The sequence below is a fragment of the Citrus clementina genome, unplaced genomic scaffold (assembly GCF_000493195.1).
Source record: "Citrus clementina cultivar Clemenules unplaced genomic scaffold, Citrus_clementina_v1.0 scaffold_8, whole genome shotgun sequence".
Taxonomy (NCBI): Eukaryota; Viridiplantae; Streptophyta; class Magnoliopsida; order Sapindales; family Rutaceae; genus Citrus; species Citrus x clementina.
The window spans coordinates 3,980,971-4,093,908 of record NW_006262022.1 but is presented as its reverse complement, the minus strand read 5'-3'; the positions used below and the strand labels follow the sequence as shown (position 1 = coordinate 4,093,908).

Sequence of the window (112,938 nt, the reverse complement as noted above, 5' to 3'; positions counted from 1 at the left end):
TATAGCCTTAAATATATTCTTCTTTGTAATTTGTGTTCTACTTTTAGCTAGCTTTATGCATGCTTTCACCTTAACGTCCAAAAAATGAAATGGAGTTTCTTCAACAATAATGCAACTTCAAATGATTACATCTTTAGTTTGTTTTAGCCTTTATATGTTTTTTTCTCCCCCTTGTAAAGACCTTCTATCGGATATATCAAGATGCTAGCTAGCTGCAAGCAACACTGAGAAAAATTAAAAAACTAAATGAAAGAATAAAACTAGTGATCGAGCAGTGATGTTGGATCAATCACCAAAAGGAGGCAAGCAAAGGCACTTGAAAAAGAAAGGCAATTTGGCAAACCTCAAAAGGGCTGAAAGTTGAAGGTCAAAGACAAACATGCAATACAATGCACGTTTGATAGGAAATGATTGGTCTTTAATTTTTGGTGGGCATTTTCCTTTTATCTAATCCCCTAATAAAGAATCAGATAATCGCACTGTATAAGGTCCCTTTTGTCTGACTCAAATTAAAACTTTGCTCATCACATAAAGTTTCTTGCCTTTTTTTTTTTTCTTTTTTTCAATTTTCGGACTGGTGCTATAGATAGAAAGAGACTAGAAGTTTACCGAGTCATGCATCTTACGATGGACTGCCTCCAGCTACCGAAGCCTTTCCTTCATTTTTGTTGCAAATTTCAAATTTTTGCGTTGCATACTCTTGAGTTTCTGTTATCTTTTAAAAATTTTGTTTAGTCGCACCCCCTTTATCATATATATAAAAATAGAATTGAAGTATCGAATAAAGTTCTAATGTTACGTGACAATTTCATTCATCATAAATGAATTGCACCACCCACAGTACTATATCAGAAGTGTGCTTATACTTCAAACATCAATTGGAAAAAAGCAACAAATGCGCAATAGGATTTTAGGGTTAGCACACTACCATTTGTTTTCAACATTGATGAACAAAGATTTCAATTTAAAGTACGACAAGTTTTGGGTCACATGATTCACCAAAGCTCTAGAGCATGTTTAGCTTTCACTTCAGTGATAGCATGCACGAGATTTTGTCATCCGTGACGGTATGCTATCCTTTTTTCAGAGATAAGCTAAAAGATTAAAAAAAAATACAGATTTTAATATATTACAGGATAAAATATATTATGTTAAAGTTTGTATTTTTTTGTCTTCTATCTTGTCTCTAAATTTAATAGAGTTAGAGATTTCTTATTATAACCTACACACACACACATATATGTATTTATGTATGTATGTATATTAATTTTAAGCATAATTTTCTGATAATTAGATGTAAGCTTACGAAAGATTAAGATTAAAGTTGATATGGTTTTTTTAATTTTAAAAATTGTCCCACCATAGGGCAATTAGTTATTTCGCTAATTTTTTTTACCTTACTTCATGTTTCCACGTTATTTTTGTTTAAATTTGATGAGATTTAATGTAATACTCTAGGCGAATCCCACATCGGCAAAGCACGGCAGAGATGCTGGGTTCATAAGGGGGTGATCCACACCTTAATTATAAAGACCTGATTTAGGGTGTATGAGCACCCCATAAACAAAACTGTGCGGGCCTTGTTAAGGCCCAAAACGGACAATATTTTGCTAGGTCTGAGTTGGGTCATGACAAATGATATCAGAGTGGCTCTGCGTGTTCTCTTGAGCGATGGTGGAGGTGTCCTCTTGAGCGATGGTGGAGCAAATCTCAGCGAGAACGCTGAGTCCCCAAGGGGGTGTATGTAACACCCTAGGCGGATGCCACACCAGCAAAGCACAGAGAGATGCTAAGTTTATAAATGATGATCCACACCTTAATTGGCAAGACCTGTACGGGCCTTGTTAAGCCCCAAAGCAAACAATATCTTGACAGGTCTGGGTTGGGTCATGACATATGGTATCAGGGCGGCTCCATTTGTCCTCTTGAGCGATGATGACCTTAATTGGAAAGACTTGTGCGGGCCTTGTTAAGGCCCAAAGCGGACAATATCTTGCCAAGTCTAAGTTAAGTCATGACAGATGGTATCAGAACGGCTCCATGTGTCATCTTGAGCGATGGTGGGGAAACTTCAGCTATGATGTTGAGTCCCTAAGAGAGGGGTGTGTGTAACACCCTAGGCGAATCTCACATCGGCAAAGCACGAGAGAGAGAGATGCTGGGTTTATAAGGGGTGATCAACACCTTATTTGACAATACACGTTTTGAGGTGTATGAGTGCCCTAGGAACAAAACTGTGTAGCTGACAATATTTTATTAGGTCTGGGTTGGGTCATGACATTTAATCTAATATATACATAAATGATAGATATATAAAAACTAGTAAAAGAAATTGAAAAAAAGAAGCTTGAAGATAGTTTGAGCTTATCTTAAGATCATTCACATAGTTTAGGAATTGAAATTTTAAATTTTATTGCTACGAGAAGCCTGTATGTACACGTGCTTCCACTCAAGTTTATAGATACTTTATAAAGATTAAATTTAATGTATCTTGAGAAGTTTCTAATTTGGTTTGAGGCTCATAGTCAACTTGGAAGCCATACATGCACGTACCTTTAGTTTAGTCCCTATGTATATGTTGAGATTAATTAATTAATTAATAATTAACGTACTCTTGACTAATTAATCAAGAAAACAAAGATATATACGTTTAGATTTCACCAATCGATGTTGATAAAATTAATGAACATTGTTGAACGAAAACCCATTAGCTTTGCTCTCGAGCAAGTCAATTTACTAGCAACAAATTTCAAGAGGAATCTGACAGACATGCTTGTGGATGTGTATAATAATAATAAACAGTCCCAAGTCCAAAGTAATACATTTGAATTAATCATCATGTTGTAATTTAACTAAAAACAAGCAAAGATTCTGCCGACTTCGAAGCCATTTGAGTTAAAAACTGCAAGACAATATACAGAGTTATATCTTAGAAGGGGCTCGAGTGATGTACATTTTAGGTTAATTTTAACTAGTGGGATATTATTAGCTAGCCATTAGTTAAGATTTTGCTAATAATAATGAGATATTAATTGTACTGTTAGTTTTACACATGTTAAGACTTGTCTTAAATATTATTGTTGGGTCTTCACCTAACATCTTAAACTTTTAGTTCAAGTAATTTCTCTAATAATAATAATAATAATGATTAGTGGAAAAATGTGCTTTTAAAGTTTGGGATGTACTTATAACTATTCTACTTTTGCTCGAATTTTATGCGTATGAGCTTAAATGTTTGGTATGGCTTCAATCCCTTTGGAAATGTTTAGTTTTTATATATCGATGAAGATGAGATGATTAACAAAAAAAAAATAAAATAAAATAAAAACAACTAGGCTCTGTTCTTGAACAAGTCAATGGCACGACATCATTAATTTTTCAAAGGAAACTGACAGACATGCTTATGGGTGTTTAAAAAATAGCTGGGGCTTCGTTTATAATGTTGATTATTCATCAAAAACAAACAAAAGTTGTGCAAACTTCAAAGACATTTGATTTAGTGTAATAAAAATTGTCATTAATATAATAAGCATGCTTGTGTCTCTCTCTGTGTAAAGACTATCTCATATAGTATTTCTCCAGAAGAAGAAGAAGAGGGTATTGATAGGTCAAACTAGATAATAAAAGTCTTCCAAATATTATTTCTCCATGAATTGACAAAATGGTCATAGTTAGGAAATTTTTAATTTTTAAAAAAGGTCATATAAATTCATTTTGGGGCTTGTATGACCCTTTCATAACAAAAAATGAGAGATGCAATTTATGTCCCAAAAAAATAATTGTGCGATATTGTGGAAATAAAGAGATCTCTCTGATTATTTTATCGAATCAAAATGATATTATTGCCCTTTTTTTCATTTTATAAATTTAAAATCACACAAAAACTCTCTACCTTGTGGGTTAAAGCTTTTATTATAATTGAACATAATCTCACAACAAACGGTAATTGAATTATTAAGATCATTTTCAGAAAAAGGCCCATAGAGTCTTCTAATTAAACACATCTATTTAAGGATTTTTTTGTAAATGATTTTCAAAATACGCGGACTAAAAAAAATTACCAAAATCAATTGTCTTCTTTTCCTAAACTAACTAACGAGACTTAACAAGCCCATGTTAGTGAGAAAGGGTTTAAAACTAATATGTATTGGTTTCATAACATTTTATTAAAAACCTAATCACAAAACCCAAAGTGAGGGAAGCTTCTCTCAATGAAGTAGAATCCGAATCTCTACATTGAGATTAATGAAAACAGAAACCTGATGTATTGGTTTCACTCTCTAGAAGAAAGTGCAGAAAGCAGAAACCCAAGAAGAAACACATGAACAAGTGAACTTTCCAAAGCCAAATTCAACTGCTTAAGTAATCAATTGCCCAATGATGTGATCAAAAGGCATCTTCTAATTTGCTTGTTCTTGAGACTTGAGCTACTTCCCATCGGACAACTTAAAACCAAACATAGAAAAAAGCTTTTCTACTCTCTTATTTTAAATGCAACTGGACTACCATCAAAGCTGTGAATTATGTACATTGCAAAGCAGAAAGTCTTGGGTTACTGAAACACACAAGAATGCCGTTGGAAAGGTTTTATTACATGCAAACTTTTGACTAGCATGAATTACCAGGGCAATTAAACTGTTACTGCACATAGAATCCACAAGGGCAATTAAGACAATTGTCTTGGGTTCCAGAGGAGAGCTGATTCAGAGAGGTGAAGGAAGAAAGCTGGAAACCCTTGCTGCACTGCAGCTAATGGCACTAGATGAAAGGAGATAGGAGGAATGGGAAATGAAAATAAGCTAACCAACTAAATTGAGAACCAACGAGAAGCAAAAATCAACAAAAATCAAGATAAAGTTAAAAGCATTGGCGTTTTCCTATGATATAATATGACCTAAGAAGATGTAGTATATGAGTGTTGCTCAAATCTTAGGTCCAAAATTTACATATCTTTATTGCCCACTAAAGTCCAATATGAGAGACTCTGTACAATATATAAATTTTCAGAGATAGCCGGGAAACAAGGAACCAGCAATTCCATGTTTCTCTTTTCCAGCATATCTCAGCAAATGGAAGAACATAAAACCGGGACAAAAAGATACCATGTCAAAGTTAGGCACCCAGCTGCCTAACCCCCATACAATAAATTCTATCAGAGACAAAAGGTCTTCAGTTAAGAGCTGTACACCTATGTTTTCATGAAAACCTGCGACGTCGAAGATCAATTCCGGTCAATGACTTCAGCTGGCAAGTTTAAGTCAAAACGCCCACTAAGACAATCCTCCTTTCTAACACGCTTCTGAGAAGAGCATCCACTGTCATCAGAACTCCTAGAGCCTGATGGTCGATCATGTTCCAAAGTCCCTCCTACAGCATTGCAGGGAGTTAGTACATCTTTTATCAGATATGCTACTCCTAAATTATCATCCAGATTAAATCCAATAATAAGACATCATATCCAGAAACTAAAAAATGGAAACTCACAAATTCTATGCTGCAAATTGAAAATTAAAACCATACATGATCCACACCCCTTTCAAACCAATGTAACTACAGCATTTAGACAAAATCTTAAAGTAGCAAAATTCAAATTATTGATGCAATTTTGACTTATAAACCAGTGATCCTGTATGCACATTAGTTGGACGTTAATACAATGGTCACGCAAGTTCAATTCTAGAAAAGTACTCCCTTATCATATTGAGAAATTGTAATTATTCATAAAAGAAAAAAGAAAAAAAAAGAAAAGAAAAGAAAGATTTGCCCCGTTATAAATACAAATCAGGATAAATAACCAAAACCTCATGATCGACCACATGTCCACATCACTGGTAAAGCAACTGATGTTCACAACAAACCTCAAATGTATGATGTAATTCAAGGGGAAAAAAATGATATATGCAGAGAGCAAAACAGCTTCTGCAGCTCATGCTCCTGACACAAGGCGTACTAACCAAGATCAGACTTTTACAAAAAAGCCACAGACCTAACAGATTTCAAAAATTTAGGAAGCTAGGTATTCAAGCAGTGGCATACCCAAAAGGAAAGTACAGGTAAAACTGAACATGCTAAGAGAAAATGAAGAAATCAAACTCATCAGAAACTATGGACAGCATAGTACAAAGGATTTTGTCTGGATGCCTCTGGACTTCTGGTCCAACTTGTACTTTTGTACCATTGTTAATATACTTCTAAGTTTCCTATCCAAAATAAAAAACGCACAAATCTAGTCAGTCAAGAGAGTAAGCTAACATGCAACTAGTATGCAAAGATTAAAACTAAAATCGAAAGAAAGTATACTAGTAATCCTAAAATTTATACCAAAGTGAGCCTATAAGAACACAAGATACTGATGCATAATAAGTTCTTACTTCTTCCCCTGACAGAGTAAAAAGAAGATTCTTCCTGAGCCCAGGTAGCCAGGTGAAGGTTATTTTGTTAGTTTCCCACAAACTAACTAAATCCTCATAATGTGTATATAACAAAAAATAGCATTAATCTGTAACTTCAAAACTTTTCTCAGGCTTGTTCTAGACAGGTGCCAGAACTTTCTCAGCACTAGGCTGGCCAATGCATTAGAAGTCAAACTCACAAACTTGAAAACATTCCTTTTGGTTTTGGATGTGACAGAAAAAGACATATTCAACAAGCTTTTAAAAAATAAAAAATAAGTATGATACTAGACAAAAAACCTTGACGGAAATTGTCTACACAAAAAATCTAATAACTAGCTGGAAACAAATGGAAATTTGGTACAAGCAGTTTTCTTTTGACAATGAATTATAATAGTTTATAAGAAAAAAAATAAAACATCTCTCAGCATCTGAAAGTAAACATTCTTTCAAACTTCCAGTAAAGAAAGAAGGCAAAAAGGCATAAACATTACTAAAATGGCAATGATAAATATAACAAGTACCAAGTTGATGGGACGCAAGACTGGTTCCTGTAATGAGTAACACCATCATAAGAAGCATCATCCAAGACAAAACACAAAACAATGTCCAAGACAATGCGCATCACTCATACATTCCCATAGATGCAAAGTATATGATTTCCAAACACCTCAATTCAAGAGGAAAGAAATCATCACTTAGCTACTACTCTTAATGAAAATAAAGGCAAGATATGCCAAATGACATTAGTTCTCTATTGTAATACCGATATACAATGGGCAGAAAAAAGAAAAAGAGAAGGAAAAGGAAAATGCCAATCCACATTACCACTAGTGTCTGCATCAGACCGCTGACGCTTATCAGTAGTAGTATTGACGCTTGTCCAACAAGTAGAAAGTTCTGATGCCCTCTCAATGCCCTTCGACTGATAACGAGCTATGTTGTGGGTACCAAGTTGCAAGCAACCCAACAAATCATTCTCAATGCACTCATACCTGCCAGTGTTTTTATCAAAACAAGTATAAATTTTAAAATCCAATAAACATGTGAATTTTTGAGGCCACACTCACATTTTCTTACAGAGGGTATCAGTGATTACGGAAAGATTGATAACTTGCATCCTTATCTCCATAACTTTGTCATCGGGATATTGATCAAAGGGCTCCTCCAGAAACTTGGAAAGTTTCTCAACATTTGCCTCAAGCTGCTGCTGTTGGTCCTCAAACAAATGCTGTTTTATTTCCCTTTCTTCATCTGTCATCTCATCCTTGAAGAGCTCCTCTCCAAACATATAAAATGCAAATGGGTAGGAATAGGAAAGGACTCGCCTTGATCTGAAAAGTCTATACAATCCATTAGTTACCCAACTAAAATCTCTGAGCCTTGATTCCCTTTCCTCTGATATTGACACCTTTTCTAGGACAGTTTCCTTAAGTTTGCTTTCGAGCTTAAAGGAATCCGTATGAGCTTTGTAACGGTTATGATAATGCATATACCGATAAAGCTCTCGCTTAGCCCGTTCAGTCTTTTTGGCTTTGTCTTCCTTGTAGCGACCACAACTGTGACCAGCAATTCTTGACCAAGTATGGTCTCTTCCAGTAGCTCCACCACATAGCCAACTGTTTCACAAGGAAAAGGAGGAAGAAGCTCTTTATGTCAACTATAACCATCGAGGGACATTAACCAATTGAAATGCTTGCTTAGTGCACTACGTTAACCAATTGAAACGCTTGCTTAGTGCACTACGTTAACCAACTGAAACGCTTGCTTAGTGCACTACGTTAACCAGTTGAAACACTTGCTTACACCAAGACATAAACAAATAGCAAACAATCTGCAGCAATAGTTCAGAGTACATTTATGCAGTATGGGAATCCAGAAACAGTGGTGTATGACAAGGCATACACCAGCAGAGAGAAGAAAATAATCTTACCAAAATGCTTGCCCGCAAATACAGCTCACAAGGTTACAGCCACCATTCTTCTCCACAGGTTTGTGACATTTCGGACAAGGCTTTGTATGAACAGTGATCCAATTAACTGTTTCAGATTCATCCCGGCATTTCTTGGCCCAAAGATCCCACATCGAACATGAACAAGGTGAGTGAGCTTCTGATAAGCAACTAAAACAAAATTGTGCACCACAAGCACATTCTACCTCACAAACTTCAACTTCCTCAACACGTATTGCATTCCCACAATGTGGTGTACTTGGGCACCACTTAACCATTTTATTATCCTCGATAAAAGACTCAAGAAGAAAACGTTCAAATTTCTCTGCCAGATTGGGATGCTTTTTGCTGACCAGATTTCTGACAACAGCTTCATCACAGATAGCATTGCATTTGTGTGCCATGCATCTAATGCGTTTGCTCTGACCCTCATTTATTTTTACAATAAAATGCTCAGTCCAACCTGAAAACAAAATCAATGCAGAAGATTAAGTTCACATAACAAAACAAGGGATTACCATGTCACAATTGGCTTGGTCACCTTTACCAAACTAAACTACCTAATGCCCAAATATTGATAGTTCAGGATCAGACTCAAGCTACATCATTCCAAAAACTAATTTAAGAACTGGCATTCAGAAATGCAAGAAGAAATTGCCAGCAAATAGCAAGGTCAAGCAAAAACACCATAGATAAAAGAACATTAGAAAATAAAATCACTTATCACATTGCCTTCTGGACCCGTAACGATTTAAGGATTGACGTCAACCTATCAATTTTATAGGTGACAATAAAAAATAAACCCCAACAACTCACAAAATCATAAGGAGAATATCAAAGTACTAAAGAAGAAAGCCTGGAGAAGAAGCAGGGTGCTTACAGTCATTGCAAAAGCAATGGCCACAATCCATTTTGGTTGCCTTATCACCAGCAACCTCTTCCATGCATATGTCGCACATTACCATAGACGACAAGGGCAGCATTGGGTCAGCATCATCAATTACTGTTACACCCGCTTCATTAAACAAGCTTTCTTTTCCGTTCTCTACAAGTACCGCCAACAACTTTTCAACATCCCAACGGTAATGAATAAGTAAAGTACGTGCGTGATGCTCCCTCAGCGATAGCAATTCCATCACTCTCCGCAAATCCTCCTTCTACACAAATTAAACCCCAGCTTAAAGCATTAACTCCAGAAGAACCCAAAAAAGATAAATAAATAAACAAAATGACTAAAAAATTAAAAAAAAAAAAATCCTTCTTTTTCTATTACCTGTGCAGCCAAAAGAGATTCTCTAGTTATAACCTGCAAAAAGAACACAATATAATTAACAAAAGCATACCAAATTTTCTTTTAAGATGCCTTTTAAACTGCCAAGGAAATAACAGAAAGCCCTGAAATTCACCAAAAATACAAACTCCACATGAAAATTCAATCTTTAAACTGAATCAATCGATAAAATGACCCAAATAAAGCGGAATTGTAATTCGAAATTAAGAAATACGAACTGTACGAAAAACCCTAATTTTGAGAAAAGAGAATGTACCTTGGTGGAGGAACCCTTCGGTGGGACCCACTGGAGATCAGCCTCGTCGTTCTCGAGTCCGTCGAGGGAGTCCCGATCCGAGTAATAATAATCCTCGTCTCCGCTGAAGCTATCCTCCATCGATCAATCACAATTATCGAAACCAAACCAAACCAAACAAATAAGAATATTAATAATATTTTCAATAGGAATACTTTGAACGTTATAGATACTTGAATAATATATGTGTGTGTCTATATCTATAGCTTGACAAATTCTGATGAATCAATCGAAGAAGAGAAAAATTTCCGGCGACTTTGTAGCCGGCGATGATAGTGAGTCACTGCTGCTTACAGAAGAAGCAACTGAGAGGAGAGAGAGAGAGAGAGAGAGAGAGAGAGAGTAATTTTCTATTTCTTTTTTTAAAAAAAAAATTATGCTGATTGTTTTGAGACTGAGAGTAATGATTCACTGAACGAAAAGGAAAGCAACGGAGTCGTTTTAAGGACCGCGCTGGGGGACTGGGAACGATGTCGTTTTCAGGTTTCGTCAACGAATTACGGAGCCTAGGTAGGTGGTGTGTGTGGCTTGCCGCTTGTGAGAGAATGCTTGCAAATGCTGAGAAGGATTCCTAGTCAGACGATGATGACTTGTTCAAGTTCAAACTCAAAGCTAACTAATTTTGTTGATAAAGTTTTGTTCGTATATAACAAAATTGAAAAGATAAAATATTAGAATTTGTGAGACCAAAAAAAAAAAAAATGGTTGTTTTGTGGACGCACAAATTTTTTTTAATTTAATTTTATAATTCTACTAATGTTTTTTTTAATATCATATTACAACCTTAATCGTAGCACTTTTATTCGTCGAGATCAACATTAATAAGCAGTGGTAGCAATAAATGCACATTAATGACTGTAGTGCTATCAGGACCAACCTTAAACAGCATAATGATAATGATCGCAGTTAAAAAAAAATGGGCTTAAAAAAAACATTAAAATAATAGGTACTATTACTTAATTACAAAAACTACTTGAAAACCGTACGCTGCGGAAGAAACACGAGAATAATATTACACATACAAAAATATATATTATTTTATATGACGTGAATATGAAATGATATGGTACAAAGAGGATTAATGAATGATTGGTCATGATAATATCGTGTCATCTAGAATATTAGTAGATAAAAAAAAAGGTTAATAGAGTTATTTACATGAGAATAGTGTTACACATATTGAAGAGACAATTTATTTGCCATTTATATCATATAAAGATTAAATAATATATTAAACTTTGTAGTGGATGGTTGTTTAATATTAGCACAAATTTGTTTATTAAACATTAAACAGTGTTATAAATTATATGTAATATCAATTGTTTATATAGTTTTAAGAAAATATGGAGAATATTGTTACACGAATAGCATGTGATTTAGTCAATGTTATAATTGTGATTAAGGTTATAACTAAAAGATAGTATGCCTTAAAGGATACTATGTGATTTTTTTAAAGTGTTTTGACATGTAAATATTGACTATTTTTGTATTATTTGGTATGTAAAATATTCTAGTGCATAGAAAGAATCAGTTTATTCATGATAAAAGAAATAAGTATATATTGAACAAGATTTATCAATAACAAATTATAATAGATATTAGTAAATTATTAATTTATGCAGTAAGTGTATGGGTCCTACTCCATGAATTATAAAGATTATTTCATAAATTTGTGCTATTGTTAGTTTTATTGTAATTTAATTGACAAAACAACAAATCTAAAACCAAATATGGATACATGAATTTGCGTATTTTTTCCTTGAAATGCATTTATTTATATAAGTTAAACACCAAAGCTGGAATAGCTCAGTTGGTTAGAGCGTGTGGCTGTTAACCACAAGGTCGGAGGTTCAAGCCCTCCTTCTAGCGCGCGTCAATGATTTTTTATTTTTTATTATATAATTTTTTAATAATTTCATTTCCCTACGATTATATTGCTATTAAAACATTAAATGCACATTATAACGCATCAACAGATCATATTTTCAAATTTTTTTTAACAACACATCAGCTCAAGATGATCAGATAATTTCATTCCTTTTGCAATTTTACTGCTATTAAAAGTATTAAATTAATATTACGGCAACAATTCCACTAGGGATGCCAATGAATCAAGATTACAAGCAAGAAGGTAAACGGCACAAAAAAATTGTTACAAGCACTTTTGTCAATCCATTTCATCAATGTTGGTTCTAAAAATATAATCTTCACCCTCCAATTCTTCGTGAAACATAGAAATTGTAGGCACTAATGGTTTGTCATGACTCTGGCTCAATTCTTCATCAGCCGATGACCTCTTCCCCTGGCAAATGTATAGAAAGTTTTTATAAAGAGCTTCAGAGTCATATATGCCACCCAAACAATTAAAACTCTGAACAATCCGTAGTCAATACTTAATACTAACCTTTCTCAGTATATAGAAAAAATAGTGAAATCCATCGCCAAATGTGATCCACTCAACAGACCAGGTGAACTGAGGAGCATTGAAGAAAGGACGCCTGAAGTGTGGCTGTAGCAGATACGAATTACAAGTAAGAACTACACCATTTATGTTATGAGAAAAAAATCATATGGTTGTTTATGTCACCTGGCCAAAAGAAACTGAGATGAAAAGCCCATCTGGTTTCAAAACCCTGTGAACACCTTCGAGCATCGCCATGACTTTGGTCACTGTTTCAGGCTGGGGATTCCATGGGTCGCCACTGTTCACAAACAGTACCTCCTTCAAAACCAAAAAGTTAAATGTACAAATATTTTCACTTGACTAAAAATGAAAACAAAGCACATGATCATGATAGCAAACATAATTTTCAATTAGAAATAACAAAATTAAAATTCAGCAAGTAAAAGGAAAATCAATATGGGTTGTCTATTTACCATGGTTGCTTTCTCAATAACCACATCAAAACAATCGTTGCTAAAAGGCAGGTCTAGCATGTCAGCTTCCAACACCTTTACTTCTGATTATGGAAATAGAGAAATGAAGAAAACAATTAACACTAGAAGAGTGAAATATACCATTTTTAATGCAATTGAACTCTTTCAGTTCCCATTCCCACAAGTACTCAGTGTCAAAAATCATGAGAAATTAATTTTGTCTCCATAATTAATCCCTAACCTAAAGGGAATTTTTTTCAAGAATTCTCCTTTCTTTTGACAAATATATAGAAATGAAGAATAGCTATTCAGATTTGCCAGTGATAGTGAGACAAATTTGGTTCACTCCTCTCTGTCAACAATTATGAAGCAAAACAAATTGCTATTGAGCCAAACTCTCTCTCTCTCTCTCTCTATACATATATATAACACTGCACGACAATCACAAAAAAAATAAAAATAAATAAAATCATGTTTTGTTAAGTTCAATCTGCAAAATTATTAATCAAGCCATTATCAAGTCATTCTTTAAATCAATTCTTCAGCCAATTGTTTCATATAATGAACAAATAAACTATTTAATGTAATCACTCGAGAAAAAGGAAAAAAAAATCATATAAGCAGATAAACAAACTAAAAATACAGAAATAAAATTGCAAATCCACAAACAAACCTTTATAACCCTTCAATAGTAAACGTTCCTGCATCTTCTCAACTGCAACAGCTGACAAATCAATGCATGTTATTGCAGTAATTCCATCATTGTACAGTCCCTCACTCAACCGAGAGTTTCCGCATCCCAGCTCCAAGACCTTTACCATGCAATTTTCTCATCACTAATGTTCTATCAAACCTTGCTAACAGACATTAAAAAGAACACTGAATCCAACTACTCCAGGACTTACAGAGGTCATATACTTCGACGTAGATCACAACGACGCTAGCGAGATTGAAACCCAACAAAGTTGAAATTACAAACAAAAGTTTTCAAATGAAAAACCCCAATTTAAATGAAAACATTAGAAATCTAGTTAGCTAGCCATCACCAATTCACAAAACCATTGCAAGGTGCCAAACTGGCAAAGGCCCAAATGTGCTTTTGTTTGTTGTTTGACAGAAATGGAGAAGAAAAATACTTCTTTAAGCTTATACAGTGCTTTTGAAAAAGGACAACAGACTTTGGAGTGGTACTAACAAAACAAGCAAACATTCTTTAAGAACTTATACTGCATTTGCTGGAAAGTACCTTTAAAATCAAGGGCTTTTTTTTTTTTTTTTTCCTTTTTCATTCCCAAACAAAAAGTTCATTTGAAAAACATTATACCACAAAAAATTAACCAAACAAACAACAAGCATATACAAATGCGTATATGGGAGAGAGATTACAGAGGAATTGGGTTTAATGTGAGGTTGAACGAGGTGGCGAAAATGAGAGTAATCTTTTAACCACTCGTAATGTTCTTCATCACTGAAGCGTTCATCCCTGCAACCAAAACATTGAAAACAAAATAAATCACGATAATAATAAAATTTAAAATGGGAAAATAAACATTAAACAGATAGTAAAATTTACCAGTAATGGGGATCAAGATAAGCCGAAGTAGTTGGAGGACCAATGGTTTTCTTCTCTGATGCTTTCGGGTTTTGATCCGCATCCATTTACGGGTTTCTGGGTCGACCCGTTATTGGTAGATACCAATGCAAAGTGCAAACCCTAGCTAAACCCCTGTTAAATTCTGAGGAGGCTTTCTAAAAATGGCCAAATTGACGACTGGTTGACTATTGACCAACACTTTAACCTTCTTGTTTAATATTTATTTCGATTAAAGCAATTTGACCAAAATAATCTCAATAATTTGACCAAAACACCATGTTTTCTTGTTAGAATGTGTCCACAGTCCAACAAATATAAAATTCATTATACAGATGACAAATCGTAAATGTCTCTGACATATGAATGATATGTCGTTTATAAATATGAAGCAGAGATGACTTATTGTACGCTTTTTACGCCAAAAGTAAAATTCGTATGACACATCATTTATTAATTCATTACATAGATGATATCTCATGTATTTAATTTATGGAATTTGAATGATAATGTTATTTTTAAATTTTAAGTAGATAGAAATGTTGTAAAATTTTTACTCCCAAGTAAAAATTGTACAACATATTGTTATTTCGGAAAAATTATATAGCCCTTTGCGAATTGCGATACGGTGTTATAAATATCACGTTTTATCAATTGATTGAATTATTTAAATAAAAATAACTTCAGTTTGATTATTTCACATAAATTGGCACAAGCTTTTAGGTGTTGAACTAGAGCTAATAACATATTCTATAAAATGAAAAGTGATAAATTTTGGCCAAAAAAAAAAAAATACATGACTCAAGTTCTCTAATTTGAGATTTTAACTACAACAGAATTCATTAAAAAAAAAAAAAAACAACAGAATTAGCCAATGGGCCTGTAGCCCATTGGCACGCCCATGCCCTCTACAATCTCGAGGGTATAATGGGAGTTAGTTGGCTCTCCACATTGGGGTAAGATTAATTTCCCTTCAATATTAATAGTGAGGGCAAATCTCTTTTCAGTTGATTGAAGATTGATATTCAGTAAAGATTGATATTCAGGCTGTGTTATAATAAAATTACTCAGGACAAGTCCCGACAGATTTCTGATTGTAAATAAAAAAAAACTAGAACAAAATTAGTTAATTTAATTTAGTATCAGATAAAAAAAATTGACCAAAAAATAAATTAATGAATGGTTTCTATTGAAATTTAACTTAATTTAAGTACTTTTTAATATCCCATAACAATAATCACATGTAATTAAATCTATCAATGTTTTTAACAATCCAAAATACTTCATTGTTGAAAAATAATGTAAGCACTAGACCATAAAAATTAAATAGTTACTTCACAAAAAAAAAAAAAAAACCTTATCCTTTGCACAAAGTCCATGGTTTTTTACTTTTTTTTTAGACCATTCAACTTGGATAGTTTTTCACTCGGTATCCAGCATTCCATAATAATCATAATAACTTCAAAATAATCATTTGACATGATGATTAATTCAAATATTATCAGCTATTTGAATAGTTTTTCACTCGGTATCCAGCATTCCATAATAATCATAAAATAATCATTTGTTCTCATTCATTGTATGTAGGCTAGTGAAATTGCTAGACTTAATATCAATTTAAACAAGCTGGTAAAATTTCATCAAAATAGTGCAGTAATGACAAAATATGAATCTGCCGCGTATATATAACAAGAAATTCCAGTTGAAACTACTCCGGCAATTTCAATAGCTATGGATAGTTTTAACTACAGGAAAACTTGCCGTGCAACTCCCCGGATGCAGGTCCTGATAGGTCCTGATTAATTTGATGATTCTCAGACAATGACGTTATTTCAATTACTCTCATGCATTGAGCTGAGTGTAAATTGACAGTGCAGATTCATGGAGGAAGGGAAAGAAGCATCCAGAATTAATACCTTGTCCAACGATGGACAGTATGCCTCTAATATTTCTTTGGCGATGGAATTGGTGATGTTGGAGGCTTCAAGTCCTCATACCTGGCGGTAAAAAGGAAATCGATACTCAATACAAATTGTTTACAATAACATAATAGCATTTGACCTAACAAAATGAAGCTACAGATAGTTTATGGTGAGTTAGAGATTAATGATGACATCACATTCAAATTAAGCAGTAAGCAAAGAAAACTACAGTTGAATAAGTTGAAAATATCAGTAACCATTACAGACTTACATATGGTAGGGGGAATGGTGATGAATCGAATTCACGATAGGATTCTTTTCCACAAGACTGGTATCTGGAGTCTTGGCTACGTCGTTGCCTCCAGTTAACTGGGATGCAACTTCTCCAGTTGTTGAGGAACTTGAAAGTACTTCTTTGGGACCACTTGGTGTGGGGCTTGGAGAGCTGGGCGGTTTTAAATCTTCATAACTATTTAAATTAAGTCAGATTGTAAAGAAGCTAAGCCATGGTAATTGTAATTGATCTCAGAAGAACAGTGTATTGACTTACGCAAAATATGGAGAAAGAGGCCTTGCTTTTGACAATTCTTCCGGTGCTGATACCGTTTCAGTGATGCCAGTTTTTACCCCTGATGTACTTGTTTGAGCATCAGAAATACCGGACATTGGCAGTCCATCTACAATGGTTGAATCTTTCTTCCCAGAGGGGGCCGTTGGAGTGGGAGATGTAGGTGGCTTTAAATCCTCGTAACTGTCAACATTAAATCAGCTTTTAAAAAGCTAAATCCTACCTATGGCTTTGAAAAAACCTCTGGAACTGGCATCACTGAAACATCCTCTGGAACTTATTAAGGAAAAATATGAAGAAATGTGATTTATTATATAAGCTTATGCGATATAAGGTGAGAGAGGCTCTGTTTTCTTCATTTCTGACTTTGGTGCTTCCTTTTTGGTGGTTGTGCTCGAGGGCTCCGACAAAGGTGTGGATTTTGAAGCCACTGGCCTGGCATCTATATCACTTGTTTTGGAGGCACCAGGAGTGGTGCTTGGGGTTGGAGAAGGAGATGAAGATGGTTTCAAATCTTCATAGCTTTGGAAATATGGAAAATTCATAAGGAATTTGGGCTTATATATAAATTCTATCCAGCTAATAAGATTTTAACATTGTATAGAGAGGCTTACCTCGTGTATGGAGAAAGTGGGTCTGTCACCTTCGCTTTTGTTTGGACAGGTTCCTCTGTAATGGGAGCACTAGATTCCTCGGAGATCATGCTCTTAGAAGCTGCTGGATCAGACTTCTCAGGGGCAATTGATTCCTGTTTCCACAACAGAACAAGAATCAAATTGATTTCTAAATTATTGGCGATAATTTCACAATAGAAATTATCCTATGAAATCAAATTAACGGTCAGATGTTTCCCATCTCCTTTCATAGTGTGAGCCAACCAGTGACTCGCCACTCCATACCTACGATGAGCGGTGGACATCTTAGAAGATGCTTAACCTTGGAGGTAATAGCTTATTGGTCCTAAATTATTAAAAGCTGGTTTGGTTCAATGAACAACATTGAATCTTGAAAAACTTATTTGCTTTTCAAACATGAATCGTAAAGGATAATGCTGCAACTTGAGGCTTTTTATCAAGATTTTCAAACGTGCGTGCATTTGGTATCTGCATTTTTAAGCAAGAAGCTACCTTTGGTTCAGCACGTTGAGATGGTATCTTTGCAAGAAGTTCCTCCATAGGAGTCAATGGTGCAGTTGTCTCAGCAATTACCTCCACTACCTTGCAGTATGAAAGGCTACGGTTTTTGGCCATACATGCCAAGAGTTCTGCGACCTGGGATTTATATGATTTTGCGGTTAATTACATTTGTTCCATTTGTTGCTCACACAAATTGAGATATAGAAATGAAATTTATCTAATACATACCTGAAGATTAGACACCTGGCCACCAAATAAAGTATCTTCTTGTGAAAGGGTAATATTATGTGTTTCCTTGTAAGCATCAGTAGGCCGCTCCATTCCTCCAGGTCGAACTATCTGAAGAAGCACTACAACATGAGTAATCAAATTCAAGCTATGACGACCCTGCTATTTCTGTGTTGAACAATTTTACTTGTAGCTTAGTAGATTTTCTTACAGTGTAAGGGAGACCACTGGCTATAAGTGCTTCTTCTGCCTTTCTTTTCCAGAGCAGGACTCCCCAGAACAAACTTAGGCGGCAGAGGTAGAAAAATATTTGAGTACTTTGATCACTCAACAGAGATAATTTGATAACGAAATAGCAAATTTCCATTAAACTCAAAGCAAGAGCATAAAATTCTTTAAGCTTACTTTAGAATAGCTGCAGGAAATCCAAATTTATTTGTTCCCAATGATGAAACCATGATAAAGTGGTTAACTTTTGCAATAGTTGCTGCAGAGTTAGAAGCATCACTCTAGTTTTAGAGTGTTAAATCTTAGGGGAAAAAAAAACAGTAATAACATATGTGAAAATTATCACAAGAACAAGTAATAAACACTACATCCTCTTGTTTTTTCCTATAAGATTATTGGATCAAACTGGAATTACCAAGTTTAGCACATACCTGCATCAACAAGGTTTTTGGTAGCCTGGAAGTCAATCCTATAAGGTCCTGTAATATCGAAGACCTCCTTCTCACTAGCACCAATGCAACATATAACCACAGATGCGTTGCCTAAAGCTGGTTCAATCTGACCTCGTTTCTCCAAGTCACATTCCACAAGTTCAAGCATTTCTACAGCTGGGCTACAAACCAAAGACTACCTGTTACTTGCTAAGGGAGAATACATGTCTTATGCAAATATTTTAGCAGAATATGTTTTTGTTTTATTCAGTGGAAATAGCTATTTATGTAAAATATGGTACTCCCCGGCTTTCTTTTCTTACGTTGAATTCCTTTGTTTGCGAGTTCACCATCGAGCTTCATTTGCTTAACACTCTACAGTATAATTTTTTTTGTAGACAAGTCATTAGAGAAATAGTGATACTAACATAATGATTAATTAAAAACAACACATACCTGGACAAGATTTTCTGCTCTCTGAACACTCCTGACTCCAGCTCTAACTCGAAAACCAAGTTTCAAGAGCTCCCTAAGAAAGATTACATTACTTCATCATATTCTGTATCCAAGCATCAACTTGACATTCAAAGAGAAATGAGAAGTAAACCCTCACCTTACTGTTCGAGAGCCAACTTTACCGGTAGCACCAGCAACAAACGCAAGATTGTCATCTTTGGAATCTGCTTTTGTCGGAGTCACCCCAACTGCCTCTGAACGGATATTGATTGTGCCTAGTTCACATTCATATACATATTTTAGGTATAAATAATGAAAACATAGTATGATTCTGCTTCTGCTTTGAAAAACCAATTATAGCATATCCTATGTAGCAAGTAACTGCTCGATTATTATATACATGCAAGGTTCACATCATTTAATAAGATTTCGGCACATTATTCCAGAGAATTTATACACATTTCTATCACAAACTAATCCACATTGCAATGCTTAATTAGCCTTTCTTTATATTAATATTATGCCGATTGAAAAAATATCACAACATGTTCAATTGGTCCATTCTAGAAAAGAAACGAACAAATAAGTATCATAATTAAGTGACAATCCAAAAGATGCTGATATAAGAAAGCTGTTGCATTACCTGAAGCTTGAGCTTTGAAATCAGGAAGCTTGAGCTTTCTCGGATGTGAAAATTTCTTTGAACTGGGGAATTTGAGGATTTGACAGGACCCAAAAGATTTTACAATGAGGCCATTTCTGGACAGAGGGCTTGGTATGGATGATAGAGTTTGTGATTGCAAGGAGCAAATCTCCATTTCAACATAAAAATTATTACAAGAACGCCTCTTTGTTGTGTTCAGGTTCAGGGGCTCAACAAGGTGAAGCAAATTTTATTGTATCTTGAAAGTACTTTTTTCAAGTTTGGCAGTTGTGGCAATCTCCCACTCCATGTGGATAATATGGGCCCCACAAGGCAGAAGGAAAAATCCATTACCAATGGAATTTGTGGCTCATGACTCATGAGTATTCACAATGATTGCACTCTTTTAAGTTTTTCTATTCCACTAACACTCATAAAATCAATTATAGTTTCAACCAAAAAAGCCAATTTTTTCCTTTTTTTTTTTTTTTTTTTTTCCGTGAAAACACGCATTTTCTCATCATTACATTCACTTTCTCTCTGACTTTGAGCAACCAAACACAGAACTTAAATAGATTTTCTTATAAACCCTGTATTAAATTTCTGGAAGAAACATCTCCCATTATGAAATACTCTAGAAGATTATGATTTTATCATTTCTTGTGATTAAACATATGGAAAATAAAACCGGAATTTGAGTTGAACCAAGAAAAAAAAAATACCATTTTCCAAGTTCGATAACACAAGCTAAATTTCCTTAAAAGCTTAGCAGATTTGTGCAAAAATGAGGAAAAGGAATTGCATAAAAGATTGTCAAATCATATGACTCTCAAATTTTTTTTTGTTCGAAAGGTATATAACTCGCGATTTGATTTCACGGAGTAGTATTTAAATCACTTTTTACTCACAATTTACATTGTGTGCGCAACTCTGTTGTAAAACCCATCTTCTTATCTTATATATCTTTAAAAAAATAGAATTGAATAGAAAGGGTAAGATATTTATTATATTTTCAAGCAAACTTTAAAACTTTGAGTTAATTTTCCTATTTCAAAATGAACAGTGCTAGAGAAAATTCTATGATGCCGAAATTAAAATTATAGCATCAATATTGTGATAAAAATAAATTTTGTAAATTATATATAAGGCTTATAAATAGAAGGTAAAATAAGTGAACTAATATAAGAGTGGCAAATTAGTGTTTTAAAATTGTAAGCAAAATAAATACTTATAAAAATAATATGAAACTTGTAAATCAACATTAAACATTAAGTAAACAAAAAATAGTTATTCATTTAATTTAATTAAACAAAGAAAAAAAATCACTCACCGACTAAAAAAAATGTACTGAAAAAGATTGGAATAAATTTTATTGAACTGGCATAATCATAAATTTTAGGGAAATTTACAGCCGTCCACCTATTTGTTTAGCCTTTTGCAAAAATACACAAACACTTTTTTTTTTTTCAACGCGCCACCTGAAGTTACCTTTTTATTTCACTTTTCCACTTCCGTCTAGTCTCCGTTGGAACATTGTTGATGTTAAAGGGGCAAAATCGATATTTCATTTGGAAACTTAAAACTACATCGTATCGCAGTATCCAGCTAAAAGAGTAAAACGACGTCGTTTTACTTCTATGGAAAAAAAAAAAAAAAAAGAAATCCACAATCGTTTAACGCTATTCATATATAGAATTTCCTACGTCCAGCAAGTAAGAAACATTTCCTAACATTCTCGGCATCCACCTTCGTCTTTGACTGTGTTGCTTGAAAAAGCTCAATCAAGCCAGTTAATCTCCAATTTCCATCTATTTTCATCAAAGAAATAAGCTTGGGTTTTGTTCATACGAAGATTCAGAAGTGTTGACGAAACAGACGAATTGTTACAAGCCTGGAAGTTTCAATTTAGGAGGTTTCAGCCAAATTTCAAGTGAGTTTCGTTGAATTTGTTTACTATTAAGTCTCAATGTTTTGTTAATTATTGTTCCATTGGTGATTTTTGTTAACCATTGTTGTTGGAAACCCTAGAATTTATTTTCACAAAACCAAAAGAACATTTACTATAATGCATGTATTTTATAATCGTGTTACTGAATTTGCTAAATCGTTTTCGATGGGTTGCTTGGACCTGAATTTGCTAAATCATTTAGGATGACACAACTGGAGTTAGTAATATCGTTTAGAGATAAGACGTAGAATTTTGGGTTGCTTGGACCTGATTGTACTGTAGCCAAAATAAAGGATGCTGCATTGACGATTACGGGTGCATACGGATTAGGCTCGAGCTCACAGATTCTGTTAAACGTTACAAACCCAGAGAATAAGCTTAAGGTTGTGCTAGATTCAGACTTTGGGTTGGAGTGTTTGTTGGCACTATATAAGCGTTTGGGTGCCCGTGTATTTGAAGTTGACGTTGTACCAGTTCTTTGCCCTCAGTTCCAAGATGCTGCTTTATTTCAGGCGTTGTTGACTAACTTAGGAGTTGTATTATCTGATGAGCTTATTACTCAGGTAAATAACTCAATTGAGGGACATGCTTCTGTTGAGGAAAATCCTGTTGTTGGGAGGCATGCTGCTATGGGGGGGCATGCTTCTGTGGTGGAACATGCTGCTGTTGAGAAAGATTTTGTTGTTAGGGATGATGACTGTGATGAGGATGCACTGCTATCTGATTGCTCGGACAGAAGGCTTAGCAGTGATGATGATCTTGATGTGAACTTCATGCAAGCTGATCTTGATAGAGCTGTTGATGGAGCTAGTGATGGAGCTAGTGATGGAGCTAGTGATGGAACTAGTGATGGAGCTACTGAAAGACTTAAAAGCAGCCACTTGGAAACTGATTCAGATGATAATTTATCTGATGTTGATAAAGAGGTAAAAAAGGTGATTAACTCTTCTGATGATGACATTGAGCTTGGCACTGCCCAATTGACTAATTATATAGAGGAACACGAGTACAAAATAGGTGCTGATGGGAAACATAGGCTAAAAGTAGGGCATGTATTTAGAGATGTAATTCATTTTAGAGAGATATTAAATGAGGTGATGGTTAGGAAAATGTTCGCTATTAAAACAGTATATAGTGAGCCGAGACGATTTGTGGCTACTTGTAAGCAATCTGGCTGTCCATGGTATGTGGTTGGTGCAAAAATGAACAATGGAAGTGGTTTCATATTGCGAGAGTACAAAAAAAAGCATAGCTGCAGACTTACTAATAAAACAGTGAAAGTAACTTCCACGTGGGTTGCTGGTAAAATAAAGAATCAAGTTGCTGTTGATCCCAATGTGAAGATTGATATCTTGAAGAATTATTTGCAAGAGACTTTTGGGTTGAAGATTGGAAAGATGACATTGTATAGGGCTAGAACGAAGGCAAGACTTGAGGTATTTGGGGATCATTCCAAGGGATATCAAAAACTGTTTCAGTATGCTGCAGCTATTCAGAAAGCTGATCCAGGAGCAATTTGCAAAGTATTGTGTGATGTTGTCTCTATACCTGACAAAGTTTTATTCCAAAGGTTTTTTGTTTCCTTTCCTGCACAGAAAAATGCTTTTCTCAATGGCTGTAGGCCTTTTATTGGAGTTGATGGATGTCACCTGAAGGGTAAGTATGGTGGAGTGCTATTAGCTGCCGTTGGTATGGATGCTAACAATGGGATTGTTCCGTTGGCATTATGTGTTTGTGAAATTGAGAATACGGAGACATGGGGCTGGTTTATGGAGCACCTGCATAATTACTTAGATGATGGCAGACTAGTGACATTTATCAGTGACAGACAAAAGGGACTTGTTAATGCAATTGCAAACACATGGCCTAGTGCTTATCATAGGGCATGTACTAGGCATGTTTATGCAAATTTTGCTAAGTTGTTTGCTGGTGCACAGTTGAAACAACTATTTTGGAGGGCTGCTAAAAGTAGTAACAAGCATGATTTCAGCGAGGCAATGGCAGAGATTAAGGCCGAAAAAGAAGATGCATATCAGTGGTTGGAAAAAGAGCTTTTGGGGTATAATTGGTCGATGCATACGTATGACACAAACTGTATGGTAGATCGAACTGATAATAACGCATCAGAATGCTTCAACAGCTGGATATTAGCTTATCGAGACAGGCCTTGCTTGACAATGCTTGAAGAAATCAGATGTAGACTTATGAAACGGTTTACAAAGAGAAGAAATGAAGCAGCCACTTGGGAAAGCCCTTTGACGCCTAAGGTGTTGAAACATCTGGACAAAAAAAGCACAATTGCACAAAAAATGATTGTGCAAGCTTCTGGCGATCTTAATTTTCAAGTAATGGATAAAGCTTATTATCCAGCTAGGAGGTTTGTAGTGATGTTAGAGTGCAGAAAATGTGATTGTGGTTATTGGGAAATTGCTGGCCTCCCTTGTGCACATGCTATGGCTGCCATGGGATATGCAAGACATGAAGTTTAGGAATATGTTCCAATGTGCTTTACCAAACAAGCTTACCTTAGCACGTATTCGTTGATGTTTAATCCTATTCCAGACCAGTGTACATGGGAGCCTACTGGAAGACCATTAATTGATCCTCCAATTGTGCAAAGGAAGATTGGAAGGCCCAAGAAATGTAGAAAAAAAGCCACAAATGAGCCACATAAAGAAAAAAGAAAATTTTTTATCATTTGCTCATTCTGTGGAGGATCCAATCATAATGTCAGGTCCTGCCCATTAAGGCCATCCGTTGCAAAGGCAGCTCGAGCTAGAAAAAATAATTCCAATGTATGTTTATACTATTATTATTTATTACAAAAATATTTTACTATTTTTTATGTTTATTGTTCAGCATTTACTACATTTATCATGTTTTGCAGGCATCACCAACAACAAATCAGCCATTGAATGCTTCAGAGCAGAGAATGAGGAGGAGAAAACAGGTGCTAATTTCCCATTTTTTATTTATTGTGCATTACTTGTGAAATTCGATGCTCATTCACAACATGTTTCCCAGGCATCAACATCACGTTCAATTGCTTCAGGCCAACCAGCAACCTCATCTCAACCGACAACTGCCTCATCCCAAGCACTAAGATCATCCCAACCAGCAACCTCATCCCAACCAGCAACCTCATCTCAACCAGCAACTGCCTCATCCCAAGCACTAAGATCATCCCAACAAGCAACCTCATCCCAACAAGCAACCTCATCCCAACCAGCAGCCTCATCCCAAGCACTAAGAAAGCGAAAACAGGTGCATATAAAAATGCTTCCATGTTCTGATATTTTTGTTGTTGTGTTTGAGCTTGTTTAACTAACATTTCATGTATTCAGATACAAAGTGGTCCAGGAGAAACTTCTGAAGTTAGAACAAAGAAAAGAAAGGCTGGATCTAGTAGTGGACATGCTGGAACAAGAGGACGACCAACTTCGGCATGAGCAAATTGGAAGTAAACTTGACTTTTAACTTGTTTTGTAGGCTGTTGTTTAAGAATGATGGTTATTTTGGCTTCAGTTTGGATAATTATGATATGTTACTTTGGAAATCACATAGACTATTTATGATGTCTTAGTAGTTGCCCTCTTGGATAGTTACCATTTTGGATATTATGTTATGTTGCAACTTATTTAAACAGTTATTTTGCTTTTTTTCTTACAGGGATTTTGCTGTTGTGTTAAAAAGCTTGCATTGGTTCTCATATGCATTTTTCTAAATCAAGATATGGTAGTGTTGTGCATTTTAGGTAGTGTTTAGTAGTTACCTTTTGGAGTTGCATCTGTTAATGCTGTTAATGCTAAAAGTATCACTAATTTATAGCTTATAAAACCAACACGACAGTTAATTACATTAATGTATATAAAAAGAAGCTACATTACATTTTAAAAAGCACAATTGCACAGACACAAAGCAGCAGAATTATGATATATTTAAGCTTCCCCTCAATGAGCTTAAGTCTTTTCTTTATCTTCACTATATCATCATTCAGCTCCATATTTTGATTATCCACCATTTGATCAGTACTAGGGTATATGAGAGCTTCAGTAGTAAACCATTGCCAAAACTTACATTTATTCAACTTACATGACCAAAACATTGCATTAGGATTCTGTTGTGTGGTAGAAACCATAGCACATGCTTGCACACCACACCAACAGTTCTTAGGAATGCATTTAACTTTTCTATGTGGCTGTCCACTAACTGCAGAACTTGAGCTATAACTCGATGCCATTTGTAAAAGAGAAAAGGAAAAGTTGTGAGCTTGAATGTGTGGATTATGTATAAGCAGGTTTTTAACTTCAATTTGGCTGGTAATGGCTGTAATTAGGACAAATAGATGGCATAATTGTCTGCTTTAATGTGCAGTTATGGGTTTGATGGATTATATGAGGCATATTAGGTTGATGTATAGCAGGTTTTTGGTTTCAATTTGGCTGGTTCTAAGCTTTAAAAATGGCAAATGAATGGTATAAATGATGTGTTTGAAGATGATGTCTTTGGGCATTGTGAGTTGTTTGACATGTTTCTTGTTATTTCTTCTGTGTATATATAGCCGAAATTGTAGCCGTTTGAGAGCTAACGGTTACATTTTTTGAATCTTATTTTTTTGTCTTTTATTTCGGTTAAATTGTAATTTTCCCTTGAGGGGCAAAAAAGTCATTTCATTAATATTCTGTTAACTCTATTAACGGAGACTAGACGGAAGTGGAAAAGTGAAATAAAAAGATAACTTCAGGTGGCGCGTTGAAAAAAAAAAAAGTGTTTGTGTATTTTTGCAAAAGGCTAAACAAATAGGTGGACGGCTGTAAATTTCCCTAAATTTTATATTCATTCTAGGACATATATAAACTTTTTTTTTGTCATTTTCTACTATAGTACTTGTTTACTAAACAAGTTGATTAAGCAAAATTATTTTTCTTGGTGTGGATTAAGCAAAAAAAAAAAAAAAAGATATACGTATATTACTAGATATATATGAGATATCAATAAAATTTGATCTAATTTTTCAGTCTTATACATACTTCATGTAGTTTTAAACTTTACTTTTTATTTATAATCAAGGATCATTTTGGAGGTTTAGAAGGATGAAAAATTACTTTATCTTCTAATAGCTTTGAAAGACATGAAAATAATAGTTTTTCAAGATTTAATTAAGTTTTATCCTTTATCAAATTTCACATATATCATTACATAAAGCCAAAACTATAATTTTAATTTAGAAACAAAATTAGGAAACATATAAGAATCATTATTATAATGAGCATCTATTTTACATATGTATGTATTTTTTTAATAACTCTTATATTAATTATTTTTTTACCTTTATTTATAATTCATATATTTCATTTACATAATTTATGTTTTACTTTATACTTAATGTTGAAGACTGCTTTTCTGCATGACACAACCAGAGGGTTTTGAGGTCAAAGGAAAAGAAGACCATGTTTGTCATTTAAATAAGTCTCTTTATGGACTAAAGTAGTCTCCAAGGCAATGTTACAGGAGATTTGAAGAGTTCATGGTCTCCAATGGCTATCTTAGAAGTAAATATGATAGCTGTGTTTACTTTGGAAGCTCAAGCTCAGGTGGAGTTGTTTATCTTTTGTTGTATGTTGACGATATGTTACTTGCCAACAAAGATAAGAGTGAGATTAAGAAACTCAAAGATCTGTTAAATGCAGAATTTGAAATGGAGGATCTTGGATGTGCTAAGAGTATACTTGGAATGGACATTATCAGGGATAGGAGTGCTGGAACCCTATTTGTGAGTCAAGAAAGGTACATTCTAAAGGTCCTTGACAGATTTGACATGCTGAATGCAAAATTTGTTCAAACTCCATTGGGGTCTTAGTTTAAACTTTCAAAGATGCAAGCTCATGTTACTAATCAAGACAAGTTTTTGATGAGTGAAGTGCCATATACACAGGTAGTTGGGAGCCTTATGTACGCAATAGTATGTACTAGAGCTGATATTGCCTATGCTTTTAGTGTTGTTAGTAGATTCATGAGTGATCCTGGTAAGGAGCATTGGGATGCCGTGAAGTGGGTCATGAGATACCTTAAAGGTACTCTTAGTCATGGCCTAATGTATGGGAGATCTAAGCAGGGTGAGAACAAGGCAATATGTTAGAGGTGTACATTTCTTGACTCACAAGTAAGATTCCAGTACTCTAAGCAGTATGTTAGAAGTGTATTTTATTCCTATAGCTAAAAGACCCATTTCACATGTTTAATTTTCATGCACATTACCATGCCACCTTCATTCTTTAAATTCAATTCCAAAGCATTAATTTATTAGCTATTACAGTATTTATGTCAAAAGCTAAATACATAATGATTTGTATTCTCAAATTGATAGGTACCAATTTTTTTTTTATATAATCATACTTTATGATCTTTTAATATTGCAAAAATCTAAAAAATAGAATTTTAGGTTTTCTAATAGTAACTAAAATTTTTTCACATATTCATTATAACTTAACTCATGATATTATTTTCATTTATACAACTATGTTGTGTTTATTATGCATTCGATAAAATAGTGTCGTTATGGCTTTACATACTTGAAATTCCACATATACCCTTGTGGCCTTAGCAAGCTTTTTAACCGTGTTAATATTTTGGTGCTAAAAGATAATACTTGATACATTAGGTGATAAAATATAATTGTCAGAAGACATTGATAGTAAAGTGATATGTCAAGAAACATCTAGTGAGTATTTGATAATCCTAAATTTTAAATTTTATTAATGGGTGTTATTAAAAAATAGTTTATAAATTAAAAAATGGATTTATAAAGTATTATTATCACTTGTGCATGTATAGCAACAAAATACAAATAGATTTAATTAGATTTATATTTTTATTCAATAACTATCCAATATCCATTGTATCTTTTTAAAAGATTAATAAAAAAATCAGTACAACACTAAATCTAAACCCGAAGGTAAAATGTCTATTCCGTAATTGTTTGATTTAGGATGTTAGTGTAATAACAATTTTATAAAATTAAGAGTGCTCAACCTCACTGTATGTAAACATATTGTACTCGAAAACTAAGTTAAAAGCTAAACTTTAGAAAAAAGCAGCCGCGTTGATAACATCGAGACTTATTAGAAAACCAAATTCTTGCAGGATACCTTTGACTAATTAATTAATAACATACCTTTTAGGCTAAGGTTTTCTGTTAGGTCATTTATGATTTATCTTACACACACACATATAGAGAGAGAGAGAGAGAGAGAGCATGTATAGGTGGAGATTTTACTTGCTACATACATATTAGTAATGATTTCCTCTCGAGTTAAATACATAGTATTATTCTTTTCCTCTTGAGCTTCCTCTTTGAGTTATGGAGGTGGATTGGTCAGAACTTCCGCATGATATTTTGGTCGAAATTGCTGGGCGTTGCCACTGTTTGAAGAATACGTCGCCTTTGGTAGGGTTTGTCACTCCTGGTGATTGGCTGCTGCTAGAAAGATCTTTAGATTAAGTCTAGTCAAGTTCCATTCCTTATGCTTGCACCAACGATAGACAACATTAATCATCGTGCTTGCTTTCTTTAATCTTTCAAACGGAAAGATCCATCAATTACAGTTGCCAAAAGCCATAGGTAAGCGGTGCTAGTCTTCCAAAGGTTGGCTTATGACTGTTGGTCGAGATATGGGTGTTAATCTTTTGCATCCTTTTACTGGTGTTGAAATTAAACTCCCAAATTTAAAGAGTTTTAGAATTAGAGACTGGAAAAATCAAGCGTCGATCAAGAAACATGCACATTATATCGAAAATTTTGTTTTATCCTCGGATCCCTTGACGACATCAGACTACATCGTGATGATCATTCACGGAAGTACTCATAAAATTGGGGTATTGTAAATGAGGTGATAAAATATGGACTATGATTGAAATAGCTAATACAGGATGTTTAGCAGATGTTATCTATTATATGGACAGCTTCTGTGCCATCAATTATGGTGCTGGCATAACGGTTTTCAAAGGCGAAAATCTGACCAAGGAAACCCAAGTCATAAAGATGCCTGGCCACCTTACCGATGATCTTATAGAACAGATTTATCTAGTAGAATGAAATGGAGAAATTTTTGTGGGTTTTCGAGATGGTTCGCATTATAATCAAACTTACAATTTTCGATGTTTTCAAGTTGACTTTGCCACTCAAGCGGTTACAAAAGTGGAGAATTTGGGTAATAGAGCCTTTTTCTTGGGCCATAATTCATCCGTGTCTATTGAAGCATCGGTTTCTTTGAAGTGTAAGCCTAGTCATATATATTTTACAGATGATTATCGGGAGAGTTATTAGGGTATGCCTGAAGGTGGTGGAAGAGACATGGGAATTTTTAACTTAAAAGACAGAACAATTGAGCCTCATTTCGAAGGAAGATCCTATAATCGTGTCAATCCACCTATGTGGGTAGAGTGGATTATATAGTATAGTCTATTTATTATGATGTTTTGTAATTTTCAGTGATTTCTTGGAATGTTAATTTTGTATTTTTAAAATAAAAAAAATTAGTACTTTTTTTTTTTGATTATATGAGATTATTGCTCAGATTACAACTCATATACATGAGACTATTACTGATATTTACAAATCAGACTATTACTGGGACCAACTGACATCAATGCTAATGGAGCTCTGCCCAGATTTTAACCCTCACAAATATTCGAGGGATGTCTACTCCTCACTCATGGGTAAGGGAGAAGAGTACCTTCACTCAAATTAATTGAGGAAGGAAATACCCCCACAATGCTTTTGTGGGGGTTCGAACTGCTGCCCTCCAACTTGGAGGGCAGCAGCCCTGGCCACTCGGGCCACTGCCCGAGTGGTTAAAAAAAAAAAAAAAAAATAGTACTTACGTCAAGTAATATCATATTTTTCCATATATAATATCGGTTTCCTCTTAAGATTTATCGAACTTTTATTTTATCTAGTGCTATGTCGTATGAATTAATATGTTAATGAAGCACTTAACCATTAAGAAAGAAGATTACAAAAAGCCAAAAGTTAACCATGTACAAGAATATATGTGTATTGTTCTCAATCTAATTATCTTAAGACATATAGGAGTTTAAGTCAACAGTTTGTAAGAAAACTTAAGTACGCAAGAATAACAGAACATGGCCACAAAAACAAGAGCGGAAGTTTAGAATTGACCTCCAGTCATTGATGTGTTCTATGCGGTTGTTTGCTTCTTTCGAGCCTTCTTTAATCTCATAATGGTGTATTTTTTAGTTAAATTACATTGTCTCAGGGGGCAAACGATTGTTCACCATTTCCTTTATATTTCATCTTTCCATCAAAGATGAAATGATGAAAGTTATAATTAGTCATCATAGCAGCTGATAGCTGGCACTTGTTTCTCTAAACGTGGAAAAATTCAGCTCAATGAAATATTGGTCCACATACGGGAAACATTTTTTAGAAGACACCTCAACAGACAAGTGTTCAGCATTCTCCCACTTGATCCAGGCATTTCACTTGATTTGATATTTACATATATAATTTCTTTTAGACTTAAGACATATAATACATGAATCATAGAAATAGGTCCTCTAAGAACGAATATTATCTTTCATGTATTACAATGTATTATTTTTTCTTAAACATCAGCCACGTATGATAATTTAACTTAATGAATGAACCCATGTATATTCTAGGTCCAACACAGTTGACTTTCGATACAGAGGCAGCAAGAATCAAGGCCGTTATTGCAGACCATATATTATGACGTATACACATTACAAAGAATCAAGAACAAGTGACAATGAATTGGTTAGATGAGTCCCTCATTTATAGCACTCGAATATTTTCCTTTTATATCCTTGAATATGTTGTATAAATTGATTATTGAGCTGATGGAAGACAATAAGAGTTGAATTACAATTTTTATCACTATACTTAATTTTGTAATTGAAAAAGAAAAATTTGGAATTAATCGATATATTTCTCGAAACAAACAAATGGGAAATGAAAGATGGAACATAAATTGTGGATCAACTAAGCCCTCTCAAGGAATTTCACAAGAATAAGAAAGATAAATCTCATGTAAATACCATGGAATAAGGTTTGACCCTAATCATGGAGATTCCATAAATATTTCAATCCAAAAGTAGAGATAAAAACAATAGGGTTTTTTTAGAGATTGGATGCAATTACTAATTCATGATTTGACATGTACATAATGAACTACATTCTTGATTCTATGAGAATTTTTATGAAAGCCTTTCATGATTTGTTTCTCTTCAATAGAAGTTTTATTTTCTCAGAATATATCCTAATTTTTGGCCTAATTCCTTTTTTAATGATCGATTCAACCTTTGATAAAAAATATATATCTTGGTTATATTTCATCTCTTGAATTAGTTTAGTAATGAGCTTAACGGCCCTATTATTTTGCTGGAGAGAAGAATATATGATTAGTTTATCGAGAAATTTCCAAATGAACAATTTCAACGAAATTTTTTAATTTCTTATTTTACTATATATGTTCAACTCCATGTATTCTCCTATTTGTAGAGTGCATAAAATGTACAAAAATAGTTATATCAGAATTTATGTTATTCGTATTAACAACTATTATAGGGGAATGTTTTTATCCATTCTAACAATTTAATAATTATCTTTGCAGTTCCAAAATGTTTCAGTTGATGCTCCAATGTTCCAAAATGTTTCGATCGAGTTATTCACAACTCGAAAAGCACATCTTCAAATACTCGTTTCCATATCTTCTATCTCTTATTATTTTTCCCGAAACTCCCCTTCACATCCACTAAATGCGCTCATATTAAGCGTCTGTAAAACACAAAAGAAGCCGCATTTTAAAAGTGCAGTAGTATATTTTACTATCTCTTACAGTATAAATTTAATAGTTTTGAGGCTATTTTTGAAATTTTATTTTCTAAAAAGCATTATTCACTGTCAGATGTAGTTCTTTAATCAATCATTTAATTATCCAAGTGACATTGTTCAATTAATATTAAATTAAATTAATACTAGGTTAATTTGTGATATTCAGATTTCATGTAAAGTTTTTTTTTCCCATAAAATTTTTCATTAGTCACAAAGTTTTTGAGAGATTTATCACTCATGTAAACATAACAATTTTGTGTCCTTCAATTATATGACATATAGCATGAATACAAAATTAAAAACTTTAATCCCAAAAAAAATATCTGTTCATAACATTTTCTCATTACTTTTCTTAAAAAAAATTTCCTTCATTCTCGCAAACATTTTTTTTTACATAATATAAGTTATATATAGTCACTCCAAATATTAGGATTTTGATTAAAATATATAAAATTATTTTAAAATATTAGAGGAAACTAATTGCAACTATTACCCACAAATATCACCCTTCTATACTTAAGAGTGCCAAGAAAAGCAACTGCTTGCTAAGTTTGTAACAGGATTTCGGGATAACATGTACCAGTGCCAAGAAAAGCAAGTGATTGAGAAGTTTGTAACAGGATTTCGCACAAAATGTACTAAACTATTGCACGCAATGAGAGTAGGCAGCAGATTTTGGTAGAATTGAAAGAGAGGTCGCCAAACTGGAAAAATAAAACATAAAAAGATAAAAAAAAATGAAACTGGTTGTTTCAATCGTGTATGTCTTCACTACTTGCAAATACTTAATTATATTTTCTTTTTATTAACTTAAAATTCTTAATTTCTCTTTCCATTTTTCTCCTTCCTATCTATGCATTTACGTTGCTTATAGGTTAGAAGGTATGTGTATTATGATGTAATATCAATTTTACGGTTACAGGCAAAAGATAAATGAACAGATGATTAAGAGAAGAAAGAGTTATAAAGTTAATAGGATATGATCCTTGGTCAGAGTTGAAACATGCAAAATGAAACTTTATTTTTCCAAAACAATATAATGAAAACTAAAATCTAAATCAAGATGCTAGGTACATAAGCCCAAATGGTAAGATTTCTTTTAAGAATTTAATTTGCTTTTTATTAAAAAAAAAAGAGAGAGAGGGAAAAACGGTAGTTTTCTTTGACAAAGGTTATCAAAAATTTTTCTTAGGTTTTGTGAATTTTGGTTTTTATTGAAATTTTGGAGTGCTCTAGATTCAAAATCATTGTGGGAGTAGGTACATTTTAAAGTGGGAATTTTGAATATAGAGAGATTATAGTAGAAAGACGTGAGTTTGGCCTCCAATGGTAAGATTGCTTTATTTTATCACTATTTGAGTTTGAATTTAATCAAAATCCAAGAAAACTTTTATAAGATTGGTGCTTCTTTCTTTAATGAAATTAGATTTTAAGACTAATTTCTTGATTTCATATTTTTTAAAACAATTATTTATAACAACACAAATCACTATATATTTAGCACCATATTTTTCACCCCGACCGACCAAAGATGTTTTTAAAAAATTAGGAGTGAAAAATCTTTAGTTTCAAGCCACGTACGTGTAAACTCAAATACAAAAAAAGCAGGTTTTGATTGACCGTAAGTGGCCCAAGAAATGAGGACTCTGGCCAGAGTGCTAAAATTTGAACATTTGTCCTACCATTCGGTTATTCACAACTTGAAAAAAACATCTCCGAAATATTCGGTTGCCATATCTTCTATCTCTTTGCTTTTACTGAGTCTCTTCACATCCAGTAAATCCGCTCTTATTTAGACCCTTTCATATCCCACTTCAAACAAAGTGTGTTAACCATTTTGGTTTCAACTCACCATTTCACCATCACCATCACCATCACCGTAGTTCACTAATACCCTTTTTCTCCTTATGAAACACTCTCTGGCTTTCTTCTTCTTTCTTGACAATTTTGCACGTTCCATTACCATATCTGAATGCTTGAACGAACATGACCCTTAAGGCCAGCCAAGCCTGTGCTGCCTGCAAGTACCAAAGGAGGAGGTGCTCTTCTGATTGCCCGCTGGCACCCTACTTTCCCGCCGATCAACCCAGGTTGTTTCAAAATGCGCACAAGTTATTCGGAAGAAGCAACATCTTGAGCATCATAAAGCCCCTGGACGCCGAGCGGAGAGCGGAAGCAATGCGATCCATCATCTACGAGGCAAACATCCGCGACAGATACCCCGTTCACGGATGTTTGGGAGTCGTTTGTCAATTACAGTACCAAATTTGGCAGGTGGAGGCGGAGCTGCGCGCCGCGCAGGCACAACTTGACATGTACAGACAGATGTATTATCAACAACAGCTTTCGACTGTGGCGGCCGATGACGTGCCCTCGCAATTGGAACTGGGCATGGCGCTGCCTTATATTGATGCCCTTTCGCTCCTCCACAATAATAATACTAATGATGATGATGATGCAGTTGCTTCTTACTCCTACAACAGTTACAGTTCTCTCTACATGGATGCCAGAGACGTCTGGGTTGAAGACACGCATGCTGCGAACAACAACAATGGCAGTTCCATGGCCTTTCAATCCCAACTGGTTGCATCACAGCCGCTGGAAATCCAACAAGAGGTCGTCCGGGACTGTGATGAGATGCATCCGTTTTTCGATACCGTAGATGACAGACAGTCGTACGTAGATTCTAAGGAAGCTTACGAGTCAAGGTACTAAATAATAATTAATAGAAAATAATAATTGTCGATCAGTTGAATAAAGTGGTCTCTTGATTAATAAGATGATTTTTTTTTTTTTTAATTTTTCTCCCGAGATTCTGAGATTGACAAGAGAGTTTGTGTACTTGCAGTTCGGAAGAATCATTGAAAGACACAACACAATCTATTGAACATGTTGGAGAAAACGAATTGAAGACAGCCGCTGCGTGTTTTACACTTACAAGTGTTAATTGATCAACAAAGCCAAAGAAGATTAGTGCATTATATTTTCTTTTGTCTTAAGTCATAAATTACTAGCCTTTTTTTACTCTTTTTTTTTTTTTTTTTTCACATCCAAAGCATTTCATAGCCAAATGTAGCTCTTTAATCAATCATCCTCATATTCAAATTACAATTTATCGTTCGTTCAATAATATATTTTTCCTCAAAAACATTGATTATAACTATTGTTCAAGTTATAACTTTGAGAACCTATTTGCTAAACACATTCATTTGTTGATCAAAATAACTGCTTCACGCATCTTTTCTTCTATACAGTTTTTTTTTTTTTTCTTCAATGATTAAATTTTTAGTAATATACTTCAAAGTTGGGATATAAAATTTGTATAAGCTCATCATTACTTTAAAATGAAATAGTAACGTGATCTCTTCTAATGATGTAGGCTGTCAATATGAAATATCTTGATCTTTTAGCAACTATTGTTCTTTTATTTCACATACAGTTAATGTGACACTCTTGAAGATTTAGTTTATTTGTAGTTGAATATTAATTGCGTCAACTTGGTTATACGAGTAGATTGCTTTTCTACTAATGCTTTTCCAAGTCCTAGAGCATCCACATTTGTTAATTATATGTGGCTCATATTAAGAATGTTACACTCTTGATTGAGAAAATTTAGTAAATCAGCAACAATTCAAGATTGTTTGTATAAACAAAGTTGCAAGATTGTTTGTATAAACAAAGAGTCTGAGTTCGCATTTAACATTTCTGTCTCTCTTGCAAATTTGGCTTTGCCAGAAAAAGATGATCATAGTAGCACGGAATAGTTAATTTTGTGCATCCGCTGGTAAGAATTAATAGAGCATAAATCCTGATGGCCCGGCTTATAATTTATCATTGTAAAAGGCACCTTGCTTGACATTTAATAGTCAAATACCAAAGATAAAATATTGCAAAATTGAAATGTGTCAATTACTATTGTGTTTTGTAAACTATAGTGCACTGACAATAAATTCAATACACACACAAGCCTCCAGTCGTCTGCAATTACGCCATTACAACAAATTGTAATACGAAACTTGAAGCAAAGAGCCGAAGTGTTTGAAAAACATTATACAAATGAAAAATATTAGTTGCCCGTGTTACAAACTGAAAATGAAAATACATTTACAAAACTGGTAACATAGAACCAGATGAAGAAAAAAAATATTTACTGCAGAATATTGAGTACCTAATGAACCACTAAATTCTCCCAATGGACGTGTAACGCGCGACTTTCATTAGCAAACTGCTGGCTGAGTGCTGATGCAGTTTGACGAGCTTTGTAAATACAAACCACAAAGGTTGTGATGCAAGCCGAAAATTCACATGCAAGTACCTGAGATGGCTTTTTATCCCTCGATATTGAACGGGTTGAAACCTCCCAATAAGGTCCTCCCATTTGGACCAGCAGATGGGCATACTTTTATCGCATCTTCATAGGTTTCGCTTTTCAAGCTGCAGATAAGGCAAGAGAAGAGTCCCCGTGATCGTAGAATCATCTTAGATCCCCGAAGTAAGAGAGATCTATGTTGAAGGCTCACAAGAAAATGCATGGGGCCAGATTGAGCATGTACTTGGTAGCACCATTTCAAGCTCCTCATACTGATTCAAAGCAGATTCCTCATCAAAAATAGCCATTACAGCAATCTTCAAGCCAAAAGATGGGCTTCTGATGAAGACTTTCTTCCCCAAACAGGGAAAGAATTTCATACACAAGGTCTAGACAGTGAGTCAGATGAGTAACTGATGCACCTCTGACATGCTTGGCACGTATCTTGCATGCAATAACTCAAGATCACTGAATCTCTTAAGAATCCATAGGCTTTAGTTGATCAAATCCACGGCGTCCAACCTTCATACATGTTGCAAAGATTATCCACACTTGTGGCCTGCTTAAGCAGATGATCCACTTGCTCTGCAATGCTAAGATTTCTGAAACAAGTGGAAGGTTCACATCAGTACATAAATTATCCAAGCTGAATAACAACTTTTAAAGAAATCAGATACCTGTTCTCAACAATATCTCGACCGTCAAGTTTCATCTCAACCCGCCTTAGGACTGATATTGCATATGCATTTTTACCTGTACAACAAATAAAATGATGGTCAAAACTATCCGTATAATCAGGTTTGTAAACAGTGATCACAAAAAGCATACATGCAATCACAATAAACACAACCCTGAACAGACTGCAAAAACTGTTAACACATTCACTGAGATTCATTTTTTTTTAAAAAGAAAAAAACATTCAAGGGAGATGGAGAGGAGGTCGCATTCACACTCCCATCAAATATTATAATATGTCAATAAGAGAAGACCCTTAGTTTTATTGGCAAATCGAATAACCTTCAAAATAAAGCTAATTGAAGTAAATATTCATCAAATTACAATTAACAATAAATTGCCATTGTCTTTTTCCCTTTTGGTGTGGATAAGAAATATGACAACTACGATTAGCAATCAATAAGAGATCTATGAAAGGGTGAACGAGCTGTTCAAAAACACAAGGACAATATATGGAAAACACCACAAAGGGAACAGAAAGAGTGTATCTCGACTTGAAGATAAACACAATTCAAACCCGAAAAATCGTCTTTGATAAAAGTAAAAAACTCCCCTTTCTTTGGCAGCAGCTACTTGTTTTCCAAATAGGGGTGCCCTAGAAACCAAGTTTCATGTGGTGTGTAAAGGAAGTGTCTTTTCAATCTGCTCTTAGATTTTTAAATTTGAATGAGTAAAATGTTGATACACAATCCAGAAGACATACTATGCTTATGCTCCCTATTGACATGTAACAATAGTGTAAAAAAGGTTCATTAATTATCAGTCAGTTCAACAGCAAACCTTAGATTCCAAACTACATAAAATTTCACAGAGAAAGACCATTTTCTTCTCATCTTAAAAGTAAATAAATTATTTAAGAAATCGAACACTAATATGTGGTTCAAACAAAATAATATTTTTTACTTACCCCTGGCCACTCGGGAAACAGTATGTGTATTAGGAACATGATCTTCATTATTTTCCTCTTCAATACCAACTTTGTTTACTGAGGATACTTCATCTTTAACCCCAAACTTCACCTCTGAGTTGTTACCCAAAGGTTGCGAACTGCCAACAGCCACACTTACAGCTTCACCAGTTGGTGATTCCTGAGCTTTGAAATATTCAATTGGTTCATCAACAGTAAACTTGACAGAACCACTATCAGTGTTGTTCACCTCAGTGCGCTTAGACACTGACTGCCCAGAGTCTGAGATTTCTTGAAAATCATTTTGAGAAGATGGAATGAAATTTGAATGAAATGCTTCCTCACCCTGATTAAGCCCATGTGGATGCTGTCCCGTCAATTCAACTGGGTTGTTAGAGCTATCTGGAAGACTTGCTTCACCTGAGGTAATGGCAGACTCTGAGCTGCTACTATAGATGCTATCAGGAGGAGAAATCCATCCTTTATCTTGCAAAGATATCCCAGAAACACCAAGAAAATCATCTTTGATGCTCCCACTATCAGATCCAGAGAAAGCCTCTCTCCCTTTTTCATCAAATTGACTACTATCAGCAGCAGTAAGATCTGACCTTGACAAGCTAACTCCTTGTGATTTTACCTCTTGGCTTTCCCCTAGTCCTTCAAGAGCCTAATAACAAGAGAGAGAAAGAGACTTGTTAGTTTTACCATTTCACCATTATTCACAGTATACCACATAAAAATGCCATGATATATCTCAAAGATGGAGATTTACTTTATGAAGATTGCCAGCATGGAGACTTGCGGTTCGTGCAAGCCTTGTTAGCATTGAATAAAGTCCCTTAACAGAAGACATAAGAGATGGTAGTAAAGGCTTTAAGAGCTGGCATGCATCCCTAACTCTTAAACAATAGGACTGGTATATGGCTTGTCCATGAATAGGAGACACTTCCATCTTGGTCTCTCTTTCACTGGTGATAGCATCACTCATGGCAGCTACATCTTTTGACAAAACAGAGTCAAGAGGAAGAAGGACAGCATTTGCCTGCGCAAAAATTTACAGAAACAGAAGATACAGCTTTCAATCTAGAATGAAGCTATATTGTCTACAATTTGAAAATAAGTTATTAAAAGTGTAAAGGTCGGAAAGTGCGTCCCAGAGCCACACAAAAGCCTATTTAAATAGGAATGCACACATCTAATAACATGTGAGCCCAGAGAAAAGGAAAACCTTAGAAAGGTCTTCCATAAGAGAATGGTGTATTGCTGCAGCTTCCTTTCCCAAACTGTGAACGTCATGCAGATCTTCAGTTATTGCCAAAACCTAAAGAGAAAGGAAAACAGCATTAGCTATATGAAAATATAAAATTAAGAAAAAGAGAAATATTTCTTTTCCAAATATTTTTTGAGATATAATTCGTTATGGGCCATTAAACTACCCTCAACCCTCCCCAATATGAAAAAGGAACAAAGAATCCCACCGTAAAACTGGAACCCAAGAAAGGGAAAATCACAGCAAATTATAGTGGCAAAGTGACACATGCCCAAATACCAGGGAATATAAAGGAAACTGCTGTGAATATTTATGAATCACCACATATATATCAAACAAGATCTACAATAAGCACTCATACACACAATATTAAATAAATAATTGGTGAGGCTAAATAGTTTTGAATTCAGGAAACTGGTATTGACCGATGAGAATTACCAGCAGGCACCCTCAAATCTTTCAAAAATAAAAGAATGAAAAGTTTGGAACTATAGAGCATACTTCTTCAAGCATGGAACCAGATTCGGAAGTCAAAGCAGTATGGACCCTTGATACACGACCAAAAGCAGTTAGGGCAGCACTGGCTTCATATGCGCAATCCCTCATTGTCAGAACAGTGCTTTGTAAATCACCTGCAATAAATGAGAATGCATAACAACAGTGATTTTTTGCTCAGAAACAAAACAAGTATATTAGATATAGGAAATTAAGATAGAGGAGGGACAAGAAGTTCACAAAAGAAAGGATAAAAATCCTAAACCCAAAAACTACAAGTACTATAAATCATAAATTCTATCAGATGATATTACACCCTAGCTGCTTCCCATTTAATCAAAATAAAGCAGAAAGACAATAGTGAATATATACAAGCAATATAAAAGTGTGTGCCTATGTTTCAAAAACATGAAATCATATGCACATCTTCACATGCATAAGTTAACGAAGAACGTACCTGAAGCTGACTTTGCTTTCAGAGAAGCAATGCAAAGTTCATTAGTAGCAGAATATAAGCCATTAGAAGCAGCTTCCATGCTGCTTTGCGCCAGTTTCCACTCTTGCTCAGCACCTAATACAAGAACCGTACGACTATGAATTCCACAATATGAAACAAAGATTGCATATAATGATAAAAATAGTAGTAATAATAAAAATTAACAAAAAAAACAATTATATATTGAGGAAATGGCAGACTCACAGGTAAATGAATGATAAGCAACCTCCAATTTTGTTACTGCATTCAGGTAAACCTGCTGCCATGATCTCGCATCAACGCCAACTCTTGCAGGATAAACCTCCCCTGGAGTCCGGAAAACACCATCTCTTGATGCTTCAAAATCCAATACTGACATGCATATGTTAACAATTTTTGAAGCTTTTTCTCTAGCTTCCCATAATAATTGTCGTCGCCTCATCAGATGGTCATGAAATTCAGGAGGAATTCCGGAAGTCTTGGTTGAAGAATTTCCAGCTGCACTGGAATTTGGCCCCCCACAAGCCCATCCCATGGCTCTCTCAAGCTGCCCTTCGGCTGTGAGAGAAGACCGTTCGCAAGCTTGCAGGCTTTCGACTGACCTAGCTATTTTTGTCACAGAAGACTGTAAAGTTTCAAGCAACTTAGGTCTGCTGAGATTTAGAATAATCGGGTATATGTCATCATCACTAGAGAAATATTTCTGAAAAGTGATCCTGCTGTTGTATGAGGGGGTCAAGGTAGCATCATGCATCCATTCCATTTGGACAATCTCTAAGCTAGTCTTGTGAAGAGCCTCTCTGAACTCATTCACCTGCCTTTTCATGAGGGAAGCCGCTGATCTTGCTGCTCTAGCTGTTTCATGAGCATTGCAGTACTCCGCAAGCATTAGTTGGACTCTTCTCACAGCCCCAGTATCCTTTTTGGCATCATCGGCAGTAAGTTCCTTTGTCGACTCGGTCAACTTCTTCAAATGCTCAATTTCTTTATCTAGAAAAGCCAATATAATTGGAGCAACTCGTTCTTTGAGGTACAGACCAACATGTTCCTGAAGTTGGACTTCAAGCTTTTTCTTCACAACATTGAAGAGCTGATCAAATCCTAAATTTTGATCCACAGAGGCAGCAACATCATGTACACAAGAATCAAGAAAAGAATCAATTATACCCATTTTCCAAATAAAAAAGGAATGGCCATTCGACAGGCTGCCAAAATTCCAGATGCACTCAGATATTGAGCGCCCAGAATTGATCAAATCTGCTAATTTAGGAGTCCCATATGGGATAGAACCAACAGACTCACAGAATGAGGCCAATGTTTTATCAACTGATTCCAACTCCATGAAGGGTTTAACTAGTATGGCCAATAGCGCTTTGCTTCTCAAAATATGTGGCTCCCTAAACTCTTCAGCACTAATTACAGATTGAAAATGGCGTTCAGAAGAAACCAAGGCATTTCTAATGTCAGCTTCTTGCTTCATGAGAGAGGAACTGCGCATGTCCCTCTGATTCCAAGTTTGGTGGAGTTCATTCAGTTCTGCCTTACAAGCTTCTTCTTGGGAGGCAAGCTCCTCTGCCTCTTCCCAAGATAGATGATCCCTACCCTTCACAGCAGCTTCTTCAAGAGCCAATTGCTGCTCAGTGATAAGGCCAACCTTAACAAAGTAGCTCTGCTCCAGTTCAACCAAGGATGCCCTCTCTAATTCAACCTCAACGAGCTGCTCCAATGTTGTATCAATGGACCCCCTTATTTGTGATACTAATCCAAATGCATCCATAACTTCTGAATTGAACGAAATAGTGGATCTCATTACATCTGGTAGAACAACTTCAGTCATTTGCCCAACCAAGGTCTTACAGGCAAGTAAACTGGTTTTGAAGATTGAAGCCCAATTTCTTTCAAAATGATAATTTATATCAGCATCATTATCATATATATCCCTGCCAATTGACTGCCAGAGTTCATTGACAAATCCAGCGACAAGTATGCACTTCTCTACTTGCTCGTCAAACTCACAGAAAAGAGTTCCAAAATCTAATTGCATCCTATTGTTTCCCTTTGTTCCTCCAGCAGAGTCACTAAAAATGTCGAGCACCCTACACTTGACCTCATCGTACAAGTGAGTTACAGCTATATTCAGAACAGATAATAACTTCTCCTTGTTCTCATCCCGCTTTCCACGCAACCCTGCATCCTTTCTCCCATCATTTTTCAGTTGTCCAGACTGATAAGAAGAACTAACATCTTCTTTTCTCACAAGACCAGCAGACTTCATGTATTTCATGAAAGCTGATAGAAAACGATCCTTAGCTTTTGATTCAGTCTCTGAGCCAATAGAGTTCACTAACTCAGCGCACTCTTTTTCAACTTTTTCAATCTCAACCCCATATTTTTCTACTTTAAGACGGAGATCATCATGATTCTGTTTTATAGAATCATGATTATCCCCGTGTATTCTCACAATCAGTTCGGCAGCCTGTCTTCTGGCAAGAGAGAGGATATCAACAGAAGGAGCATTAGCAGATAGTTGAAGAACTTGTGCCCAGCCATGCACAGCACTGGTTGTAAGGTAATTTAGAGGTAGTATTCTTTGCAAAGCCAAAGAATATGCTTGTAGAGCAATAAAGACAGATGAAAGTCCATGATCCAATTCAGCTATTAGCTGAGAAACATCCTTATCTATGTCGTGGCATTGTACTTGCGTGGGCTCAGGAACTATCGTAAATGGAACCCCAGCCACCAGAACAGCAGATGTAAGAGAAAAAGCATCCATTGAGCCACTCAGCTTTATGCAGCTATTTATTTCCGGGATTAGGTTTCCTCGTAAAGCATCAAGGATCCTTCCACGTTGTTCCATCCAAGTTGTTGCCTCTTGAGCTTTCTCAGTTACCACTGCCTTTGCTTGTGCAAATTCTCGAGCCTGAACTTCAAATGATGCACGAATTTTCTCCGCGTTGCAATTTGCTTCAGCAACCATTGACTTAGCGGACGTCTCATGCAGAACAAGATTAGATCTCTCTTGGTCAGCGCGATAGAAAAGTGCAGAGGCAAGCTCATATTGACTTAGAACATCAGCGAACCTCTGAAAAATAGATTCAAGTGAACAAAAATCTTCCAGTCTACCAAAACTAAAAGCTTACATGCAGCCAAAAGAAATGCAGGCAGTAAATCTATTTACCTTGAGAGCTAATTCCACAGCTGGTAAGGTAGCCAATAAAAGATCATGATGCTCCTGATCAAAATCAGAAATTTAGAAGAGATCAAGCATTATTTATACCTCCAAATAATTTTCAGATAAAGTAATCACAATTAAAAATTAATTCAATTATTGTACACATAGAAAGGAAAACCAGACTGGCCAACAAGCCAATTTGAAGGAAGACAGACTTTCTGGACAATACAAGATACAAAACAATGCAATACAATCTATCACAAAAATATTATACTAGTTAAGAGACCCCCTGTTACTGGCCACCTTGGTAAGGAACTGAAAAGATACAGGCAATTAAATGTCCAGGCAGTATCAAGGATCAGATTGTATCATCCTTTGAAACAAGGCATATATAAGCAAGTTCAACAATGAAATATACCTGTAAGGGAACACGAATTTCTTGCACCCTAGATGCAAATAAACTCAAGCTGACCGCCAACTCCATGCCCTTTCTTTCTTCACCACCAATCGCTGCATCATCATGAAAATCTCCTCGTGTCCATTCTATGAGGGGATCCCACACAAAAACCTCCAGTAACATCAAGAGTATGTCCTTGTTTTTCCTCAGAACACTGACCACTGCTTCACAGTTTGCTCTAAAAGTACCTTCTATGCCAGTCAACCCTAAAGCAGCTTCAATTGTCTGGGTAAGACGGAAGGGAACAATTTCTGGAACTTTTAGCCTTTGGCCTTTATCAAAACACACATTGTAGTCAATATGTACTATGTCCCCACTAGAGAAATCCAGAAGAATGTTATCCAAGTGTCTATCCCCCAAACCCAGAATGTGCCCCACCATACTCATGGCTGCAACACTTTCAGAGTACCTACAAGAGTTGAACAATTCATACTTGAAACTATCAAATGGATAATATGCAAATAAATCAAAAAAGATCATCACAACAACAGCATGCAAATATCTAGAAGACTTCCTGCCTGAAACTTTCAAATGAATGGCAGGCAGGTAGATAAAACAAGATCATCGTTACAACAGAAGTAATAAATCATCCAGCATGCCCAGCGGTCAAGTCAGTGAAGATAATTAAGCTCCACCCATTAATTTACACCAGGCACTTACATCGAAACAAAATAACATACTGAGCAATACAATTTGTCTGTACATGTCAGGTGTAGCTCGATATACCATACATACGCATATCAAACTGGGTTTCCAAATTTGTGATTGTATATCAGTACAGAGAAAAAAGAGCATAACCATAATTGAGATGGAAATAAGCAATTGATATCCAAGAAAAGGTCAGGAAACAGCCAAGTTACATAATTTGTGACCCGGATACTAAGCTTCTGACAGTATATAATTTCAAGCAACTCCGTGACTGAAACTAATTACATCTCTTCAAACAGATCAGAAAACATGCATGCACATGCTAATGAGCTAAAAGTGGTACGTGTCACCTAAGTACACATCAAATTCATTAATGAAGTTAAACTGAAAATTGTAAAGAAGGAAAACTAATGATTGTTGCAGAGAGACAAAAAGAAGATACGAGAAATGAAAGGGAAGGACTGCAAGTATGAGAAGTTCGAGGCATCAGCAAGTCATCTAAAATAAATTTGGCCAATGCAGCCACAAGAGTTAATCAATAGTAGACAGAGAAAAAGTGAAGATACCCAAAGAAGACATGGCTCAAGGTAAAGAAAAGAAGCATGGTGGCACCAAATAGAGAGGAAAAGCTTTAGAATAAAGCTGGAAAGAAAAGTGTTAAATACTCAAAAATGTTGGAACAAAAGATAGTCAAGTTGCAAAAGCCACTGAAGCCTTTAAGTAATTAACAGTTAGATGATTTGAAACAGGTACATAAGTACATGCACTGAAGCTTGATAACGAAAAACTAAAGAACCTTTTGAGGTTCCTTAAAATGAGTACCTCTTCAATTTCAAGCTGAAGGCTTTAAATCCTTCACTCGCACACCAAATTTCTTGATGAAGAAGCTGCCTAGGAACTTCCTTCATCAGATCAAGTAGAACTTTACGCTTTACATCATGAGGCCAGTCTCTTCGAGAAATTACTCTTCTGATGCCTTTCTCCTTGAGCGCTGGTATGATCTTGCCATAAAACATATCACTTGGCCGAGGAACAGGTGGGGGTACTGAACTTTTTGCATTTCCAGCACCTATTGCAGAAAATTGAGCAAGCTGAGCACGATGTTGCCACGACTTAAAGACACTGTATATACTTATTACATTGTCAACCCACTGGATAAGACCGGCACGACCACTGATTGGAGTCACAGAATAATAGCGAATGCCAAGTGAATGACTTCGAGTTGCTGGAGATGAACGCAAAAAACTATTTACAGCTTGCAGCAACTGCATGATTCTGGCATCAAGGCGGAGATCTTCACGCCCTTTTAATAGATAAGTATATTTCTTACCATCTGAGCCCAGTATGACAAGTTTCTTAGGTTTTGTTTTTGTTGATAAGATAGAAACTTCTTCAGAGAAAGAGGCAATCGTTACAATTCCCCGAAGAGTTGCAGTGAGACCTCCATCAGATTCAGATGTTGCAACTTGCTTCTCAAAACCAGGCATGGGTACATCAGAAGATGATAATAGAGACAGTTGAGGGGCAACTTCACTTAAAGAAACTGATGACTTTCTCTGATGGGATGCCAAGGATGCAGCAATGTTATCAAATGGTCGCCAAACGTCCCCAAGGGCAGCAGCAGATGCTGGAGGAGTCTTAAAATTCAAGATGGCTGACTTCAGTTGTTCTCCAAACTCTTCATGGAACCATATTTCATGAGGTGTTTCAGGTTTCCAAGATGTTGAAGCTAAACGACGTTCCAGTGCCACAACAATGGGAGCCATCATGGCCGAGTATTTAGCTGCATTTATCTTCTTCTTCTCACTCTGACTAAGAGTGGCATTCTCTGCAATCCGTGCAGCTTCCTCTTTTAGCACATTTATACGCCTCATCACGTCTGATAGAAAATTATGAAGATACAGCATCAGAACTGCAAATCTAATGTACTCATAATAGAACAAAACTGACAAGAAAAAATGAAACTCCATGGATGCTTGTAGCAGTTAAGGAAATAGATGAATCATGACCTTGCATAGTTGCAAATCATAATGTAGCTGTGTAACAATGACATCCCAATACATATTTTCTCATGCCATGAAGAGTCCATGTGAATACAACAGTTCTTAGTTTAAATTGAGGTTTGCATGTAAGACAATGGTGTTCGTTTCAAACTCACATGAAAGCCATCTGAAGTACAGAGTAAATCCACTAAAATTTTAATACAACACAAAAGTGAACAATCAAACAAATTAGCGAAAATGAAAATAAAAAGCTTGTATTTGGTGAGCTATGGTTACCTGCATGAAGATCCTGAAGTGTGCTGAGCCACAGCTCCTCCCAGAGAACAGTCAAATTTCCCAGCTCGTTTATCATGAGCTCGACATCCTGGATTAATCTTGGGTAAAGCTCTCTCTGCATGCAGCACAACAAATTTTGATCACCTCATGTACAACTAAGACAATGCAAATTATAATTTAAAAGAGCTAAATTCATAAGCACCTTCAGCAAAAACTGAATACCATGAGTAAAAGCTGAGTAGAAAGACTCAGAAATCAAAGAAGAGATTCATGCAATTTAAATACGCTGACAAGCATTAGCCTATTTCCAAATAAGCCAAGACACACTCAAAAATTCTTTTGTAATATTCACAACACCAAACAGAGATGGGTTTTGCTCTCCACACTCTCAAGGCTAAGAAGAAAAGCACAATGCAAAAGATGATAAATTTATATGGAAAAGGTGTACAAATATATTCTCATACAAACTAATCTATAGATCGTAATTTATGGAAGCACAAATCTTAATCGTAATCAAAATTTTCCAGGTCAAAAGATGATCAAGAGCTTCATCATCAGAGCGAGCAACAAAATCAAGATTTTGAGGGTAATGGCTCTTTTAAAAACAGCTACAAGGTGAAATTTCTATTATAGTAGTTAAGTTATCACTTGATTCAAAAGTTTAAGCTATTAGGTAAGCCCAGCAATGGAATTTTGAGTCCAAAACTCCCTCCTAGGAGCACTTGCACATGAACTAAAGACAACAGACACAAACTTAACAATAAAGAAAGACACAATTAATTATTTATAGTCACTGAGGAGATTCACCACTTGGTCAAACTGGCTCTAAACTCATGTCAAGTTATTAATTGACCCAAAAGCTTAAGCTATCAGGTAAGGACCCAAGAATACTATTTAAGCTCTGACAATCAGAACTGTCATTGATGTTTTAAACGCAAAACAGTCATGAAATTATGAAAGCAATTTCCTTTACCAGACAGCCAAGTATATGCTGAAGCTCCTCTGATGGCCTCTCTTCATAAGCATTTACATCAACTAGTGTAGGGTACACTATACACCATGGAGAAAGCTTGGCCAACATAATCAGTAAGCCTTCTAATTGCTTCCGGACCACTTGCTCAGGATGAGTACTCAACCGGGCAAACAATTGGGGTGTCACTTCCTACAAAAAAAGATTTGAATCATAATCTCATCAACTTATCTCCTGGACCAAAAAAAAGAAAATCTAAGAAGATTATCACCTGCCATGCCAGCAAAGGAATCTTAGAAAGAGCACGTTCAAGCGTATCTTTTAACTCCACTCCATAATTGAGAAGAATGTGTAGGACATACAATGTGGCCCTCAAAATATAACTGCCTGTTTTCTGTTTCAATGACTCACAATCAGCACCAGATAACTGACCATTGCAATGCTTCACAGATGAATATGATAGGTACTTTATAAAACCATGAGCTGAATGCCCAAAGAGAGATACTCTTCTTCTCCTCAAAGACCACCAAACATCAACCAAGTTATCAACTATCGATAACATGTCAGTTTCTTCTAGGCTGACATCAGCATGTACAAAGCAAACCTTCAACTGAGAAGCTACAGTAGCAGAAAGGCATTCGCCATTGGAGTTTTCTGCACTGGGTGCCCCTGCTGCAGATTCAATTATATTGACCACTTGCTGCTTCAAAGCCTTAATAGCATTGTCATTTCTTAAATTTTCTACAGAATCAAGCCAAACACTCTGCTCATCCGCATCATATTTTAAGCCTTTTTCATATCCCTTATTCTGATAAAACTGCACAATCACGGATTCCACTCTTGCAACCTCATCGTCAGTCAACTTGAATCTTTCTGGCATAACTTCTGGAGAAAGCATAGGAGAAAAAGAGTATGAACGATTGAAAGTTTCATTTGGTGTAAGAAGAGCATTTCTGGCCTGATCAAAACACCAAGATGCATATGAAATCCACGACTTGCCCATTGTGGGACAAAGATGAGTAGACAATTTAGCAGCTGTTCCCACTATTTCCTCGATAACAAACCCAGCATTCAATCTAGAGCTTAGGTTTTCATCATTGAAGGGAGTATCACTGGCAAGCAAAGATACATCAGCCATTTTAATATCTGCATGCATTTTGAGAACTATATTTTCCAAATTCAAATCAGGATAATCCCGTCTGAGCCAACTTGAGAGCTTTAAGCAAGCCTTGGCCTTCAAAAATCCATCATTAGAATTAGCAACTATTGATTCAGAAGAAAGCATCAAAGGATGCACAAATGACCAGAGATTTGTAAAAGCATCTTCGTACTTGTTTTCAGCATACATAAGCAGGATTTCCTCATACTTCAAATTTGAAAGTAGGAGCTTATGGCATCCCTCATCCGAGCAACTGAATATGTGATCTCTTAGATAGTTGTTCAGATGATTTGCCATCATCATGTTTCTTTGTTTACGAGCTAAACTTGAAAGATTCATACAGAGCTTGAAAGTAACAGGAGAAGATGGTGCAATAGCTCTATAAACACGGAGAACTTTTAGCCATGGATTACAATCTTGATGGGCACTATTAATTAAAGTCTGCATTGATTGGATATATGAACTTAAAATTGACTGATGTTGTTTGTATTTGGCTTGATTGCCTCTTAGCTTCTGGCTTTCTTCAAAAGCAAAGATGCAGTGTAACTGGGTGGCATGTGCCGCTGCCTCTGATAAACCATTAAGAGGTAATGCAGATGATATTTCATCCAGCATTGCCTTAGCCTTCTGTAGTTCAGGCGGCACTTTATCCACCTTCCCCTCGTTCAAAAGTAGCAATGCCTGTAAAAGCATTTGATCACTCCTTTGCAAGGCTAGTTTGGGATCGAGTGTAAGTTCACAACTACTTTTTGGAGTCAGATCAAGGAATGCCCAAGCTGCCTGAAAATCACCCTCATCAAAACGAGCCAAGGCATGAATTGCATTCATTTCATTCCCTGCCGCTGTTAAAGCACCAGAATAATTCTTCCCCACATGCTTGGCACGAAGTGTTTGCAACTCCAATAGCCAAACCTCTAGAGACTTCCAATCAGATACTGCAGTATAACTTTCAATGATACGAGCAATAGCAAATTGTACACCACCAGATCCCATCATACTAAGCGATTCCTCAGTCTGTAATAAGTGAGCAAAGTGAGCAGCTGCCTTCTCATACTGGCCGTCTGCCTGATATACAAGCCCAGTGATCCATGAAAAAGGACCCAGGATTCCATTTTGATTTAGGGACTGGTGCTCATCCACAAGCAAGGAAGAGAAAGTCATTGAAACCCATTTTTGTAGCCCGATCAAAGCCTCTGCTTGGTGACACTTGCACAGAGCCAACGCCATATGACGTACAACATTTAATATGTCTCCTGAATATCTAGCCCTTACATTATGGAGGTTCTCAGTCACCTGTCCCCTAGTCTTGTCCTTCAAAGCCGAAGATACAAGATTTCTAAGTTCCTGCAGACGCAAAGTACAGTACTGAATTGTAGCGTCATGACATTGTAGAGCCAATCCCGCATTCATCATCGGATCACATATGCGGGAAAACCACTCCTCACAGACTTTCTTGTTAGCCCGAAAAAACATTGAACTTTGGCGATTAGCTGGTGGTAAAATGGCAGATCCCTCATAGGCATTGTATACATTTTTCTTTAGAGCCTCAACAAAGTCTAATAGTAATCTCATTGGTAGCAAGTGAGTACCAGAAGAACCTATTATACTTAAGTTTCCATCAATTTGCTCACTATCAAGTTGCAACACATGCGCAATATCCAAAAGCATTCTTTCGAGTGCGGCAAAAGTTTGTGTGGGCCCACCCAGATTAGTTCGAAGACGCATAGCAATGCAATATCTAGCTGCCTCCTGTACAGCCCACCAGGCACCAGCCAGATTATTAACTGAGAACATTCTTTCCAGAATATCCTCATCCACTTTTACATCCAACCAGGGGTCATTTATACCTATGTTTCCAGTTTCCTCAAGCTGACTCAAAACATAGTCTTTTGAACCTCTGCAGCTATGAATCAGCCGCTGGATCCAAGAAGAAAGAGGTGCCTTCCATCTTTGTGAAATGTAGCTCAGAATAGAAACAAGTTGTTGTGAGTGAAGTTGCCAACGTAGCTGCTTCAAGGCAAATACTTGCTTCCAGTGCAATTTGGAACCATTGCTTAACAAAAGAGTACCAGGCCTACCCGTGACATATATGCCAGAGTCACTAAGACCAAATGCGAACATCATAGTAGGGAAGAAATGAGAAAGCAGCCTGATAAATGCATTCTTTATGTCAACGTCTGGATCACCAAGTCTTTCCAGGACCACTTCAGCTATGGAATAAAAGCAAATGGGATGTATCAGTCTCGCTTGCAGAAGCAGCTCCAAGACTAATGCAACATATGACCTCACTTTTGGTTCCCTGTCAGATGCAGCTTCCAAAACTGAGAGAACCAAATTTTCAGGAATACCAACATATCCAGATGGTTCATAGAAATAAGCATTTTGGTTCAAATTCTCATAAATAGAAATAAAATTTTCACAGGAACTTTTAACCCATTCAAGAGCTGCTATTTTAAGTGTGAGAGGAGAAGAAACGTGGAGAGCTTTAACAAGTAGCGGCTTATGCTTCCTCATATCCTCAACAATCAGACCTGAAAGCTGTTCCCTGAAACTGTCACAATTAAGGACTATTTCAGATGCAACATCCACTGGAGCTTTCTTGCTGCCGTGACTTATTGAGGAGATTTTGCTCAAGAATTCAACAGCAGATAGCCTCTCCAGTGTCTTGAAAACATGGACTTGCAACTCCACAGAGGCCTGAATAGGTGATTCAAAAGGATTTACTTTCTCCATTATGAACAACACCAACTTTTCTGACCTCCTGAGATATAAGGAGGCAATGTCTGGTTGACCAATCAAACTGCTACCCCCACCCACAAAAACACAGGTTAAAATTACTTTCAGATCAAATTTAATAAATGCAAACAACTCATGTTTTGAATAGGATTTAAAATCTGTGACACCATCAACCTCATCTCTGTGACCCAATGCTTTTCCAAGCAGACCCTTCAACAACTGTAGCTCTTCAACTAATGAGGTTATTGCCTGTTGAACAACTTCATTATTACTATGTTGAAGCAAGAAAATGTAAGTAGCCGCAGAACTCCCTGTTACTAAGTGATTTGGATGCAAACGCAAGCGAGATATTGGTGCATCAAATTGAAGTATCTTTTGCACAGATGATGGAAGCAGACCAAGCTTTTGCAAAGATAATAACTGAAGATTAGTTTTTAAAACCCCATGAATTTGAAAGGAGGTAATTTTCCCCATTCTGAGGGGTTGGGTCTTGCTATCCATTTGTAAGCTTTCAAATAAAATATCCACCACAAGGGGATAGAAAGTAGAAAACCTTTCACATAAAATTTCTGCCAACAGAGTCAAGCACTTCCATGAATCCTCAATCCATTTTGACCAGCCAAACTTCCGGCCCACCATAGATAAACATCCCAACAACCGAGGAAGCATTTTTGTGATCGGTTCAATAATTTGTTCAAGAAGATTCATTTCAAGCAACCCAGAAGCAGTTGACTGGAGTACTGTTGAAAAACAAGAAAGCAGTGCAAGCAACCTTCGAAATTGTTGAGGTGTCCCATGACTCCCATCCTGAAGCAACACATCCATGTCATCCAAGAACTTGGACAGAAGTCCCAAAGAGAATTGCAAGCTACCCACCCAGTGTTTCTGAAATTGCAAAAAACTGTCCATAATAACACGTCTATCTGATTCAGCAAGATCCGGTACCAAAGCCCAGCCAAGAAGCAGATCAACAATGTCAAGGAAATGAGGCTGGAAGACTCTAGAAAACTTCAACGAGATCAAAGTTAAAACACCCAGAAGCCGATGTAATAAACTCAAGGAGGTTCTTTCATCCTCAAGAAGTTCCTGGCATGCTTTGAGGATTGATAAAGCATATCTCTCAAGCCCACCAACATCCCCCACACTAAGAAACTCACGTAGTCCTTCCAATGCCACTTCTGTGGTCCCATCTCCAGCACTGACATTGCTAAGCAAGGGCAAAGCCCAACCAATAAACCGCTCCACCATACTTCCAAGCATAACATGGTTCTGCCTACCATTTGATCCTAAAGGTATAGAACACACAACTGCACAGAGCGCCCCATAGGCAATTGCCGCAGACTGCCTCACTGCATATGATCTGCCCCAAAATCCTCAATTTTAATACTCACAATTTAATACTAAAAAAATTTAAAATACAATCATTCATTCGTAAGTAAATTCAAAATTCTCTTCCACATAAAGTTATCATTCTAATTAATTAAAAAATGAAAATTCAAATCAAAATTAGAGATAAGAGTACTTGTCGTTGAGAAGTTGAGAGAAGCCTTGGGAGAGGAACGAAGCGGAGTGCGTGACGAGAACGGAGTTCTGAGGGAAGAGAATCGCGCGGTGGAGTGAGCTGATGGCGCCAAGCCGAGCCGAGTCATCGTTTTCCGAGTTGGAGCCGCCGGTGTTCGCAGCAGTTGCTGTTGTGGCTGCCGCTGCTGCTGTTGTCGTTTTGGATTGTGCTGCTGTCGTCGTTGAAGAAGAAGAAACGGCGTCGTCTTTGGGAAGAGCAACGGAGAGTAGCGCCGCTAGTTGTTGTTGCTGGTGGTGTAATCCTTGCATCATTGTCTTGGTTTCGCATCTCTTTGCTTTCAGCTCTTCGCTTTAACTTGTTTTGTTCAGTCGAGTAGAGTTTAGTCTCTGCTTTCTGTCGAACATGACTTTTGCTGTGACACTGGTTTGTGTTTCTGTCTGATACTTTAAATGAACGACGGAGTTATGTTGCCAAAAAGCATATTTGAGGAAATTTTTTTTCTTTCAATATTGTTTTCCATGAATAAAAGAATAAATTAAAAAAGATAAAACCAAATTTTGAGAACAATTGTTCATAAGAGCCTATAATTTATACAATTTGAAGAAAAAATATCATATATTCTAGAATAGGAATGTAATACTATTCTCAATTTTAAAGAACTAAAATAAAATATTAATTAATGACTTACCTTGTACAAAACTTCCACCTATTTTATAATAATAATTAAAAAAATAAGAACAATTAAGTCTAATTTTTTATTCAACAAAACAAAATACAAAAAAAAAAAATCAATTTAGACTTCATGTGTTGGCAAATAAATTTGGTTAGGCTACATATGGATTAATCATGATTAAATGAGGAAACATACAACATCATCTTAATAATAGGATGGTCTCTTATGTTTTCAAGAATGCATTATAATTTTCTTCATCTCATTCTTCATAATGTATTAGGCGTAAATGAGTTGTTATGTATCCTAAGCATACATAGATTAATTAAGTGTAAAGTATGAAATTATAATAATGCTCTGCTACTCCTTAAATTTAAAATATTTTATTTTAATAATATTTTGTATAGGATATTCAATAAGTCTAAACGATCAAATAAGGATGACTAAAAACCACTTGTAAATTCTTACTAAAAAAGAATGATGATATACTTTATTAGTAAATCTCAACCAAGAACACCTATTAGAGATAGTAAAGACACCCATTAGAGATATTGAATACTTCATCAGAAGCATGAAGGATTTACATGCAATAACCAATGTTAAAATCAAAATATATAAGGATGGACCTTTAGGGACTTTTCCATAGTCGTATAGGTTTCATAGGATGCACCTTTGTCCCTTGTACGAATCATTACTTTGGCCACACTAAAATCACAAAGAAAATCCAACAATCTCCATTATTAATTGGCACATAGGAGACGAATTTAATTAGTCTCAATAATCCTCAAACCCATCTCAATGAGCTCTTTAAAAAAAATTTAAAAATAATATGTATTTGAGTAATACTAGATTATACATTAATATGGAAAGTGTTATAAAGAACTGTCTATTCCATGGTGAGAATTGAGATACAAATAATTTTCTCATACAGCCTACCCTTACCTTCAAAATGTTTTGGAATTTGGATTAACATGATAAACAGGACATAAATGATTGGATCGATACAGAATTGGACTATATATAAAATAATTAAAACTTAAAGAAGCAGATACCAATAATTTTAATTTACAAGGGGTAATTGAAATTTCCAGGCTCTTCAAATTCGTCGCCTACAAGCCTCCACGGACACCGCCATAGAGCACGTATTTATTCTTCCTTTATCCGAGAACAAAACCCTAATCGGAAAAACCCCCTGAAAAAACAAAACAAAAAATTAAAAAAGAAAAAGAAAGCGATGTCGTACGACGACGTGGAGATCGAAGACATGGAGTGGAACGAGGAGTTACAGGCGTACACGTACCCTTGCCCGTGCGGCGATTTATTCCAAATCACGAAAGACGAGCTCCGAATCGGCGAGGAAATCGCCCGGTGCCCCAGCTGCTCTCTGTACATCACCGTTATTTACAACATCGAAGACTTCCTCGACAATAAATCAAAAGAAAAGCTCGAGCCTTCGAAGCAACAACCGGTGGCCGTCGCCTGAAATATTAAACGTTTCAAAGGTGATTTTAAGTTTATTTTATCTATTAATTGACATTCAATATTACAATTTTCGAAAACAGTAGTTTAACCCAAAAAAAATTAATTTTTTTGATCGTGTCTTAATTGATGTAATATAATCATATAAATCATCAGTTATTGACTAGGTTCTTGTAGAAATGCTTATTAGCTTTGTCTAACACTAGGCTATGATTTGTGCATAATCTTTTTCTTGCCTTTGGGCTTGAAATGTCTTTGAAAATTTGAATTTAATCGATAGATTTTCCTTTTCACATGGCTTTGCAACTTATTTTGTCTCTCTTGGGGAGGTAGAGTTTCATTGTCCATGGACGGGATAGTTTAAAAATGTTTCCTAACTTTTGTATTGCTTAATGATTTGTTCTTGAGAGTTGTAATGATGATGGGCTTGTTATGACCATAATATTCAGTATTTAATATTCAGATTCTACTTGTTTTCCATTTTGCTTCGGTAGTAATGTGAGTGTGTATTATTTTCTTGAAATGAAAGCTTAACAACCATGTTATCGCCATTGATAACCTTATTGTGTGAGGTTTTAGAGCCCTTTCATATTACATAAAAGAAAGGGCAAGAAATTTTTATTTACATTAGTGGCTAATCAGATCATGTAAATTCCACATCCTATGCTTTGCTTGCTTCCTTTCTTTGGAATATATTTGTTTACTTTGGTTTCTTCATTGTACTTTTGAAGAATAATCGGAATCAGCTTAGCAAAATACTTTATTTTCTATTTAAAATAAATAATGATCTTACTTATTGATGCATCAAATGGCGAGTTTATAGGTAGCAACCTTGGTTGTTTTAGTGTTTGTGGACAAAGAATTTTTTCTTGATCAGTTTTTGCTCTTTGCAGATGGTAGCGGTCAGGGTGTGGTTGCAAGATGGCGCAATATGTTTTAACTAAGGAACTTTTGTGAGGGAGTCTCAGTAATTATTAGTGAGCAATTTTTTGTATCTGACAGGTGATTTTTATAATTTTGTTATAGAGGAAACATACTTGCAATAGAGATCTGTCCTACAGGAGTTTTGCTGGTGATTGTCGGCAATTGCATACCAAAGTTTTGCCTCTGGGGAGTGATTGTAATAAGTTTATTATGTATTTATTATCATAATGTGTTATTGGATGTCCTTTGAAAGTAGTTGATCACATTAGTAAAACAAATTTTATATATGTGGATCTTGTATGGTGATTGAGAGCTCCTTCTGGATTCATATTACTTTTTTCTGATTTAACTTTCCTTGAATTACATTTTAGCAATTATTGTACAAATAAAATGGCACACTAAATCTCTGGCTGAAGAGTTATTTGTATCACAAGATCTAGAGATCCTGGGTGATTTTGTTAAAAATTTGCAATCACCGTGGTGTTTCTTTCGGTTTTTGAAAGATAAAAGATCAACGTCTTTACAAGAAATAGCCAATTAAAACCTTTGTTGAAAATAATTATTGAATTTAAGGTTTCACAGCACGAGATCGTTTATAGGAAGGAGGAAAAGTAAGTAATTAAGATGTTATGATTAAATCATTATTAACAATAATTTAGTGTTAAATCAATGATTGGGATAGTTTAAGATAATGTTTGTTTTTTAATCTGAAATTTAAATAGATTTAAATTAGTCTAAATTTTGAATTGAGTTGAATGTCTGAATTTGAATAACATGTTTGTTTTTTTTGCCTGAATAGCAAAAAAATAAATATTAAGTTATTTACTTTTTTAACTTAAAAAATCTGAAAATTAATATTTTTACATTTATGCCCTTACAAATTATAATGTTAAACAAATAATAAACATTGCAAAGAATATAAATAAGGTAATAAATTATAATAACATATATTATATTCAATTGAGTGTAACTTTTTAATATTTTATATCATATATGTTAATCAATTTTATTATAGTTTGAGATGTTTTTATATGAAAAATATTTATAAAAATTATTAAGATAAATAATGTTAATTTGAACAAAATAAAAAGATAAAAATAATAATAATCTGCTACTATATATTATCACAAGTTATATACAGATGGGTAATAATGTTAATTATTTGATTATATTTAGCTAAGGATGAAAATTAATTAATTATATGGGGATATTTTGGAAAATATTTTTTAATGATAGCATTCAAACTTTTTAGATTAAGTAAAAAGTTAAAAAAATTAGCTTAATAACTTAATGACTTAATTACTAAAAATCTTCATAAATTTGAAAAACAAACAGATTTAATGACTTAATTGATTAAAATTAAGTCAATTAAGTCATTAAGTCAAAAAATAAATAGTCTCAAAATATTTGTTTGGTATGACTTATATAATGGTTATAAGTATTTATTCAATTCTATAAGCTCTTATCATAAATTTTATTATTATTTGGTTATATTTTAGTAGCATTTTTGAAGTTTAAATAAATTATTTTACTTCTACTAATAAAAATTTAAATTTTAGGTTTTTAAAAATCAAGATTGAAAAGTAAAGTTTTTTTAAATGTTAAAATATTTAAGATATTTTTTATTTATTTGATAATTTTATTTTATATTTTTATAACGTAACTTTAAATTAATAACAGTTAAAAGATTTTTTTTACAATTTTTTTTAGTTAATGACTCAAAATTCGAGACGGCATGATTAATTGAACAACCATTTTATACATTCATTTGAGGTACAAGAGCAAGTAAGAAACAGGGGTTGCATTGCCGCCCTCTGGTCCTTGCCGCCCTTCCTAATTAGGGGTGGGCACGGTTCGGTTCGGTTCGAAATTAAGTAGAACCGATTTAAATCGGTTATTTTATAAAAAGAACCGAATAAGAACCGAACTCAAACGGTTCTTTTCGGATCGGTTCGGTTCGGTTCGGTTTTTTCGGTTATGGACCTATTGGGCCTATTTTGAATTTTTAAATTTTTAGCCCATTGGGCCTCATGAATGTAATAATTTTTTTCAACAATTAATTTATCCTAATTTTATTACAAATATTAACAATAAATACAAAGTATTCAAAACACATTTTATCACTAATATCTTGCTAACTATTAATAAGATACTCCCAAAATATGAAATATTAAAATTTCAAAATACATAACCAAACTCCAATACTCCATCTATATAAACATAATCATAATGTTATAAAGAGAAATAACACATGTTTGATTTGAATAAAATCATGTTTGATTTGAATAAAATTATTAACACATGTTTGATTTGAATAAAATCAAAAAATAATTCAATTTTTCAGTTCGGTTTTTCGGTTCAGCTAAGTGAACCGAATACCAAACCGACATTTTGGTTTTTTTACAAACGGTATATTTCAATTTTTTTTAAAAATAAAAACCGAACTGAATTAAAAAAAATCATCAATTCGGTTCGATTTTTTGAAGACTACGATTTTTTTGCCCACCCCTATTCCTAATGTATGTGTCACCCCTATTCCTAATGTATGTGTCGTAGTGAACTAAACTAACTCCAGGCGGCATGCAGAAGCAGAACCTCTTAATTCCTAAGCTTCTGCAAAATTGCAACCCAACTCAGTTTCCTGTCGCTTTCTCTCTCTCTGACAAAATCATTGCTCACCTCAAACATGAGAAGTCACAAAATTTCTCAAATTCTCGAACATCCGAACCTCAAAACTATAATCTCAACAAATCAATCTAATTCATGCTTGCTTTTCTCCTCGACTCCTCAGCCAAGACCCACCCAACAAACCCAAACTTTCATTCCAAACACTTCCGGAGGAAACCTACCAGAAATAACCAGTGAACTGCTCAATAGCTACATCCACTCTTCTCAGTGGCATTTCATCAAACAGCTTGCACCAAAAATTACTCCCTCTCTGATTACATCAGCTCTTTTAGATCTTCACAAGAACCCTGATTTGGCTTTCCAATTCATAAACCATCTTGGGTTTAGACGAATTCGTGATATCAAAACCCGTTGCTTTGCTATCGCGGTAATCTCTCGGTTATCAACATCAAAACCAACTTTGCAACTGTTAAAAGAGACATTGAACAGTGGCATTGCTACAATTCAAGTGGTTTTCAATGAGCTGGCAGTTGCCCGCGATGAGTTACGTATTAGAAGTAGTACTGTTTTTGATTTCTTGTTAAGGGTTTGTTGTGAATTGAAGAGAGATGATGACGCATTTAAGTGTTTTTATATGATGAAAGAGAAGGGTTTTGTTCCAAAGATTGAGTCTTGTAATGATATGTTAAGTATGTTTGTGAAGTTGAATAGACCATATAAAGCATGGGTATTGTATGCTGAGATGTTTAGGATGAGGATTAAGTCGAGTGTGTGCACGTTTAACATAATGATTAACTTGTTGTGTAAGGAAGGGAAGTTACAGAAGGCAAAAGATTTTCTTGGGTTTATGGAGAGTTTGGGAATTAAGCCTAATATTGTCACGTACAATACCATAGTTCATGGGTATTGTTTGAGTGGGAGAATCGAAGGGGCGAGGTTGGTTTTGAATGCTATGAAGAGTAGAGGTGTTCAACCAGATTCTTATACGTATGGTTCATTTGTTAGTGGGATGTGTAAGGAAGGAAGACTTGAGGAGGCATCTAGGATGTTAGAGCAGATGAAAGAAAACGGGTTGGTTCCGACTGCTGTGACTTATAACACCTTGATTGATGGGTATTGCAATAAAGGGAATTTGGAGATGGCTTTTAGTTTTAGGGATGAGATGGTGAAGCAGGGTATAATGCCGACTGCTTCAACTTATAATTTGTTGATTCATGAGTTATTAATGGAGAGAAAGATGGTTGAAGCTGATGATATGCTAAAAGAGATGGGAGAAAAAGGGATTGTTCCTGATTCAATAACGTATAATATCTTGATTAATGGGTATTGCAGATGTGGGAATGCAAAGAAAGCCTTTAGCCTCCATGATGAAATGATACATAAAGGTATCCAGCCAACAATGTTAACTTATACGTCACTAATATTTGTTTTAAGCAAGCAGAACAGAATGATTGAAGCAGATCAATTATTTGAAAACTTTTTGGCTAAAGGTATGTTGCCAGATATTGTTATGTTTAATGCCTTGATAGATGGTCACTGCACTAATGGTAACATTGAGCGTGCATTCTCCCTATTAAAGGAGATGGACAGGATGAAGGTTCATCCCGATGAAGTGACCTACAACACCCTAATGCATGGGCGTTGTAGACAGGGGAAAGTTGAAGAAGCCCGCAGGCTTCTGGATCAAATGAAGAGAAGAGGGATTAAACCAGATCACATTAGTTACAACACTCTTATTAGTGGATATAGCAAAAGAGGTGATATGAAGGATGCTTTTAGAGTCCGGGATGAAATGTTGAGCGTAGGTTTCAACCCCACCCGTCTCACTTACAATGCCCTAATACAAGGTTTATGCAAGAATCAGGAAGGAGATCTTGCTGAAGAGCTCCTCAGAGAAATGGTTAGTAAAGGAATCACACCTGATGACAACACATACTTCTCTTTGATTGAGGGTATAGCAAGCGTCGATAAGGCTGCAGAAAGCAGCAATTCATAATGATTTGTTAGTAATATGCAACATCTTAACTACTACTGCTTCAGAACGAACATTCTTGTTTGCTCACCAAAATGAAAAGTTCTTACTTGGGAGACTGTCATACCTAACATTGAAACTGTTCAAGTTAGATCCAAAGCTTGCATTTGAGTAGTTTGTGACAGTAGACTGAAAAAATTTGAGTGTGGTGGCTAGCAAGAAATTTATGTATCTCAGTATTGGTCCATTTGGATGTTGTTTCTTCTTCTGTAACTTGTAAGATTATACAACAGTATTTTTATTTTTCTTATTCTGTTTTCTGCGTTTCTGTTTGCGTTTTGTCATTTAGAATTGTTGATATAATTGATGCGTTGAGCACATTTCAATAAAAAATGATTCCCATACGCATTATCTATCGTGCCACAAATGAAATAATCCATTGACAAAGGACATCATCTTTTAATCTATAGGCTTCTGCTTTTTATTCATGAAGATGGTGATACATTGATTTATTAACATATTAGCAAGTTAAGTTCGGAACCACAGAGCATTTGACCCAAAAAAGTTTGTATCTTGTAGTGATTTTGCCACAGTTGCAATGTACATTCCTTGAATCACATCCAGTATAACATATGCTTACAGAAACCATATTTAAATGCTACCTTAATTCCAATCTGACGTGTTTATGTTATACATAGAGTCTAGGGATGGCAATGGGGAGGGGAGGGGAGGGGACCAATCTCCCCGTACCCATCCCCGATATTTTGCGAATGTCCCCGTCCCGTCCCCGTCCCCGTCAGAATTACTTGAGAGAATTCCCATCCCCTCCCGGAATAATAACAGGGGATCCCCAAGGGTCCTCGATCCCCGAATAACTAATACATTTTTTATTTTCGATTTTGAGTTAATCATATTAAAATAAAAAATTCAAATAAAAGTAAAGTTTGAAATATATCTTACATTAATATCCATTACAAAAGTCACATATATTAAATTAGTAAGTAACACAGCATGTAAGGGATACAAACTTTTTTTATAAACTATCGTGAATAAATTAATAGTCTAATACAAAATTGTTACAAATAAAATCGAATTTAGATTCAAAATTAACTTTTTCAATGGTGGCGTGGGTACTTTATAAATGTGGACTATTCCCTTTACAACACAATAGTTAAGTCGGAGCAAATCAATAGCAAATATTAGATTAGATTAGATTAAATTAGATATTAAAATTGTGATTCGCTGTGGGCAATTATAACATCTAAAAATAAATAAATAATATATTTAAGTTTAAAACATTTAATGAATATTAAAATTAAAACAAATTTTTTGGGCTAATAGCATTTACCCGGTTTTTTTTAATGTCCTAAATAAAAATTTAGGACTTTAATTAGTTAATTATGCCTAAAAGTTTAATAATATAAATATTTTGATATTTTTTATTTTTACCAATATTTATAATTTTATAATTCAAATTTTATTATTTATTTACTAGTAATTATAAAAAATTAAAATTAAATTAAAAATTAAAATGGGGAAATGGGTAGGGGATGAGGATTCCACCTCATCCCCGTTCCCTCCCCGAATAAGAAATTGGGTAAAAAAATTTCCTCGTCTCTTCCCCAAATGTGAAAAATCTCCGAGAGTACCCGTCCCCGTGGGGGATTTTGCCATCCTTAATAGAGTCACTGGTTTGCTTTTACATTCCAAAAATTTAATTGAATTATCTTTGAACTGGCTTTAAATCATACATTTGTTATTCTTACCATATTCCAACTTCGATGTTTTCCATTGCTTCTTCTATCATGTCTTTTTTTCTTTTTTCTGATCTTTGTTCAGGTGCTGCAACTTCAGCCTTTCAAAGTGGAGGTGGACTTCTATCCAAACACGGCAATTTTAGAGACCAATTAGAAGGTATTATACCTGGAATCTTACAACTTTATTTGTCACAATGAAATGGGGTTACATTTAGAATTGACCTTGTTAAACAAGTGGAAACGTCTTATTTGCCACACTGATAATATTGGAGTATGTCATTCTCCACTACATGCTGATGGGGGCATTGTGTCCCTCATGATGTTGAAGGGACAAAGTCTTTTTATCCTGCAGAAAGAAGAACTTTGATTGTTTGTTTCTGCAGAAAGCCACCATGATAAGCAACAAAAAAATGAGTTGTTGTTTGAGAATTATTGTGATTTATGAAAGGTTTAACAGTCAAAGTAGATCATGAACACTGAGTCAGCAAACTTAAAATTTCAATAAAAGGTTGATTTTCATGATTTGACGCATCAGGAAATTATCATAGGCTTTTCTAAAATTTAATATCTTTTAACCACATCCAATCTTCTTTAATTATTGAAATATTGCGCAATGGGTGCCTTTTCTTGGCTTTTATGTTTGTGGGATCACATGCACCATGCACCCAATACCTGAATAGACTGCCATCATGTACTATATTATCCTCTATTGTTTTTCTCCAGAATGCATTTGCAATCACTTTGGTCTTTATTATTTAAGCTTTGAGTAAGAATCATAGGATTCAAAACCTTGTTATCTGAAAACAGAAATATATATGGGAACGTTTGTAGGGCACATAGTACCTGGTTTGTCGCTCACTTTCCTTGGCCTATGGCACACCATCAACACCATCAGAGCCTACTGTCTCAAAGGCTCTTCTAAGTTTACGGTAAGGTTCTGGTACCCATACAATGGCCCCTTTTCAACACTGAAGCACTTGGAACTCATTTTCATCTTATCTTTCTCCCTTTTTTCAATTTTCATGCAAATATTGGACTTTCCTTATTTTCACTTTGCTTTCAAGCTTGACAACTTTGAGCATGCAACGATGTTTCTCCATCTTGCCATATTTGCTTGTTTCACTATCTGTGCTGATATAACTCAGACATCTGAGATCCTATCTGGAATTCCTGGAATCCTTGTAGCTTCTGTTTTTGGTCAAGAGCTTTTCCTAATTCATTTCCACTCAGCTGATCATGTTGGGCTCGAAGGACATTACCACTGGCTCTTGCAGCTCATAGTGTTTGTCTCCCTTGTGGCAGCTCTATCGGCTACTAGTTTCCCAACATGTTTTCTTTCAGCTCTTGTTCTTTCAAATTCAGTTGTGTTCCAAGGGTGTTGGTTTGTGAACATGGGGTTCATGCTCTGGTCTCCTGACTTTGTTCCACAGGGATGCACCATGCAGTTGGCAGAGGCCAACAGTACTGACATGCATGGAGCCATCACTTGTGGATCTAGTGAGGCAGATTCTAGAGCAAGGGCACTGGCTAACTTGCAGTTCAGTTGGATACTCTCTGGCATACTGATATTAACAGGATCCATTTGCCTGATATTAGCTAAAAAATGTAGCCAAAGGGGCAAGGCAACTGAGTATGAGCAGCTTCACAGTAGAGTGATAGATCCTCCTATAGCAATTAGTCTGTACCAGCAAGCTCATCCTTAAGATGATGTAGTATGTCAAACAGGGCAATTTCATGTCTACTTAAGGCTTTTGGAGCTATTAAAAAAAAAAAAGTTGATTGTATAATTCATACCTCTACATTTGCTGAGTATTTCTTGTAGATTATTTTCTATTATACTGCTAGTTCCTTATCAATTATTTATGTATATATGCTTTTTGTTGAAGTCTGAGATTTGTTTCACTCAAAGGCTTTTAGTAACAGGCATCTATGTGCTTAAAGTGCAAAATCATCCATATGCTTAATGTGCCAAATTGATGACTTAGGAACTTGGTTCCTCTCTAATTTTAAAGTTAACATCTCCAAGAATGAACACATTACGAAAAGCAGTTAACAGACTACAAGTTTTAAAACACCAGTAATCCTATCCCCCCAAAAAAAGAAGTGAAACGCACCGGTACATATGTAAGTTCTACATGCGTAATTTTCAATTGAGAAGGGCTTTCCAAACAGCAAACGCCTGATTAGACCATGTTGCTAGAGTGATTACCGAAGACCATTTAGATAGAGAAACTCTTATACACTCACTTCAGATTTCAAACAGCATGGAAGGTAGCCTTGGTCTAAGGGTAATTAAAATAAACTATAAAGAGAGTAAAAATCATCCATTGAAGTAAGTACATTCTCTGAAAGTGCAGTATGAAGATGTTCTTGTGCCACTTAGAGTCTAAGACTGAAACTGCCTTAATATGAAATTAACTTGAATGGGTTTGGTCCAATTTTATTAAATACAGTATGAATTTTATTATCTAAGTTCTTAATGGCAGGAGATGCTTCCAGCATTATTATTTTCTTGATCAAACATATAGCTTGGAAGGCAGTCTTGGGGTAAGGGTAACCTCCAGTGCTGTTGCTTTAGGAACAGTCATCCCAGGGCTTTCACGCATGTCAACTAATGTGTCTGAAACTGTCCCTAACTCGAATGCATGAAGCAGGCGTGCTAAGGTCAAGTGCAGTACTTGAAGAGCGAATGAGATTCCTGGACACTTCCTTCTACCAGAACCAAATGGTAAAAATTCAAAATCCTGACCCTTGACTTCCAAATTGGCATTTTCATTTAGGAACCTCTCAGGTATAAATTCTGAAGGGTTTGCCCATATGCTGGGATCACGATGCATCTTCCACAAGTTAACTATAAGTCGTGTGCCTGCTGGGATGTGGAAGCCTCCAATGATGCAATCCTCCATGGCCTCACGTGGAGCTGAAAGTGGAAGTGCAGGGTATAATCTCAATGTTTCTTTGACAATTGCTTGCAAGTATATCAGGTTCTTTATATCAGATTCCTCAACTTGCCGATTGTTTCCAACATGGATACTGAGCTCATCTTGTGCTTTTTTCAGCACATGGTGATTGTTCAATAGTAGAGACAGTGCCCATGTAAGAGTGACCACTGTAGTGTCATTGCCTCCTAATATAAGGCTCTGCACAATGAACACAGGCACCAAGTAAGATGATCAATTACAGCTGGCCACAAATATTTTAGTTTTGACTTCATATCTTTTTTGGTGCAAAAAACATATTGTTCTGGTATACTCATATCTTGTTAGGCACAATAAGACTGTCTATAGTTTTCTAATATAATTCCCAAAGTATCTAAATTATTCCAGTGATTTATAGTTGCTTATAGATGATAAGCAGATATAATTCATAGGCATCCCTCCATCTCACCACATGTTTTAGAGTTTGTTTGCTTTTGCTGCAAGACCGAAGGATGAACCATCTTATTCTTCATTTTTATTAGGAGAGATGAGAGCATTGTCAAACTAAATTTCTTTACTTCACGTTTGCACAGTCATTTTAGTATGTGGTTCTTAATTGCACCCTGATTGTATTAACTGAAGTTACAGAGTTGCCGGGACATACCAAGCAAGTGGACTTAATGACAGTATCGGCATCCTCAGCAGAAGTCTTACCATCATCCAGAACAGACAGCATGACATCAATGAAGTCTTTCTCCTCTTCCTTGATGCTCTCGTTAAGTCTCTTATGACGATGCTCGTGCACCAACCTACCAAACAGAGTGTCCAACTCCTTAGCTGTTTTCTTCATTTGACCTGTATATCCGTTCACAACATCTAACCAACCAAGAAATGGAATGTTATCCGAGGGCAAAAGTAACCCTACTAGGTAAAAGAAATTGCCCAAAGCCTTCTGGCATTGTCTTGAATCCTGATCATCAGCATTTGTGTCACGGCCAAAAAATCTTTTACCAGCAATCACTCTCAATATAATGTTCATTGCCAAGTCCCCAAACCTTTCCTTCATCTCCACGTCAACAAGGCCTCCATTTTTCACACATAGTTCGTACAACTCCTTAATGAAAATTTTGGTTTCAATGTCACGAACATGCTTGATCAGCTCAAGCTGATGATTTGAGAGAAGCTCAACCGTGGCTAATTTCCTAATATTGCGCCAATATGGTCCGTAAGGAGCAAAGCCCAGCATGGCATGGTCATAACCCATGAGCTTCACTGCTAAGAATTTTGGACGTGAGGAGAAGAGCTTGTCATTGGTGGTGAAACATTCTTTTGCCACTTCCCAGCTGCTAATCACTAGCGCTTGACGAATTCCAAGGCGGATCATGAAGGCTTTTCCATACTTGTCAGCCATCTTCCCAAGTGTTTGATGTAGCAGCTGGTTCTTTTCGAGGAGATGAAGGTGACCGATAAAAGGCCATGCTCCCTCCGGCTCTGGTGGCCTGCTGCCTCTCTTTCTGTTCCTATTGGTAGTGTTTGTAGCCACATAGAGGCAGATAATAGCAGCAAGAAGCGCACAGAAGCATATGATTGCTTGAAGCTGAAGGGAGAATTCCATGGTTTGTCAGTGTCGGTGAAACTAGAATAATATTGAAGATTTTCTTTGTATATATCTCTACTCTTTTGTAATAGACCATAGATATAAAATATTCTAGTGGTAAATAAGGCATGGGTTTTTTGGCACAAAAGGACACCACTTGTGCAAGTTGTGACTTAACCCTATTAGGAAAATTAGGACCACAATTTAGTGGAAAGGTGGCATGTTAATGCAAGTTCTTGTCTTATTCTACTGGCTATGTATTGCAGAATTTTCAGCGCCAAGATGATGCAGATGAACAACAAGCCTTTACAACAATTTCTTCACGGAACTTCCACGTTGATTGTTGAAATATACGGTAACAAGATGATTCTCAGGTTCTTATTACTCAATCTAAGTTGGGGGAAAAAAATCTAAAACAAAACACGGCTACTAGATATCCAATGTTGCTTGCATATGCGCTTTGGTTTCCGGTGACAGAAGCATTGGCAATTATATATTTGAAGTCTTCCATATCATTGGTTACTTGCAGCAGGCTGCAGTTAAATGAACTAAATATGATAGGCCAGATGCAGAAAGTTTTTATCTCCAAAGGCAAATTCTATAGTTGCTGCAATTTTCTGCTTATGTCATGTAGTCATAAGGTTAGTTTCTCCAAAATAAATGAAATAAACTAAATAAAAATAGTCATTCCATTCTTTGTAAATGCATTTTCTGCTTGTGCTCATAGAATTGTTCTAATGCTGGTGATCAGTACAGTAATTATTCGTCTTGCTATGTTCGTTAATGATACATAATCAGATATATATAAGAGGTCGGCTTTTATAGGGAAGAGTTTAATTATCAAGATAATAGTTACTGGAAGCAGATTACGGACTTGACACTGTTACTAGAGTAAGCACCAGAGAGCATTTAGAGACAGAAAAGTTTTTAGTACTCAAATAACATTGGAAGGCACCCTTGGGGTAAGGGTAACCTCCAATGGTGTTGCTTTAGGGACAGTCAGCCCAGGACTTTCACTCATATCAACTAATGTGTCTGAGACTCTCTAAGTTGAATGCATGGAGTAGGCGTGCCAATGTCAAGTGCTGAACCTGAAGAGCGAATGAGATCCCTGGACACTTCCTTCTACCAGAGCCAAATGGTAAAAATTCAAAATCCTGACCATTAACATCCAACTTGGCATTTTCATTTAGGAATCTATCAGGTATAAATTCTGATGGGTTTGCCCAAATGCTGGGGTCACGATGCATCTTCCACAAGTTAACTATAAGCCGTGTGCCTGCTGGGATGTGGTAGCCATCAATGGTGCAATCCTCCATGGCCTCACGTGGAGCTGAAAGTGGTAGCGGAGGGCATAATCTTAATGTTTCTTTGACAATTGCTTGTAAGTATATCAGGTTCTTAACATCAGATTCCTCAACTTGCCGGTTCTTTCCAACATGGATGTCAAGCTCATCTTGTGCCTTTTTTAGTACATGCCGGTTGTTCAATAGAAGAGATAGTGCCCATGTAAATGTGGTCACTGTGGTATCATTGCCACCTGATATTACGCTCTGCAAAATGAACAAGAGTACACAGAGAGATGGTCACTTAAATAGTTATCATTCCAGTAATCTGTAGTTACTGATAGATCATGAGCAGATGGATTTCATTGGCTTCCCTATATCACCTTTTATTTTAATTTAGCTTTTGCCAAAAGAAACAAAAAATCAATCGTCATATTCTCAACAGTTTTCAGGAGAGATCAGACCCTAGCCAAATTAAGTTCTACTTTTCTAATGCTTTTGCATCTTCATCGTAGACAGTAGTTAATTTCTCTCTTATCTGTGTAAATCTATGTTGCAGAATTCACAGGGACTTACCAAGCAAGTGGCCTTAATGACAGTATCGGCATCCTCAGGAGAAGTCTTGCCATCATCCATGACAGACAGCATGACATCAATGAAGTCTTCCTCATCCTTGTTGATGCTCCCGTTGAGCCTCTTATGACGATGCTCGTGCACCAGCCTACCAAACACATCATCCAACTCCTTTGCTGTTCTCTTCATTTGACCTGTGTATCCCTTTACAGTATCTAACCAACCAAGAAATGGAATGTTATCTGAGGCCAAGAATAGCCCTAATAGATATAAGAAATCACGCAAGGCCTTCTGAAATCGTTTTGATTCTTGATCATCCGCATTGGTGTCCTAACCATAATATCTTTTACCAGCAACCATTCTGACTATAATATTCATTGCCAAGTCCTTAAACCTTTCCTTCATCTCAACAGCAACATGGCCCCCATTTTTGGCACATTGTTCGTGTAACTCTTTGATAAAGACTTTGACTTCAGTGTCACGAACATGCTTGAGCAACTCAAGCCGATGATTTGAGAGAAGTTGGGCCGTGGAAAGTTTTCTAACTTCTCGCCAATACGATCCGTAAGGAGCAAAGCCAATAATGGCATGGTCATAACCCATGAGCTTCGCAGCTAAGGTTTTGGACGTGTGGAGAAGAGCTTGTCATTGGTGCTGAAACATTCTTTTGCCACTTCCCAGCTGCTAATCACAAGTGCTCGATGAATTCCAAGGTGGATCAAGAAGGCTCTTCCGTACTTATCAGCCATTTTCCCAAGTGTTCGGTGTATTAACTGGTTTGATCCTGCCAGGAGATGAAGGTGACCGACACAAGGCCACGCCCCTGCCGCTTCTGGTGGCTTCCTGCCTCCTTTCTTGTTCCTTTTGGCAATGCTTGTAGCCACATAGACGCAGATAATTGAAAAAATGAAAGCATAAAAGGCTACGATTTCTTGCAGGTGATGGGAGAATCCCATTGGTTTTCAGTATTACAGAAACTAGATCCGTAATTCCCGATTGAAGACTCTCTGTACATTCAAATATGCTATCTTTTAACCAAAGTTAGTTGGTGTGAATGGTTCGGCACTCGCACTCTTTAAGAGAGGTTAGGGGTTTAAGCTCCGCTCTCATATGGAGTCACCACTTTAGCCAGCACTTTATCCCTTACGGGCGAACCCGGTGCGAGCATGGATTAGTCTGGGTTGTGCTATGGGCTTAAAGATACCTCTCATAGTTAGGGTCCACTCAGGACCACCTCGTGGCTCAGACAAAAAAAATATATATATGCTATCTTTTGTATTTAATCAGCGGTAATATTTTACTCTCTTATTATATCTCACAAGTGACTAGCCTCTACTTTTCGGTTAATCCCAATTAATAATTTCAAACTAATCTTTATTTCTCAGCATACTCCACGTAATGTTGAATTTAACTTTATTATAATTTTTTATCTTTTTTTTAAACATTCTGCATGTAAAATTTATAAAATCTATTCTAAAAGGATTTTTTTTTTCCACAATCACTATAATCTTTCACATTCTTTTTAAAGGTTTTATCCATTATTATTATGCCTATAAGAAAAGATTTGATACTTCTTCATCATAATCTATTGTGCATTGTAAATTAATTTCTTCTAATATTTGAGAATAGAAAATAATTTAAAAAGCTAAAAAGAAATAAGGGTTTAAGAAATTAACTTAGCTAAATTATATATTAATAGAAATTATTATGTGGGTGCACTTAAAAATTATTTACTTTTAAGTTATTTCATATAAAAATAAAATATGTATTAGTATAATAATGATTAGCAGGGGCTGGTGCGATATAATGAGGGGTATAAAATATTGTAGTGGGAGATAAAGGTTAATATATTCCACAAATGCAACTCGATAAGATTCATTTATTCCACAAATGTAGCCCGATAAGGTTTATATATTCTAAAAATGCAGCCCCACAAGGTTCATAATTCCACAAATACAGCATGATAAGATTCATATATTCTATAAATGCAGTCGGATAAGGTTCATATGTTCTACAAATGCACCTCGATAAGGTTCATATATTCCACAAATGCAGCCTGTCAAGTTTCATATATTCCACAAATGCAGCCTTGACATTTAAGCTGTCAATTTATCTAAAATCAATATATATCATTTATCTCTATAGTTTTCATAATAGCCAATAATCTCCTTAATAATATAATTTTATATTATGATTTTTATTTTTAAATATATTTTTATTCATATTTATTATAAATTAAATAAATTATATCAATAGAAATTAAAAAAAAATTTCAGTATTAAAAGAAGAAAATGTATGATTTAGGTGACGTTTGTTTTTTATCTGAAATCTAAATATACCCGAATTAATCTGAATTCTGAATAGAGCTGAATGTTTAAATCTAAATGACATGTTTGTTTTTTTGTCTGAATAGCTAAAAATAAATATTAAGTTGTTTGCTTGTTTAACTTAAAAAAAATCTGAAAACTAATATTTTTACATTTATACCCTTACAAATTATAATGTTAAACAAATAATAAACATCTCAAAGAATATAAATAAGGTGATAAATTATCATAACATAAATCATATTCAATTGAGTACAACTCTTTAATATTTTATATCATATATGTTAATCAATTGAGTACAACTTTTTAATATGCAGTAACCTATTCATGCTTCTGCTCGATGTTTTGTAAGTGCTGCTCGATATCTTGTAAGTGTTACTGTAGCTTTATTTCTTCAATATTTATTCCTCCTACAATATTCATTAGGTTATGCTCGCCACATGTTTGGTTTCCTACCCTTGGCTCTTACTTGTCACAGAGCATTCTATTGTTGGGCTCTAGGAAGTTTTGGTTTTCCTATGAATTTCTTCCGCTAAACCTTCTTCGCCTCTCTCTCAATTCGTGCAATACCACCATCAGGGCTTCCATTTGCCCTTCTATCCACTCTATCCTCTCATGTATGCTATATCGCACACTTTTTTTACTATCGCATATTAGTTATGCAACTCAAGAGGGTGGTGAATTGAGATTCTAAAAATTATTCAATACTAAATCGAAACTAGATGCAAATCTTAAATAAATTTGAAGCAATAATAAATAAACCAATCAAAATATAAAAAGATAAGAGAAGAGAGATTTAAACAATGAGATTTTTACGTGGTTCGACCAACCTCACCTATGTCTACACCTCTAAGTAAACCGAGCTTGAGGATTTCACTATCCAAGCCTCCCAAGGCTTCAAATGCTTACAATTGACTTCCAAGGTATTAATGGACCTTTACAACAAGAGATTATCCTCAATCTCTTAACCCAAGTGTATTCTGTTGAGTGTTAGAAAATGTATATTTATAAAAGAGAAAATCGTTATTTTACATTTCAAGTCTTACTAACACCCTTACTTTTATGTATTTAAGCTTCTTGTGATTTAATTACGTATGTTTTATTTTAATTAAGTATTTTATGTATTTTAGGGGCATCATGGTCATTTCACAATGAACGAGAAATCAGACGGCAGAACAGACATCACTTTTGAACTCAAGACAGTCGAAAACCTTAGGAGGCGTATAAAAGAAAAAATGTAACTGTTCACATGTACGACACTATTCACATGTACGATACTGTTCATGACACTGTTCATGACACTGTTCACACATACGGAATGATGACGTGGCATTGACCGATGATGCTGTGGCATTGACTGATGAGGTGTCACGATTCTACTGGACAAAATTTATATATACTGTTGATCGGTGACGTGGCAGCATGTTAGTGGACCAAAAATCGGGCGTATGGTACATACATATACACATGATTATTTTCAACCAAACTGCGTCACTATTCAAGCCGGTTGACTGTTCAAACTACGTGGTCAAACCGCGTACTGTTGACTGATGACGTGGCGCAATCCTGAGCATCCAAACTGTTTTTAATCCGATGACCATGATTTACACAATGTATCTATAAAAAAGGGGCCTCCCCCCCTAATTTGATATCTCTGAATTCATTTTTGAGCTCCATTTTCTATAATTTCTTCTCTATCTTGTATTTTCTACGTATTTTAATAAATTTTCATTTTACCACTAGTTCAATTATGAGTAGCTAATTTTCTTTCAAACTTGGGTTGAATGTGAAGTCTCAACATGTGCCATGAACTTTAATTGGTAAATTTACTTTCTCTTCCCCTCTAATTTTTGTGGATGTTTTGACTTTTCATCGACAAATAGTAATAATCTTGTCTAGATAACGCCCTGGTTTCACCGGCTCCTTAGTACAAAATTATTATTATTTGGCACGATAAGCCCTTAGCACCATATTGATTAGAGTGTGGTTCATGAGGTGTGGAATCCCCCATCATGATTTAATTGGCATTAATAAGAAATATTTAGCCCATGGTGCATGTTGATGCGGATCTAGATACCCAAGTGCTTCCATTATAATAGTTTCCACTTTAATTTAATTCCGCCATTCCAATTTAAATTTTAAGATATTCCAAATCATTTTCACCACAAATCCATCCACCCATTTAGAAAATTAATTCTACACACAATTAAAATCCACATCATCGTTGGATCGACACTTGTCACCATTAATCTATTGTACAATAGATTTCGTGCACTTGTGGGTTCAATAAAATTTGCACAACAAGTTTTTGGCGCCGTTGCCGAGGAGGTAAGTTATTTTAATTTGTAGACTTAATTTTTGTAAAAAAATTTCTTTTAGTTATTTTTCTTGTAATTTTTTTTATTTAAAAAAAAGAAAGAAAAAAGAGTGAATTTACATTTTGAGCTAAGAATTTTTTTTCTCTCTTCTTTAAAATTCTGTAATTTAATTTTCAAGTTATTTTTTTTGTTTATCTTATTAATTTATTTTTAGTTAATTTATTTCACGTATTTATTTTAGTGTGTTTTTATAGAAATGTTGTAACAGTGTGATAAGGTTAGTCATTCTTCTTTATTTTTATTTGTTTTGTTCCCATTTTTTGTGCTCTTTGCATGCATGGTCGAAAATCATTATTACCTAATCTTGAATCTATAGACCTTAAACTTGAAAAAACACTTCGCACACACAAACACGTTGTAATTAAAAATAAAAGTGAAATGGATTTGCAACAACAACAACCACCACAGGAGAGGCAATTTAAGGATTACTTCAGTCCTTTAACTAATTTGAGCACATCATGCATAAGATACCCAAATGTAGGTGCTAGAAGTTTTGAACTAAAATCTAGTGTGCTAAATTGTCTCCCAACATTCTATGGCCTAGAAAATGAGGACCCATATAATCATTTGAGTGATTTTCATGCTGTTTGTCAAACATTTAAATATGAGAATTTTTCAGATGATGATGTTAAACTTAGACTATTCCTATTTTCTTTAAAGGATAGAGTTCGTTCATGACTCAATATATTGCCTGCTAATAGCATTACATCATGGGAACAAATGGTAACAAAATTTTTGAATAAATATTTCCTAGTGCATAAAACCAATGCTATTCGCAGGGAAATTTCAGAGTTTACCTAGAAAGAAGACGAGCAGTTTTTCGAAACATGGGAGCGATTTAATGGGCTACTCTTGAAGTGTCCACATCACGGGTATGAGAAATGACACCAATGCCAATACTTTTTTGGAGGGATTATTGCCACATGTGCAATAATGGCAAATGACAACAAGTGGAGGAGAGCTAATGTCAAAAAGTGCATCAGAGATTTGGGAATTCTTCCAGCGACAAGCATATAATTCCCAACAACGGAGTCGATCGCTCAGGAACACTAAAAGAATTAAAGGAGTAAATGAGGTTTGCATTGGCGAGTCAAGTTCAGAAATTAAAGAAGTCAAAGCGATAATTGAAGGTCTTTCTCGACAAATAACATCATTAACGACTGCTAAATCAACAGAACCACATGACCATGACTCATACTCAGATCAAGCCAATGCCATATGTGTAATGAGAAAACCATCAAATTACAACCCATACTCCAACACATATAACCCTGGATGTAGAGACCATCCCAATTTTTCATGGTCTCAAGGATTCCAACAGAATGGACCAGTAGCTCCAGCTCCACCAATGCAACCAATTCCTCAAATTCCTCAAGCCTCTCAGCCACCATTTAGACCATACAATCAGAACCTAAACTACTCTCAACCCAGACAATGAGAGGATGCATTCTAGAATTTCAAGAATATTACTCACTCTACGATTGAGCAACAGAACCGCACCATTGATGGACTACGAAATGAGATGAGAGCAGGCTTCAACTCACAAGCCCAATCAGTTTCAAGCCTTGAGAAGATGGTGGGGCAACTTGCTTCTTCAGTTCAGACCTTGGCAATGACTGTTGAGAAATATAAATTTCCAAGTCAACTAGTGCCTAATCCTAAAGGAGTACATGAAGTAAGTACCAATTCACCACAACAGCATGGAGAGGTCAAAGCAGTCATGACCGTCCGAAAAGGAAAAAAAATCGACAACAAAGTGGAGATGCCGGTGACAAAAGAAAATCAAATTGTACTTGTAAATGTTGAGGACTCACCATCGGAAGAGAAAGAAGAAACCAACCCACAAGAATATGTTCCCAAAGCTCCATTTCCTCAGAGGTTAGCTAAAGGAAAGAAAGGAAAATCCACATGTGAGATTCTTGAAATCTTCAAACAAGTAAGTGTTAACATCCCTTTACTTGATGCTATAAAAAAAGTTCCATCTTATGCCAAGTTTCTTAAAGACCTTTGTACTAAAAAGAGAAACATTCACGTTCAAAAGAAGATTTTTTTTAACAGAAAATGTTAGTTCTATACTCCAACACAAAATTCCTCTAAAATACAAAGACCCAGGCTCCCCCACTATCTCATGTAGTATAGGGAACCACACAATTGAGAATGCTTTGTTGGATTTAGGAGCTAGTGTAAATCTGTTGCCTTATTCAGTATTTGTGAAACTTGGACTTGGAGAATTACACCCAACTCCAGTGGTGTTACAGCTTGTAGATCGGTCCACGAAAATACCTCGTGGTATTGTGGATGACGTACTTATCCAGGTAGACAAGTTTTATTTTCCTGTTGATTTCATTGTAATTGACACTCAACCAATCCAGGATTCAAGGAAGCACATCCTCATTATCCTCGCCCGACCTTTCTTGGCAACTGCCGATGCTCACATTCAATGCAGAACTGGAAATATGCAGTTGTCCTTTGACAACATGACTATGGAGCTAAACATCTTCAACATTGCCAAACAACCTCACAATGCAGGTGATGAAATTGCTGACGTGGATTTAATAGAAGAAATTGTTGATAATACTTTTCTTTCAAACCTTAGTGATGATCCTTTACAAACATGTTTAACTCACTTTGGTTTTGATTTTGATATTGACAGATCGGTCGATGAGGTCAATGTTCTACTTGACTCAACACCATCCATGGACACTAATAAATGGAAGTCAAGAGTTGAACAACTAGTACAATAGAGAAGAAACTCATCCATCATCATAATCACCACCGAAACTTGAGCTCAAACCATTACCTAACACATTAGAATATGCATTTTTTGGAGAAGAAAGTACTATACTAGTAATCATCTCATCATCCCTAAATGACGAACAAAAAGGTAAGTTGTTGGATGTTTTAAAAGAGCACAAATGAGCATTAGGATGGACCATAGCAGACATAAAATGTATAAACCCAGTAGACTGCATGCATTACATTCACCTTGATGAAAATACTAAACCTACTAGGGAAATGCAACGTCGGTTAAATCCTAACATGAAAGAAGTTATTGGAACTGAAGTCCTTAAGCTATTAGATGCAGGTATCATTTATCCCATTTCTGATAGTTCATGGGTCAGTCATGTACAAGTTGTCCCCAAAAAGTCAGGAGTCACAGTAATTACGAATGCCGATAATGAATTGATACCCACTAGAGTAATTACAGGATAGCGTGTATGCATTGATTATAGAAAGTTGAATTCTGTCACACGTAAAGATCATTTTCCTTTACCATTTATCGATCAAATGCTTGATAGATTAGCAGACCATGAATTTTATTGTTTTCTAGATGGTTACTCAGGATATAATCAGATTCCTATAGCACCAAAAGATCAAGAGAAAACTACATTCACTTGCCTTTTTGGCTCTTTTGCATATATGAGGATGTCATTTGGATTATGTAATGCACCTGTTATATTTCAGCGATGCATGTTGAGCATTTTTTCTGATATAGTTGAACGATTTCTTGAAATCTTTATGGATGATTTTTCTGTCTTTGGTGATTCATTTGATCAATGTTTACATCATCTAACATTAGTTGTGCAGAGATGTATCGAGAAGAACTTAGTCTTAAATTAGGAGAATTGTCATTTTATGGTAAAATAAGGTATTGTTCTCGGTCACATCATTTCGAGCAAAGGTATTGAGGTTAATAAAACCAATGTGGATCTCATTTCCAATCTTCCTCCACCTAAAACAGTCAGATAAATAAGATCTTTCCTTGGGCATGTTAGTTTTTATAGACATTTCATTAAAGATTTTAGCAAAGTTTCTAGACCCTTATGCAATTTACTTGCTAAGGATGTACTTTTTATCTTTGATGATTTATGTCTTGTACCATTTGAAAAACTAAAGCAATTGTTGACATTATCACCCATTATTCAGCCCCCAAATTGGAGCTTACTATTCGAGCTCATGTGTGATGCATCTGATTATGCAGTAGGAGTAGTTTTAGGATAAATAGTTGATCGAATTCCCCATGTTATTTACTATGCTATTATGACATTGAATGATGCACAGTTGAACTATTTAACTACTGAAAAAAAAATGTTAGTAGTAGTGTTTGCATTAGAGAAATTTCGATATTATCTCATTGGTTGTAAAATAATTATATTCACAGATCATACTGCTCTTAAATATCTTCTCACAAAGAAAGATGCAAAAGCTAGGCTAATTCGTTGGGTGTTACTTTTGCAGGAGTTCAACTTAGAATTTAAAGATAAGAAAGACACAAAGAATGTTGTGGCTGACCATCTTTCTCGTCTCCATTTTGACACAATTACAGAACCATTAACATTGAATGAGTCATTTCCAGATGAACAATTGATGAGTGTGGAAGTATTACCATGGTATGCTGACATCGTGAATTATCTTGTTACAAGTCAACTTCCAGAGCATTGGACCAAGCAAGACAAAGTCAAATGTTTTACGGAAATAAAGAATTTCTTTTGGGATGACCCTTATTTGTTCAAGTATTGTGCAGATCAAATTATTAGACGATGTGTCCCAGAAAGTGAAATTCAGAATATCATTTCATTCTGCCATGAACAAGCTTGTGGATGCCATTTTAGTTCTAAGAAAACAGATACAAAAGTTTTACAATGTGGTTTTTATTGGCCAACTATATTTCGAGATGCTTACATTTTCTGTTCTTCATGTGATAGATGTCAACGAATGAGGAGCATTACGCGAAGGAATATGATGTCACTAAACCCAATTTTAGTGGTCGAGATTTTTTATGTATGAGGTATCGACTTCATGGGACCCTTTCCTTCTTCTTTTGGTCACCAATACATATTGGTTGCTGTTGATTACGTATCGAAATGGATAGAAGCAATTCCATATACAACCAATGATCACAAGGTGGTGATAGGATTTTTGAAAAGCAACATTATTTCACGCTTTGGATTCCCTCGAGTAATAATCAGTGATGGTGGTGCCCACTTTTGTAACAAAGCATTCAAGGTTCTTTTGACGAAATATTCAATCACTCACAAAGTGGCGACCTCATATCATCCGCAAACCAGTGGCCAAGTTGAAATCTCCAATCGAGAAATAAAGCACATATTAGAAAAAACAGTGAGACCAGACAGAAAAGATTGGTCATTAAGACTCGATGATGCATTATGGGCATATAGAACGGCTTTCAAGACCCTGATTGGGATGTCACCATACAGGCTAGTGTATGGAAAAACTTACCACCTATCTGTGGAACTCGAGCATCGTGCATACTAGGCCATCAAAAAATTCAACTTTGACATGCAGCAAGCTAGCTCAGAAAGAAGATTACAGCTGGTAGAACTTGAAGAAATTTACAATGATGCATATGAAAATGCCAAGATTTACAAGCAGCGAATGAAAGTCTTTCATGACAAGCAAATTATGAGAAAATCTTTCACTCCAGGTCAGAAAGTGCTTTTATTCAATTCTCGCTTACACATATTCCCAAGTAAGTTACGCTCTCGATGGTTTGGCCTCTTTATTGTTCACACTGTTTTTCCACATGGGGTAATTGAAATTAAGGAGCCAAAGAACAATGTCACTTTTAAAGTTAATGTTCAAAGATTAAAGCCATATCTAGAGTACCAACCACATGGAGAGGACACCGAAATAAATTTGAGTGACCCACTAGATTTAAATTGAGTTTTTTTTTTCTTTTCGGTGATTTGATTTTTTTTCTTTCTTTTTACTATTCTTTTGCTAATTGAAATTATTTTTGCATAAGTGTGTTTGTTTAACCATTAAGTTTTCTCTTATCATTGTTAATCATGAGTGTCATAGTTAAACAGTTCCTCCTGGACATTCTTAGACCACTTCAACGTGTAAAATCTCATCTCAAAAGACATATTCGATTTTGTAAAACACATCGTATTTGGGCTCTGCAACCACCATAGTTAGTATCCCATGTTGAGGATTTAAAAAGCCAACTCAGAGATATTGAGAGAGGTGTCTACAACATCCAGTGGCAGCTTGAGGTAAATTTAATAAGAAGACGATTGTAATTTTTCTTTATGTGTTTTAGTTTGTTTTTCTTTGTTTTTGTGCTTTAGTTTGTTACCCCGGTGAAGTGGCGGATAACGGTACTCCGTGACAATCAAGTCGGTAACTTCAGTTTCCCATAATAACTGATATTCTGAGGCTAAGGTATGGACAGAAACGAGATTCTAGTGAAGATTCACAATCGATTCCCTTCACTTCCTTAGAATGCCCTCCTTACAATCTATAAAGCTCGATCCGAACACATGTGATTGCTCATGAGGAATAACATACCTGCTGACATCCGTTGGTTAATCGAGGCTAAAGTACGATTGGCAGGTGAGTTACCTCCAAAATTTATTGCATACATGCCTGGTTGTGGTAAAGGAAATTATGTAAGAAAACGAAGAGCTCAAAAAATTTCTGTTGCTTGTCATAAGTGTGCCAGAATGAGTTGCGATAAAAAACATGTTCTTTAGGAATGGTGTCTGATAACAAGGAAGATAAGATTCAATTCATTAGGGATGGGTTGAATAAAGAGTCATTGGATGATATCATTTTGTCTCTTTAAACACATCACAGTGGATATGTGCAAGAAGCGATTCTCCAGTTATGGTCATTATTCCAGAAAGAGCATGCACGATATAGTCTCGGGAATCTGAGTCGAAGATGGTTGAATATGGTGATGACTGAATATGGAGTGTAGTTACTCTAGAAACGCATCTTCTTTGTTAAAAAAAAATAAAAAAAATTCCATTTTTTCTTTATTAAGCTTTGATATTCATTTTTTTAACTTCTTCTTTTTAATTTCTCCTTTATAAATATACAATTTCAAATTTTTGAGTCAAAAATGGCTGAATATAGAGTGTAATGCGTCTAGAAACACATCTTCTTAATATTGGATGACATGATGAATTTCAAATTTTAGTATTTGCATTATCTTTGGTCTTAAGTGATTTTACGCCATGTTTGCTACTCTACATGTTGATGTCGGAGACAAATATGAGTTGCTTAAAGGAATGAACATGTCATAATAAATACTAAGTGAGTCATTTTTCTTGGAGAGTAACCCTTTTTACCCATTCGTCATACAGCTTAGCAGTTTATTATTTTATACACGATCTTTAGATTTCTTTTGAGTTAACCCTTAAAAAAAATTGTAAAATTAAAAAAAAAAGAAAAAAATGTGTGTTGCTACATCTAGAGGCCCATCTAACTAGTAAATATGGAAGAGTATTTAGAGCCCTAAAAGATGATGAAAAGACCATCTTTGACCCGTTTGAGCCTTTATAGCCATCCCTTTTGTGAAAAATCCATATCTCGCTACATAAGTTGTCTTTGGCTCATCGTCCTTCACAATCCGCACTTTGTAGTATCCTGACCTAAGGTCAAGCTTGGAGAAGTACTTGAACAGTCCAAGTTGGTCGAACAAGTCCGCAATTAGTGGGATGAGATACTTGTTCTTCACAGTCAGCTTTTTGAGGGCTCGGTAGTCGATACACAGTCGAAGTGAGACATCATGCTTCCGTTGGAACAGCACCGGTGCCCCATATGTTGCCTTCGAAGGTTGGATATATCCTGCATCCAGCTGCTCTTTGATTTGCCTCCACAACTCCTCTAACTCCTATAGAGACATGAAGTATAGTGCTTTCATAAACGATTTGGCACTCAACTCCAACTCAATCTTATGGTCTACCTCCATCATGGCGACAACTATTTTGGCAACTCGGGTGACATCACATCTTTATACTCCTCAAGGACTTGGGCTATTGCCTCTGGTATGGGCTCCATGGCCATAACGTCCTTCCCGTCATGCTGCTTGCAACCCTTGTTGATTTGCATTACGAAAAGTTGGCCTGGTGGTATGGTCGTGCTCACTTTCGGGACTAAGCATAGGGCTCCCTCTAGGATGCACATTGAGTTGTACCTCAGAAATGGCACCGCATTGAATTGTCTTAAAAATTTCATGCCCAAAACAAGCGTGAAGTCATCCAAAGGTACAACGGAAAAGTGAGTCTTACCTCACCAAGGGCCTAGGTGTAGCTCCACATCATGTGCTACCTCGTAGAGTGGTTTGGCCTCCAAATTCACTGTCTTCAGCCAGCCATCTGTTTTCTCGACCTTAAGTCCAAGTCGCTTGGCCTTATCCACCTTGATGAAGTTGTGGGACACTCCCCGTGTTAATCAAGACATGAGCTCGTTTCCCATTGATTGTGGCCTCGATGTGCATGAACGACTTGTCCTGCACCTTTGCTAGAATTGGCTTGGTATTCAACGTATTGAAGAGTTGAAGACAGCCTATGTTTGCAGCATCGACTAGTGGTGCCTCTGGTTGCTTCTCCCTAGTCTTGCTAAACATGGTGTTGAAAGCCTTATTGTGTTTGCGTTTGGCATCATTCTTGCCATCTTTCAGGCCATCCCTCAAGCCATCCTTCTTTTATGGCTTATCATTGCCATCGTGGTGTTGCGACTTATCTCCCTTTGCTTCCCCATCTTTGCCATGTTGGGGTTTATTATCCTTCTTCGGTTTGGACAACTCACCCTTCTGAAACTCCACAAGTGTGTCCGCCTCAATGAGGGCTATAGAGATGTCATTCACTTGGCGCCGGTGTAACTTATATTGTGCCCACGGTTGGAGTCCCCCCATGAAATTGAACAACAAGTCATCCGTGTTCATGTTGTCAATTTGGAGTATGAGCTTAGAGAAATCATCAACATACTTCGAGATGGACATCCTATGCTTCAACTCTCGCATCTTTTTGCGAGCCTCACACGTCACATTCCCCGAATAGAATTACTTCTTGAGCTCGCACTTCAGCAAGTCCCATGTGTTGATGATGCACGTCCCGCGCACAATCTCTGCATGCTTCCACTGCCATCAAGCAATCACGTGGTCCTCAAGATACCCCTTCGCAATGTTCACATTCTCTTGCTCACTTTGGCATTGCGCCACCACATCTTGGCTCAGGTTGCCCATCCATTCCCCAAATTCATCCATTTCTGCTCAAAGATCTCGAGGTGTTCCTTAATCTCATAGACGACAACCTCCCCACGGACAACCCGATTCTCCATGGCGTTGAGCAAGTCCATGAACTTCTCCTTGTTGTTTTTCCCTTTTTTTTCCCATTGGGGTTAGGCTCCCTCACCCTTTGGTCATCATGAGTGAGTTCCGACATCATTCTTTTCGAACAACGCAATTATCCCACGAGTGTTGACAGCTCTGATACCATCACGACTCGGTTATATCCCACGTTGTGCCGTGCGGCCTTAGGTGCTAAATTCGCACTCTCTTGTCCCTAAGTCAGCCTTACACTCAAATCTGCTGCTGGATTCGAAAACTGGAAAGTGTATTCACTCAAAATCACACAAGATGGAGAAAAGGACTTGTATTGCTTGATGAAATGCTTACAATGCTTGGTATTGTGTTGCTTGTTATGTGTTGTGTGTATTGGCCAAATGAAGCCCCCTCTTATGTATAGAGTACAAGAGAGTGGATTAATGCTCAACTACTATCTACCACCTACCCATAATAAGTACATGAGAAATATCTACACACTACATGAGTCTAGAATCATCCATGGGCTAGGCCATGCTACTTGGAGGCTTGGGCCATGACAACAGGCACTTTCTTGCAAAATCACCTACATTCATAGAAAAGATTAGAGGGATGTTAAAGGTTTCTTCGGCGTGAACTCTTTGAGCTCAAGTTAGTTATTTGGGATTTTGGAAAAACTTGTCCCTCAACTCAAGTATTGCTTCTGAATAAAAAAGCTTTGTTAAAAATCTCAAGAAAGCTAGAAAAATCTTAGAGAGAGTGTGTGTCTTCAATGGTGGAAAGAGATAAAGAAATACTTGTCTAGTTTGAATTTTCAGGGGTTTTTATAAAGATCCGAAACCCACGACCTTGGATTGAAGGAATAGTCATTAGTGGATTAAGTTCGCGTCATGATCTCAGAGGAGATCAGCGAGTTGATTTTTGACCAAGTCTTTAGGTTGACTTGGTCTAAGCCTCTTCTCAGATGACTTGCACAAGCAAACTTGTAACGAAACATGCTCGCTTCAACTAATTAACTCGAGGAAGTCACTTGCGAGCTCCATCCAACATATCTTGAGGAGGCCTTTCGCTATCCTATGATTCATGCAAAGACGCACGCAATTGTGCTCTGTCACTTATTCCTCAAACAGGTGTCATGCCTATAATTCTTCGTATAGCATATATTTCTTTCATCTCATACACCAATCACCTTGAGCTGCCACATCTATCTCCACAATTTTATCTAGAACATAAAAGAAAACAAGAACCCCAAAGAATTGAAGATCAAGTTGCTTTCCAACCTAGGTCCTGAATATGAATAATTCAAATTAGAAAAGTAGTTATAAATTGACCTTACTTACCAATCTTGTGGATCATTTGATCCAATTTAATTTTCTGTGCATTCTCCACTCTTTTGTATTAGAGCACAGGAATATTATTCCTGTGCTAAATAAGGCATGGGTTTTTTTGCACAAAAGAACACCACTTGTGCAAGTTGTGACGTAACCCTATTAGGAAAATTAGGACCACGTTTTAGTAGAAAGATGGTATGTTAATGCAAGTTCTTGTCTTATTCTACTAGCTATATATTGCAGATTTTTCAACCCCAAGACGATGCAGATGAACAACAAGCCTTTACAACAATTTCTTCACGGAACTTCTATGTTGAAATACATGGCTAAAAGATGATTCTCAACTTCTTCCACATCTTTGATTACTTGCCGCAGGCTGCAGCAAAATGATAGGCCAGGTGCAAAAAATTTTATCTCCGAAAGCAAATATTATAGTTGCTGCAATTTTGTGGGTTATGTCACATAGTCACAACGTTATCTTTCTCCTGAATAAATGAGAGAAATTAAATAAAAAAAAGTCATTCCATTCTTTGTAAATGACATTTTCTGCTTGTGCCCACAGAATTGTTCCAATGTTGGTGATTAGTACAGTAATTATTCATCTTGCTTTATTCGTTAATGATACATAATCAGTTATCTATAAGAGGTCGGCTTTTATGGGCAAGAGTTTAGTTATCAATATAATAGTAACTGAAAGCAGTTCACAGACCTGACACTGTTACTAGAGTGAGTACCAAAGAGCATTTAGAGACAGAAACTATTATCTTCTTGCTTTTAAGTACTCAAATAACATTGGAAGGCACCCGTGGGGTAAGGGTAACCTCCAATGGTGTTGCTTTAGGGACAGTGATCCCAGGGCTTCCACTCATATCAACTAATGTGTCTGAGACCGTCCCTAAGCTGAATGCATGGAGCAGGCGTGCCAATGTCAAGTGCTGAACCTGAAGAGCAAATGAGATCCCTGGACACTTCCTTCTACCAGAGCCAAATGGTAAAAATTCAAAATCCTGACCATTAACATCCAACTTGGCATTTTCATTTAGGAATCTATCAGGTATAAATTCTGACGGGTTTGCCCAAATGCTGGGATCACGATGCATCTTCCACAAGTTAACTATAAGCCGTGTGCCTGCTGGGATGTGGAAACCATCAATGGTGCAATCCTCCATGGCCTCACGTGGAGCTGAAAGTGGTAGCGGAGGGCATAATCTTAATGTTTCTTTGACAATTGCTTGTAAGTATATCAGGTTCTTAATATCAGATTCCTCAACTTGCCGATTCTTTCCAACATGGATGTCGAGCTCATCTTGTGCCTTTTTTAGTACATGCCGGTTGTTCAATAGAAGAGATAGTGCCCATGTAATTGTGGTCACTGTGGTATCATTGCCACCTGATATTAGGCTCTGCAAAATGAACAAGAGTACACAGAGAGATGGTCACTTAAATAGTTATCATTCCAGTAATCTGTAGTTACTGATAGATGATGAGCAGATGGATTTCATTGGCTTTCCTATATCACCTTTTATTTTAATTTAGCTTTTGCCAAAAGAAACAAAAAATCAATCGTCATATTCTCAACAGTTTTCAGGAGAGATCAGACCCTAGCCAAATTAAGTTTAATTTTTCTAATGCTTTTGCATCTTCATCGTAGACAGTAGTTAATTTCTCTCTTATCTGTGTAAATCTATGTTGCAGAATTCCCAGGGACTTACCAAGCACGTGGCCTTAATGACAGTATCGGCATCCTCAGGAGAAGTCTTGCCATCATCCATGACAGACAGCATGACATCAATGAAGTCTTCCTCATCCTTGTTGATGCTCCCGTTGAGCCTCTTATGACGATGCTCTTGCACCAGCCTACCAAACACATCATCCAACTCCTTTGCTGTTCTCTTCATTTGACCTGTGTATCCCTTTACAATATCCAACCAACCAAGAAATGGAATGTTATCTGAGGCCAAGAATAGCCCTAATAGATATAAGAAATCACCCAAGGCCTTCTGAAATCTTTTTGATTCCTGATCATCAGCATTGGTTTCACTACGATAATATCTTTTACCAGCAATCATTCTGACTATAATATTCATTGCCAAGTCCTTAAACCTTTCCTTCATCTCAACAGCAACATGACCCCCATTTTTGGCACATTGTTCGTGTAGCTCTTTGATAAAGACTTTGACTTCAGTGTCACGAACATGCTTGAGCAACTCAAGCCGATGATTTGAGAGAAGTTGGACTGTGGAAAGTTTTCTAACTTCTCGCCAATATGATCCGTAAGGAGCAAAGCCAATCATGGCATGGTCATAACCCATAAGCTTCACAGCTAAGGATTTTGGACGTGTGGAGAAGAGCTTGTCATTGGTGGTGAAACATTCTTTTGTCACTTCCCAGCTGCTAATCACAAGTGCTCGATGAATTCCAAGGTGGATCAAGAAGGCTTTTCCATACTTATCAGCCATTTCCCCAAGTGTTTGATGTATTAGCTGGTTTGATCCTGCCAGGAGATGAAGGTGACCGACACAAGGCCATGCCCCTGCCGCTTCTGGTGGCTTCCTGCCTCCTTTCTTGTTCCTTTTGGCATTGCTTGTAGCCGCATAGACACAGATAATTGAAAAAATAAGAGCACAAAAGGCTACGATTTCTTGCAGATGAAGGGAGAATCCCATTGTTTTTCAGTATTAGAGAAACTAGATCTGTAATTCCGTATTGAAGACTCTTTGTACATTCAAATATGCTTATGTCCCAATCTGTTTATCGGACTAGAATTATAAAACATTGTAGCGGGAGACAAGGTTCAGAGAGTTCACAAATGCAGCCTGATAAGGTTCAGATATTCCACCAATTCTGCCCAAAAAAGATTATGTGGAAAGAGTATGGAGCATGTAATAACAACAATTACTGCACGGAACATCTGATAAGTGATAACTATCAAGAAGGCAACTACAATTGAGCTTCTGGTAAGACTCTGTCAACACAAACCAAAAATTAAAAAAGAATACAACTCTTTAATAATTGTCGTTGCTGGCATAAGCAGATTGTACTCTTTTCAAGAGCTTTTGACCTTTTGATCTTTAAATTATTCAATAAATCTTTGGTTGCTACAGTGAAGCAAAGTCTGTGGGCTATCTATGAAGTCTTACAGTTAACATGCTCTTTAATCAAAGAAAATAAATTAATAAAGAATAAAAGCCACTCCATTCGTTGTACCTTCATTCTCTCCAATTGCAGGATGAAGACGATCTTGCAAAATGGTTATTGAGGCATCAACATCAAGCATAAGTGGATCATACAAAAATCCATTGTTCCCCTAAGACTCAGTGTGCTATAACTTTGCCCATTCAAGTTGAAATGGGTTTGGTCTAATATTTTTAAATCACAAAGATGGTCTAGGTTACAAGGAAATTAGAGAAATAGAAGGATCACTAGCTATCAAATTGAAGAAAAATATTTCAGGAGTGAAAATCAAATCCCTTCTTGGATTTGATGTGAGCAAAGTTCGAAATTCAAACTTTTAGTCTGTCGAAAAATATTTTATCGGTTAAACCACCTAGTCTGTGATATAATTTGAGAACTAATTAAAATCCTGCAGATATGGTGTCGTGTCTATAATTCTTTCATCTCATACACCAATCACCTTGAGCTGCCACGTCTATTTCCACAATTTTATCTAAAATATAAAAGAAAATAAGAACCGCCAAGAATGGAAGATGAAGTTGCTTTGCTATCTAAGTCTCTGACTATGAATAGTTCAAATTAGAAAAGTAGTTATAAATTGACTTTATTAACCAATCTTATGGATCATTTGATCCAATTTAATTATCTAAAAAATGTCTATCAAGCAATCAACAATTGCCATTTTTATTAAGTTTACCATGTCAAAAAACAAATTCTTGAACCAAACTCAGTTTTTCTATTTGCCAGTCTGGTGTAGAAATCCAAAACAATCAAGTTCTACATCAATTGAAGAAAATTGTAAAACATACAAACTTGATATAAAAGAATACACAATAAAGCAGCAGCAGCTAAAGTTTCTGCATTTCTCACTCAGACTCCTCAACAGAAGCTTCAATTCGGAGAAGAACAAATCCTACAGCCACTCCAACAAGAACGAGGCCATTCATGATTGCTGCAATCCTGAAAATTTCACTTGCTGCATTGCATGTAGAAGTTAGCACACCGCCACTTTGACCTTTGCCTTTCCCTGGAGCTCTCACTGAGCTCACAATCTTTGCAAAAGCCTGCTCAGTTGACACTGGCATGCCTAATGAGGTGAGACTGTTTTGTGCTTTCAGCCCACCAAAAGAGTTGAGTCCTGTAATGTAATTCACTTTCACACTTCTTCTCCTCCTGCATGAGCCTGCAGCAGCAGTGGCAGAAATGAATGTTGCCGGAGAAAGTGTAGCTGAGGCTGTTGCCATTATTGACCTTCACCCACAACCTATAATAGTCAAAAAAACAAACGCGAAAAGATTGTAAGTGATATTAGATATGTAAGTTGAATTTTATTTACATGTACTAGAGAACTTGAGAAGTTCAATTAATTCACCTGTTTGTGTTTGATATTTCTGTGTTTCTTTCTATTCGGGTAATTACAGAGATAATGGAAGGCAAAGGCAATGGAAATGAAAAATTTGTATGCGAGGGAGAGGATAAGGTGCCAGGTGGGGAGGGGATGGTTGGTTGACAAGAAGATTAGATGACTCTGAAACTTTAAATATTGGCCAAGAAAAATGAGACACTGAACTTGCCAATAGAGACTGACCAGTGACCACTAGTTTGAGCGATATCATTTTATCATCTTGAGGTCCCATATTGTGGTGAACAAATCAGGACCGTTGGGTTATAACATTGTTCAAAGTGATTATTTTCTCTTAAATAAGCAGCACCAGCTTAGGTTACATCACTGTTCATATTGGTTATTTCTCTCAAATCAGCAGCACCAACCATTTTTACATGAGACATAATATGATACGCGTCATATGTTCCCTTGCCTTCTTTTGAAATGGTGAATAAAAATTGAAGATATTCAACAAAACCAAAAATTAAAAAACCAAGAAGCGAGCCGCAGGATTCTAATCAATAGCTCCAATTGAAAAGCAGAAACTAAAACTACGCGAGGCCACGACCCCAAGGGGAAGAGCATGAGTTGCATACTTCTTGTAACAGAATTACATTGGGATAAATAAGTTACTAACATATATTCTCTCTGACGAATTGCAAGTGGCTCATATCCTGAAGTTGGAAACTTGAAATACCTAACCGTTTACAAGAAAAAATTTGCAACTATATCGCAAAACATAAAAGAAGTTTGGTATGGAAATATATTCAATTTTTACTCCTACTTCGTTTGGCTTTGCTCTGAGAACCAACACCCTGGACAATGTGCACCTTTATAGTATTTTGCATTTTTCTCGAATGCGTGAATTCACATATGCAAATGTCATCTTTTTTCAATTTTTTAGCACGGCAGAAAGCACTCCATCCTTTAATTCCTTGTCGACCGTCCTTCCAGATATCAAGCTGTCCATGAAATGAGTACCCACGCTCGTCCAGTATGGTAATCTTTTTGGCTAATTTAAGTCCAAGATCCTTCAGGACATGTGATGGAACATGCTGCAATATGAACAGAAAGTTTTCAGAAACTATGCGGTAAAAGCTAAAACACTAGTCCAGAATCTTTCAAGACATGAGCCATGATTATTACCAAATAATTCTTCCTCGTCCCTGCCCATGCCTTTGACACAAAATAAGGATTTGGATACAGGCCATAATCTCCCACATCAACTTCTAGCAGGTTGATGTCATAAACTGCTTTAGATCCTCCAGCCTTAGCCACAGCTCTTTTCTTAGATTTTCCTGCATCAAATTAACAACTAAATTATAATTATCTCACACAAATCGATGCAAGCACTGTGTCATATTCACACACACATATAGAATACACCAACTGTTAAATTAGGAAAAATAAAGAATTATATAACATTTTCCATTGTTAATACCAATATTTATCCTGCCTCTGCAGCTTGTGATTGCTGTCATTTCATCATCATCATCTTCTTCTTCAATATAATCTTTGTCAGCAGCACTGTCGTTATCACCAAACTCAAAAACACAATCATCTTTGCAGTCTTCTTCTGCCTCCTCTCCTCCTTTCTCTTCTTCCTCTGTTTCTTCCTCCTCATCCTCAACCCACAGGTCCTCTTTGTATGATTCTGTCTTCTCAATTCCCGATTTCCCCATAATTTTTACATTGAACCAACAGTCACCATCATATTTTAACACCAAAATATCAGCAGTTTCTAAAGAATTATCTTTGACAAACTTCTGCCAACCATCTAGGAAAAACACCCCTTTGTCACAGTAAGCCACATCCACATGCCAATATTCTCCAATGTGATTAATGAGCATGACCTTCTCAGGTTTCGATGGGCTCAAGTGTGCTATAAAAGCATCCGGAATGTGCTACAAACAAAACTTCACATTAATCTCAAAAGGAAATGTATCTCATTCTGTAATTTTTCTCTTCAACATCATCTTCTCTGAGTTCTAAAATACATGGAATTGTCTAAATAAGTATATATATAATGAAATGAATACATGCGCAACATTAAACAATTTTCTCTAATCAAATTTACCAAAATGCAAATTTCAGGTTCTATTATACAGTGAATACTGCATTTAAAAGAGATCATATAACATAGGAAGTTGGAAGCACACAATGCTAAAGTGAGAATACAAAAAGCATTCTTTACTATTGGATCCCCATTATCTACTAAGATGCAACCAGAAAATTATCAAAAGCAAATAAGAAATGTATCGCATGCTTCCTTCAGCCGTAATAGCTTTCCATGGTTGGCCACATTTTTTTTTTTTTTAAGTAACAGACACACATCCTTTGATTTCTTTCACTGTGCCCAAAAGTCAAACTTAGGAATAATTTTGGACTATAAGACACCCAGTAGTCAGAAAATTAGCATTGTAATATCCCAAATAGTTGGCCTCACAGGAAATTAATCTTTGAGATTTGTTGGACAACAATAAGGTCATGCTATTTAACCCATATCTTTCAGTGGCCACGGCTGACTGCATGACCCCAAATTTCTGCGTAGAGCCGCAAAACAAAGTTCACTTGGTCATGGTTCTGCTTATACCATTTATTATTGAACATGCAACCAAATATTTTTTGCATCAAATATGCCTTCACCATTCTCAAGTTCAATGAACAATCGGTTATGGAGCTGCTGCATAAAAAATAACAAGAAGCAACAGAAACAAAGGCGGGAGAAAACTGATCCTCCACATAAATGCAATTTACCTAAGCATTCATCAAGATGTACACCCACAGTTCCATATAAATAAAATAATATCGATTCACAGGATCACCAAGAATTCATCCAGATGAAAGTGTATATGTAGTGGTGTAGCTTAGTAAATAGCCAAAAATATATGAATTGAACAAATTATCAAAAACACTAACAGGGCGCATCTAAATTTTCTAAGATATCTTGAGGTGGTACAAGAGTTTGAGATTTGAATCTTGCTCATGCCAGAATTGAAAAAGGGCTTTAGTTTACATTTATATACTATTTTACTACAATTACATGTGAGTAGCCACATTTAATATGGAAAGTGCCCAATTTTCCTAGGGTTCCTTCAATAATAAGTTGAGCAGTTGCCACATGTAAAATATCAACATGCACAAACAACAAGAAATGCTGGACAGAAGTATCCATCTCCTTAAACATAATTTACCGAAAGATCCATCTAGATATTTGCTAATTGTTCGTGTGCTTTGTCCTGATCAAAACCGTAATTTTGTAAGCTCAACTACACTATATATGTTCACACTTCACACTTCCACTAACCACTATTTATAAATAATCAACAAAGCACGTACTGCACATGAATCATCAATAAGAAGCATTGAAAAGAAATTAACAAAAAATTGATCCGGCATTACGCAAACCAACTCAACATCTCAGATAATCAATACCAACCATTCAATCTAATCAATTCGGTAATTCCACATCCATACACATCTTACATGTTCACAAAAGCAACATAAGCTCTCTATCTCCTTTAATTTCACTAGAAACATCAATTCATTAAATCCAGTCTGACTCCCATATTTACCCATTAAAGGCCACTTACAATGTGTGATAAACCAAATGATCTAGGCACTAATCATCTCCTTATGGACAGAATATACAAAGATCAGTTTAGAAATGAACATAAATTAAGAATTATTATCTTAAAATTGATTAATAACACTTCACATCACATTAGATCACGACATTCCATACAATTCAAACTTAACAAAAGCATCATATACAACAATTAGCTATATTCTTTTCAAGCCTAACAAAATTATTCACACTTACTACTTTTTTTTCTTTTATTTTTTTCAACCCATCAACTGTAAAAGAATAAAGCTGCTAACCTTACATCATCTAATATCATGAAACGGCCTAAGAAAAACCATTTTCGTTTTCCATAAAATTCAAGAAACACCAAAGAATAAAAAGCTGAAGAAAGTCAAGTCACTTACCAATCTATTAGAGCTTTTCTCCGGTAGGTACACTTTGAAGAAGCCAGGAATGCACTTAGCCATTCCTCTGCGTAGGTATAGAAGAAGATTCCGGCGATTTCAGCGGTGAAATTTCGGTGGTCTCGGACGGTTCGATTTGGGTTTGTCTCTTCGGTTTCACTTTTGCAGCGGCGCCGAGGATGTGTGCGGGGTTCTGGGCTGCATGCGGCGGATTAGGCGTAGGTCCTTTTCCCTTTGTTTTAAGGGTTTGTGATTTTTCCAAATCGGAGGGAGGGTCTGTGATTTTTGGGTAAGTTCACCTGTGATTAGTAGGTGAATGTACAATTGGAGTTGGCGAATCTTTTTGAATTGGAATTGATTGTATTAATCCTTTTCTCCGAAAACTCTTTTCTTTTGTTCTTTGTGGTTCGTATATGGGGTTTCCAATGGGACTCTGGATCTTGAAGCAAAATTGAAATAAGCTTACTGTTTGTGGCAAGTGTTGTTTTCTTGTTGCCATTTTTATGATCAGTTGGTGTTGAAGATGAAAGAGAAGCTCTCTGTATTTTTAGAAGTTCTAGCAAGTTGCTTTTGTTGCATGGAAGGAAGTTGGTATGGTTGAGGATATTTTAATTTTCCATGGCTTAAGGGTCTGTTTGGTTTCGAAAAGCACTTTTGAAAATTACAACATATGTCTCAAAGATACCTTTTTAGTTTTTTATTTTTTATTTATTCGAATATAATATCCTATACATGTAAAGTTTTGTTGACTTATTAGAGCTTTAACTGCAATAACACACTAATACAGTATCAAATACGTGGGGTATCATTTAGTTAAGAAAATAAAATCTCTTACTTTAAAATGAAAACACAAAACCAAGCGTATCATCAGTTTTCGGGGCCCCAAAATTTGATCCTGAGCTAAAAAAAATAAGTTTTATTTTTCACATCATATCTTTTTTTTTAAAAAAAAAAATTTATCATTTGTATACCCTTAATTTATTCCATTATCAAAAATACTACAATATTTTGAAGGTGTATCAATCGTCCACCCTAAGTTGATAAAATGTATCAACCGACCACCAAATCGTTAGTTACCGTTTAAATATGATAACGTCAGAAGGATAATTTAGTCTTTTCATATAATACAAGTGATAATTTAAGGGTATATAAGTGATAAAAAGAGAATTTAAGGGTATATAAGTGATAATTTTTAAGGGTAAAATCGTCAATTCACTGTAACTCCGTTAACTTTCAAACGGCAATTAACGGTTTGGTGGTCGACTGATACATTTCGTCAACTTAGGATAGACGATTGATACACCCTCAAAGTATTGTAATATTTTTTATAATAAAACAAATATAGAGTATACGAATGATAATTTTCCTTTTTAAAATAATTCGACAATTCAAAAGATTTGATCAGTTTTTGGAAATGAGCAAATAAAAAGAAATCATTTTGAAGTCGTCGTTTAATTTTGAAGAACATTACAACTTGGGGCATATCGAATTTCCCACTTAGATAAAATCAGCTCACATTGAGCCTCACCTAATTGGTTTTCAATTCAGAATCTTACATTACATTGAGAAGAATTGTAATCACTATCAAAAGATTATAACATTGACAGCAACTCATTCTGAAGAGAAAACGACTACAAATGCAAGACATGCTCCTGCTGCTGGAGAACATCTTGGTTCCTCTCCATGATATTATGATGCAAATATAATCAATGGTAAAATAGCTCCAAAAATAGTAATATAAGCCTATCCATCAGAGGCCTCTGACGAAGCACATAAGCTAATGTACTACACCTCTAGCATAATGGCATATATGTATAATATGCCATTCAGCTTTTAACGGCATAACATCTTAAAATTTAGATTATTCTATATTTATGCATAAAATACTGAAACTTTGAGAAGAATGTTTTCTGTCTTGATCATCTCCAAGAAAAGAGTATCTCCTTCATATTAGTCGCCTTGAAAAATTCAGCCAATCCTGTCAAAATATACTACAATTCAGTTTAAATGCAACAGCCAACCTGCTTTCACCCGAATCCTGTTCTATGATGCATTCATCCCCACTCAAGCACTTTCGAACAAATGTGGCCAGCACATACTGCACAAGCAAAAGGAGCAACTTAAGAATAAATCCGAAGGAAAAGCTAAAACAAATTACATTAACAGTCTACAAGGGAAAAAATAATTGCATTAACAGACAAGCAGTTTAAAGCTCACCACATGATGCATCTGCAAGTTACTCGCCTGCAAGAAAACAAGGAAGGAACGGTTTTTAGGATTGAAGATTCTGGCAGCATTAATTGCTCCCTGTCTTTCTTCCACTGAAAGTGATTTCCATGATTTACAAATATCGATTCCCATGTCGTCAAGCAAACCAATCAACTCATTTCTATGTCAACTTTGAAAGCTAGTGATGAATGAGATTAATTTGTAAACACACTGCTGCACAAAACATGGTACTGGTATCGACATATTAACTTCCTCTTACCTACAATGCCTGTTCGGCTCTCATCCTTCACACAATGTTTGGGTTTATAGAATTTGGTGGTATCAATCTTAAGGTCCAGATGCTAAATCTCACAGTTATCTATACCAAATATAACAACATGGAAATTTGAATTCTTTCTGTATTGGAACAGTATTTTGTATCCAAAGCAGATTGAATGACATTCCAAAAATTCATTCCAACCGTCTCCAAATTTCCTTCATCTTTTATAATACCTACTCGTGAAACATTAGCATTAGGACTTTGTGATTGTAGCATCAAACGAGAGTTCATCCCCAAATATTTTCACAAACCTTGGTGGAAGCATCTGCATTGAGGTAAACAAAGTTAGATTATCTATGTATTAGGAAACAAGAAAAAGTGCTTCCATAGCTAGCTATCATAAGGTTACAATCACTAGATAAAGGTTACAAAAACAAGAAGATTTATCCCATTGTGAACACAACAAAGAAGAAGAATTTGAAATAAGCTTCTCATGCGCAAGACCATCACAAACTTATCATTCAGAGTGAAAGCTGAGATGAAGTTGGTAATCATGAAACGTCTAGCAACTTAAAATTCAAAATTAAGCGCGCAATTAAAAAAAAAAATGGAACATCAGTTGTTTGTTTCCTCAGGTGCCAAAATCAATATGACAGGTTTGCTTGCTAAAATATAGTTAACAACCAAAAATAAAACATAAGACCCATAATTTTTATTCTTTATATTTTTTGTTTTAAAAGAAAAAGGCTGTCAAAAACAACTTATAATTTGGAAAGCAAGAGTTAACATATTAAAGTTGTGAAAATTTACCAGTTCTTTATCATCAATGGTGAAGGCAAGGATCTCCCTGAAAAAAAGAAAAGGTTCCTCCTCCATGGAACTGGACATCATGAGTTCTGCTCAACTTTTAGCTTAAATATTTCTTTTTAATAAAGAAAGCAAACCCATTACATTAATTCAGATATTAGACATAAAATTTAAGCTAAAAGTTAGGAATTTTGCAAATTACCCTCCAAGAACTCTTTTGTCTTGCTGACTTTGAAAATGTAGCTTTACGTCTGAATTGTTAAGCAGGCCTTGCCAGTTTGGGCATATGGGGTTGCTGAAGGCAGCTGAAACTAAGCAGTAGGAGAGCAGCAAAGGCAAAGCCAGTTCAAGTGCTTTTTTAAAAGCGCTTATTAAATGCTTTTCTAAAAGCATGTTCTTGCAGAAGTATTTATACAATGTGCTGCTTTCGCGGCGGGGGGGGGGTGGGGGGGTGGAGAATGGCTTATATAATTAGTTAATACTTTTTATCAGTCTAAAATAATTAGTTAATACTTTTTATCAGTCTAAAATTGTATGATGATTCTTAGAATGGTCTGGCTTATTAATGGAAGATAATGTCGAGTGCTTTCTGGAAAGCACTTAAAATAATTAAATACGTCTAATTGGGCCACCCTTGCTGGGACTTAGCGAGTAAATGGGCTGGACTGGGCCTCCCTCACTCATGTAGTAGAATTATGGACTCTACAAAGTACAAACCCCATCACAAAATTGCAAATTTCTCGTTAGGAAAAATTACAATAATAGACAAAATAAAAATCTGATTTCTCCACAAGAATTTCTTTTTTTTTTTTTTAAATCATTGTTTGCCTGTATACATTTTTTTTTTTTTTAATTTAAGGATACTTGGCATGGCTTTTGAATTGAAAGAAACAATTTTCTGCTAGATAGCATTTCGCGTAGGCTCATAGCTTTCACGTTTTATCTTGGAGAACCTCTGCATCTTGGGTTATATTGAACTGCATGCCTAGACATCGCCCATCTAATCTTATGAGCCACCTCTGTCACGCACCTTTGATAATTTTTTGTGAGCAGAGGCACATCATCTACAAGTGATGAGAAAAAATACCAAAAGAAAACATTGTGACAGCAGCTCATTTATGCCTCTGCAACTAGTGTTCTTGCCCTTGTAGTAACTGTTCAGCAGAAGCTTTAAAAATGAATGTCTAATTCTTTGGAATCACTTAACTATACTGAGACTATGAAAAACCATCCATTCACTAGAAAAAGGCATAGATACTTCAATTTTAAGGCATGAAGCAGTAAATGAGCACAAAATGAATCTCGGAACCAATCCGCATCGGATATCAGTAACAGATCATGTTGGTTCCTCTCCATGATATTATGATGTAAATATGATCTGTGATAAAGTAGCTCCGAAAAATATAGCAGTGTAAACATAACCATTAAATTTTAAAGCCTCCAACAAAGCACAAGAGCTAATGTACTACATACACCTCTAACATAAATGTCAAATTATTTGAAGCTTGAGACATATTACATATACGTATAACATGCCATTCCGATCCTAATATATAAAGCTCTGCTTCTTACAGGCAACAGTAACTGCATAATGTCTTATAAACTTAGATAATGTCTTATAAACTTAGATAACTCTTTATGCATTAAATACTGAAACTTTCAGAAGAATTTTCTTCATCTGGATCATCTCAAAGAAAAGAATATCTCCTTCCTTCACATTAGTCTTCTTGAAAAATTTACCCCATCTGGTTAATAAGTACTTCCTGCGACTCTGTTTTACTTTCACAGCCAACTTCCTTCCATCAGAATCCTGTACGGTGACACATTCTTCTCCATTCAAGTACTTCCGAGCAAATGAAGTCGGCACATACTACACAAGCAAAAGCTGCAATATAAGTATAAATAAGAAGGAAAATCTGAAACAGGTTATAACAAAAAATATGCATATATAATTTAAAGCTCACCACATAATTTAACTGCATGTTACTTGCCCGCAAGAAAACAAGGAATGAAGGTTTTTCAGGCTTGAGGAGTCTAGCAACATTAATTGCTTCCTGTCTCTCTTCCAATGTCATCCTTGATTCACAAATATGGATATCCATGTCCTCAAGCAAAGCAAACAACTTAACTCGGTCTGCAATTTATCAGAGTTAGTAATGAAAGATAGAAATTGTGTAAACACTGAGCTGAATAAAACAACATTCAGTTATCAACAGATTAGTTTTCCCTTACCTACACTGTCTGCTCGGAGCTCATCCTTCAAATTATGTTTGGCTTTCTTGAATTTGGTACTATCAATCTTAAGGTCAGTCTCTTGAACCGATGAACATTGTGTTTCACTGAGGTGTATTTTGGCGTGAACAGATCCTTCTGAATTGCAAGTTCCAATTACATCTTGCATCGAATCATTCACATTATCCGATTCTTCTTTCACCTTCACTTCTTCCATTCTGTAAGTCTTGCCTCGCATCTCACAACCATTCTTAGATTTTGAACCGTCAAAAGTAGCTTGGTTCTGCCTTGGAGGAGGGAACGTGTTTCTGGATGGATACTGAATCTCACAAGTAGTTGTATTATAAATGAAAACTCGGAACTTTGAGTTCTTTCTGTACTGAAAAAGTACAAAGTACCCAACATCTATTGAATGATCTTCCACAAATTCATTCCAACCACCATCAAACCAAATGTTTCCATCCTTTCTTGTAATACCTACTCGCATAACATAGCCCTCAGGATTTGTGAGTGTAGCGACATTTGAGAGTTCATCCCCAAATCTTCCCACAAAATTTTGTGGAATCTTCTGCATTTTGGCAAACAAAGTTAGATGATTGTGTATCTGTAAACAAGAAAATGTGCTTCCATAGCATTAGCAGTTACAAGGTTACTGTCACTGTAGATAAGGACTACAAAAAAAAGATGCGTCCCATTGTCAGTACAAGAGAAAAGAAGGGTTTGAAGTAATCTTCCGAGACACAAGACCATGACAAACATATCATTCAGTTTGAAAGCTGACTAAAAGTTGGTAATTTATGCTATTAAAATGGAAACAATGCTTTTCAATAAGGAATGAGCTTCAATGTGATTCAATTAAAAGTGTTCACTCTGAAGCAAAGGCTTGCTGAACAGTTTAGCTAGATTTCACCATGTACAACTCTTCAGAATGCAATTTTATAACTTATAACAATAATATTTGCTATAAACAACTAAGAAAATGTCATATCTGGCATAATTTGACACCAATTCACATGGAAGTGATACCCTCAGTGAAAAGTCTGGCAATAAAAATTCAAAATCAAGCACGCAATTATTCCTTATCTTTCTTGAGGAATCTAATGAACTAGTAAGCACTAAAGTGACAGAAACCATTTTCAACAGGTTAAAATGGAGCCTTTAACAACATACTAGAGCAAGAGAAACTAATGGAATCCAAAGGAACCATATATTATACACAAATTCAACCAGATTATCTATTATATTTAGATGAAAAAACTGCCTAAACTACTTGAATATAAAATTTTCTTATCACTCAAATGATATAACATTACAGGGCAGAGAGTCCATAGGATGTAGCAGTGTCTTAGTCAGCTTTCAATTTTTTATTTTTTTTATGTGGATTTAGAGTTAACCAAAAACATAACGTAAGATCCAAAAATTTTATTTTTATTTTTTAACGAAAAAAATTCTCTAACAACAAGTCTTCGAAAAGCAAGAGCTAATATAAAAGTTTTGACAATATTACCATCTTTTTATCTTCGATGGTGGAGTCAAGAATGACATCGATGAAATGTGGATATGTCTTCTTCATGGAACTAGGCATCTTGTGCTCTGCTCTCCTTCTGAAAGCCAGTTGTTTCCTTCAGGTTTTGTGGAATCTAGCACTTTTACTTTTTATTGTTCTCTCCTGTGGTAAAGCAAGCAAACGCATTTCATTATTTCATATACTGAAGATAAAAATTGAAACTAAAAGTCATGATTTTGGAAATTACCCTTTAGCACGTATGGTCTATTTTGTATTTTGAAAATGAAGCATTGATGGGAATCTCTGAATTCTGAAGTATTTCTTGAGATGCTGCAAATGCATTGCATGTTTGAGGAAATTTGCTTTTTCTGCTGAGTTTTCTGTTTGAGCTGGCTTGCCATTTCGGTCATATGGTGTACTGTTGTCCAACTTCAAGCCAGCTAACACTCTTTAATACTTTGAGTGTGTCAGAGGAGAAAAAATAAAATAATCAATTAATATTATAAAATTATAGGCTGTTATGGTTTATTCCGTCTTCCTTAAGGTCATGTTTGGTTTGAAGAAAAGGGTGGAGAGGAAAAGAGTGGAATGGAGAGGAAGGGAGAAGAAATGAATGAAGAAGAGTAGTGAAATTAGATTTTGTTGTTTGATTTGATATAAAATTTGATAAGAAAATGAATTATAATTTTTTTTTAGACAATTTTATCATTTACCTTAAATATTAAATTATTTATATTAGTAATAATAATATATATATTAATAAAATTGTTAATTCTTTTTTATTGTTTTTAAAACATATTTGCAAATGGGTGAACAACTATTAAACCTTTCATCTTAATATATTCTCGGTTCAGAAAAATGAAAGGCCTCTAGCCCTACTCAAAACTTGCACGCCAATAGTGCTTTGTTGGCATGTCAATGTTGTCAATTACTCGGTTTACACCAAATAAGACCACTAAAATTATCAAGTCAGCATATGCAAAATAAGACCAGAAGTTTCCAGGCTAAATTCGAACAATCTACTAATTTTAGTTGACCAAACAAGACACCAATGACCAATTCTTTTACGAACTAAGCTGCATAAATTTGTAGCAAGTGCTTTAGATGACTGGTGCAGCCAAAACTTCCAAGCAAGACCTCAACTAAGGTTCGACAGAAAGAAGGATGCCTCAATTTGTGCAAGATCCCTTTACCAAAACATACCTCAATTTGTGCAAGAAAGAAAGATGCACTGATTGACACTCAAGCAGTCAAGCTCAACAACAGCAACACAATATTCACAAAATCTCTTCCAATAATGCTCCAAGATGATTCCTCTTCTCATCTCATGGCTGCACGACTCGATTGGTTGTTTCGCGACATCAACTAATACCAGAAATTCACAGAACAGTTCAGCATAAAAAGGCACAGAAATTACCAGAAAGGCAGAAATTCACAAACCCGATAACTGAGACCCAGAAAAGAGACTCACCGTAGAGTGGCTGCAGTTGGATTCACTTCACTAACGGATTTGAATCTGACCGTAAAGAAGCAAATCTAACGGTCGCGAATAACTAGATCGTTTTGGTTTGGACGATTATTTTGAGTTCAGTTCCAGTTCGAGCTTGCAGCGGCGGTGACGAGCTTGCAGCGGTGGTGACGAGCTTGCAGCGGTGGTGACAAGCTTGCAGCGGCGGCGACGAGCAGAGGGGACAGAAGAAGACAGAAGTGTGGCTGAAGGTCACGACTCGAGCCTGTGGCTGAAGCCTGATGGTCACGACTCACGAGTTCGATTTTTGCTTTTGGCTGAAGGTCACGACGAGCAGCGGCCAGCGGGAACCGAAGAAGTCACGACGAGCAGCGAGCCAGCGACCGGCCAGCGGGGGAATCGAAGAAGACAGAAGTCAGAACTCAGAAGTTTAGATTTAGATTTTGGCTTTTAGCTTTAGCTTTCAAAAATCAAAACAATCGGTTTATTTGATATTTCGGTTCGGTTTTCGGTTTTTTTAAACCGAAAATCGAACCGATTAGTTTTACTATTTTTTTATATTACTATTTCGGTTTTTTAAAAGTAAAAAAACCGCATAAAAATCGAACCGAACCGATCGATTCGGTTCGATTTTTAATTAATCAGCTTTTTTTCCCACCCCTACTGTTGTCCAACTTCAAGCCAGCTAACACTCTTTACTACTTTGAGTGTGTCAGAGGAGAAAAAATAAAATGATCAATTAATATTATAAAATTATACGCTGTTATGGTTTATTCCGTATTCCTTAAGGATATGTTTTGTTTGAAGAAAATGGAGGAGAGGAAAAGAGTGGAATGGAGAGAAAGGGAGAAGAAAGGAATAGAAAAAAAATAGTGAAATTAGATTTTGTTATTTAGTTTGATATAAAATTTGATATGGAAATGAATTATAATTTTTTTCTTTAGATAATTTTCTTTTATCTTAAATATTAAATTATTTATATTAGTAATATATATATATTAATAAAATGGCGGTCTAGTGGTCGGCGGCGAAGTCCGATGAATTTCCAGCGGAGGTCCGGCAAAGTCCGACGGTGGTCCGCGCGACCTTCCAGCAAGATCCGGTGCGGTCAGGCGGTGGTCCGACGAGATCTGGTGGTGGTCCGGTGACTTTCCGGTGTATGTCCATTTATAATATTAAATCAATAAAATAAAGTTATAAATAATAATTATTAATGACATTAAATAAGTTAAAAAATTGAAAGGTAATTTGGGAAATTTTAGTTTTTAATATAAGAGGAATTTAAATTCTTCACGACTTAATATAGAATTCAAATTTTATATTATGATGGATATTAAATTCTAATGAAAATTAAATTCTTATACATTTTGTCAAACCAAACAATAAAAATAAAATGAGAATTTAAATTACTTTCCTCTCTTATATTCTCCCCTCCCAACCAAACATCACCTAAGTATTTTTTTCATAAATTTATTCTCTTGAATATCTTTATTTTTATTAGTATTAGCATGTGGCCTTGTGTCCTCAACTTTTAGAATTAACATACAATGACCTTTTACTAATATTCAATTTGAAGTCTATTGGGAATTTAAATATATAGATTTGCTCCTTTATAGTTAAGAGTCTGTCGAGACTAATTCATAAATTGATTCACAAAAATATTTAAAAAAATATCTATTCCTCCTCGCATTTGTGGATTTGAGTCCTCATGAGACTCCAATTTATGACCTCGACAACCAACCCACCAAAACTTAGATTTACTATCACTAAAATTTTGTGTTTGCTACTCAATTTATCCAGGCTGAAAGTTTTAAACGAAAAAGTCATTCCTTCGTACAAGCTCTCTGCAAACACTTGCTCCTCGTAAGTTTTGACCATAATAGAACGAAACCCACATTACGTCTGTTACGTTTGGCACGTTAGATTGGATTGGACTAATTATTAAAATTAGACTAGATTAAGTTGGATTGGATTAAGCTGAATTATATTATGTGTTGTATTATATTTGGTACAATATCAAATTAGATAATGTTAAATCATATATAAATACAAAAAAATATTTATGAATATTTAAAAGTAATAATTAAAATTAATTTAAAAATAATTAACAAGAGCATTAAATATGTAGTAAATTAGTTATTGGGTAGTCATAATTATAATAAACAAATATAAATTAATAAAACTATTTAATTATTTAATTAATTTTTATTAGATATGTTTTATTTTATCAAAAAGTTAGCAAATAATGTATATATAAAATCAATTATTTACTTGTATTATTAATTTTCATGATTATTTTTAATATTACATTGGTGATTATTAAATTTAATACAATCAATTATTATAACGAATTATTAAATAGTTAATTTTATTGGAGTAAAAGTACCAATTTAATTAGACTATAAAAATAAAATAAAAAATAAATTCAAGTGAATCATGAATAAAATAATTAATTAATTAAATAAATTTTAGGTTACAAGTAAAAAATAGTGTTATTTATGAAAGAAATATGAGTAAATCTTTTTCTCTTATCCTAATCCCATCTAAACCCACTTATAAATTGGGATTGTTAATCCCATGATTTAAGGACTAAATTTAAATTTAGTCCTCCCTAATTCAATCCAAGCAAATACCCAAACATGGGATAAAATATTTAATCCCAAAGTTAATCCAATCACATGCTTAATCTTAACTCCCAAACATGACCAATTGATTAACAGAGTTCGCTCTCCTTTTTTATCAACTTCAATTTTGATGGATTTGACATCCCTACTCAAAAATTCGTTAGGGATTTCTCCTGGAACATACCGGACAAATAAAATAAAATGAAAAAAAAAATGCAACTAATTAAGAAAACGAATGCGTGTCAAAAGTAATTAATATTTGTTATCACATTTAATTGGGGGGAAAAAAAAACAATAACAACAAGCAGCTCACCACAGCATCATGAGTAATGTCACTTGATTGCAAGATAACCATGAATGAAGGATATCTTGGCCTCAATGATCTGGCAAGAGTTCCTTCTTTTCTTGCAATACACATTCCCATTTCTTCAAGTGAAGCCCACAAGTCAAATTCATCAATCATCATCTGATTCATTTCTCTCCACCACCAACTCTTCATTTTTAGATTCATCACTCTCATATGGATAATTAATCTCGCAAGCGGTCACATCAAGTATAAGAGCATGAAAAGTTGTGCTCTTCACGTAATTGAAGACCCCAAAGTATCAGGCAGAGATTGAATAAGATTTGATGAAGTCATATACCAACCATGGTGAAACCAAATATTACTTGTCCCATTAGCAGCATTATAAAGTTCATGTCCGAACCTTTTCACAAAGTTTTTTGGAATCCTCTACATTTATACAAGTAACATTAGATCAACAATATAAAAACAATTTGAAGCCAAAGTCTAGCTCCAATGATAAGGAATAAAGAATAGCCTTTCAGGACTCAAGTTCCTAGTTTGAACTTCAACAAGTGCATGTATTAATAATAATATGAAGGAAAAAAAAATAAAAGAAATACAGAAACAAGCAATCAGCAGTATCATATCAGCAAACAAGATGCCATTTAGGTTCAATTCAATCTCCCGCATGCAAAGTAATTTTAAAAGTCCAGCTAAAACAATCAAATCAGCAATATCATTTTAAAATGCTTTCATCGTGATATTGCATATGGTAAATTCAGTGAGCATACATGAATGACATAGAAACAAGAAGATGAGTCCAAGAACCAATAGAACAATGGAACTGAATTTAATGTCATCAATACAAAAGATGTTATTAATAGAAACTAGAAAACAAGGGAACCAAGGATTTTTTATAATGATATTATGCAAATTAAAAGGGGTTGGTAGTGAAGTAAAGCCAAATAAAGCAAAAAAAAATTCACTCATTTCACTGTTATTCATACCCCACATAATGAATCCCACTTCCTCCACTTTGAAAATTGAAGAAGACAATTTTTTGCCTCATAATTCGTGAGCTAAATTAATCTGAAAAGTCTAGCTATTACAATCAATCGTGTAGCAGATCAAATAAGAAATATTTAAAAGAACGTGCATGGTGCAAGACTCTGTTCAACATATGAAACTTATGAATGAACCTACAAACAATGGAAGAAACATATGAAAACTGATAAAATTAACTAAAAATATCTGCAGAGAAATGATAAGAATTAATTACCAGCTTCTTTTCTTCAATGGAATAGGGAAGTATAATCTTGAAGAAATGAGACGCATTGGGTTGAGGTCTCTTGTTAAAAGCCATTGATGTTCTCAGTTTCAACAAGAAATGAATGCAAATGGTTTAGTTTTATTATTTCTTCTGGACTTTTCGTGTACCCCAATTTTTATCTGTCATTGGGTGCATGATCACTCTGCTGCCCTCCTTGTCCAATCAAGTTTTCGTTTTAAAATATACATTTTTGTCGTAATTTTTTAAACAAGCTGTATAACTATCATTACAGCATTTTAGAGTTTGTTTTAATCTTTTATTTTTCTAAATTTTCCATCTTAAAAAGTATCTGGCTGTAGCCCCAAGAAATTTTAGTGTTCCAAGGAATGATAATGATACCTAAATGTTCCAAAGCACAATATTGACCTCTCAACTTATTTCAATTCCAATATTTGCATCAGAATTCACCGCATTATCTATTGGCCAATCAAATCAGCTAATGAGCCTACTTATAGGGTTCAGCTACTATGCATTCATGATTCGGTACCGTCTTTTTATGATCAACCATTAAATTCAACTAAAACCTTTTCAACGGCAGGATTTAATTGTTTGGTTATTAACGTTGTAGTCCCTCATTTTTTCTAAAAATTATAAGGAAAGATTAGTTTTCAAAATGTTTACACATAATCCCTTAAAATATCTTATTATCTTTACGTGGATCAAGGGTAATTTAGCAAATGAACTTAATTAAGTATTAAAAATATGGATGGATTATTTTAACTTGCTAAAATACTCTCCATATCTATTTACTTAAAATACCAATTAAATTACAATATTGCTATCTTGCATTTAGTTTGATACGAGATTGGACAAAGTTTTATATAAATTTTGACAATATTAACATAAAAAATAAATAAATATTAAATAAGTACTTGAACGGTAATTTAAGTTTCATTATAGAGTTTATAAATGTTATTTTTAAAAACAATAGATTTCTATATGCAAATTTAAAATTATGTAAAATTACTTATACCTTATCACATATATGGAGATGAGATAATATTTAGAAAAATATAATCTCAATTATTTACTTAATGTGAAAACAAATAAATTGTATAATATTTATTCTATCACTTAAATTTAAAGTTTTAAAGAATGAAACTTAAATTTAAAATTGCAAAGAATGAATAATAACTTAAATTAATGGATTATGGGAGGATTAGATTTCAAAAAAATTTAAGATTAACTAACTTTTAAGACTTCTAATGTAATTGTTTTATCTCGCGTTGTTAAAATTAGATAAAAATTTTAGTGTAAAAAATTTATCTTAGACGTCTCTTAAAACTAAAAATATCATTATCACAATTCACATGATAATTTGGTAGGTCCAAGATATGTTATTCTTAATTTACTTTATTTATAACAAACACTATATTAGGATTAAATTTTAATAAAATAAGTCTATCCCACCATCTTTAACTAGATTGAGAAGGTTCTAATTATTTCTATTTTATTATAGAAAGTAAGATGCAGTTCCTTTTTTATTACATTGGTAAAGAAGAAAACATAAATACAATAGATATCTGTTAAGACAATGCAAGCATTATTTTTATGAGGTTTTGTGTTTAAGAAATTAATATAATTTATGTGATTAAAAATCTCTCATTTTTTTTTAATATTTTAGAAGAATTATACATTTGAGAATGAATAAATTAAGATTTAAAGAATGACGGATTAATTAAGAAGGAGACGGAGATAAAAAAGTTTTTTAAGAATTTTTAAATTATTATATTTTAATTGGAGCTTATTATATGAAATTATTGAAACTTATAATTTTTTTTATTTAAAGAAAATAGCAGCAACTGTTGAAGAAAATGTCAAATAAAGTTTTAAAAATTTAAAAATTATTATATTTTAATTGGGGTTTATTGTGTAAGATTTTTAATCTTATAATTTTTATTACTTATAGAGAACAATAGGGCTGCTGAAGAAATTGTCACCTTAGTTATATATTTTCTTTTTAAGTTTCTTTTCTCAGACTTGATTCACCACGGAATGGTACAAGTTTAAAGAAAATTAAAATAAATTGTCTTTTTGAGTAATGCTCACTGACAGGAGATTCTGCCATATATGTTGTTGGGTCATTTCAAGATTTGAAAAAAGCAAAAAAGGGCATAAAAACATTTGATTTTGTACAGAAAATAATGAACGTGCGAGATTGTTCCTGCAGCTTGTTCAAAAACTATTCCACAGAGAAGCCTATAAGTCATGATAGCTAAACTTTAGCAACTGCTTGTCTATACTGAGAATAAGAAAATACAATCCGGTTACAAAATGTGAAACAAAATCCAAGCTGTCATTCACTCTCATTCATGCCATTAGATTCAAAAGCATCACCAACTTACAGTCAACAGCTAAAATTCACTCTCTTTAAGCATGAAATATTGAAAGTTTTAGAAGAACATCCTCCTTCCTGATAAGCTGGAAGACGCATATATCTCCTTCAGCCAATTTCTTGTCCTTCGAAAGTTCAGCCCATCCCTTTGATAAAAAGAAACCCCCCTTATGTCTCCAATGGATATGCAGAGACCTCTCTGTTTCATTAAGTACTTGCACTTTGACAGATTGGGCATCTCTACTGAAAAACTCGTTAGCAAATTTCGCTGGAACATACTGCAAAATTAAAAATTAAAAATAAAAATGGTTGCAACTAATTAGTATATATCAAAAGTTCAAAAGTCAGGCAAGCAAAACTTCTCAATCGCATTCTAGTTAAAAACTCACCGCATAATGTTTATCTCTTGGCAGCAAGATGACCATGAATGTAGGATTTTTCAGCTTCAATAATCTGGCAATTCTTATTGCTCTCTTCTTTCCTTCGGCTGAAATTCGGCATCTTTTAGAAACATATATTCCCATTTCTCCAAGTGAATCACACAAATCAAGTTCATCTGATTCATTTTTCTCTGCCAACTCTTCCTTTTTACGCTTCTTGCTTCCTGGGTCACACTTGTACTTTACTTTTGAGTTCTCAAGTGAAGCTCCAAACTTGCAGTTCCATTTTAAGCTCTTTTGAGCAAACAACCGTTTACTTATCTCAACACAGTCCTCACTGTCCACCATCTCATCCTTGACATTTTCTGATTCTTCACTCATACACGGACACTTAATCTCGCAAGCAGTCGTATCAAATATATGAACTCGAAACCTTGAATTCTTCTCGTATTTAAAAACTAAGAAATATCCAGGGGTGATTGAATGAATTTCTACAAATTCATGCCAACCATCACGAAACCAGACATTTCTCCCATCCTTTTTCAAGCTCACTTGCGATTGACGGCCATTAGGAAGTGTTAATGTAGCAGCATTAGTAAGTTCATGTCCAAACTTTATCGCAAACAATGGTGGAATCATCTACATTTTTATGCGAATAAAGTTAGTAAATAATCTATTAAAAGCAAGTCAAAATTAAACAACAAAATGCTTCTATGATCAGTGCTGCTGAAACAAGAAGACTACAACGTATAATGTACCGTAAAGAAACTGAATTTGATGTCATCATGTGATATAAAAGACTACAAGGCTCGTAATGATTTTTTTGATGAAATTATGCTGAATAACGGTGCAATTAAAAAGGGTTTGTTATGAAGCAAAGCCACACTAAACAATTGAAATTTAACTATATATCTCTTAATTTTTGTCTATTAGATATATAAAGATCGCTACTACAAACAGGACTACACACTTGATCGTGAAATATGGATTGCTTGTCAAACCCTATAAATTCCATGGAAGTAGGATACTCCAAATTCGTGGGTCCAGTAGTTTTACAAAACGTTCTCGGCAAAGCCACACAAAACAATTGAAATTCAACTATATACCTCTTTAAGTTTTGTCTAAGTACTTCCATTTCACACAGTTCAAATTTTAGACCCACATAATGAACCCAACTTCGACCGCGTTGCAAATTAAAGTGAATCATTGTCACATAGATTGTAGAGTGATGACAACTTACTTTTGATTCCTCAAACAAGTGAAATAAACTTATAAAACTGATCAAGTTAGCAATTAAAGAATCTCTGCAGATAAGTGAATAAAAGTTATCGAATTACCAGCTTCTTGTCTCGAGGGGGAGAAGGAAGAATAACCTTGAAGAAATGAAAGGGACTCTCCAGCATAGAACTTGACACTTTGGGTTTCACTATCTTGCTAGAAGCCATTGATTTGTTCAGTTACCAGAAATGAATGCAGTGGTTTCATTTTACTCAATCAACTTTTTGTTATTTGTCTTAATCAATGCAAGTACTTGACATGGTTCAACAGTTTCCCTTCTTCCCAAGAAATTTTGAGTTCCAATTAATGATAACGATACTCTAGGTCCAAGCATTAACTGACTTCTGGACAGTTGTATTCCAAAGTTTGCATTAAACTTGAGGCAGAAGGTAAATTTTTTTTCCCTAAGCTTTTGTACTCAGACTTGACTATGAATAACCTAAATTTTTAAATTTAGAAAGATTTAAAAAAAAAAAGAAAAAGAAAAAGAAAACTGCACTTAAAATTCCATAAGTGATAGCAATCAATCGCAATCTGTACACAGCTCTATACATTGAAAGTTTTATGAACATATACAAAACTGGAGCCACATTGTATAGACCATTAGTAATTTTTTCCTTTTTAAGAATAATTCGACCTGACACATGCTTATCATTTTCATTCATAGATACACGCCTAGAGCTGGACTTAACTGTTGAGTCAGCTTATGGGGTCCAGAGAAATTAAGTACCGAAAAGCAAAAAAGCTGTGAAGTTCTATTGCAAATTGCCTTTCAATTGTGGTCCAACCCACATTAATAATTCTACCCAGTACATACTAATTATTTTCATTCATAGATACGCATACTAGAGCAGTAGAGCTGGAGTTAACTGTAGCTTATGGGGTCCAGAGTAAATTAAGTAGTAAAAAGCAAAGGGTCGGCCTGCAATACATCGCTGTATCTGGTACAGCCAATTTTTATTATTTTTTTAATTAATTTTATAACCGGCCACCGGTTATCTCTTATTGTAATCGATTAGTGTGAAAAAATTAAAGGTAAATATCATACAGCTACCGTTATTTTAAGTATATAACAAGGTTATCAATTTAAATTATAAAACTACCAAATACTCCCTCAACTTTACATGAAAATATATTTAAAAAATGAAACTTATATTTTTTTTTCCTCAAAATATGTGACATTACTACTGCAAATATTATTGAAATATAAATAAATAAATATAATTGTAAATTATTAAATATTTTAATACATTTATAAATTTAGTAATTTTTTGCATAAAAATTTATCATAATATTTTATGAATTTTCTATAGGTCAATGCAATCTAAATATTTAGATCACTAATTAATCAGATTTATTTTCAAATAATTGAAAGAAATCAATCCGATAATACATATAAAGTGATTCAAACCTCTACCCACTAATATGAGAATAATTTTTGTCTAACTTTTGGATAATTATCAAACAAGTATCTTGTTTTTTTAAATTAATTATCTTGTTAATTATACCAAACATTATAATTATCAATCAAATATTATTATTTTTTTATTAATTTATTGCTAGTGGCCAATATTATTATATGATATATATAGGCAGATTTAATGTATCTCAATCTCTTATGCAAATTAATTCATACAAACCTATGTGAAATTAATTTATTCTTTTCTACTGCATTATTTTGATGGTTATATTGATTCACTATTTTCAAATGATAATATTTTCTTAAATACTTATAATAGACATGTCTATACATTAATGGTGTGTTTACTTGAGTATTTAGGAAATGAGAATGAAGGAATGTGAATGAAACCCATATTTACTTAGTAAAATGTAATTTGAGAATAGAAATAAAATGTGTGGGTCCCACACAATTTTGTATCCCTATAATTTTTTCATATTTTCTAAATTATCCTCATTCAAAGCACAATTAACTTTATTATTTTAAATGTCATTATTATTATTATTAAATTTTATTAACTTTATTATTAAATATTGTTATTATTATTTTTATTAATATTATCATTATTATCATTTATTATTATTAATTTTATTATTTTAATTAATATCATTTTTATAATAATATTTATACAAATACAGTATAACCTCGATAAATTAATAATCTCTATAATATAATAATTTTTTGCAGTCCCGACTTAGGCCCTGAAGCTAAATTAATAATTTCGATAAATTAATAAGATAATTTTTCTGAGAACTCCTATATAACTCTATGGTCACATTTATATCATAAATTAATAATTGTAGAAATTATAAATACTGTGAAATTACAAATGTAACTGACTATGTCAATTTATTAAAATATGAGTCTATTGTAACTTGTTTTTTCTTGAAGTTTAAATCTAGTTGAATCTCATCTTTAATTTTTAACAAGTTAACAAGTTACTATGAAATAAAAGAATACTTTGTGTTTGTTTATAGAGACAATAATTTTAACTTAATTCATTGAATACATTTAATTTCTAATTTAGTTCATTGGATATATGACTTAGCTAAATTATGTAAATACATGAATACTCTTTAATTACGTAGATAAGTAGTCAAATTCAATTGATACAATTTAATGAAATTACATTTATTTTAGTTCATTGAATACACTTAGATAAATTTATGTAAATACATGAATTTAGTTAATCAAGTAGATAGGTACATTAGATGAATTAGTTCAAATTCAATTAATACAATTTAATAACTAACATTTAGTTTAGTTCATTGAATACATTTAGATAAATTTATGTAAATACATGAATTTAGTTAATC

At 35.1% G+C, this 112,938-nt stretch overlaps 14 protein-coding genes, 1 long non-coding RNA gene, 1 other non-coding gene and 1 pseudogene across 23 annotated transcripts; 6 read left to right on the top strand and 11 right to left on the bottom strand.

Annotated features, from left to right (window-relative positions):
* Nucleotides 1–4,857: 4,857 nt before the first annotated feature.
* LOC18035616 (probable E3 ubiquitin-protein ligase ARI1) lies at nucleotides 4,858–10,527 on the bottom strand. 2 transcript variants are annotated; one of them, XR_002904250.1, is made up of 8 exons: nucleotides 9,891–10,527; nucleotides 9,617–9,649; nucleotides 9,224–9,500; nucleotides 8,326–8,806; nucleotides 7,463–8,011; nucleotides 7,221–7,387; nucleotides 6,122–6,200; nucleotides 5,279–5,367 (listed from the first exon to the last, which is right to left on the bottom strand). XR_002904250.1 is itself a non-coding variant. In XM_006423079.2 (7 exons), exons 1-7 carry the CDS (start codon nucleotides 10,008–10,010, stop codon nucleotides 5,222–5,224), a joined length of 1,773 nt encoding a protein of 590 aa, XP_006423142.1. In that variant the 5' UTR covers nucleotides 10,011–10,525; the 3' UTR covers nucleotides 4,858–5,221. The 2 variants fall into 2 exon arrangements, 1 of the variants encoding a protein (XP_006423142.1); XM_006423079.2 differs by lacking the exon at nucleotides 6,122–6,200 and having other exon boundaries at nucleotides 4,858–5,367; nucleotides 9,891–10,525.
* Nucleotides 10,528–11,724: 1,197 nt separating this feature from the next.
* On the top strand, nucleotides 11,725–11,798 carry TRNAN-GUU. Its single transcript has one exon. It is a non-coding gene; the product is annotated as a tRNA-Asn (tRNA).
* Nucleotides 11,799–11,963: 165 nt separating this feature from the next.
* On the bottom strand, nucleotides 11,964–14,628 carry LOC18034116 (methyltransferase-like protein 13). Its single transcript, XM_006423078.2, has 7 exons — nucleotides 14,380–14,628; nucleotides 14,193–14,289; nucleotides 13,480–13,618; nucleotides 12,807–12,889; nucleotides 12,517–12,651; nucleotides 12,334–12,438; nucleotides 11,964–12,231 (listed from the first exon to the last, which is right to left on the bottom strand). Exons 1-7 carry the CDS (start codon nucleotides 14,463–14,465, stop codon nucleotides 12,097–12,099), a joined length of 780 nt encoding a protein of 259 aa, XP_006423141.1. The 5' UTR covers nucleotides 14,466–14,628; the 3' UTR covers nucleotides 11,964–12,096.
* Nucleotides 14,629–15,967: 1,339 nt separating this feature from the next.
* Nucleotides 15,968–20,373, bottom strand: LOC18033756 (protein TIC 62, chloroplastic). 3 transcript variants are annotated; one of them, XM_024177930.1, is made up of 13 exons: nucleotides 20,010–20,355; nucleotides 19,524–19,641; nucleotides 19,367–19,439; nucleotides 19,234–19,285; nucleotides 18,911–19,087; nucleotides 18,657–18,738; nucleotides 18,463–18,535; nucleotides 18,252–18,362; nucleotides 18,015–18,158; nucleotides 17,502–17,635; nucleotides 16,870–17,070; nucleotides 16,591–16,788; nucleotides 15,968–16,394 (listed from the first exon to the last, which is right to left on the bottom strand). In XM_024177930.1, exons 1-13 carry the CDS (start codon nucleotides 20,182–20,184, stop codon nucleotides 16,340–16,342), a joined length of 1,593 nt encoding a protein of 530 aa, XP_024033698.1. In that variant the 5' UTR covers nucleotides 20,185–20,355; the 3' UTR covers nucleotides 15,968–16,339. The 3 variants fall into 3 exon arrangements, with proteins under 3 accessions (XP_024033698.1, XP_024033702.1, XP_024033706.1); XM_024177934.1 differs by having other exon boundaries at nucleotides 16,354–16,394; nucleotides 16,591–16,780; nucleotides 20,010–20,364; XM_024177938.1 differs by lacking the exons at nucleotides 15,968–16,394; nucleotides 16,591–16,788; nucleotides 16,870–17,070 and adding an exon at nucleotides 17,078–17,409 and having other exon boundaries at nucleotides 20,010–20,373.
* Nucleotides 20,374–22,074: 1,701 nt separating this feature from the next.
* On the top strand, nucleotides 22,075–24,446 carry LOC112096263. The gene is made up of 2 exons (XM_024179683.1): nucleotides 22,075–22,126; nucleotides 22,240–24,446. Exons 1-2 carry the CDS (start codon nucleotides 22,075–22,077, stop codon nucleotides 24,444–24,446), a joined length of 2,259 nt encoding a protein of 752 aa, XP_024035451.1.
* Nucleotides 24,447–34,688: 10,242 nt separating this feature from the next.
* Nucleotides 34,689–35,835, top strand: LOC18035108 (LOB domain-containing protein 27). The gene is made up of 2 exons (XM_006423076.2): nucleotides 34,689–35,541; nucleotides 35,682–35,835. The coding sequence occupies exons 1-2, from the start codon at nucleotides 34,820–34,822 to the stop codon at nucleotides 35,782–35,784; spliced, it is 825 nt and encodes a 274-aa protein (XP_006423139.1). The 5' UTR covers nucleotides 34,689–34,819; the 3' UTR covers nucleotides 35,785–35,835.
* Nucleotides 35,836–36,868: 1,033 nt separating this feature from the next.
* LOC18035476 lies at nucleotides 36,869–54,440 on the bottom strand. Its single transcript, XM_006423075.2, has 15 exons — nucleotides 53,968–54,440; nucleotides 48,822–53,805; nucleotides 48,554–48,742; nucleotides 47,581–47,695; nucleotides 46,124–47,180; nucleotides 44,615–45,062; nucleotides 44,203–44,256; nucleotides 41,250–44,106; nucleotides 41,007–41,120; nucleotides 40,556–40,686; nucleotides 40,013–40,105; nucleotides 39,557–39,826; nucleotides 38,785–39,451; nucleotides 37,820–37,895; nucleotides 36,869–37,744 (listed from the first exon to the last, which is right to left on the bottom strand). Exons 1-15 carry the CDS (start codon nucleotides 54,276–54,278, stop codon nucleotides 37,645–37,647), a joined length of 11,466 nt encoding a protein of 3,821 aa, XP_006423138.1. The 5' UTR covers nucleotides 54,279–54,440; the 3' UTR covers nucleotides 36,869–37,644.
* A 1,260-nt stretch (nucleotides 54,441–55,700) lies between these two features.
* On the top strand, nucleotides 55,701–57,325 carry LOC18033880 (diphthamide biosynthesis protein 3). The gene is made up of 2 exons (XM_006423073.2): nucleotides 55,701–56,139; nucleotides 57,010–57,325. The coding sequence occupies exon 1, from the start codon at nucleotides 55,872–55,874 to the stop codon at nucleotides 56,118–56,120; it is 249 nt and encodes an 82-aa protein (XP_006423136.2). The 5' UTR covers nucleotides 55,701–55,871; the 3' UTR covers nucleotides 56,121–56,139; nucleotides 57,010–57,325.
* Nucleotides 57,326–59,604: 2,279 nt separating this feature from the next.
* On the top strand, nucleotides 59,605–61,952 carry LOC18034227 (pentatricopeptide repeat-containing protein At2g15630, mitochondrial). Its single transcript, XM_006423072.2, has one exon. It carries the CDS (start codon nucleotides 59,727–59,729, stop codon nucleotides 61,662–61,664), a length of 1,938 nt encoding a protein of 645 aa, XP_006423135.1. The 5' UTR covers nucleotides 59,605–59,726; the 3' UTR covers nucleotides 61,665–61,952.
* A 1,430-nt stretch (nucleotides 61,953–63,382) lies between these two features.
* Nucleotides 63,383–65,159, top strand: LOC18035523 (transmembrane protein 45A). Of its 2 annotated transcripts, XM_024179358.1 has the most exons (2): nucleotides 63,383–63,554; nucleotides 64,229–65,159. In XM_024179358.1, the coding sequence occupies exons 1-2, from the start codon at nucleotides 63,422–63,424 to the stop codon at nucleotides 65,098–65,100; spliced, it is 1,005 nt and encodes a 334-aa protein (XP_024035126.1). In that variant the 5' UTR covers nucleotides 63,383–63,421; the 3' UTR covers nucleotides 65,101–65,159. The 2 variants fall into 2 exon arrangements, with proteins under 2 accessions (XP_024035126.1, XP_006423134.1); XM_006423071.2 differs by lacking the exon at nucleotides 63,383–63,554 and having other exon boundaries at nucleotides 64,121–65,159.
* A 402-nt stretch (nucleotides 65,160–65,561) lies between these two features.
* Nucleotides 65,562–67,995, bottom strand: LOC18035522 (cytochrome P450 82C4). The gene is made up of 2 exons (XM_006423070.2): nucleotides 66,980–67,995; nucleotides 65,562–66,537 (listed from the first exon to the last, which is right to left on the bottom strand). Exons 1-2 carry the CDS (start codon nucleotides 67,928–67,930, stop codon nucleotides 65,914–65,916), a joined length of 1,575 nt encoding a protein of 524 aa, XP_006423133.1. The 5' UTR covers nucleotides 67,931–67,995; the 3' UTR covers nucleotides 65,562–65,913.
* Nucleotides 67,996–68,650: 655 nt separating this feature from the next.
* On the bottom strand, nucleotides 68,651–70,727 carry LOC18033627 (annotated as a pseudogene).
* Nucleotides 70,728–84,672: 13,945 nt separating this feature from the next.
* LOC18034294 (cytochrome P450 CYP82D47) lies at nucleotides 84,673–88,407 on the bottom strand. Its single transcript, XM_006423067.2, has 2 exons — nucleotides 86,593–88,407; nucleotides 84,673–86,283 (listed from the first exon to the last, which is right to left on the bottom strand). Exons 1-2 carry the CDS (start codon nucleotides 87,544–87,546, stop codon nucleotides 85,663–85,665), a joined length of 1,575 nt encoding a protein of 524 aa, XP_006423130.1. The 5' UTR covers nucleotides 87,547–88,407; the 3' UTR covers nucleotides 84,673–85,662.
* Nucleotides 88,408–88,770: 363 nt separating this feature from the next.
* On the bottom strand, nucleotides 88,771–89,663 carry LOC18035166. Its single transcript, XM_006423064.2, has 2 exons — nucleotides 89,427–89,663; nucleotides 88,771–89,318 (listed from the first exon to the last, which is right to left on the bottom strand). The coding sequence occupies exon 2, from the start codon at nucleotides 89,296–89,298 to the stop codon at nucleotides 88,921–88,923; it is 378 nt and encodes a 125-aa protein (XP_006423127.1). The 5' UTR covers nucleotides 89,299–89,318; nucleotides 89,427–89,663; the 3' UTR covers nucleotides 88,771–88,920.
* A 288-nt stretch (nucleotides 89,664–89,951) lies between these two features.
* LOC18035494 (B3 domain-containing protein At5g57720) lies at nucleotides 89,952–94,035 on the bottom strand. The gene is made up of 4 exons (XM_006423063.2): nucleotides 93,429–94,035; nucleotides 90,880–91,342; nucleotides 90,585–90,736; nucleotides 89,952–90,493 (listed from the first exon to the last, which is right to left on the bottom strand). Exons 1-4 carry the CDS (start codon nucleotides 93,489–93,491, stop codon nucleotides 90,206–90,208), a joined length of 966 nt encoding a protein of 321 aa, XP_006423126.1. The 5' UTR covers nucleotides 93,492–94,035; the 3' UTR covers nucleotides 89,952–90,205.
* Nucleotides 94,036–95,107: 1,072 nt separating this feature from the next.
* On the bottom strand, nucleotides 95,108–96,828 carry LOC18035001. The gene is made up of 3 exons (XR_002904325.1): nucleotides 96,727–96,828; nucleotides 95,646–96,241; nucleotides 95,108–95,526 (listed from the first exon to the last, which is right to left on the bottom strand). It is a non-coding gene; the product is annotated as an uncharacterized LOC18035001 (long non-coding RNA).
* Nucleotides 96,829–98,116: 1,288 nt separating this feature from the next.
* LOC18034239 (B3 domain-containing transcription factor VRN1) lies at nucleotides 98,117–102,378 on the bottom strand. 4 transcript variants are annotated; one of them, XM_024179359.1, is made up of 7 exons: nucleotides 101,934–102,378; nucleotides 101,666–101,827; nucleotides 100,710–100,918; nucleotides 100,463–100,624; nucleotides 98,956–99,559; nucleotides 98,688–98,857; nucleotides 98,117–98,593 (listed from the first exon to the last, which is right to left on the bottom strand). In XM_024179359.1, the coding sequence occupies exons 4-7, from the start codon at nucleotides 100,538–100,540 to the stop codon at nucleotides 98,360–98,362; spliced, it is 1,086 nt and encodes a 361-aa protein (XP_024035127.1). In that variant the 5' UTR covers nucleotides 100,541–100,624; nucleotides 100,710–100,918; nucleotides 101,666–101,827; nucleotides 101,934–102,378; the 3' UTR covers nucleotides 98,117–98,359. The 4 variants fall into 4 exon arrangements, with proteins under 4 accessions (XP_024035127.1, XP_006423123.1, XP_024035128.1 ...); XM_006423060.2 differs by having other exon boundaries at nucleotides 98,956–99,523; XM_024179360.1 differs by having other exon boundaries at nucleotides 100,710–100,910.
* Nucleotides 102,379–112,938: the final 10,560 nt, after the last annotated feature.

Excerpts from the sequence above, each read along its gene's own strand:
- LOC18035494 (XM_006423063.2), bottom strand. The coding sequence starts at position 93,491 with ATGGCTAAGTGCATTCCTGGCTTCTTCAAAGTGTACCTACCGGAGAAA. Across the intron at positions 90,737-90,879 it reads CAGAGGCAGGATAAATATTG|GAAAATCTAAGAAAAGAGCT; the intron begins GTATTAACAATG and ends AATTTGATGCAG. Across the intron at positions 90,494-90,584 it reads GGACGAGGAAGAATTATTTG|CATGTTCCATCACATGTCCT; the intron begins GTAATAATCATG and ends TTCATATTGCAG.
- LOC18033880 (XM_006423073.2), top strand. The coding sequence starts at position 55,872 with ATGTCGTACGACGACGTGGAGATCGAAGACATGGAGTGGAACGAGGAG.
- LOC18034239 (XM_024179359.1), bottom strand. The coding sequence starts at position 100,540 with ATGCCTAGTTCCATGAAGAAGACATATCCACATTTCATCGATGTCATT. Across the intron at positions 99,560-100,462 it reads CCATCGAAGATAAAAAGATG|ATACACAATCATCTAACTTT; the intron begins GTAATATTGTCA and ends TCTTGTTTACAG. Across the intron at positions 98,594-98,687 it reads ACATGCAGTTAAATTATGTG|TATGTGCCGACTTCATTTGC; the intron begins GTGAGCTTTAAA and ends TTGCTTGTGTAG.
- LOC18033756 (XM_024177930.1), bottom strand. The coding sequence starts at position 20,184 with ATGGAGATTTGCTCCTTGCAATCACAAACTCTATCATCCATACCAAGC. Across the intron at positions 17,636-18,014 it reads CTCAACGTGCTGAACCAAAG|GAATCAATTGCCCCTGAGAA; the intron begins GTAGCTTCTTGC and ends TTGTGGAAACAG. Across the intron at positions 16,789-16,869 it reads CCTCTTTCTCCATATTTTGC|TTATGAAGATTTAAAACCGC; the intron begins GTAAGTCAATAC and ends TAATTTAAATAG.
- LOC18035522 (XM_006423070.2), bottom strand. The coding sequence starts at position 67,930 with ATGGAATTCTCCCTTCAGCTTCAAGCAATCATATGCTTCTGTGCGCTT. Across the intron at positions 66,538-66,979 it reads TCATTAAGTCCACTTGCTTG|AGCCTTATATTAGGAGGCAA; the intron begins GTATGTCCCGGC and ends TTCATTGTGCAG.
- LOC18035166 (XM_006423064.2), bottom strand. The coding sequence starts at position 89,298 with ATGGCAACAGCCTCAGCTACACTTTCTCCGGCAACATTCATTTCTGCC.
- LOC18034116 (XM_006423078.2), bottom strand. The coding sequence starts at position 14,465 with ATGGATGCGGATCAAAACCCGAAAGCATCAGAGAAGAAAACCATTGGT. Across the intron at positions 12,439-12,516 it reads TCTCAGTTTCTTTTGGCCAG|CCACACTTCAGGCGTCCTTT; the intron begins GTGACATAAACA and ends TATCTGCTACAG. Across the intron at positions 12,232-12,333 it reads TTTTCTATATACTGAGAAAG|GGGAAGAGGTCATCGGCTGA; the intron begins GTTAGTATTAAG and ends TACATTTGCCAG.
- LOC18035616 (XM_006423079.2), bottom strand. The coding sequence starts at position 10,010 with ATGGAGGATAGCTTCAGCGGAGACGAGGATTATTATTACTCGGATCGG. Across the intron at positions 8,807-9,223 it reads CCATTGCTTTTGCAATGACT|GTTGGACTGAGCATTTTATT; the intron begins GTAAGCACCCTG and ends TTTTGTTTTCAG. Across the intron at positions 8,012-8,325 it reads ATTTGCGGGCAAGCATTTTG|TTGGCTATGTGGTGGAGCTA; the intron begins GTAAGATTATTT and ends CTTGTGAAACAG.
- LOC18034294 (XM_006423067.2), bottom strand. The coding sequence starts at position 87,546 with ATGGGATTCTCCCTTCATCTGCAAGAAATCGTAGCCTTTTGTGCTCTT. Across the intron at positions 86,284-86,592 it reads TCATTAAGGCCACGTGCTTG|AGCCTAATATCAGGTGGCAA; the intron begins GTAAGTCCCTGG and ends TTCATTTTGCAG.
- LOC18035476 (XM_006423075.2), bottom strand. The coding sequence starts at position 54,278 with ATGATGCAAGGATTACACCACCAGCAACAACAACTAGCGGCGCTACTC. Across the intron at positions 48,743-48,821 it reads TTCCTTTGCTGGCATGGCAG|GAAGTGACACCCCAATTGTT; the intron begins GTGATAATCTTC and ends CTTTTTTTGTAG. Across the intron at positions 45,063-46,123 it reads TTCAGCTTGAAATTGAAGAG|GTACTCTGAAAGTGTTGCAG; the intron begins GTACTCATTTTA and ends CAACTCTTGTAG.
- LOC18034227 (XM_006423072.2), top strand. The coding sequence starts at position 59,727 with ATGAGAAGTCACAAAATTTCTCAAATTCTCGAACATCCGAACCTCAAA.
- LOC18035108 (XM_006423076.2), top strand. The coding sequence starts at position 34,820 with ATGACCCTTAAGGCCAGCCAAGCCTGTGCTGCCTGCAAGTACCAAAGG. Across the intron at positions 35,542-35,681 it reads AAGGAAGCTTACGAGTCAAG|TTCGGAAGAATCATTGAAAG; the intron begins GTACTAAATAAT and ends GTGTACTTGCAG.
- LOC112096263 (XM_024179683.1), top strand. The coding sequence starts at position 22,075 with ATGCATGTATTTTATAATCGTGTTACTGAATTTGCTAAATCGTTTTCG. Across the intron at positions 22,127-22,239 it reads TGCTAAATCGTTTTCGATGG|CCAAAATAAAGGATGCTGCA; the intron begins GTTGCTTGGACC and ends ATTGTACTGTAG.
- LOC18035523 (XM_024179358.1), top strand. The coding sequence starts at position 63,422 with ATGTTTTCCATTGCTTCTTCTATCATGTCTTTTTTTCTTTTTTCTGAT. Across the intron at positions 63,555-64,228 it reads TTTTAGAGACCAATTAGAAG|GGCACATAGTACCTGGTTTG; the intron begins GTATTATACCTG and ends GAACGTTTGTAG.